This window comes from Erythrolamprus reginae, chromosome 3 (genome assembly GCF_031021105.1).
Source record: "Erythrolamprus reginae isolate rEryReg1 chromosome 3, rEryReg1.hap1, whole genome shotgun sequence".
In the NCBI taxonomy this organism is placed as follows: Eukaryota; Metazoa; Chordata; class Lepidosauria; order Squamata; family Dipsadidae; genus Erythrolamprus; species Erythrolamprus reginae.
The window spans coordinates 240,856,292-241,000,470 of NC_091952.1; the positions used below are offsets into that span (position 1 = coordinate 240,856,292).

A 144,179-nucleotide genomic window follows, 5' to 3' on the forward strand; every position below is an offset into this window, starting at 1 on the left:
CCAGAACAGACCCTTGTGGCACACCGCTTGTAACCTGTCTCTGCTCAGAATACTCGCCATTAACAATAACTCTCTGATGTCTATGCTTCAGCCAGCTTGAAATCCACTGAACTATCCAGGGATTAAGTCCAATCTTCACTAATTTATCTATCAGCTCTTTATGTGGAACCGTATCAAAGGCTTTGCTGAAGCCCAGATAGGCAATATCCATGGCCAGTGTTCCCTCTAATTTTTTGGGGGGATGGGCGGAAAAGTATAGTGTCTGAGCGGCAGTCCCTTCGGGACTGGGCGGCACAGAAGTAATAAATAAATAAATAAACAAGCAAGCAAGCAAGCAAGCAAGCAAGCAAGCAAGCAAGCAAGCAAGCAAGCAAGCAAACAAACAAAAAACCCACCCTGTGTTTGCCTCAGAGAATTTCAAAATAAAATACTGTACTGTGTGTCTATAACAGTGAGCTCATAATAGGGCAACTCTAACAATATCAAAATGCCACTTAAATAGTTGAGCTAGTTTCAAACTAGATTTTGATTTTCTTTCTCTCTTCCTTACTCCCATTCTTTTTTCTTTCTCTTTTCCTTCCTCTCTTTTGTCTATCTGTTTCTCTCTCTTCCTCTCTTCCTCTCTCTCTCCTTCCCTCTCACTCTTTCCCTCTCGGCTTCTGGGCAGGTTTGGAAAACTCTGAGTTGATGATGATTTTTAAGTGAGCGATTGCTCACTGCTCAGCTTAGAGGGAACTATGTCCATGGCACCACCTTGATCCAACACCTTTGTGACATAGTCAAAGAACTCAATGAGATTAGTCTGACACGATTTGCCTTCAGTAAAGCCATGCTGATTTGGGTCCAATAAGTTATTGTTTTTTAGATGCTGATTTATCCTCTTTTTGAGTAGAGTCTCCATCATTTTAACTACAACTGATGTCAAGCTAACTGGCCTGTAGTTTCCAGCTTCTTCTCTACTGCCCTTCTTGTGGATAGGCACAACACTGGCCATTCTCCAATCCTCAGGAACATCTCCTGTTAACAGGGATTGGTTAAACAAATCAGTCAGGGGGGTAGCAATGACAGATCTGAGTTCTTTAAGAACTCTGGGATGGATGCCATCTGGACCCATTGCCTTATTTATCTTTAATCTTTCAAGTTCTTCTAAGACATCGGCTTCTAAGATCACTGGAGCTGAATCCGTACAGCTGGAAGCAATGCTATATCCCTCTATAGTATTATTTTGTAAGGTGTCCTTTGAGAAAACTGAACAGAAGTAGCTATTGAAATGGTCAGCGATCTCCTTATTCCCATTAATGCATGTATTATTCCCGGTACTAAGCTTTGTGATGCTGCAGTTTTTCTTCTTCCTATCACTAATATATCTGAAGAAGGTTTTATCCCCCTTCTTTACAGATTTTGCTATTTCTTCCTCTTTTGAGGCTTTAGCAGCATATATTATCTGTTTCGCCTCCTTCTGTCTCATTTTATACACCTCTCTATCAGCTGTACTTCCAGACTCTTTATACCTCCTATAGGCAGCCTTTTTTTCATTGACTATAGCCCTTACATCATTGCTAAACCATAGCGGTTTCTTCTTCCTTTTACCTTTAGTTACTTGCTTTACATAAAGTCTTGTGGCTTTTAAGATGGCCTTTTTTAATACAGTCCACTGGGTGCTCGCTCCTGCCATTTTATCCCTCCCCTTTAATTCATTATTTAAATATTCCCCCATTGCATTAAAATTTGTTTTTCTGAAATCCAATACTTTGGTTGCAGTATAGGATTGCTCACAATCAGTTTTTACATCAAACCACAAACATAGATGGTCGCTGCAACCTAAATTTTCTCCCACCTTGACCTCTGAAACCCGATTCCCATTTGTAAAAACTAAATCTAGAATATTCTCCCCTCTAGTTGGTGTCTTAACTAGCTGTGCCATAGCTGCTCCTGTAAAGGCCTCTACTATATTCTTACTTTTGCATGTAAGGGCACTGGGGATATTCCAGTCAACATCAGGCATGTTGAAATCACCCATAACCACAATATCTCCCTTTACTGCCATTAGGGTAATCTCATCCACCATCTTGTTGTCATGTTCCTCAGATTGCCCTGGAGGCCTATAGATCACCCCAATTCTAATGACAGAACCGTCTTTATTTTGCATGCAAATCCAGAGGGTCTCCAGATCTTTACATGTATTTTGAATTAGTATTGTTTTTAGACTTTCTTTAACATAAATGGCTACTCCACCTCCCCTTCTCTCTATTCTATCCTTCCTATACAGTGTATATCCTGGTATGGATATTTCCCATTCATTGGAATCCTTAAACCATGTCTCAGTTATGGCAACCAGATCCAAATTATCTCTAGATATTATGGCCATTAACTCACAGAGCTTGTTGCTCAAGCTTCGAGCATTCGTGCACATTACCCGAAGAACATTATTTTCATTATTAGTTTGCCCCTTATCATCAACAACTACATCTATTTTATTTTCAGCTCCCTTTTCATAAGCTTCCAGAAACTGATGTATCCTCATTGGTCGGGGACAGAAATCCTCCACATCTGGTACATCTCTGTCCCCTTTACCTAGTTTAAATGCCTGTCCAAAAAAGCTCTGAATTCCTCACCGAGCACCTGGGTACCTCTGTATGATGGATGCAAACCATCCCTCTTAAACAACTCCCTATTAGACCATCTACTGACATCATGACTTACATAACCAAAACCTTCAGCTTTACACCACTGCCTTAAACATTAAACTCTCTGATACAACTTGTTTTACCCTCCTGGCCACAAACCGGTAACACCTCTGAGAAAGTCACTGAATCAGTTATTTTACCCAGCTCCACACTTAGACTTTGAAAATCTCTTTTTACTACATTAACATTTCTCTGGGACAGATCGTTTGTGCCAAGATGCACCACCACATCAACTTTATTACCTTTACTCACAGCCCTGACAATGTTTGTAATCCGCCTCCTGTCCCTGTGGGCAGTGGCTCCTGGAAGACACCTCATCACCTTCACCACATCCTTCCTCTGTCCCAAATCAACACCTCTGACAATCGAGTCACCCACAAGAACATGTGTCCTCTCTTTATTTCTACTAACTGGACTTGGTTTGGTGACACTATGTTCCTCATTTACAACAACTTCTCCTTTGAACATCCCCTCATTCTCCGCCTGAGGGGCCTTGCTAATATCTACAACATCCTTACTATTTAAATCCGCAAGAACATTATAGGAGTTGGATACAGAGAGACCAAAATTGTTATGTTTTTGTTCAACTGCACGTAATCTTCCTGAACCAACAGTTGTCCAAACAGCCCTCCTCCTCGGGGGGCGCTGTGGAAGTGGAGGCTGCACACATGGCTGCATTACAGCACGTGGCTGGGACAATCTTTCCACTTCTGCCTGCAAGTTACAAACTAAGGACTGCAATCTAGAGATCTCGCCATCTAACCTAGATGTCCTAATGCAAAGAGGGCAGTACCCCAAGTTCCACAAGGTACTATGGAACACAACAGCCAAACAAGTGTTACACTGTACCAAGCCAATCATCTTAAGAATGTATTGGAATACAGGTACTTAGCAAAAAAATGAACCCCTATTGCTACTAATACTATTACTACTATTACTATTACTATTACTACTACTACTACTAATAATAATAATAATAATAATAATAATAATAATAATAATAACAGGCCATTAAAACAAATGCTGTCAAAGCCAGAATTGAAAAAACAACAGACGATCCAAAGTATAGACTTTGTAAAGAAACAGATGAAACAATCAATCACATACTCAGCTGCTGCAAAAAGATTGCACAGACTGACTACAAGCATAGACATGATGCTGTGGCACAGATGATCCACTGGAACTTGTGCCGGAACTACCATTTACCAATGGCAAAGAACTGGTGGGATCATAAGCCCGAAAAAGTGGTCAAAAATGAGCAAGCAAAACTACTGTGGGACTTCCGACTTCAGACTGACCGAATTCTGAAGCATAACACACCAGACATCCTGATTGTGGAGAAAAAGAAAGTATGGATCATCGACATTGCAATCCCAGGGGACAGCAGAATTGAGGAGAAGCAGCTAGAGAAATTAGTGAAATATGAAGATCTAAAAATCGAGCTGCAACAACTCTGGCATAAGCCGCAGTCTGCATTGGTTGCCGATCAGTTTCCGGTCGCAATTCAAAGTGTTGGTCATGACCGATAAAGCCCTTCATGGCATCGGGCCAAAATATCTCCGAGACTGCCTTCTGCCACACGAATCCCAGCAACCAATTAGGTCCCACAGAGTTGGCCTTCTCCGGGTCCTGTCGACTAAACAGTGTCGTTTGACGGGCCCAGGGGAAGAGCCTTCTCTGTGGCAGCCCCGACCCTCTGGAACCAGCTCCCCCTGGAGATTAGATTTGCCCCCACCCTCCTTGTCTTTCGTAAACTTCTTAAAACCCACCTCTGCCGCCAGGCATTGGGGAACTGAGACATCTCCCCCGGGCCTATACAGTTTATGCATGGTATGCTTGTGTGTATGTTTTCTTTTTAATAAGGTGTTTTTTAAATGACTTTTAATTATTAGACTTGTTTTATATTGTGTTATTATTGTTGTGAGCCGCCCCGAGTCTACGGAGAGGGGCAGCATACAAATCTAATAAATTGAATTGAATTGAATTGTTAGAGATATATTTGCCGTGAACTGTATTCTTGCTGTGTGCATGGTGTGTAAACTATTAGAGTATTATATTGTTGATTCTGTATATTTGTAAATAATAATATTGTTGTATATACATTGATACTAAGTCTGACTAACCTACATTTCCTACACCACAACAACTCTGCTTAATGTGTGTTGAAGGTTTCGTACCAAGACATACTAACACTGTGCATGTGCAGGAAGCAAAATCTCACACGAGAACGCACACAACCGTAAGATTTAGGTGACTTTTGCTGGTTTTTTCCTTCAGAGCATGCGCGGAAGCAAAACATCAGCGAAAATCACTGAAATCTTGCCATCACGCATGTCCTCGTGCAAGATTTCACTTCCTGCACATTCGCAGGAAGCAAATCTCATGCTCGGCACATGTGCCCGACCTCTGGTCAGCTCTACACGCAGCTCCATTTACACTACTGGAACGGCGTCCCCACCCCCATCCCTGGAGCAGCCCACCCCTAATTGTATTGTAGTTCCAGATCCTTCTCTGCAATATAAAAGGCTGTGCTCGTTCAATTTAATTAGAAGATGTAGTTAGGAACAGTATGAATGGCAGTCTCAAGAACTATCTATTCCAGAAACAGTCATGCATGAATCAAAGGGAAGAACAACGTGTTTACATTAATACGGTAATGGTGCATTTGGATGAGTTTCAGGCACCGTCAGTATTTCCTTTAGTAAATAAATTTGGACACAGCTGTTCATCTATCTTTACAGTAGATCTGGTGGAGAAGGCAGGTGTGGGTGCCATGATATAGGAGTTTGCACTTTGTGGGTCCCACAAGATGTACCTCCAAGATAGCACCCACCCTATGGAACATTCTTTCTCCCAAAATTAGATTAGCTCCATCCCTTTTGACGTTCTAGAAGATTCCAGAAGATTCTCAAGACCTGGTTATGTTATCAGGCCCAGGGCTCCCAGAAACCAGAGAGTTACTTATTTATTTTATTTATTCATTTAATTTATTAGATTTCTGTGCCGTCTTTCTCCTCAAGGACTCAGGGCAGCGCACAACAAAACAAATACAAATTGTACAAGAAATCTAACATTTAAAAGTCTAAGGAGAAAAATCAATCTTAAAAAAAACAAAATCCTTTTCTAAAATCCAAATTAATTTAAAAAAGCAATCATCCGCATTTCAACCTAACATACGTAGCGGATTTAGTCATGGGCTGGGTTAGATGTTAAAATTTAGTAACCGCAGGCCTGTAAGCAAAGGTGTATCTTCAAGGCCTTATGAAGGGCTAGGAGGGTGGGGGCAGTATAAATCTCCAGGGGGAGTTGATTCCAGAGAGCCGGGGCTACCACAGAGAAGACTCTTCCCCTAGGCCCTGCCAGACGACATTGTCTGGCTGATGGGACCTGGAGAAGGCCGACCCTGTGGGACCTGAACAGCCGCTGGGATACATTTAGATGACTCCATTTTTGAGGCGGCCACATTTATCTTCTTTTTGCCTGGAGATTTATATATTTGGTGATTATTTTTATTTTTACCATTTATTACTTCATGGAAAGTTCTATATTTTTATATATATGTTGTTTTTATATCAAGGGATTTTTATCCTATTGTTGTACAGCACTCAGAATCACTTTGGGTCAAATGGGCGGATACACACATTTGGCAAATAAATAAAGTTAAATTAAATTAAATTAAATTAAATTATCTCTGAAACATTTTTTCCTGTCTGCTTGAATAAAAGTGAGCAGATGTCCGATTCTTACATGATGCCTTTTGTTTTAGCAGTGAACAGAATTCAGATGAATGAAACAATAGTATATGTATGTATATATGTATGTATTTACACACACACTGTATTTTTCAGAAGATAAGATGCACCTTAGTTTTTGGGGAGGAAAATAAGAAAAAAGCAGATTGGTGGGTGGATCGGGCTCCCAGAATCCCCCCAATCAGCTCTTCCCATAGGTGAATTTTAACAGCAGGTTCATTGGTTATGAGCTCTTCATCTTCCTTTTGTTTCTGCCTCTGAAACCTCCATTTCAGAGGATTTTTTTAAGAAGCTCTGTTATATATAAAGCTCCAGCTTTCTTTCTTTCTTTCTTTCTTTCTTTCTTTCTTTCTTTCCTTCCTTCCTTCCTTCTTTCTTTCCTTCCTTCCTTCCTTCCTTCCTTCCTTCTTTCTTTCCTTCTTTCCTTCTTCTTTCCTCCTTCCTTCCTTCCTCCTTCCTTCCTCCTTCCTTCCTTCCTCCCTTCCTTCCTCCTCCTCCTCCTTCCTTCCTTCCTTCTTTCTTTCTTTCTTTCTTTCTTTCTTCTTTCCTTCCTTCCTTCCTTCCTCCTTCCTTCCTTCCTTCTTCCTTCCTTCCTCATTCCTTCCTTCCTCCTTCCTTCCTTCCTCCTCCTCCTCCTTCCTTCCTTCCTTCTTTCTTTCTTTCTTTCCTTCTTTCTTCCTTCCTTCCTCCTTCCTTCCTTCCTCCTTCCTTCCTCCCTCCCTCCCTCCCTCCCTCCTCCTCCTTCTTCCTTCCTTCCTTCTTTCTTTCTTTCTTTCTTTCTTCTTTCCTTCCTTCCTTCCTTCCTTCCTCCCTCCCTCCTTCCTCCCTCCCTCCCTCCTTCCTTCCTTCCTTCTTCCTTCCTTCCTCCTTCCTTCCTCCTTCCTTCCTTCCTTCTTCTTTCTTTCTTTCTTTCTTTCTTCCTTCTTTCTTTCTTTCTTCCTCAGTCCTCCCTTCCTTCCTCCTTCCTCCCTTCCTCCTTCCTTCTTTCCTCCTTCCTTCCTCCTTCCTTCCTTCCTCCTTCCTTCCTCCTTCCTCCTTCCTTCCTCCCTCCTTCCTCCCTCCTTCCTCCCTTCCTCCCTCCCTCCCTTCTTTCTTTCCTCCCTCCCTCCCTCCTTTCTTTCTTTCCTTCCTCCCTCCCTCCCTCCCTCCCTTCCTTCTTTATGTTTTTTTGTGTGTGTGCGTGTATATATATATAATTAATAATAATAATAATAATAATAATAATAATAATAATAATAATAATAATTTGTTAGATTTGTATGCCGCCTCTCTCCCTAGACTCGGAGTGGCTATATGTGTTTGCGTGTGTGTGTGTACACACATACATACTGTATATGCATGCACATATATAAAGAGAGGGAGATTTGTCCTAAAAATACACTGAACAAAACAATTAGACACAAGAACAGTTCCCCCCCCCCCTGAACACCATCACTCTGCTAAACAAATCATTCCCTCACCACTGTCAAACTATTCACTAAAGCTGCATTACTATTACTACTAGGACTATGGGGCTCTCTGAGGTTATGGATCCCACCAACCTGGATATAGACAAAGAACTCATGAGAGTTGCCTTCAGTTATTTAGGAAGTAATACAGGCGAGATAAAAATCAAATCAGTAAATAAACCATCTGATTGTTCATTCGAACTATGGCTTTGCAACCATTGAATGATGCTTCAGTCTGGCTGAGGCAATTGCATCCCCGAGTCTTCGGAGAGGGGCGGCATACAAATCTAAGTAATAAATAAATAAAATAAATAAATCTCCTTCCCAAAGAAACAGAAGGGCCATGAAAGAAAGCCGGCTGAGATGGACACACTTTAAAAGGAGCTCGGAGGAAGAAAGGTTGCCATTCATATATCCATGGCTAGAAGCAAACATTGTTATTCGGGAAAGAAAAGTCGAGCCAGGCAGGAATCGAACCTGCAATCTTCTGATCCGTAGTCAGATGCGTTATCCATTGCGCCACTGGCCCTGTGATAACCTCTCCATTCAATGCATAATTCCCCTTTGACAATGGGGGAAGTTGCCAAAGCATCTAAGAGATAGAGGAGACAAGAGAAAACTACATCGCTCAAGGCACAATGCTTTTGGATGCCTGCCATTTGAGAAGGCCATTGCAGTGTGTGTGTGTGTGTGTGTGTGTGTGTGTGAATCCTCTGGGAAATTTACTTTTGTTGAGCATAAACCTTTGCCTCGAGGCAGCTAAGCATCTATAAAGTTGCTCTGTTGTAATGGGAATATATCCGGGACCGCCTTCTGCCGCACGAATCCCAGCGACCGATTAGGTCCCACAGAGTTGGCCTTCTCCGGGTCCCGTCAACTAAACAATGTCGTTTGGCGGGTCCCAGGGGAAGAGCCTTCTCTGTGGCGGCCCCAAACCTCTGAAACCTGCTCCCCCCTGAGGTTAGAACTGCCCCCACCCTCCTTGCCTTTCATAAACTCCTTAAAACCCACCTCTGCCGTCAGGCATGGGGGAATTGAGACATCTCCCCTGGGCCTATACAAATTCATGTATGGTATGTTTGTGTGTATGTCTGCTTTAATAACGGGTTTTTTTAAAAATGTTTTTAAATTATTAGATTTGTCTTGAATTGTTTTATTGTTGTTGTGAGCCGCCCCAAGTCTACGGAGAGGGGCGGCATACAAATCTAATAAATAAATAATAAATAAATAAATAAACACTAAAAATATATTTGTTTTGTACACTTTGTTTTACACTGTATCCTGTGAGCCGCCCCGAGTTTTCGGAGAAGGGCGGCATACAAATCTAATCAACAAACAAATAAACAAACAAACAAACAACATAGAACCATAGAAGATTAATGGCAGAAAAAGACTTCATGGTCCATCTAGTCTGCCCTTATACTATTTCCTGTATTTTATCTTAGGATGGATATATGTTTATCCCAGGCATGTTTAAATTCAGTTACTGTGGATCAGTCAGAGGGTAGGGAAAGCAAGTAGGATGCTTGGCTGCATAGCTAGAGGTATAACAAGCAGGAAGAGGGAGATTATGATCCCGCTATATAGAGTGCTGGTGAGACCACATTTGGAATACTGTGTTCAGTTCTGGAGACCTCACCTACAAAAAGATATTGACAAAACTGAACGGGTCCAAAGACGGGCTACAAGAATGGTGGAAGGTCTTAAGCATAAAACGTATCAGGAAAGACTTAATGAACTCAATCTGTATAGTCTGGAGGACAGAAGGGAAAGGGGGACATGATCAAAACATTTAAATATGTTAAAGGGTTAAATAAGGTTCAGGATGGAAGTGTTTTTAATAGGAAAGTGAACACAAGAACAAGGGGACATAATCTGAAGTTAGTTGGAAAGGTCAAAAGCAACATGAGAAAATATTATTTTACTGAAAGAGTAGTAGATCCTTGGAACAAACTTCCAGCAGACGTGGTAGATAAATGCACAGTAACTGAATTTAAACATGCCTGGGATAAACATATATCCATCCTAAGATAAAATACAGAAAATAGTATAAGGGCAGACTAGATGGACCATGAGGTCTTTTTCTTCCGTCAGACTTCTATGTTTCTATGTTTCTATTTACCAACCATGTCTGCTGGAAGTTTGCATCTACAACTCTTTCAAACAAACAAACAAGCAAGCAAACAAACAAACAAACACCCCACTTCACCCCCATAAAGATGACTATAAGTCCTAGATGATCAAGGTGTTAGATTCACCTGGGAATGAAGAGGCAAGACATAGGAACAGTTTAGCACTGTTAGATTCACATAACAAAAGAAGACCAGGGGCACCGCAAGAAGTATAGGTTTTATTGTATCTCAGCTGTAGCCTATGCAGAATGCCAGCAAGCTTGTGGTGGGATTCAGATGGAATGTTAAGGGTAGTAAAGGTTATTAGAGAAACAAAACTGAAGGCAACCTTTTTTTCCCTTCCAGGTGCAAGTCCAGAAATCAAAAACAAATATGAATAAAAACCTGGAATCAAACTCGGCCATTGAGAAAAAAAAACAGAATCCACGATGAATGAGCAATAGAACAGATCCTGCTTTAAAAACAGAAGAAGGTTTCTGGATTATCCCAAAGTGAAAGAATAGAGCAGCTGCAAGACCACAGTCGGAGAACTGGCAAAATACAAAACCACTAACAGTAGGAGTTTCAAAAGAGAATGTTGTCCAGGCATCTCTTTTTGTTTGTAGGTCATAATATAATCAGTGGGCAAAACTAAACATTCTGTTAACCTTCGCGCATCTCCCTGTTTTTACAAACCATATGGCTCAACATGGTTTCTCCCATTGCTTTTGCCTTCTCACACAATTAAAAATTGTGATTCAGCAGCTCCTATAGGAAGATTTTTGGGGTGGGGGTTCACTCCCAAGGCTTTAGTGGAGAAGCCATGCAGGTCTGGATCTTCAGAGACTTTCCACCCTAGATTTATATTTGTTTTGGACAATTCTCCCACTTCTCCCTAGGACTTCAAACCTTCTTAAAAAGAATGAAGATGAAAAATGGGAAAAGGCAGGAAAATGGGAAAATAGGACATGGCTAAGAATAGATGTGATGACCTGGGGCATGGCACGAAAGCAACACAGCTAGTATGTTGTGGATATAACAAATTTGATTTCCGCAACTATAGATGTAGATTATGTAGGGGGTTTGTTTGAAATAGTATATACATATTGTTCTGTCGGGCTCTCTGGTAGACTGGTAATTTGTACAAGTCCCTTATCAGTTTTGTGATACTTAGCTTGCAGCTGTGAGGCAATTAACAGTCCTTCTTTTTTCACAAAGTGAAACACACTTTGCTCTGGTTTAGTTTCAAAGCGGGGAAAAATCAGCACACAAAAAGTCAAAGTCAGTAAAGCAGTCACGAAACACAATGATCAGATAATCCTCCACAATGGCCAAACCCACAGGCTGCTATTTATAGCAGCCTCACTAATTACCACAGCCCCACTCAACCACAGGTGGCCTCATTTTCTTTGATAATAATCTCTCAGTTGTTGTTGCCTATGCATCGTTCTCCTCATGCGTGGCTGTATCATTAACTCTTGTTCTGAATCCAAGGAGGAGCTAGATAATTGATCTCCTTCTGAGCTGTCTGCCACCCTCTCCTCCTCCCTGTCACTCATGTTTTCTTGGTCAGAGGAGCCTTCCTCAGCAGATTCCACTGGGGGCAAAACAGGCCTGCAGTATGTGGATGTCTCCCCCACATCCACAATCCTTGGGGCAGGAGCTGGACCAGAGCTAACCACAACACCTATAAAATCTGCGAAGGTGAAATGTGTAAGTATGTAATCTGCTGGATAGTGGTATGATATTCTCTAGAGTCTGTTCTGCCAGGCTCTCTGGTAGAAGCCTCTTGAAAATTCACTGGTACAAATTTCAGACACACACACATTTGAAAATTCAAAACAATGTCCTTCATCACAAAATTCAAAAGAAACAAAGCACCCTTTTTGTATTGCAAAGAGCACTCTCCACCAAAACAACCTTGTCGGCTGTACAATTCCCTTAATCAGTCCTTAAGTACTTAGCTAGTAGCTGTGAAGAAACGTCACAGCCCTCCTTCTTCCTACGAAGTGAAACAGACACACACTTTACTCTGCTTTGGTGTCAAAGGCGTGAAAAATCCACAAAGAAAGTTCAGACACATCGAGGCACGATCCTGAAGAACTGCGATCAGATAATCTTCCACAACGGCCAAACTAGCACGCTGCTATTTATAGCAGCAGCTCTAATTACTGGAGCCCCACCCAAACACAGGTGGCCTCTCTTATCTCTTGTAATATGTCTTCAATTGGTTTCTTCGATGCATAAGTCTGCGCCTGCGTGGGTCTAACACTTCATCATCCGAATTGACCGAAGATAATGGTGATTGGCTTCCTGGGCTGTGTGCCAAGCCCCCCCTCTTCCAAGTCACCCCCACCTTCTTCTTCATCGAGGAAACTGCACTCCCTGACTCTGCCGGCAACAAAACAGGCCTAGGACATGTTGACGTTTCCCCTGCCTCCACCTCCACATTCCCTGTGGCTGGAGCTGGGCCAGAGCCAACCACAACAGAGTTATGTACGATATTTCAGAGAGGGTTTTGGATCCATCGGTTGGTGGTACATTCTGGTTATTTTATGTATCTTCAGTACTGAGGTGTCATTTGTTTAGATTTTGCAGGTATTTTTTCTCTTCCAGCCAATTTCCCCAGGCACTGTAAAAGTTAGAGTCGTCTTTTTCTTGAAGTTCAAGGGTCAGTAGGGTCATCTCTGCAGATTCTATGGTTTTGATTATTAGGGATAAAGTTGATGGCGTAGTTTGTTTTTTCCATGTTTGTTCATATGTCAACCTGGCTGCTTTTGTAATGTGTAGAATCAAATACATTTCTTTTTTTAGCAAATTTCTGCCTTGCAATACCTAATAGAAATAATTCGGGTTTTAGTTTAATCATTTGTAAAATAATTTGTTCAACACATTTTTTAAACCTCCCCCCCTCTTTTTCTTTTCTTGCTACTTCTCTCTATTTCTTTACTATTTAATCTATACCTATGTATGATTGTAAGTATGTTTATTGATTCTCTGTGTTTTAATTGTTTAAAAAAAGCCTATTTTATTTTTTTAAAAAGAACGCAACACAGCTAGAAAACAGATCTAACTTCCCTTTAGTGATCCAATTTTGCTGGAAAGAGCTGGGAACATAATTAGCACCTATTTGTTTGTTTGTTTGTTTGTTTGTTTGTTTGTTTGTTTGTTCGTTCGTTCGTTCGTTCGTTCGTTCGTTCGTTCATTTATTTATTTATTTATTTATTCGTTCGTTCATTTATTTATTTATTCATTTATTTATTCATTTAGTTAGTTAGTTAGTTAGTTAGTTAGTTAGTTAGTTAGTCCAATACACAATGAGGGTTTTAGTGGGTATATACATATATACACACACATAGTAAAATACATGATGAAGGTTATAGAGGAGATACTCATAGTAAAATATATCTAAGAAAGAATAGAAAAGAAGATATAGGAATAGAACATATCAATGAAAGAATAGAAGAAGAGATATAGGAATAGAGGAAAGGTATAGGAGATATAGAAGAGCAATAGGACAGGGGACGGAAGGCACTCTAGTGCACTTGTACTCGCCCCTTACTGACCTCTTAGGAATCTGGATAGGTCAACCGTAGATAATCTAAGGGTAAAGTGTTGGGGGTTTGGGGATGACACTATGGAGTCCGGTAATGAGTTTCACGCTTCGACAACTCGGTTACTGAAGTCATATTTTTTTACAGTCAAGTTTGGAGCGGTTAATATTAAGTTTAAATCTGTTGTGTGCTCTTGTGTTGTTGTGGTTGAAGCTGAAGTAGTCGCCGACAGGCAGGACGTTGCAGCATATGATCTTGTGGGTAATAGTTAGGACTGGGGAGGAAAAGCTTCAGAAAAAAAAAATCTACAGAGTATAAGATGCACCTGAATTTTCAGTCTCTTTTGAGGAGGAGAAAGGTGCATCTTATACTCCGAAAAATACAGTAAGGAGAAATTTCCTGACAGTTTGAACAATTAATCAGTGGAACAACTTGACCTCCAGAAGTTGTAAATGCTCCAACACTGGAAGTTTTTAAGAAGAGTTTGTCTGGAATGGAATAGGGTTTCCTGCCTGATGAGGAGGTTGGACTAAGAGGAGGTTTCTCTTATTCTGCTCTACATGTGCTCATTCTGAATGGTTTACGTTGCCACTCCCCTTGCATCTGATGGTTCTTTATTCTGAAAGTGTACAGACTGTTCTCTGTCAAGCACACCCTGACAGCTCGAGACTTTCTGATTCCTTGGCCAGCTTTTCCCTGCTCTGCAATTTGACCGTCGGACTTAATTTCACCCATCGGCCAAAAAATACAAGTGTCAGCATAAAATCTGCAAGTTCTCCAAAACATGGTTCAAGCTAAATCTTGTTTAATTAGAGGCTTAGAACTGCCATTCTTAACTGATGCTTAACCACCCTCTGCTTTCTGATTACGTCTTATAGCATTGTCTTCCTCTCAAATGTTTGAACCTGCCCAGATTGCCGATTCTAGAATAATTCTAGAACTCAGCGGGATTATAAAGGGCAACTAATGATTGTTTTGTGTTGCTGTTGTACTTTTATTATTGAAACATTTAAAGATACAGAATAAATAGATACTTTAAATAAGATGGAAACAAGATCTAAGTATTGCCCACAAGATTATATGCTGCAACGTCCTGCCTGTCGGCGACTACTTCAGCTTCAACCGCAACAACACAAGAGCACACAACAGATTTAAACTTAATATTAACCGCTCCAAACTTGACTGTAAAAAATATGACTTCAGTAACCAAGTTGTCGAAGCATGGAACTCATTACCGGACTCCATAGTGTCATCCCCAAACCCCCAACACTTTACCCTTAGATTATCTACGGTTGACCTGTCCAGATTCCTAAGAGGTCAGTAAGGGGCGAGTATAAGTGCATTAGAGTACCTTCCGTCCCCTGTCCTATTGCTCTCCTATATCTCCTATACCTTTCTTCTATTCCTATATCTCTTCTTCTATTCTTTCATTGATATGTTCTATTACTATACCTTCTTTTCTATTATTTCTTAGATATATTTTACTATGAGTATCTCCTCTATAACCTTCATCATGTATTTTACTATGTGTATATAGATATATACCCACTAAAACCCTCATTGTGTATTGGACTAACTAACTAACTAACTAACTAACTAACTAACTAACTAACTAACTAACTAAATAAATAAATAAATAAATAAATAAATAAATAAAACAAGTACAAAGAACAATGGAATGGAATGGAATGGAATGGAATAGAATAGAATAGAATGGAATGGAGTGGAGTGGAATGGAGTGGAGTGGAGTGGAGTGGAACAGAACGGAATGGAACGGAATAGAATAGAATACAATAGAATGGCATTCTTTATAGACCAAGTGTGATTGGACACAAAGGAATTTGTCTCTGGTGCATAAGCTCTCCATGTAATTGCAAGCAACAAGTGATAAATCATAGTCATCAGAAAAATACATTCATCATAAATCATAAGATACAACATTTAGTCATAGGATACTAAATAAGCAATCAGCCAAAATCATAGTAGGATACTAAATCAAACAATACAAATTGTAATATTTATAATCATATAGCAGCAAAGTTACAGTTGTAAGAAGGTGAAATTCCAGTTTACAATTATCATAACATTTAAAATACACATTATTCCAACAGTTAATGAAATCTCGGAACGCTTTCAAATGCTGTGAATGTTGAAGAAGACTCTTGAGAATCCCTTGGACTGCAAGTAGATCAAAGCAATCAATCCTAAAGGAAATCAACCCCTGACTGTCATTTGGAGGGACTGAGACTAAAGCTGGAGCTCCAATACTTTGGCCACCTAATCCGAAGTGACCTTGGAAAAGACCATGATTGTTGTGAATGATTAAGGGCAAAGGGAGAAGGGCACAACGATGGACGAGATGTTTAGATACATCAACATAATTAAGTCTTCGGAGACGGACGGCATACAAATCTAATAAATTATTATTATTATTATTATTATTATTATTATTATTATTATTATTATTATTATTATCATGTAATTGAGCAAACTCCAAGAGACTGCAGAGGAGGGGCGGGGGGATGGCATACTATGGTCTACAGCAGGGCTGTCAAACTCATGGCTTGTGGCCTGGATATGTCATATGGAATTTTATTTTATTTTATTTATTTTTTATTTATTTGTTTTGTCCAATACACAATAATACACAATGAAGGTTATAGAGGATATATACGAATAGAATATATTAAAGAAAGAAGAGAAGAGAAAATATAGGAGTAAAATATAACTAAAGAGAATAGCAGAAAAGAGATAAGAGATAGAAGAGATAGAAAGGATAGAAGAGATAGAAGAGAAGATATATGAGATATAGGAGAGAATGGAGTGGAACAGAACAGAATAGAACAGAATAGAATAGAATAGAATAGAATTTTTTATTGGCCAAGTGTAATTGTGCACACAAGGAATTTGTCTTTGGTGCATATGCTCTCAGCGAACATAAAAGAAAAGATAAATTTGTCAAGAATCATGAGGTGCAACACTTAATGATAATCCAAGTACAAATAAATAATCAAATCATATTAGGAACCAGTCAATATAAATTGTAAGGCTACAAGCAATAAAGTTACAGTCATACAGTGATGGGAACGATGAGAAGATTAATAGTAGTGCAGACTTAGTAAATAGCTTGACAGTGTTGATGGAATTATTTGTTTAGCAGAGTGATGGCATTTGGGGGAAAAAACTGCTTGTAAACTTGTATCTAGTTGTTCCGGGATGCAGTGCTCTATGTCATTTTGAGGGTAAAAGGTGAAACAATTTATTTCCAGAATGTGAGGTGTCTGTAAATATTTTCACAGCCCCATTTTTGACTCGTGCAGGATACAGGTCCTCAATGATTTGATGTACTGATATATACTGACAGTAATAATAATATACAGGTAGTAATAATAATAGTAATAATAATAATACAAGTAATAACTATTACCATATTTATAATTATATTAGCTTATTTATTATCATATGAATTCTATTAGCATATAGTTATAAAGCAACATTCATATTTTACTTACACATAGCAATGCTCTACCTCGTATCTTTAACCATGGATAGAACCTATTCCACATTAAATAATACTCTGTATCTCCTTTACCTTTTATTTTCAATCTCAATCTATCTATCTCTGCACAGTACAGTGTTTTTCGAATTATAATTTTTTTGGTGGTGTGTGTGTCCTTTTCCCAATATTGTTCAAATACAATTCTTGCTGCTGTCAATACATGTAGCATTAAATATATAGCCCCTTTATCATAACCTCCTGGTACTATACCTAAAACAAATATTTCTAGTTTTAAGTCTATATGTTGCTTAGTAATTATTATTTGTCTGTTAAAACTCCACTCCTGAACCTGAATTGGGTTATAAAGACACCACCACTTCAAACATGAACATCCATTGTGGAAAACATTGGTACTGGATTGATTTTGTGTGATGTTTGAAGTTCTGGTTCAATTCGGGACATCTTGGTAGGAACAAGGATATAAATAGTACAATATTCAATACAGGCTACAGTGCCTTACTCCTGTCAGCCCCCACTCGGTTGAGTCTAGACTGAACTAAGTTTACAAGCTGTTCTAAAGAATTTAAAAGCTGTGCCTTTTCATGGTCGATGGCACAAATCTCTCCATACCACACACTCGCATGTATAGGCCTGCTGTAAAATGAAAGAGCTGTGTCTTTATGACATCATAGAATCGATTCTGCATTTATTTGCCTTTCTAGTAATGTTTCCTCCAGTCTCCCTATACTTCAAGCAGGCAAACACTGAACTTGTTATTTTGAAATAGCTTTTTCTAAAATATTAAACAAACTGTTGTTGGAAAAAACAGCCATCACCCCCCCCACCCCCACCTCCAAGTCAGGGAAATGCTGGGGTATACAAGGACTTAATTGTTTGGATGATTCAGTCTGTAATGTTCTCTGAGTTTTCCCATTGGTCTCCCACAGGTATGTTTTAAGAAAACTAATTTTGTGGCCTCGGGTTCAGTTTAAGACTGCTTTAAAAGTGAAAGAGTTTGGATATTTACAGGGAGAGGAGAGGTACACAAACACACACACACACCCGTCCTCTCCTTGTGAATTTCAAAACATTTCCACTTTTAAAGCAACCTGTATACTTCTGATTTTAGCTGGACAGCTATAGAGCACGTCACATTTTTTAGCATAGTTGCAAATGTAGGATGTGTGTGTGTGTGTGTGTGTGTGTGTGTGTGTATATTCATTCATTCACAGGGAGAGGGTAGAAACATAGAAGATTGACGGCAGAAAAAGACCTCATGGTCCATCTAGTCTGCCCTTATACTATTTCCTGTATTTTATCTTAGGATGGATATTTGTTTATCCCAGGTATGTTTCAATTCAGTTACTGTGGATTGACCAACCACATCTGCTGGAAGTTTGTTCCAAGCATCTACTACACTTTCAGTCAAATAATATTTTCTTTTGATCTTTCCCCCAACTAACTTCAGATTGTGTCCCCTTGTTCTTGTGTTCACTTTCCTATTAAAAACACTTCCTTCCTGAACCTTATTTAACCCTTTGACATATTTAAATGTTTCTATCATGTCCCCCCCTTTCCATTCTGTCCTACAGATTATACAGATTGAGTTCATGAAGTCTTTCCTGATATGTTTTATGCTTCCATCATTCTTGTAGCCTGTCTTTGGACCCGTTCAATTTTGTCAATATCTTTTTGTAGGTGAGGTCTCCAGAACTGAACACAGGATTCCAAATGTGGTCTCACCAGGTCTCTATACAGCGGGGTCACAACCTCCCTCTTCCTGCTTGTTATACCTCTAGCTATGCAGCCAAGCATTCTACTTGCTTTCCCTACCACCACTTACTATTGATTGATAGATTGATAGATTGATAGATTGATAGATTGATAGATTGATAGATTGATAGATTGATAGATTGATAGATTGATAGATTGATAGATTGATAGATTGATAGATTGATAGATTGATAGATTGATAGATTGATAGATTGATAGATTGATAGATTGATAGATTGATAGATTGATAGATTGATAGATTGATAGATTGATAGATTGATAGATTGATTGATTTCTATGCTGCCCTTACCCTGAGACTCAGGGCAGCTAACAACAAGTAAAGACCAGATTATTTATGGGACCGTCTTCTGCCTCATGTATCCCAGCGGCCAGTTAGGTCCCATGGAGTTGGCCTTGTCTGGGTCCCATTGGGCAGTGTCATCTTTAAAGGGGGTGTGTGTAAAAATTTTTTGGGGTTGATTATATTTGTTTTACTAACACGATACTATTTTTATTGTAACATGAATAGAAGATATTTTGATACTGAAAATTGAAAAAGTTTATATGGAGGAAAAAGCACCTTTGAGTCAACCATGACCTGTACGGCTGAGAATCTCCACAGACACATTTTCTTTTTCTTTTCTTTTATAAAATAATCTTTATTAAATATATACTTTAAAAAAACACAACCAAAACAAGACATAACAAAGGTACATATAATGCATGATATCACAATCACAGGTGTCATGTTAAAACAGAGACAGAAGAAAAGAAAGAAGGGAAAAGAAATAAAGATATAATGAAAAGTCGTAATAGAGAAAGAAATAATAATAATAATAATAATAATTTATTAGATTTGTATGCCGCCCCTCTCCGAAGACTCGGGGTGGCAAGAAAGAAAGATAGAAAGAAAGAAAGAAAGAAAGAGAAAGAAAGAAAGAAAGAAAGAAAAAGAAAGAAAAAGAAAGAAAGAAAAAAGAAAGAAAAAGAAAGAAAGAAAGAAAGAAAGAGAAAGAAAGAAAGAAAGAGAAAGAAAGAAAGAAAGAAAGAAAGAGAAAGAAAGAAAGAAAGAAAGAAAGAAAGAAAGAAAGAAAGGAGTTTATATAAAGGAGAGGGGAGAAGAAGAGACACGTTTTCTATGTATAGATTGTGATGCCCAGCAAGCTGGTTGAAAGAATCTCTCCAAGCCACTGGGTAGAACATAGCGAAAGCAGCTTCTGAAATATGAAATGGCCATCACGTTAATGACAAGTCCATCCTTCTGGCTCTCTCTTCCCTTGAAGTCCTTATCTTCTGCTCTTCTTCCTGTTGGAGGATAGGTCAGGGAGTTTGTAAGGAGTCTATTGTCAAACTAATTGATTGCCCCCAGGGAAACTTGAGTTCAGAAGCTGAGGCCCCTGCTGGGTCAACAGAGGTCAGGCACATCAAAGAGGAAATAGATGGGTTCCATCAGGGGTGGGAATGACAAAAGTCATTGACACTTGCAGTTGGCAGGACTGCCTCCCATGGTGGGACAGGAAGTAAGACAGGGATCTCCTAAAAGTAAAGCTCCAGCAAAAGATAAAGATATATACATGCGTGTGTGTGGAAGGTAGGGAAAGTTGAAAAGAAACCTGCTAAGAATTGGAGTTTTCTATTCCTATTGGAAGCAAATACAAAAAATGGCTAATGGAAATCACACTAGTTAAATTAGACCTAAAATCTCCTAGGCATCATGGACCAAAGCATAAACAAAAACAAGCAATACTTGATGATGCGCATAATAACGGCAGCAAGAATTTCATATGCGCAACTATGGAAAAAAGATACAGTTCCACTAACCTCATGGTCCTAAACAAGAAATTGGGATCGGCAGAGATGAATAGGCTAATTATGCGAATAAAGAAGGAAGAAACAGATGTCTACAAAATCTGGGAGAAACTGTATGATTGGTTGGAGAAGAAAAATAAAACAAAACAAAACAAGATAAGTAGTATAGAGGTAATCTAAATGAGAATTTATGAGACACTGCTAATATATTGGAGAAAGGACTGAGCAATAAGAAGTGAAGTTAGTTGGGGGAAAGATCAAAAGCAATGTGAGAAAATATTATTAAACTTCCAGCAGACGTGGTTGGTAAATCCACAGTAACTGAATGCCTGGGATAAACATATTTCCATTGTAAGATAAAATACAGGAAATAGTATAAGGGCAGACTAGATGGACCATGAGGTCTTTTTCTGCCATCAGTCTTCTATGTTTCTATGTTTCTATGAAGGGAGGATCAGAACTTCAAATATAAACTGAATAAACAAAACCTCACAGATAACCCCCACTCAGTAAAAGACTGCCACCGTCTTACTTTTCCAACCACATACACACCGCATGCGCCCATCCTCCTTCTGACGTCAAAGGGGAGGGGGGCAGTGGCAGGCAGAGGGCAAGTTTCTTGGCATGTTAAAGCCACCACCGAGGTGGTCCCCGCCGAGAAACTTGCCACCGTCTTACTTTCCCAATGGAGAAACGCTCCCCACACACACCGCGCACGCCCATCCTCTTTCCGATGTCAAAGGGGAGGAGGGCGGTGGCAAGCAGAGGGCAATCCTCTGCCCCCACTCCCCCAGCCTCCCCATGATGGGATTCCGGGAGCAGGGCTTTGATGTCACGGAGACGTCACTTCCTGGCCAGCCAAGGTGACTGAACGCCGAACGCGACCCCGAATTTTGCCCGAAATTTAAAAAAAAATTGGGGTCGGGTTCGGTATCATGAACAGCATGAAATTCGGTATGAACCCGAATTGTGTGAGTTCGGTTCACCCAACACTAGTGAGGAGAGGCCAGGCACCCTAATCCTAACCCTAGCACTTGTGGTGAGTGACGTCAAGTTGGCCACCTTTAAACTACTCATATCCCCAGGTCACGTGGCCAGCAAGAAACACCCACAAAATAAGCCACGCCCACCAGTGTTCCCTCTAATTTTTTGGGGGGGTGGGCGGAAAAGTATAGTGTCTGAGCGGCACTCCCTTCGGGACTGGGCGGCACAGAAAGAAAGAAAGAAAGAAAGAAAGAAAGAAAGAAAGAAAGAAAGAAAGAAAGAAAGAAAGAAAGAAAGAAAGAAACAAACAAACAAACAAACAAACAAACAAACAAACAAACAAACAAACAAACAAACAAATAAAAAACCCACCCTGTTTTGCCTCAGAGAATTTCAAACTAAAATACTGTACTGTGTGTCTATAACAGTGAGCTCATAATAGGGCAACTCTATCAATATCAAAATGCCACTTAAATAGTTGAGCTAGTTTCAAACTAGATTTTGATTTTCTTTCTCTCTTCCTTACTCCCATTCTTTTTCTTTCTCTTTTCCTTCCTCTCTTTTTTCTATCTGTTTCTCTCTCTTCCTCTCTCTCTCCTTCCCTCTCACTCTTTCCCTCTCGGCTTCTGGGCAGGTTTGGAAAACTCTGAGTTGATGATGATTTTTAAGTGAGCCATTGCTCACTGCTCAGCTTAGAGGGAACTATGACGCCCACAGTGTAGTAGTAAAATATTTTGAGGCCTTCACTGTCTATATGTCAGAGTTACTTAATTAATATTACACTTTTGAAAGAATATCTCCCAAAAGAGCATCCCATGTACAATATGTGGAGGAATTATATCGTAGAAGCCAAGATCTCAAGTCTGTTGCTTGCCACACACAAAACCTGGATATGACCCCCTTGAAGGGGTGGGTTGCTCACAGTTCAGACAAGATCAACAGACTCAAACTCAACCCTGATAAGACAAAGTGGCTGTGGGTTTTGCCTCCCAAGGACAATCCCATCTGTCCGTCCATTATCCTGGGGGGTTGGGAATCATTAACCCCCTCAGAGAGGGTCCACAACTTGGGCATCCTCCTCGATCCACAGCTCACATTAGAGAAACATCTTTCAGCTGTGGCGAGGGGGGTGTTTGCCCAGGTCCACCTGATGCACCAGTTGAGGCCCTATTTGGACCGGGACTCCCTGCTCACAGTTACTCATGCCCTCATCACCTCAAGGCTGGACTACCGTAACACTCTCTACATGGGGCTACCTTTGAAGAGTGTTCGGAAACTTCAGATCGTGCAGAATGCAGCTGCGAGAGCTATCATGGGCTTTCCTAAATATGCCCATGTTACACCAACACTCCGCAGTCTGCATTGGTTGCCGATCAGTTTCCGGTCACAATGCAAAGTGTCGGTTATGACCTATAAAGCCCTCCATGGCATCGGGCCAGAATATCTCCGGGACCGTCTTCTGCCGTACGAATCCCAGAGACCAGTTAGGTACCACAGAGTTGGCCTTCTCCGGGTCCCATCGACTAAACAATGTCATCTGGTGGGACCCAGGTGAAGAGCCTTCTCTGTGGCGGCCCCGACCCTCTGGAACCAACTCCCCCCAGATATGAGAGTTGCCCCCACCTTCCTTGCCTTTCGTAAGCTCCTTAAAACCCACCTCTGTCGTCAGGCATGGGGGCATGAGTAACCTAGGCTTACAAAATGTATGCATGGTATGTTTGTATGTATGATTGGTTTCTTAAATTGGGGTTTTTAAACTACTTTTAATATTAGATTTGTTTATATTGTTTTTTTACTGTTGTTAGCCACCCTGAGTCTACGGAGAGGGGCGGCACAGAAATCAAATAAATAAATAAATAAATAAATAAATGAATGAATGAATGAATGAATGAATGAATGAATGAATGAATAAAGAAAGAAAGAAAGAAAGAAAGAAAGAAAGAAAGAGATTGCCTGAATCATTAGCAACCTGCTGGTGAGGTAATTTTGGCATAGTGGATCCAGTTCTGTCTGTGTCGATCCGTGCTCACTGCCATCCTTTTTTCTGATTTTTTGGCTGATTTTCCTGTGTTTTGATGGCTTCTGCTTTGAAAAAAAAATCCCTCCCGCTTGTCCCCGGGTTAATACTGTCTGGTTTGGTGCTGCAACCCAACAGGACCGACACAGACTTCAGAGGATAATCAGAATTGCAGAAAAAACAATTGCTGCCAACCTGCCTTCCATTGAGGACCTGTATACTGCACGAGTCAAAAAGAGGGCGGGTAAAATATTTATTGACCCCTCGCATCCTGGACACAAATTGTTTCAACTCCTACCCTCAAAACGTCGCTACAGAGCACTGCACACCAAGACAACTAGATACAAGAACAGTTTTTTCCCGAACGCCATCACTCTACTAAACAAATAATTCCCTCAAAACTGTCAGACTTTCTACTAAATCTGCACTTCTATTCTACTAGTTTTTCTCATCATTCCTATCACCCATTTCCTCCCATGTTGACTGTATGACTGTAACTTGTTGCGTATATCCTAAGATTTTTATTAATATTGCTTCTTCATTGCTTATTTGACCCCTATGACAATCATTAAGTGTTGTATCACATGATTCTTGACAAATGTATATTTTATTTTATGTACGCTGAGAGCATATGCACCAAGACAAATTCCTTGTGTGTCCAATCACACTTGGCCAATAAAAATTCTATTCTATTCTATTCTATTCTATTTCTTCTCCCGAAGCACAGCTGATCAGCTCCTCAGCTGTGCTTGCGGCTGAATCGACCGTCTGAGCATGCACGGAAGTGAAATGTCATGATACATACTGGTAGCCAAGGTGAGTGGAAGCCACCCCTGCCCTCTTGGAGGCAACCTTAAAAAGTTTGAAAATTTGTAGCTGAGACAACGGAATCAGAAAGAGCATTCCAGATTTTGACCACTCTATTACAGAAATTATGTTTCTTTCAGTCAAGTTTAGAACGATTTACATTGTGTTTTCCTGACTACTATTGCACGGAAAGAAAAACTGAGGAAAAAAAGAGAGTCACAAACATTGTGTGCTTGAATGAATGTTTGAAAACCTTCTATTTTTTTTTACTTTCAGGTGTTTGTTTGAGGTATGATGAGAATAATATAATGAAATATTTCTCTCCCCCACCCTCTCTCCCTCCTTCCCTCTCTTTCTTCCCTCTGCCCCCTCTCTCTTTCTCCCTCCCTCTCTCTCTCCTCCCTCTGTCTCTCTTTCACTCTCTCGCTCCCTCCCTCTCTCCTCCCTCTGCCTCGCTCTCCCTCTCTTTCTCCCTCCCTCTCTATCTCCCCTCCCTTTTCCCCCCCTCTCTTACACACACACACATCTAGAAACATAGAAACATAGAAGACTGACTGCAGAAAAAGACCTCATGGTCCATCTAGTCTGCCCTTATACTATTTCCTGTATTTTATCTTACAATGGATATATGTTTATCCCAGGCATGTTTAAATTCAGTTACTGTGGATTTACCAACCACGTCTGCTGGAAGTTTGTCTGCATTTAAAATTGGTGCAGTTAAAAAGTACTCTCTATTATAGTTAGAAAAGGGACCAGCTATGCGCACAACTAAATGTTAATATGGATCCACATCAAAACTTACACTATAAATTATCCAGAGATTGCCTTTTGGTGTAGATTTCCATGATTAAATTAAGAACCTATGCCAAAGACACTATTGTAGAATAAAAATATAATACACTCACAGTTGTACAAAAATATTTTATTTATTAAAGTAACAATTGTACTAAACAACCTATATTTGAAATGCATTGAATTATTGCTAGAATAAATACAGGCAATAAATTCAATATTTTTTTAATAAAAAGGAAATGAATTATTTGACACTCAAACATTATTACCCCAAAGCTTTAATTTATACAATATAAATAGTTAAAAGGCAAAGTCAAGTTTCTTTCCCCCACCACCAACTTGTGTTGTTTATTCGTTTTGTTTCATTAAAAAAAAAAAAAAACTAATACTGATCAATTCGGTTGCTAAAAAGAGTCTTTCCTTGCCCAGTTGAAGTGTATATTAAAAACACATTTGCAAGCAAACATGCTTGTCTCTACATCACAGACAAATAAAAGGATGACAGAGAAAGAAGCATCTTAATTAAAAAAAATAATTAAAGAGGTGTCTGAAATTAAGTGAACGTATTTTCCACAATCCAGTTAAAAAACCAAAGTTGCAAATTGGTGTGGGGATAATAATACTTCGGTTAATATTCTTTGAGAATGAGTGTTATATGATTTTGCCCAACCCATTGGCATTAGGCTCCAAATTTTTATTTTACTAAACCAGAACCATCTTTATAGGAATAAGTAAAACAGACTTTGTTTACAAAGGTGAATATCAGTGTTTCTCAATGTTGACCTTTTTAAGATGTGCAGACTTCAACTCCCAGAAGTCATGATGGCTGGGGAATTCTGGAAGTTGGAATCCACACATCTTTAAATGGTCAAAAAAACGCTGGTGTAGATGAACTTAGAACAGATGGTAATACTACAGCCTGTGTCCATGTTTATTCATTTCGCAGAGTTGTATTTAGTGTGCTCATGTTACTTTGGAGTAGATCACATTAAGTCCTGTGGGTTTTATAGTAAACACTTTTGAAGTTATATTTCTAATACGTTATTAGAAATAACATCTCTGTCTATTGAAATCAATGGGACATTAAACTTATTTAAGTCACCTTCCATAAGCTTCCATATAATCTTCTGATTGCCAAGATTGCAAGCCACCCTAAAGCCAATTGTCATAATGACTATGAATCCTGGATGGACATTTTTGAGATAAGATATTGGGTTAATATGTGACTAACCTAACTTTAGACCCAGCTAATGTGATTAAAAAAAAAACTTGGGAAGTAAGGAATTACATTAAGACCCCTTTTCAATTCCCAAATTGAGGTCATTCAGATTGGGGGGAAAAGGGATCTTTAAATTCCTTTTAGTTGCATTTCTTTTGTGTGAATTTAAAAACAAAAATTGCTTTCACTAACACTGATTTAAATTTGCTGTAGTTTGCAAACCTTTTGGTTTTATGTTAATGGCATTTTCGTACCTTTTAAAGATTTTTGGGTAACACAGAATGAGGAATTCTGGACCATGGCTACCAAACAGCTACACGGTTGAGTACCTTAATTAATATCTTTGATTATGTCTTGTGTTCACAGCTAGATTTGTAAACAACCTTGCTCCAAGATAGAAAAAGAAATAGCACTTAGACCTATACACTATACTGCTTCGTAGTGCTTTACAGCATTTGCTAAGCAGTTTACAGAGTCAACATATTGCCCCTCAACAACCTGGGTCCTCATTTTACCAACTTGGGAAGAACGGAAGGCTGAGTTAACTTCGAGCCATTCAGAATCAAACTGTTGGCATTCGGCACAATTAGCCTGCAATACTGTATTCTAACCACTGCACCACCAAACTCTAGAGTTTAATTGAACAAAAAGAGAAAAGCATGAAAAATCTACTTTATCAACCTCGGAAAGATGGAAGACTGAGTCAACCTTGAGACAATCTCAATTTGAATCCCGAGCTGTGGGCAGAGTTGCCTGTAATACTACACACTAACCACTGCAACACCACAGTTCCCAAAGATCCTCACACATATTTAGCTAAAATAGAGAAGGTGGGATTTTATTCATCTGTCAGGAAATATATTCTGTTTTGTAATCCCCAAAGCATCTGAAGGCAAAACAAGAAGCAAAGGATGGAAACTAAACAAGAACCAAGGAAAGGACCGAGAGAAGCAAGGAGAGAAGCAACCTAAACTAGAGAAATTTTCTGCCTCCAAAAATTGTGAGTGTCTCAACACTTGAAGTTTTTAAGAATAGATTGGAAAAACCTTTGTCTGAAATTGTTTGGTTTCCTGCTTAAATAGTGGGTTGAACTAGAACAGTGATGGCCAACCTATGGCACGTGTGCCACAGGTGGTATGTGGAGCCATATCTGTCGGCACATGAGCCGTTGCCCTAGCTCAGCTCCAGTGCATATGTGCGCACCAGCCAGCTGATTTTTGGCTCTCACAGAGGATCTGGGAGGGCATTTTCAACCTCCTGAAGGCCTCCGGAGCCTGGGGAGGGCAAAAAATGGTCCTACTGGGCCCACCGGAAGTCAGGAAATGGGGAAGGGGCATGCGCACCTGTGGGGGCATTAAATTTTGGGTGTGGGCACCTATGTACGTGCAATAGCGCATGCATGCACATGGTCAGCAGCTGAAGGAAAAAAAGGTTCACCATCATTGAACATTTCCAAGTTCCCTTCGAACTCTATTATTCAGCTATTTCTGGGAGGGGAAAACAATTGCACGATCCCTTCTATCCCTTTAGCCTTAATAGGGCGGAATGTCATTCAGTGCAACCCACACTGACCACAAAGAGTTGTGCGTAATATCTCAGAAAAAAGAATTCCCAGGAGAATGTAGGACGTGCACTCCGCAGATGCAACAAATAATAGAATTATTGGAAGGAAACTGGGGCAATAGATGTGGAGAGCTACAGTTCTGGACTGTTTTTACCAAAATGATGAAGGAACTGTTGCAATAGAAGCCCTGCTCCTTTTGTACAGGCAAGTGATGTCATGATACCTCTACAGAAGGGGCGGGATTTTCAGAAATGCGATATGCTACCATCAGATGAGTTGGTTTGACCAATGCTCATAGAAGAGAAAGCAAGGGTTGAGATTCATATGAAAAACAATACTTGGTGGACTGATGTAAAAGACCTTTTTAGAAGTTTCCCTCGCTGTTTTTCTGTCCCCATAAACTGACAGCCAGGTTGCTTTTTCCAAATAAAATTAAAGCAAGTGAGACATGTTTATGTGTATTGTTACTGAAATAGCCATTCAACCATTCAAAAACACAGAAATTAAGTTTTAATTCTTAAAAAACAACAACACAGAACATCCATTTTCACATTGTGGGCAAGGGTGTTCTCGTTTTTAAACCTTTTATTTTAAAGTAACAATTCTTCAACACCTATTTAGAAAAGTCGGCTGTTAAGTAGGACGGGAAGAAAAGATTTTTGGCAGTAATACAAAATACGAAAGTTTTTTTTTAAAAAAATGGTGTAAAAGGTAAACAAAGACAAATTATTACAATGATATAAAAATACAACTGGGTCAGCCACTCTTATAAAAAATTGACTTTGGAATTGCATTTGGCAGTTTCACCTTTGCATACACACCCAACACATACATACATACACGCAAACACACACAGGTGCCACATCATTCTAAAAAAAAATAATCACAGAACAATGCAAAGAACTTTATAAATTATGGTCGCAAGGGGTTAACAAATCCTTTGCCTGTGTCTCCAAAACTCCCTTTCTTCTGTGTCTGTCCATATCAGAGTGAGTAATGAGGTATATAGGACATTAACACTTTCGGACATACGCATGATAGAAGAAAGTGCATTTTCAGAGACCACCCACAGGAATGGGTTGAATCCATAATTTTTATCCTCCTGCCCCCCTACGAAAAAAAAGGCACAATCACATTTTTATTTTCTTTCTCTCTCTCTCTCTCTCTCTCTCTCTTGCTTTGGCATGCTTCGTTAATGTTCAAATCCAAGCAGCAATTATCCTTTTCTCTTAGCGATGTCAAATTCAGTGCCACCAACTCTGAAAAGGTTTATTTTCATGTATCTTGTAAAAAAAAAAACCCACAACTTTGCTAAGGGTAGCAAACATGAAACAACAACAACAAGGAAATGTCCATGCTGGTGAAAATCACACGTCAAGCACCATGTCGTACTGTTGCTCCTTCTTCCGCCGTCCACATTTAGTGATAAGAGCCAAATATAAAGTCAAAAGCATCACCCAGTAGCAGGCGTAAAGTATTGTGCCAATAATCAGCATTGTCTGTTTTGATTCGGAAAATGGCTTTCTAGATTCCTTGTATATGGTGAAAATAACCCCGCCTAGAAGGATTGTAAACCAAACAGACACGGGAATGAGTCCTATGAAATTGACCACGATAGTTTTTCGGCCAGAGGTGCCCCATCCTGCTTTGTTAATGGTGGCGATGGCAAACATCTTGGCGGGAAGTAAACTCGACATGTACAACACTGAGTAAAGGGACATAAACACCATGACAATGTTCCCTCTAAGGCAGCTCGCAAAGGAAGACTTGATGAGGCCAACCAGTTGAACAGTCAACAAGAAGAGAAGGATGTTCCACAGTTTCCCCCGGTAAAAAAGTTGTATGACAGTGGCAATGAGAAAAAAAGGGAAGAACCCTGTGATGACCGCCTCGTAGGTCATCCACAAGTGATGCTTGTGGAACCACATGGCGTTGTACAACCACTCGCGGAAATAGGACTTGCTCCAACGGGTCTGCTGGTTCAACCATCGGAGGTATTCGATGGGAGTTTCCGTTAGGCATTTTGATCGAGCAGTGTACTTTGTCGCGTAGCCCAGGCTTAGGACTCTGTTGGTGAGATGTCGATCGTCTCCAAAGCTACACTGGGAGCCCATGAATTCTTGATTATACCAATCTTCCACAAATTCATGGAGCAAGGAGTTCCTGTACATCCCTAAGGGTCCACTGATACACTGTACGCAGCCAAAGTAGGACTGGCACGCTCTCTCAATATTAAATGCCATCCAGTACCTGACACTACTGAGGAAGGAGATCCATGAATCGTACTTGTTCAAAATCTGCAAGAGAAGGTGAAACATTAGTTCCTGAGACAAAGACAACAAGGTTTATCCTTTACATAAAGCAGTCAATGTTATTTTTAATATTGTAGCATGGAAGGTTCCACATTCATTGTTTTCATTCATCAGCTCTTTTTAAAAAAATAATCTTTATTAAGTTTCTACATATAAAAAACAATCTAAACAAACAAAACATACAAAGGGGGGGGGAAAGGTCTTATACGCACAAGAATAACAACTGTATAATAACATTTCTCAAGATCTTAGGAGGTCCCAAAAATTGTTATTGCTTTTGCTGCCATACTAGGCAACCCTAGTAATAAATTAATCCAAGAGTTCCAAAGACCCAATATTTTAGTTTGGATAGATTTCTTTGCTTTGCTTTTTGTCATTATTCTGATTAAGAGGGTTTCATACCCAATCTTCTGCAACTCATAAGACCAAGAATCCCTGTGTTAATGTTTAATATGTATTCAACAGATCTATATTTATATCTGGGACAATACTACTTAGTCTGTTGTGTAGATGTTGGATGGTTCAGGTGGGAAATTATGGTGGGCTGAACATGTTCTTTTGGATTGTTATGTATGTTAAGTTTGGTCTTAGAATTGAATAGAATAGAATAGAATAGAATAGAAGAGAAGAGAAGAGAAGAGAAGAGAAGAGAAGAGAAGAGAATTCTTTATCGGCCAAGTGTGATTGGATACACAAGGAATTTGTCTTGGTGCATATGTGACTTTGGTGTCATACAAATTTTGTTGTATGGGTATACTGTGTATATACATACAATGACAATAAAGTATGTATATATGTATGTATGTATGTATGTTTGTTTGTTTGTTTGTTTGTATGTATGTATGTATGTTTGTTTGTTTGTTTGTATGTATGTATGTATGTCACCTTTTTCTGATGGACAGGTAGTCTTTGATTTATGAGTTGATTTATGAGTTCTAACAGGGGTGGGTTCCATTTACCTTCCCTACCAGTTTGCATCGCAATGGAAGTGCGCGGGAAGTGCTCCATATGCCACACAAAACACCTGGAAATGACTCTCTGCACATGTGCAGAAGCCTTTATGCATATACAGGTTGTTGGGGGGGTTTTGTACAAGCCGCGGCAACCAGAGGACTAGTTCAGGAGCGTGGACCACCGGTAATCACTGCTGATTTAGCGAGCGGCAGTAAATTTCCGCTACCAGTTCTAAAGAACCAGCAGCAACTCACTGAATTCTAAACATCCCACTTTAGGCACAAAACCAGCTGGGACATTGGGCCGGTTACTCTGACACAGGAAGGAGATCAGGGAAAACCAGTTCTGAAATCTTGCCAGGCAAACTGTAGAGACTTGTCCAAGCAGTTGTGAAGCGTCAAGATGGATGTGAAGGCACACACACACAAAAACCTATAGTAAAGTCAGAAAGATTACTATATTCACCTGTACATCTCCACCAACACCACCAACCATCGGGTCTTCTTCTAAGACCTTCACCATTTCCACTGAAGATGCTGGATCGAGCATTGTGTCTGAATCACATACCTGTCCATGAAAAGAAAACATATAAAAAATTAAGAGATCTGGGCCAGATTGTTGAAAAGAACTACAAGCAATTACTCTACATAGTTAAATAATAAAGCTTGCATTTTGATGCTATTTTCTCACTGGATTTCCTGAGAAATCCCATCATGATTACATCCAATACTGTGACTTGGAATTCTTTAAGAATGAATTGGAAATGCAGAACAAGTATACCACAATGTAAAAATGTATCACTGTGCCTTTAGAATATTGGGCAAAAGAGAGGCTTGTGAAATTGACTGTAAATTTGGAAAAAAAAAATTCTGCAGGGGGTTGCTTAGAAACATAGAAACATAGAAGACTGACAGCAGAAAAAGATCTCATGATCTATCTAGTCTGCCCTTACACTATTTTCTGTATTTTATCTTAGGATGGATATATGTTTATTCCAGGCATGTTTAAATTCAGTTACTGTGGATTTACCAACCATATCTGCTGGAAGTTTGTTCCAAGCATCTACTACACTTTCAGCCAAATAATATTTTCTCATGTTGCTTTTGATCTTTCCCCCAACTAACTTCAGATTGTGTCCCCTTGTTCTTGTGTTCACTTTCCTATTAAAAACACTTCCCTCCTGGACCTTATTCAATCCTTTAGCATATTTAAATGTTTCTATCATGTCCCCCCCTTTTCCTTCTGTCCTCCAGACTATACAGATTGAATTCATGAAGTCTTTCCTGATATGATTTATGCTTAAGACCTTCCACCATTCTTGTAGCCCGCCTTTGGACCCGTTCAATTTTGTCAATATCTTTTTGTAGGTGAGGTCTCCAGAATTGAACACAGTATTCCAAATGTGGTCTCACCAGCACTCTATATAGCGGGATCATAATCTCCCTCTTCCTGCTTGTTATATCTCTAGCTATGCAGCCAAGTATCCTACTTGCTTTCCCTACCGCCTGACTGCACTGTTCACCCATATGCTTCATATGGAGAATATAGCCTCCTATCCCATCCCTGTAAGAGTTCAGTTGGTTTTTCTGCATCGGATTTGGATCTCTAAAAACCCAACTAATGGAATCGACATTGTTTGTTCTTTGCAGGAAGAGTTAAACACATTAGTGGGCATATCACTCACATAATTCATTACAGGTGGCCTTTGGCATATAGCCACAAATTGAGCCCAAAATTTCTGTTGCTTACAATTGTTAAGTGAATCCCTGAAGTTGTTAAATTAGTAACACAGTTGTTGAGTGAATCTGGATTCCCCATTGACTTTGCTTCTTGCAAGGTCGCAGAGGTGATCCCATGATCCCTGGACACCTCAATGGTCATAAATATGAATCTCTTGCCAAGCCATCTGGATTTTGATCACATGATCATGGGGATGCTGTAATGATTGTAACTAAAGAATGGTTGTATCATTTACAGATATGTAATCTTACAATCCCATTGAAAAGTTGGCCAGACTATTTACGAGACCACCTCCTCCCTCATACCTCATTGAGGCCAGTAAAGGCCCAAAGAGTCGGCCTTCTCCAGGTCCAGTCCGCCAAACAATGTTGATTGGCAGGACCTCAGGGAAGTGCCTTCTCTGTTGCGGCTCCAATCCTATGGAATCAACGGCCCCCAGAGATTCGCATTATCTCCTCCCTACCGGTTTTCCAGAAAGCTGTTAAAACCTGGCTTTTCCAGCAGGCCTGGAATTAATGATTGTGGCAAGTATGGTTTTATAATACATGTGATTTTAGTGATGGTTTTTTAATTGGTTTTTTACTTATATTGTATTTATACCTGTTGTTAGCCTCTCAGAGTCCGTTTGGAGTGAGTGGCACGTAAATGCAATAAAAGAAAGAAAGAAAGAAAGAAAGAAAGAAAGAAAGAAAGAAAGAAAGAAAGAAAGAAAGAAAGAAAGAAAGAGTTGGAAAAACAAACTTGTATATAAAATGCAAAAATAGCCACTCAAAACAGTTACCCAAAGGCTGTGTAGATAATGATAGTCAACAAATTAGTTGACCTTGTTTCTTTCTCTTTTTCTCTTTCCTTTCTTTCTTTTTCTATACCTTTTCTTTCTCTTTTCTCATTCCTTTTGTTTCTGCTTGTTTTCGTAATTGTATTTGAGTATTCTTTTTGTTTGTTTTTCATATGCAAATAACTAATAAAGATATTTTTTAAAAAAATGGTTGTGTCACTTTTTTAAAGTGTTGTAACTTTGAGCAGTCACTAAGTGAACTGTTGTAACTTAGAAACATAGAAGACTGACGGCAGAAAAAGACCTCATGGTCCATCTAGTCTGCCCTTATGCTATTTCCTGTATTTTATTTTAGGATGGATATATGTTTATCCCAGGCATGTTTAAATTTAGTTACCGTGAATTTAGTAACCACATCTGCAGGAAGTTTGTTTCAAGCATCTACTTACTCTTTCAGTAAAATAATATTTTACTGAATATAATTATAATATTATAACTTGAGAACTACCTGTATATTCTTTCGAGAGTATGCATTAGAATTTCATTTCTTAATGAGTGCCAGTGTGTTCACAGAAAAAAAGTGACAATAAATGTTATCTTATCTTATCTCATCTCCTTATCTTATCTTATCTTATCTTATCTTATCTTATCTTTTTATTATTTTATTGTATTTATATACTGCTCATTCCCAAACAGACTTATCACCTTATCTCATCTTATCTCACCATTTTATGTCTCATCTTATGTCTTATATAGAATAGGGTTAAAAAAAAAACATTACTTAGTGGGTGCTTTGGGCATTTCCTGATCTGTACTTCCCCTTGAAAGGGTAGGGGGAGGGATTCCATTTGGTGCCCCAGTTCAAATGTTTCCCACTGTCCTAAGGGGGAATGAATGATGAGTGAACTTACAGATGCTTCAAAAAAAAAATTGGCAAAGGATCTGGGAAGAAACATGATAGCCATTTTTACTCACAGAAGGTTTAACTATTCATGTGAAATATATACCTTCAATTCCACCATCCCGCTCTCTTTGAACTCTCAATTCATGGGGCTCCATACTTCTAAACATTAATAAAAGTCTGTTTCACTCTTATGTTTAGAGTGCATGTTATTTTATTTCCTGATTATATGCTCATGTTTCCAATGGACTGGGGAAAGGGTTATATTTTTAGCCTCCTTCAAATGTGAAATAGATAGCTCTTTTGAGCATGGTTGTTGTGAATACAACTAGTATTCGTGTTGTATATACATCACACTTTGCATAGCTTGGTTTAAAAAAAGATTTAGTGGCGATGTGAAATTTGGTTTATTTTTAATCTTGTTGGAGGTATGTGTGTGTTAAAGTGCTATGTAAACCCAACCTCTCTGAATGCTTTATGGTTTACAGTACTGTGTAAACTGAGAGAATGAGTTAATTCAGTAAGCAAGCAGATTGGAGAACGCATTCTTAGAACTGTTGCAATTTTGACTTTAATCCACAGTTTTCTGGAGGATCTATCTGTATAGTGTGTATGGGATTATTCTTATCTCTTCTATGTCCAGCCCTAGAATTTCACAAAGCACTTTTGAATTTAAAGTTTGGAGTTTAAATTCTGAGCTTAAAACCAAAACAGTTGGTTCGGATTCAAGAAGGATTACCTTGAGTCTTTTAACGCCTGTTTTAAATTCAAGAATTTTTTTCGCCTACTTTATCTTCTATAGAGTTGAGGCATCCCTAACAATGTACTGCCTCTAACATACTCAACTGACTCCATTGCTTGTCAGAATTATAAAGGAGGAATTTCATACAAAAAGGGACATTTCAAAGATCAAGGTAGGATAAAGCAAAGGGAGAAAGTGGTTCCTATTTTCAGAGCAAGCTGGACCTCCAATACTTGGAGGAAATCCATTCAGAAACTGAATGGCAACTTAGGATAATTAAAAGAATATGCACAATATTGGCTAATCAAATCAGCATGATTAAACTCAAAATTAAAATCAGTGTTGTTACACCAGCCTTCTCCCTTTGGAAGAACATTGGATAAACTTTCAATACACAAATGAAGGTGCCCAAAAATTTCAAATGCTCAAAAAAGAGAGAGAGGGAGAATACAATGTTTTCAAGCCAAGCAAACATAATACTCTAGCCATTCACATCGCATCTCCTTTCCCAACAGGGCCTCAATGCCTGTGATTCATCATGTTCAAATCATTAAAGTTAGATGAAACCGGGTGACTCATGGGGAGAAAACATCGCATGTGTAAAAAATAAAATAAAATTGAAATTATATCTTAATTCTAAGTTATGGAGTTACTGCCAAATGTCAGGTTTGTATGGCCTAATAGTAAGAGCGGTTTAAAATAAGAGATAATGGCTAAGAAAGGTGAAAAGTCTATCCTTCCTTTGGATGTTCAGCTACCATCTCTCTGGGATGCTTCAATTTGGATTTCTGCATTAGGAAGGGACTTGAATGACCTCCAGAATTCTGCCGCTTCATTTTTGTATTTATTAATGGCCCAATGTGGCCATAACTCAACTTTATGAGATGTTTTGCTTCAATTCACCTTCTTCTGGAGTACTAGCAGGGGGTGGGCTGCTGCCTGGATGGGGAGGAACGCAGTGGGGTAGCAAAAATGGAGCTCCACCCCAAACACCCAATTTGTATTGAAAGATGTTGAAAGAAAATGCAGGGCGCCCTGCATAAGCCACGCCCACAGTGTGGTAGTAAAATGTTTGGTAGCCCTTCACTGAGTACTAGTATCTATCTTCCATGGCTAACCCAATAATCCGGCAATACTAAATGGCATTAACAGAAGGATGCAATCAAAATCAAGTGAGGTACTAATACCACTCTATAAAGCGTTAGTAAGACCACACCTAGAGTACTCTGTGAGACCGCCTTCTGCCGCACGAATCCCAACAACCGGTCAGGTCCCACAGAGTTGGCCTTCTCCGGGTCCCGTCGACTAAACAATGTCGTCTGGCGGGACCCAGGGGAAGAGCCTTCTCTGTGGTGGCTCCGACCCTCTGGAATCAGCTCCCTCCAGAGATTAGAACTGCCCCTACCCTCCTTGCCTTTCGTAAACTCCTCAAAACCCACCTCTGTCGTCAAGCATGGGGGAACTGAGACATCTTCCCCTGCCTATGTAGTTTTAGTGCATGATATGACTGTATGTATGTTTTTTTTTAATATTGGGGTTCCTTGTTTTTAGATTTTTTAAATGTACAATTGCTATTTTAGATTTTAAATTATCAGATTTGTCAATACATATTGTTTTTTGTCACTGTTGTGAGCCGCCCCGAGTCTGCGGAGCGGGGCGGCATACAAATCTAATAAATAATAATAATAATAATAACTCCATCCAGTTTTTGTCACCATGCTATAAAAAAGATGTTGAGGCTCTAGAAAGAATTCAGAGAAGAGCATCCATGATGATTAAGAGACTGGAGACTAAAACATATGAAGAATAGTTACAGGAACTGGGCATGGATAGCCTAGTGAAGAGAAGGATCATGGGAGACAGGATAGCAGAGTTCCAATATTTGAGAGGCTCCTACAGAGAAGATGGGATTGAGCTATTTTCCAAAGCACCTGAAGGCCAGACAAGGAATAATGTATGGAAACTGATCAAGGAGAGATCTAGAACCAAGAAATAAGGAGGAACGTTCTGACAGTGAGAACAATCAACCAATGGAACAGAAGTTGCCTTTGGAAATTGTAGGAGTTTCATCACTTGAGACTTTCAAGTGGTGAAGATTGGACTGCCATTTGTCAGAAATTCTGTAGGGTCTCCTGCTTGAGTGGGGGCTGGACTAGATGACTTACAAGGTCCCTTCCAACTCTGTTGATCTGTTCATCTGTCCACAGTCAATGTTGGTTGTGACCAGCTGAAAGCACCATTAATTTTGTTGTTCTCCTCTGCACTCCTTGCAGAAGAGTCATCTAGAATGAGCAATTGTGTGTGGTGGTGGTGGTGGGACATTAACAATGGCTCCATGACCTTCACTTTGGGAAGTACAGATGATGACTGTTAAGATATTCATGAACTGGGAGAGCCATGTTAACAAGATTAGCCAATGAATAGGCAGGGCAACTAAGTCAGTCAATGGGAGCTAACCACTTCTGAGTCTGTGCAGAGAATCGAAACTGAAAACTTAAGCTCAAGGCTGGGCATGGCTCAGCCCACTCTGTGTTCTCTGTCTGCTTTGAACACTGCTGAAATGAAACTGATTGTTCACTGTGGTCTGTAAATGCTTGAAGAATAATCTACATCAGTATTGTAAATATACATGTTATTATGTTTATAACGAAGTTAATGAATGCAGTCATCTGTGTGTGCTTCTGGAAATTGATTTTTCTGCAACAAACTCTAATACACTCTCTTCGCTCTCTTTTGCTGCTCCATAGCACATGCTTCTGGCAGTGACCATCTCATTTTGCCCAGTAATAGTATCGACTTGTCAGGGAATTATGCAACCGGTCTCCAAATGAAGTCAGAGACACTGATACAAACTTATAGTTTTAGATAAATAAATAAATAAATATAAATAAATAAATAAATATATTTTATAACTATATTAACAAAATATTAGAAAGTGGGACAAACAGGAGCATCATCAGGTAAATCAACACAGCAGGAACATCATGAGGTAAATCACAGAGAGCACACAAACAGCACACAGAAGAAAAAGGCAGGAAACAAGGAAACTCTACAATCCCAGTAACCAATCACAGCTTAGATTGCCTCATACAATGGACAGCTCTTTTCAAACCATTAGCTGTAACTGTTAAGTTTGTGTGAGCCTGAAGAATCGAGACATAGAACAGTTCAGCACCTTTATTGAAAATCAGCACGTACTCAAAACGGACTGCAGGGAAGCCGCTTTTAAGGGCTTCCCTGAAACCGGCTAGCCAGTGACAGCAATTTATTTCTTGCCACCGCTACATAGGCCAATCAGTGGTGGCTATTCAAATTTACTCTGTACATAACAGTGACTACTGTATGTGTTCTTGCTCATTATCCAATCTTTCACTGCTTCGGCTATTAAATATCTTAACATGGCTGTTTTAGGTAATGCATAGAGAAGATGATGGATGGATGGATGGATGGATGGATGGATGGGTGGGTGGGTGGGTGGGTGGGTGGGTGGGTGGATGGATAGATGGATGGATAGAAGGAAGGAAGGGAAGGGAAGGGAAAGGGAAGGGAAGGGAAGGGAAGGGAAAGGGAAGGGAAGGGAAGGGAGAGATAGGAAAGGAAAGGAATGAATGAATGAAAGAAGGAAAGAAAGAAAGAAAGAAGGAAGGAAGGAAAGAGAGAAGGAAAGAAAGGAAGGAAGGAAGGAAGGAAGGAAGGAAGAAAAAAGGAAGGAAGGAAGGAGGGAAGGAAGGAAAGAAAGAAAGAAAGAAAGAAAAAAGGAAGGAAGGAAGGAGGGAAGAAAGAAAGAAAGAAAGAAAGAAAGAAAGAAAGAAAGAAAGAAAGAAAGAAAGAAAGAAAAGAAGGGTATCAAGAATACAAATACACTGCCAATTAACACAAGTAGCTTGGATGAGTCTCTGGAGAGGGGCGGCATACAAATCTAATAAATAATAATAATAATAATAATAATAATAATAATAATAATAATAATTATTATTATTATTATTATTATTATTATTATTATTATTATTATTAAAATATGGTTACGGAGATAACCTCCCCCCCCCATCACCACCCAATTAATTTTTAAAGGGCAATGCATGGGTGGAGATGTCTACTAGATACAGCCCAGCTGACAGATAATCTCCGCCTGAAGCCTGTACTTTAGAACTGGGGAGTTGGCCTGGCCTAATTCATTTTTAAGCGAACAGTATCACCAAGGCTTTAAATACAAAGCTTTTGCCTTGAGTGAGGTAATGCAGCTGTGGCGGCTCAAGCCGATGAACTTGGCTGAAGGACTCGTCTTGTTTGTATTTCTAGGTTTCCCACCCCCACCCCCCCAGCTTCCTGACCCACCCACTTTCCCTCCCTGCTTCTTAACAATTTTTTATTGGACTACACTTTCCATTTTCACCGACGACGCTGCCAAACTTTTGCGTTTCTCTTTTGCGACGTAAGACCATATGTTGACATAAGAGGGCCTCTGAGATGCTCACAGAATGAACTAAGCCCTCAGGTCCTAGCTGGGATTATTGTTATCTTTTAAAAAAAAGAAATGTGTTTGATGATTTTTTTTTCTTTGGGAAAAAAAAGGCAATAGACAAAAAAAACCTGTTTAAAGATATATGGACAGAGCAATGCATTCTTAATATTAGATAACAACGGTCTGAAATTCAACCCAAATTGTATAGTTTATTTATTTATTTATTTATTGGATTTGTATGCCGCCCCTCTCCATAGACTCGGGGCGGCTAACAACAATAATAAAAACAGCATGTAAATCCAATACTACAACAACTAAAAAAACCCTTATTTTAAAACCAATCATACCTACAAGCAAACATACCATGCATAAATTGTAAAGGCCTATGGGGAAAGAGTATCTCAGTTCCCCCATGCCTGATGGCAGAGGTGGGTTTTAAGGAGCTTACGAAAGGCGAGGAGGGTGGGGGCAATTCTAATCTCTGGGGGGAGTTGGTTCCAGAGGGTCGGGGCCGCCACAGAGAAGGCTCTTCCCCTGGGCCCCGCCAAACGACATTGTTTAGTTGACGGGACCCGGAGAAGGCCCACTCTGTGGGACCTAACTGGTCGCTGGGATTTGTGCGGCAGAAGGCGGTCCCTGAGATAATCTGGCCCGGTGCCATGAAGGGCTTTATAGGTCACAACCAACACTTTGAATTGTGACTGGAAACTGATCGGCAACCAATGCAGACTGCGGAGTGTTGGTGTGATATGGCCATATTTGGAAAAGCCCATGATTGCTCTCGCAGCTGCATTCTGCACGATCTGAAGTTTCCGAATACTTTTCAAAGGTTAAAAGTCTGTAGAGCAGTGGTGGTGAAAGTATGGCACAGATGCCATAGGTAACATGTGTAGCCCTGTCGGAGGGCACATGAGACATTGCCCTATGTCAGCTCCAGCTGATTTTTGGGCTTGGGAAAGGCCGTTTTGCCCTCCAGACATTCTGGAAAGCTTTCCTAAAGCCCCAGAGTGCAAAAAACCCCCCACCCAACAGACAAACAGGAAGTTCAGAAAACACACTTCTGGTTTGCCCATTGTAGAAACATAGAAACATAGACCCAGTCATCCAGGTCATGGTTGTCCTAAAGGTGCTTTTTCAGGAGGTAATTGGCCTTTTTTGTTTTTGCTTCCAATCCAAGAAGCTTCTTCAGCTCTGACAGGATATTGGGGAATTACAAACTTAATTCGTTCCGTGACCAGGTTGTTAAGTAGAAATGTTTGTAAGAAGAAACAAATTTTAGCCATAGGAATCAATGAAAAAGCAAATAATTTGTGCGATTGTGGAAACCACAGGGAGGGTGAAGCCCCTGTTTCCTCCCAGGAGATTCCTAGGGAGGCCCCACGGAGGCTTCTCCCTGCCTTTTCCAGCCCTGTTTCCTCCCAGGAGATTCCTAGAGAGGCCCACGGAGGCTTCTCCCCGCCTCCTCCGGCCCTGTTTCCTCCCAGGAGATTCTTAGAGAGGCCCCACAAAGGCTTCCCCTGCCTTTTCCGGTTACAGTTTCAGAGGCTCAGGTTTGTAAGTGGAAAATGGTTCTTGAGAACAGAGGGGAAAAATCTTGAACACCCGGTTCTTATCTAGAAATGTTCGTAAGTAGAGGCGTTCTTAGGTAGAGGTACCACTGTATGTCAATATATTTATATTGAACACTCTTTGAATAGTGTGGGAGTAGGAGACTACAGGAACCAGGAGCACCATACTGCTGGTAGGTGACAAAATTGCCCAAACGGGCAAACCAGAAGTATGTTTTCCCAAACTTCCAATTTTGTCTCTTGGGGGATTTTTTTTGCCTCAGGGCTTCAGGGAAGTTTCTCCGAAGTGTCCGAAGGATGAAACTGCCTTTCCAAAGGCCGAAAATGAGCACATGCATGCTGGAGTTGACACAGGACCAAGTCTCTCATGCCCTCCCATATGGCTCCGTGTGCCACCTGTGGCAGGCGTGCCATAAGTTCGCCATCACGCCCGTTTTGTAAACTCTGTTTTTGCTTCTTACAAACTTCAGATCGTGCATAATGCGGCCGTGAGAGCTATCGTGGGGCTTCCTAGATTCGCCCACACTCCATGGCCTGCACTGGCTGCCGATCAGTTTCCGGTCTCATTTCAAAGTGTTGGTAATGACCTTTAAAGCCCTACATGGCATCGGACCAGAATACCTCCGGAACCGCCTTCTACCACACGAATCCCAGCGGCCGATAAGGTCCCACAGAGTTGGCCTTCTCCGGGTCCCGTGGATTAAACAATGTTGTTTGGCGGGCCCCAGGGGAAGAGCCTTCTCTGTGGCAGCCTCGGCCCTCTGGAATCAACTCCCCTCAGAGATTAGAACTGCCCCCACCCTCCTTATCTTTCGCAAGTTACGTAAGACCCACCTGTATTGCCAGGCATGGGGGAACTTTGACATCTCCCCCAGACTTTTACATTTTATGTATGGTATGTGTGTGCTGTATGGTTTTTAAATGATGAGGGTTTTTAGCTGTTTTTTTAAATATTAGATTTCTTTCCATTGTAACATTGTTATTATTATTGTTGTGAGCCACCCCAAGTCCTTGGAGAGGGGCGGCATACCAATCTAATAAATTGTTGTTGTTGTTGTTGTTGTTGTTATTGTTATCATCTTTAAACTGACTAGTCAGTAGAAGGCAGCCTCAAACCGAAGACAGCATCAGTACAGTAGCCAAATCTCTTTTTTAAATATTTTAAATTATATTTGGATTTGTTATGAATTGTTGTGTCTTGCTGTGAGCCGCCCCGAGTCTGCGGAGAGGGGCGGCATACAAATCTAAATAATAAATAAATAAATAATAAATAAATAAAATCTCATGCATGGACATGCATGTGCATGTGCCAAATGTGCACGCACTGGGATGCGCATGAACATGCACTGGACATGCATGCACACATGCTGGATGCGCACATACACACTGCTGGGAGCGCTGGCGTCGGGCAGCCCTCTGCTGAAACATCCCCTTCCAGGGAAATCAATCAAGAGGGACCACGCATGTTGCCTGAGGTCACATCAGGGGTAGGTAGCAGGCAGGACAGGGTGGAACACAGTTCCACCAGTGGAAAATTATTTATTTATTTATTGGATTTGTATGCCGCCTCTCTCCAAGGACTCGGGGTGGCTCACGACATAAATGAAGCTATGTGCCCAGCTCCAGCTGACCTCCCACCCTCCCATCCATCTCTTCCTCCTGGAAAGCGGCAGGGAGACCAGCACCGGCAGGAGTTGTAGGGGGCCCCTTTCCTTCCCCATCTTTCCTCAACAGCTGATCAGGACCCATTCGCCTAGCTACCCAGCCTGGGGCAGGGAGTGACCCAGGAAGGAGAGCGCGGGAAACGCGAAGCAAATTGTCACCCCAGAGAGCGACACTGGTGAGGTTGTAAGTCGAAGAATTAACAGTTCACTTGAACAATGATGATCGTTCAAGCCACTCCCATCTGGTCACATGGCCAGCAAGCCACTCCTACCCAGTCACATGACCATCAATCCACACCCGCAGAATAAGCCACACCCACAGTGTGGCCGTAAAAATTTTGGCTGCCCGTTACTTGGTCACATGCACCCCCCTGGCATCACTCCATGCCCCCTTGGGATGGCACGCCCCACTATTTGAGAAGCACTGCTCTAGATTAATTTATTAAGTAATTATCTTCCCAAAACCTGACGGCAAGCTTTCATCCTCCCTTTCTGAGCCCTCCCCACCGTCCTTATGTGCCATCTGATCACCTTAACTATTTCAAGAAGTCCAGCTTTTTCAACGGCTCTGCTGTTTTCTAGCCGAGAGAGAAAGAGGCGCATTATGTTTGCATAAGGGACAGGATGGGTTGGGCTGCCAGCAGCTCAAAGCATACAAGACCGGCTTTCTTGGGATGCCTGTTTTACTTGGCAGCGGAAGGGAACGTTTTGGACCTACCTGTACATAATCCACGCTTCTTCCCAGCGCTTTGAAGGCTGTGTACATGACTTCCCTCTTCCCACCCCATTTCTGCATGATGCACACACTCTTGTTGGAGAGGACCAGCTGAGTGACGTGGTGCATGCTTTCTCGGTGGGACTCTTCGGTCTCGTCGGGGCCTCTCTGGTGAAAGTTATTCCTCCAGATGTAAGTCGCAGATTTATCCCTGCCCATGATTTCACTAAAAATGTCCATCATGTAAACATCGTCTTCGGAATTCCCATCGATTACCATAATCAACTTAATTCCAGGGTAGGTGAGCCTCTTCACGGAAAGTAAACATTTCTTTAAGTAGTCTGGGTCTTCTTGATAGGCAGCAATGCAAAGGGCGACGGTTTTGTTCAGCTTGATTGGCGTCTCGAGGGAGCGGCGCATTTTACGGTGCTCGAGAAAGGCAAATAAGCTTTGGATGATAAGGTGGGATGCCAGGATGGCACCATAGAGCCCGAAGGAGAAGTAATAGTTGTCTGTTTGGATAAACTGGTAGCCCACAATATAAGCAGCTGAAATCCCAAGCAGAAGAGATACTCCGAAGAGGGTCGTTCCGAGAATTCTCAGGATACATATAAACCTCTCACAATGCATCTGTAAAAATAAAAAAAGAGAGAGAATTGTAAATTTCGCTCCATGGCTTAATGGAAGCACAAAGTGTGTTGCTTAGTAAAACAACGGACGGATCGGCTTCCCACTTTGCAGTCTAGGATGGAAATAGTTGACCCAAAGACCAAGAATTTGAGATACCCATTAGAGAACTTACTAAAAGGAGGCTTAATGTTACAAAGCAAGTATTCCAATGAGGATTCTGCTTACTAATCACACACAAACACACACACGCACAATTTAGAGTGTTAAAGCTGTTTCACACTTTTCCTCCCACTTTTTAGTTACAAATAATTGGAACTTTGCATACTTTATGAAAAATCTATATCTATCTATCTATCTATCTATCTATCTATCTATCTATCTATCATCTATCTATCTATCTATCTATCTATCTATCTATCTATCTATCTATCTATCTATCATCTGTCATCTATCTATCTATCATCTGTCATCTATCTATCTATCTATTAATCTATCTATCTATCTATCTATCTATCTATCTATCTATCTATCTATCTATCTAAATCTACCTACCTACCTACCTATCTATTATCTATCTATCTATTATCTATCTATCTATCTACCTACCTACCTACCTATCTATCTATCTAAATCTATCTATCTATCTATCTATCTATCTATCTATCATCTATCATAATCTATCTATCTATCTATCTATCTATCATAATCTGTCTGTCTGTCTGTCTGCCTGTCTATCTATCTATCATCTGTCATCTATCTATCTATCTGATTTATATGCCGCCCCTCTCCGAGGACTCACAACATATAAAAGAAACAACATACAGTATAAATCTCCAAAATCCAATTAATTTAACTAATTACTCTAAAACCCTAGAAACATTAAAAATCACTCATTCCCATTCAAAAAACAGATATACATTCATTGGCCAGGAGGTTAGAGTCTAGGGCCACTAGACTCTAGTAATAATTTTGCCATGGAACAAGAAGGGAGAGATATAGGTGACTATCAAAATATGGATGTGTATTGAAAATGCTGTTATGATTCCTGTCCTTACTTTGTGCTAGGATAGACACAAGGTTCCTTTGAATCTTGTGCCTTTCCTAGCACAAATAAAACGAACCTAGGCTCATGGGAGGTGCAGTTTGTTGGACAACTGAAACCCTTGGCCATGCTCAACGACTGTATGTATGTTTTTTATATTGGGGTTCTTTGCTTTTAGATTTTTAAATGTATAATTGTTATCTTAGATTTTAATTATTAGATTTGACAATATATATTGTTTTTGTCACTGTTGTGAGCCGTCCCGAGTCTGCGGAGAGGGGCGGCGTACAAATCTAATAAATAATAATAATAATAATAATAATAATAATAATAATAATAATAATGACACCAAAACACTGGCTCGGCTTTCCTTATTTTCTTGTGGGAAAGTAATTAACATTGCAAAATGGCAAGTCCATAATAACAGTAATAAAAGATTTTTGAAATCCCATTTCATCAAAGATTAATTTAATTGATTTATATGAATTCCGGCTTCTATAAACTGTTTTATGGTCTTTTCTGTTCCTTGGTTATTTCCCCACAGTGGTGACCTCTACGTTAGGACAATCTGATGCCTTCCAGATGGTTTTGGACCATCACTCTTAGCCTCTCATCAGACAATACTGAAGGATGGTGGGAATTTCGACTGAAATAACTGGAAGCACTAGGAAGGGGTCTTTTAATTGATCCAGGAATTCACAGAATTCCTTTGGGTGCTAAAGGGAAAAAAATTCCATAACATTTTTTACCAATTTCCTTTCAATTCAGGGAAAGAGAGCTTGCTTTGAAGCTGCTTTCAAAGATGGAGAATTTAAAAAAAAATCCTCATAAGCAAAATTTGGAATTCCTGAACTTATTCATCAGTGGGGTGGCCTGAAATTGTGTTCAGTCATCCTTCTAATAGTCTGAAGGCTCCTTGGCTTTCGATGCTTCCGTTAAATCTCAAGGGAAGACCAACATACGGGAAATTGTTCCATTCAGCTTTTTCACATCAGAAAATGAGGACCACAAGGGAAATTTCAAAGTACTGGAACGTCTTAATACAGAAAACTAAGAGCAGCAGTACCAGCTTCTGCTGTAGTCCATAATAAAGTATGTTCAAAAACAATCCCGAAAAAAAAATATCTCAAAGAATCATGAAAATACAGTAATAAAAGAGAACTCTTTGCCAAGAAAAATCATTTCAGAAACTGAATATAACATCCATCGATTTGTCTGAAGGAACTGATCATTGGCAATGCAACAATTTTGATGAGGAATCTATCGTGGTTAAAAATACAAAGCTAGTTATTAGCACAGTGCCACACAGGAAGTCCTAAGTTGTATTAATAGAGGGATACAATCTAGGACTAGGGAGGTACTAATACCACTCTATAAAGTGTTAGTTAGACCACACCTAGAGTACTGGATCCAGTTTTGGTTACCACACTACAAAAAAGACATTGAAACGCTTGAGAAAAAGCAGAGGAGAGCAACCAGAATGATTAGAAATATAGACATAGAAGACTGACGGCAGAAAAAGACCTCATGGTCCATCTAGTCTGCACTTATACTATTTTCTGTATTTTATCTTAGGATGGATATATGTTTATCCCAGGCATGCTTAAATTTAGTCACTGTGGATTTACCAACTACGTCTGCTGGAAGTTTGTTCCAAGGATCTACTACTCTTTCAGTAAAATACTATTTTCTCACGTTGCTTTTGATCTTTCCCCCAACTAACTTCAGATTGTGTCCCCTTGTTCTTGTGTTCACTTTCCTATTAAAAACACTTCCCTCCTGAGCCTTATTTAACCCTTTAATTAGTGATGGGTGAACCGAACTCGCACAATTTGGGTCCGTACTGAATTTTGCGGTGTTCAGTATGCTGAACACGAACACAATTTTTTTTGAAACTTCGGGCAAAGTTCGGGGTCGTGTTCGGTGTTTGGAGCTTTGATGTCACCGGCAGGTTGGTAAGGATGCCAAGGTGATCACCTTGGCATCCTTAGCAACCTGCCGGTGACGTCAAAGCTACGCCCCAGAATCTCTTTGTGGGAGGAATTCCCCAGCTCCTTCAAAGGGAGGTCTTCATGTAAAAATAAACATTGTTAATTTACGAAAAAGGATGCCACAGCAGCTCTGCAAGCAAAGGGCGGTCCTTTCACGTAAAAATAAACATGTTTATTTTTACGTGAAAGGACTGCCCTTTGCTTGCAGCGCCGCTGCGGCGTCCTTTTTCGTAAAAATAACAATGTTTATTTGAAGATCTCCCTTTGAAGGAGCTGGGGAATTCGTCCCATGAAGAGATTCTGGGGGCAGAGCCTTGACGTCACCAGCATGTTGCTAAGGACGCCAAGGTGATCACTTCCTGGATTCCATGGAATCCAGGAAGTGATCACCTTGGCGTCCTTAGCAACATGCCGGTATACGTGATGACAAAGCTCTGCCCCTGGAATCTCTTGGTGGGATTCCCCATTCAGGTTCGGGTTCAAGTTCAGGTTCGGTTCGGGTTTGGCGAATTTTGCCTAAAGTTCGTCCGAACTTGCCGAACCCGAACACCGTTGGGTACGCCCATCACTACTTTTAATGTATTTAAATGTTTCGATCATGTCCCCCCTTTTCCTTCTGTCCTCCAGACTATACAGAATGAGTTCATGAAGTCTTTCCTGATAGGTTTTATGCTTAAGACCTTCCACCATTCTTGTAGCCTGTCTTTGGACCCATTCAATTTTGTCAATATCTTTTTGTAGGTGAGGTCTCCAGAACTGAACACAGTATTCCAAATGTGGTCTCACCAGCACTCTATAAAACGGGATCACAATCTCCCTCTTCCTGCTTGTTATTACCTCTAGCTATGCAGCCAAGCATCCTACTTGCTTTTCCTACCGCCCGACCATAAATCACAAATTGATTAATAATAATAATAATAATAATAATAATAATAATAATAATAATAATAATAATAATTTATTAGATTTGTATGCCACCCCTCTCCAAAGACAAAATTATAGACTTCTTTAGAAGGCTACATTTTTTGCATAACGTGTCCAGAATATAATCATTTGACTGTGGTCATTTGTGCCTTGAGTGAGAATTTTGAATTCGATCCAAAATATTTTTTTGGAATAGACTCCAAAACATTGCACTCATTCTTTGGCTATATAAAACTTGGTATACAAAGCAACTTTCTTGGTTATGTTAACGCCATGCTGCTTGTACTATTATTAGGATGGTCCTAAAACAGCAATGACACACAAAAAAAGAAACAAGATAGGACTATCTATATATATATAGCAGGAACTCTTACAACACTTGAAACGGAATCTGGCAGGCTCCAAAAGCTGTAATGGTAAACTCTACATGACACATGACCTAACCCAAATTTTATTTATTTATTATTTATCTATCATCTATCTATCTATCTATCTATCTATCTATCTATCTATCTATCTATCTATCTATCCATTTATTGGATTTGTATGCCGCCCCTCTCCAGAGATTCGGGGCGGCGAACAGCAATAATAAGACAGCGTACAATAATAATCCAATACTAAAAACGATTAAAAACCCATTAATATAAAAACCAAACATACATACAGACATAGCATGCATAAAATTGTAAAGGCCTAGGGGGAAAGAGTATCTCAATTCTCCCATGCCTGGCGGAACAGGTAGGTTTTAAGTAGCTTACGAAAGGCAAGGAGGGTGGGGGCAATTCTAATTTCTGGGGGGAGTTGGTTCAAGAGGGGTGGGGCCGCCACAGAGAAGGCTCTTCCCCTGGGTCCCACCAAGCGACATTGTTTAATTGACGGGACCCGGAGAAAACCCACTCTGTGGGACCTAACTGGTCGCTGGGATTCGTGCAGCAGAAGGCGGTCCCTGAGATAATCTGGTCCGGTGCCATGAAGGGGTTTATAGGTCATAACCAACACTTTGAATTGTGACCGGAAACTGATCGGCAACCAATGCAGACTGCAGAGTGTTGGTGTAACATTGACATATTTGGGAAAGCCCATGATTGCTCTCGCAGCTGCATTCTGCACGATCTGAAGCTTCCGAACACTTTTCAAAGGTAGCCCCATGTAGAGAGCGTTACAGTAGTCGAGCCTCGAGGTGATGAGGGCATGAGTGACTGTGAGCAGTGACTCCCGGTCCAAAAAGGGTCGCAACTGGTGCACCAGGCAAAGTTGGGTGAACGCCCCCCTCGCCACAGCTGAAAGATGTTTCTCTAATGTGAGCTGTGGATCGACGAGGACGCCCAAGTTGTGAACCCTCTCTGAGGGGGTCAATGATTCTCCCTCCAGGATAATGGACAGACAGATGGAATTGTCCTTGGGAGGCAAGACCCACAGCCACTCCGTCTTGTCTGGGTTGAGTTTGAGTTTTGCAAGCAAGACCTAACAAGCAAAGGGGTAGTAAGAGTATCTTGCAATAAGTAATATAATGAATGAAACAAGACCTGCTAGCTGAACCTGAGGCATAGTTACTCCAAAATAATCCCCAGTATTCAGTTGGCAGTGTACTCATTGATAAGTAAGATTAACTTTAACTTTAAAAAATTTACTAAAAAATATTCAAAAATTTTCTACCGGTTCTGCGTACCTGACCAATTTTTTTGTACCATTTCTGCATACCTGACTGTAGCCGTAGCAGCCCATCACTGGGTTAATCCTATGTTTAAACATCAGTTTTAAAGTCCCAGCCTTGTTTTCATGGAGCTATAAAACTCTTGCAAATCAATTGCCGTGCGCATCTCAATGAAAGTTGCAACAGAACATACCTACAGTAGTTTTAAAGTACTTTATTCCTGCTCTTTTTCCCCCGCCAAGAAGACTAAGGACAACATGTTAGCAAACGAACAAGAATCAATTCATCTTGAACATTTAGAAATCCCAGTGAAATCTGTGGATGAAGTTCCACCGACCAGCTTGAGTCGCTAGTTTGACAAATCAAGATGAAAGTCAAAATACATTATATGGTTTCAAAAGGGAAGTCTCTTTTATTTATAATGTTTACTTTCTGTCAGGAAACATGTATCTCTGCTAGCAATTATTTAAGAAGCATTTCAATATGGGTGCTTGTGTGAACATTAGGATTTGATTCAGATTAGAGTTGCATTACAATGCTATTGAGTTTTCCCAGGCCAATGGAAATTGTATGATGGGAATGGCTTAAGAGGAAGCTAAAAGTATATTTCTTCATGGGGTCTTTGGTCTAAAAACTATTTCCCCCAAGATGAGAAAGCCATATGGACATGTGCATTCAAAATGTTTGATCACTCACTAATAGTATTTCTTGATCCAGGAGGCAAAGACTATTACTATATTTTCCCCCTTGACAGATTTAGAGATAAATTACAGCCTGCGTGGACCATAATTAATCAAATCTGAGAGTCGATGGATTAAAATAGAGAAACAGCTTTCAAACGAAGTTACTTTTATTAAGAAAAATAAGAAAATATATCTAATGCCTTTCAGAGGCAATTTCCATGCGTGCTACATCTTTGAAGACAAAAGAAGGAAGATGGATTCTTCGGAGAAGAAAGGAAATGTTGCATGTATGACAGGCAGGATTTTACACCATAATGGGTGGAGCTAACTAACATACATAGTGTTGACTATCTAATTACTGAATGTCTCTGAATGTCTCTGGGGCTGGCAATACACAGCGTGACACCCCTCACCCCAATTATTTGGCTGGGATTTTTTTCATTCAGAATCTGCCCAGGAAATACCTTGAGCAATATTGCTTAGATTGGTCTAAAGATAACCTCAATTGTAATGTCCTTAGTGCTTTATGAGCTGGGGGGCTTTCTTGCAGACATTTCATTACCAAACTAGGTAACACCATCAGCAGTAGCAGGAAAACCCAGCTCAAAGTGCACCAAAGACCCCAAAGTTTAACCCTGAGCTATAAGTATTCCTTTTATTGGTAACTTAAATTGACTTTAGATTACTAGGAAAGGTTGGTCGTTATTTTTGTTTTGTATCCAGAATAGCTTTCTAAAATAAAATTCCTTAGAGTTATTTTTTTGATTTAGGACCACAGTTGAGCCAATTTCTGTTGCTAAATGAGATAGATTAGATTTATTGGATTTATATGCCGCCCTCTCCACAGACTTAGTTATTGTTGTGACTGGCTCTGGGCCAGCTCCTGCCCCAAGGACTGTGGGGGTGGATGCGAGTGAATCCTCCCAGTGTCAGAGGTCTGTTTTACTGGTCAGAAGCAGAGAGTGACTGTGAAATGGGACCCTCAGAGGGGTCTTGGCAAGCAGCCCATGGAAGCAATTCATCCTCCTCCTTATCTTTGCTGGACTCTGATGAAGAAGCATTCATTGACGTACGCCGCCGCAGGGCAATGACTAGGAAGGAGCAGCTGCGGAAATACTTCAGGAGATAAGGGAGTTTCACCTGTGTTTGGGTGTGGTTCAACTAATTGGGGCTGGCGTTAAATTGGCAGCATTGTGACTGCAGAAGTGCGGAGGTTTATCTTTTTGTGACAGTGGAAGTGGCTTTAATCTCCAGATTCTCCAAGGACGCTCTGTGCTTTGATATCAGAACTCTGAACTTGAACCATAGTCAAACGTGTGAATTTGAAAACATTTGAAGGGTAGCTGTGACATCTTCACAACTACTTGTTAATTGCTTTGTGTTTGTTTCTTGTTTTTTCACTGCATTCAAGTCTGTTTGCTTTGAAGGTGAGCCCTTTGACTACCAAAATGGTGTTTTGTTTCTATTTTCCTTTGGATAAAGGCAGTGTTCTTGCCTTTTCATGTGTGTGTTTGTTTGTCTGCTTTTTCTACCTTTGCATTTAATTGAGAGCTCGTGCCAAAAGCTCGGCAGAACAGTTATTAAGTGAGTTTTGCCCCATTTTTTAATCTTTCTTGCCACCATTATTAAGTGAATAACTGCAGTTGTCAATTTAGTAACATGATTGTTAAGTAAATGTGGCTTCCCTAATTGACTTTGTGTCAAACGGTTCAACATCTCAATTGCTCTGGATGAATAAAGAATCGACAGCAGAAAGTGAAAATCGAGAGGGATATCCCACTCTGATATACGAATTTCAAATATTAAGGGAGATTGCAACACGTCTTTCTTTGCTTCTTACACATATCAATTAATAAATAGTTTCAACTCTTAACTCTCAAAATGATGCCATTGAGCACTGCACACCAAGACAACGAGACACAAGAACAGTTTTCCCCACAAACACCATCACTCTGCTAAACAAATAATTTCCTCACCACTGTCAAACTATTCACTGAGGTGCATTACTATTAGTATTAGTCTTCTTATTGTTCCTATCACTCATCTCCTCCCACTTATGAATGTATGACTGTAATTTGTTGCTTGTATCCTCACAATTCATATTATTATTTATTGTTTCCTGATTGTTTATTCGTACCCTCAATCATTGAGTGTTGTTCCTCATGATTCTTGGCAAATGTATTTTTTCTTTTATGTACACTGAGAGCATATGCACCAAAGACAAATTCCTTGTGTGCCCAATTACACTTGGCCAATAAAGTATTCTATTCTATTCTATTCTATTCTATTCTACTCTACTCTACTCTACTCTACTCTTCTATTCTATTCTATTCTATTCTATTCTATTCTATTCTATTCTATTCTATTCCTATTCTATTCTATTCTATTCTATTCTATTCTATTCTACCCTACCCTACCCTGTTCTATTCTGTATCAGCCAAGAAAACCAACCAATTAATATTTTATATGAACCAGGCTTTATTCACTACCCAAGGGGACCGTATTGATAAATTGCCTGGCATTGTCAGCTTCAAATATCAAAATAATTATTCTTTCATCCAGATTACACTCAAATCCTCTTCCCCCCCACCCAATTGACCTAAATTTTAAATTTGAATTAGAAACATACAAACATAGAAGACTGACGGCAGAAAAAGACCTCAAGGTCCATCTAGTCTGCCCTTATACTATTTCCTGTATTTTATCTTACAATGGATATATGTTTATCCCAGGCATGTTTAAATTCAGTTACTGTGGATTTACCAACCACGTCTTCTGGAAGTTTGTTCCAAGGATCTACTACTCTTTCAGTGAAATAATATTTTCTCATGTTGCTTTTGATCTTTCCCCCAACTAACTTCAGATTGTGTCCCCTTGTTCTTGTGTTCACTTTCCTATTAAAAACACTTCCCTCCTGGACCTTATTTAACCCTTTAACAGATTTAAATGTTTCGATCGTGTCCCCCCTTTTCCTTCTGTCCTCCAGACTATACAGATTGAGTTCATTAAGTCTTTCCTGATACGTTTTATGCTTAAGACCTTCCACCATTCTTGTAGCCCATCTTTGGACCCGTTCAATTTTGTCAATATCTTTTTGTAGGTGAGGTCTCCAGAACTGAACACAGTATTCCAAATGTGGTCTCACCAGCGCTCTATATAAGGGGATCACAATCTCCCTCTTCCTGCTTGTTATGCCTCTAGCTATGCAGTCAAGCATCCTACTTGATGCGCTTCAAATAACAGTATGGAAGTTTTCCGATGCAATAGCTTGGAAACGCAAGATTGATGGGCGTTCCAAGTAAACAGAAGAGCAAGTGTTGTAAAATTTAAAAGTAGGATACTGGAGCCCAGCTGTCTTTGCCTGTATGTGATCATATATAATCCTTGCAACATCACAAATAGTTCTAAAATGCATCTGTTGCACTGCATGCCAGAGACACTTGAGTTTGGATGATACGTCCTGCCTCCCCAGGGACATTCTTTTGAAGTTTTCCCCACTTTGAAAGGCAATTTGATCCAAGCCCAGTTTTAAAGATAAAGAAACTTAAGCTAATGGATTTTTTAAAGCATACTGAGTGGGACAGTTTTTCCCACTCTGGCAATACAGTGGTACCTCAGTTTACGAACTTAATTTGTTCCGTGACCAGGTTCTTAAGTAGAAAAGTTTGTAAGAAGCAATTTTTCCCATAGGAATCAATGTAAACGCAAATAATGTGTGTGACTGGGGGAAACCATAGGGAGGGTGGAGGCCCTGTTTCCTCCCAGGAGATTCCTAGAGAGGCTCCACAGAGGCTTCTCCCTGCCTTTTCCAGTCCTGTTTCCTCCCAGGAGATTCCTAGAGAGGCCCCACATAGGCTTCTCCTTGCCTTTTCCGGCCCTGTTTCCTCCCAGGAGATTCCTAGAGAGGCCCCTCCGAGGCTTCTCCCTGCCTTTTCCGGTTACAGTTTCGGAGGCTCGGGTTTGTAAGTGAAAAATGGTTCTTGAGAAGAGGCAAAAAAATCTTGAACACCCGATTCTTATCTAGAAAAGTTCATAAGCACAGGCGTTCTTAGGTAGAGGTACCACTGTATATGCTTTGATGGTACTTTCATTTTATTGTGTTAGGAATATTTATCTCTAATTATTTTAATGCTTTTGTGCTACAAGCCACCCTGAGCAGCTTCGAAATGAGATGGAAGGCAAATAAATTTAATAATAACTAAATATGCTGAATTACTGTAATTCATTGCATTTGGAATTATTTGCAACCATGGATATTAATCAGGTCAAACCAAGTCTGCTTCATCTTTTGTCCTCTTTAAGTCAGATTCATAATTAAGTCAGATTCATAAAAGCCGATTAGGTCCCACAGAGTTGGCCTTCTCTGGGTCCCGTCGACTAAACAATGTCATCTGGCGGGTCCCAGGGGAAGAGCCTTCTCTGTGGTGGCCCCGACCCTCTGGAACCAGCTCCCCCCTGAGATTAGAATTGCCCCCACCCTCCTTGCCTTTCCTAAACTCCTTAAAACCCACCTCTGCCATCAGGCATGGGGAAACTGAAGGCCTATATTGTTTATGTATGGTGTGTTGTGTGCATGTTTTTAAATTATGGGTTTTTAGTTTAAATTATTAGATTTGTATTACATATTGTTTTGCCACTATTGTTGTGAGCCACCCCAAGTCTACGGAGAGGGGTGGCATACAAATTTAATTAATAATAATAATAATAATAATAATAATAATAATAATAATAATAATAATCAGCAGATAACAGCAATCCCAGGAGACAGCAGAATTGAGGAGAAGCAGCTAGAGAAATTAGTGAAATACGAAGATCTAAAAATCGAGCTGCAACGACTCTGGCATAAGCCAGTGAAAGTGGTCCCAGTGGTACTTGGCACGCTGGGCGCAAAGTCAAAGGATCTCAGCGGCCATTTGAAAACCATTGGAATTGACAAAATTTCCATCTGTCAATTGCAAAAAGCCGCTTTACTGGGATCTGCAAACATAATTCGCTGCTACATCACGCAGTCCTAGGTGCTTGGGAAGCGCCCAACTGCTGATGAAATACGAAATCCAGCATAGTGATCTCGTTTGCTGTGTTGTACTGACATAATAATAATAATCTGTTTAACATTATGCAATACTTGTCTCTGATCTAGCTATTAGATTAGTACAGGTAGTCCTCAACGCATGAATTAAGCCCAAAATTTCTGTTGCTAATCCCCTTTTATGACGGTTCTTGCCACATTTATTAAGTAAATCGCTGGTGTTATTAAGTTAATATAACTTATATAAGTTATTATAATGGCAGTGAGAATAATCTATGCACAAAACTGGAAGAATAATCATATACCATCAGCGGAAAATGTGATTAGGAAAGTTTTAGAGTGTGTAGAGATGGGTAGACTCACAAAAGAATTACAAGGTAAAGAAGAATCAGAGTATTATATGGCTGTGATGGCGGACCTATGCCATGACATGAATGCCACAGGTGGCACGTGGAGACATATCTGAGGCCATGTGAGGCATTGCCCTATGTCAGCTTCGGCACACATATGTACCCTGGTCAGCTGATTTTTGACTTTCCGGGGGGGTTGGAGAGGTCATTTTCAGCCTCCCCAGGTTTCAGGAAAGCGTCCAGAGCCTCAGGAGGATGAAAAACAGCCCAATGGGCCTATGGGAATTCCAGAAGCTTCAGTGAGGCCTACACACATGCGTGGTGGAGTATGTGTGAGGGGGGGCATTGCATTATGGGTGTGAGCACATGCAAGCGACCTTTTGGCACCTGAGCAAAAAAAGATTGATTGATTGATTGATTGATTGATTGGTTTGTTTGTTTGTTTGTTTGTTTGATTGATTGATTAATTGATTTCTATGCCACCCTTCTCAAAGAGACTCAGGGGGGCGTCCAACATTGTAAATAAACATAATGTGCATGAGAAATCTAATTATTTTAAAAGACATATACAACGCCAGTAAAAATCTAAAACCCCTTACGCAATCATCCACATTCATCCAATTTAATCATTCATATTTGATTGATATCAATATTAAGGATATATTGAGGAGATTGAAGCATGACGGCCTAAATGATCAGATGTAATAAAAAAAGGCGCAACTAAAAGAAACTGTATTAGTTAATAGCTTTTTAAATGCATATAAGAAATTTGAATACTTATTTATATATCCAGATGTTAAAAGTACAGGAGATAGCACTGGGTGGATTATGAATATCCTATTCAAAAATTTAATTATTGTATTGTATTGTATATTGCATATGCGATTGGTGTGGAGAAAATTTTTTTTAAAAATCCTGGGAAAAAGAATCATTCATATCAGCAGGGGACAATCTCATAATTCAAGGTCCCCATGCCCACCGGCAGAAGTAGGTCTTCAAAGCTTTACGAAAGACCAGGAGGGAGGGGGCAGTACGTATCTCTGGATGGACTTCATTCCAGAGGGCTGGGGCCACCACAGAGAAGGCTCTTCCCCTAGGCCCCACTGAACGACACTGTCTGGCCGACGGGATCTGGAGAAGGCCAACTCTGTGAGACCTGACCAGCCATTGGGATACACAAGGCAGAAGACGGTCCCGTAGGTTCCCGTAGGTTCACCATCACTGCTATATAGTATGGAAAGATTGGTATCAATGGCTAGAAGACAGATTAAGGGTTAAGGAAGATAAGCGGAAGAAGGAAGAGGAGTTAAAAGTCAGTAATAAACTCGGATAAAGGGAATTGATACACAATGAATGATTGTTTTTTTAGGCTTTTGGGGTTTTCTTTAGATTTTTAATTAATTAATTGGATGTAAGATTTTGCATACGGTATATTGTATGTTGTGAGCCACCCTGAGTCCTCGGAGAGGGGCAGCATAGAAATCCAATTAATAAATAAGTAATAAATAATAATAAATTTCTGTGGCTAAGCGAGACAGTTGTTAAACGAATTTTGTCCCATTTTATTACCATTCTTGCCATAGTTGTTTAAGTGGCAATCACTGCTGGTGATCAAGGACTACCTTTAACTCCAATCTAATTTGGGCAGATGTCTTGGAAAGCTAAGGTCCTTCAATACAATGAAACTTACTTCTCCAATCCCTTGGTTGGGAATCGTGACTTTAAAAATAATACATGCAGGACTGCCTGCTGCCGCATGAATCCCAGCAACCGGTTATGTCCCACAGACTCGGTCTTCTCCAGGTCCCATCATCTAGGCAATGTCGCTTGGCAGGGCCTAGGGGAAGAGCCTTCTTTGTGGCAGCCCCGACCATCTGGAATCAGTAGAAATTCGTACTGCCCCCACCCACCTTGCCTTCCATAAGAGTCTTAAGACTCATTTATGTTGCCAGGCTTGGGGCCATTAGATCCTCAACCTCTGGCCAATGAATGTATTGAGGGAAAGTTGATTGAATGAAATGGCTGTTTTTATGGTTTTGGGGTTTTTAAAATTTTAATTAATTAATTGGATTAAGATGTTTCATATTGTTTTATTATATGTTGTAAGCCGCCCCGAGTTCTCAGAGAGGGGTGGCATAAAAGTCCAATCAATCAATCAATCAAATCAAATATTTATTTATTTAAATTTAAATTTATTTAAATTCCATATGGATGGAATTTTCTCACGTGAGAAACCTTTAAAAAAACCTGTAGAGTCACTGCTCATGGTCTTCTTTTCCCCCCAGCCCCTGTTACATTATTCATATTTTCCTTGCATTTATCAGTGTCTATATATATATATATGTATATATATGCTGATAATATTCACCGCACCATCTGCTGGCCACATCTGATTTCAGAGTTACGCCCTCTGACTTCATATAAACCAAAGGATCGTCTCTTTGAAAAGCTTGGGAAAAAAAGCTGCTACTTAATTACAGCCATACAATGTTCAACATCAGCTGTTCACAATCCATGTGAATCTGGCAGCCAGAAGGGAGAAAATGCTCTTTTTAAAGAAAAAAAGAAAATTCAAAGACTCGTTTGCAAAAGAAAAGGTTCTCCTTGCAGATTGCAGGCTTGGGAATTATAAAGGAAAGGAAGAAGAGCTTAAGAGTAGAGTTTAGAACAAGGGTGTCAAATTCGATTTCATTAACATCAGACTGATAATTAGTAACTAAATAATACCCCAATCAAGGAACTGCTAAAGAAGGTAATAGTAAATAGCCCAACCAAAGAAGCTCCAAGACCATTCCCACCAATACTGAGAGGGCAATACTGACAGAATATAAACTGAGAGCAAACTTTTGCCAGACCCATCCTAGACTACTGCTCATCTGTCTGGAACCCATACCACATCTCAGACATCAACACCCTTGAAAATGTCCAAAGATATTTCACCAGAAGAGCCCTTCACTCCTCCACTCGAAACAGAATATCCTATGAAAATAGACTCACAATCCTGGGCCTAGAAAGCCTAGAACTACGGCGCCTAAAACACAATTTAAGTATTGCCCACAAGATCATATGCTGCAATGTCCTACCGGTCAATGACTACTTCAGCTTCAACCTCAATAACACAAGAGCACGCAACAGATTCAAACTTAATACGAACCGCTCCAAACTTGACTGTAAAAAATATGATTTCAACAACTGAGTTATCGAATCATGGAACTCATTACCGGACTCAATTGTGTCAACCCCTAACCCCCAACACTTCTCCCTTAGCGTCTCCACGATTGACCTCTCCAGGTTCCTAAGAGTTCAGTAAGGGGCGTACATAAGTGCACTGGAGTGCCTTTCGTCCCCTGTCCAATTGTCTTTCCTTTCTTCCAACTATCCTATATATTCTCTTCCTTTCATATATCCTCTCCTCTAAGTTCACTTTCACCCTCTTTTATATTATCATATGTCTATTTTTCTTCCTATGTATTTGTGTATTGGACAAATGAATAAAATAAATAAATAAATAAATAAAACTCTTCCTAATAGCACTGATGGTGTTATTGAGTTTGGGTAATAAAATGTCTTCAAGAAAACAATCAAGTTCAGAGAGTACCAAGGACTCCTCATCTTTAGATGCCAAATAATAAGTTGTCATTTGACTTAGTTAGTTAGTTAGTTAGTTAGTTAGTTAGTTAGTTAGTTAGTTAGTTAGTTAGTTAGTTAGTTCGTTCATTCATTCATTCATTCATTTATTAGGTTTGTATGCCGCCCCTCTCCATAGACTCGGGGCGGCTCACAACAATAACAAAACAGTATATAATAAACAAATCTAATATTTAAAAAGTATCTAAAAACCCATTAATTTAAAACCATTCAACGCAAGCATACCATACATGAAAACTATATAAGCCAGGGGGAAATGTCTCAATTCTCCCATGCCTGACGGCAGAGTGAATTTTAAGAAGTTTGCGAAAGTTGTTCTCAGGCTTGAAGTAAAGGGCTAAAAATGAGAACATCATTTGCCTTTCCCAACAAACTTCCATATCCAGATGATACAACATCACCTGGTAATGAAACATCTGTAGGAAAGTACCCAAGCTCAGAGAATCACCAGGGACCCAACAGTTCAATCCTGAGCTGCATATACTAATAACGTTTTGTTTTCAAATCTGGAAGCTAGACAGTTGCAAACCCCCACTTCCTAGACTTGGAAAAAAACTACCTCATAATGATGACATTTTGAAACCAGCCCAAACAGTAAGTCCGGTGAAATGACATGTAACAAAAAAAAAGAAGCAGGTTCAAATCTAGTTCCCCTCAATTTAGTAGAAATTAGCCTTATCCACTTTACAGTCTATAAAACAAAAACAGAAGCAGTATAGTCTTGAGATTTCTGAAGAGGACTCTGAGGCTGTGAAAAGTGGAAGGGAGGAGGAGGAGGAGGAGGAGGAGGAGGAGGAGGAGGAGGAGGAGGAGGAGGAGGAGGGCACTCAGCACCTCGAGGCTCGACTACTGTAACGCTCCCTACATGGGGCTACCTTTGAAAAGTGTTTGGAAACTTCAGATCGTGCAGAATGCAGCTGTGAGAGCAATTATGGGCTTCTCTGAGTATGCCCATATCACTCCAACACTCCGCAGTCTGCATTGGTTGCCGATCAGTTTCTGGTCACAATTCAAAGTGTTGGTTATGACCTATAAAGTCCTTCATGGCACCGGACCAGAATATCTCCGGGACCGCCTTCTGCCGCATGAATCCCAGCGACCGGTTCGGTCCCACAGAGTTGGCCTTCTCCGGGTCCCATTGACTAAACAATGTCATCTGGTGGGACCCAGGGGAAGAGCCTTCTCTGTGGCGGCTCCGACCCTCTGGAACCAGCTCCCCCCTGAGATTAGGATTGCCCCCACCCTCCTTGCCTTTTGCAAACTCCTTAAAACCCACCTCTGCCGTCAGGCATGGGGGAACTGAAACATCTCCTCCTTGCCCATGTTGTTCTGGTGTTAGATTGATTGGGTGCTTGTTTTTTAATATTCCGGGGTTGTTTTTTATGAATTTTTTAGCTTAACATTGTAATTGGATTGGTGGGTATTGGATTTGTTATTATGTATTGTTTTTACCTTGTTGTGAGCCGCCCCGAGTTTGCGGAGAGGGGCGGCATATAAATCCAATAAATCTAATCTAATCTAATCTAACTGGTCTGTATTTATGGCTATTTGCCTCGCCCTACAGTCCCATAACAAGGATTTATGATGGTTTTGCAGGAAACCTGGCATTTACTCCTGATTTCAGCTACTTCTGCTGACTGCTGGCTGCCTGCAATTTGGCAGTTCGAATTTTATCAGGCTGTTGACCCATCCTTCCATTCTTCCAAAGTGGGTAAAATGAGGACCCAGACTGTTGGGGGCAAGATGCGAACTCTGTAAACCACTTAGAGAAGCTGTAAAACAGGGGTGGGCAATTAATTTTGCCATGGGGCTGCATGAGAAATTGGGATAGTTTTAGAGGGCTGGACTAATATAATTAACACAGTTCTACCCAATACTGTACAATATACTCTAAAGACCCAGACCCTGGCCTGACCTAAACACCCAAACCCACTCTACAGACCCCTAATTTTTTGCTTTACAGCAACATGGTGCCCCACATTCACTGTGCTGGAGTGTTTGCGGTAGGAGGTCGGGGTCCGTTCCAGTGCGAGGATGAAAGAGCTCACAGCGTCTGCCGGGAGTCCTCCGGTTCCTTCTTTCCTCATGATTTATCAGGAAAGCAGGAACCGGAGGAGTCCCGGCAGACGCGGTGAGCTCTTTCATCATTCCACTGGAGCGGACCCTGACCTCCGTGGACCGGTCACAGACAGCGGGAAGACCGCCTTTTGCCCAGGTCTGCTGTAAAAGCACTCCGAGTCCTCGGAGAGGGGCGGCATACAATCCAATTAAACTTAAACTTAAATTATATAAGTCTATGTGCAGGGGTGGGCTGCTGTCCGGACGACAGGGGACACACACAGTGGGATAACGAAAATGGAACTCCACCCCAGAGCACCCAATTTGCACTGAAAGATGTTGAAAGAAAATGCAGGGCGTCCTGCATAAGCCACGCCCACAGTGTGGTAGTAAACATTTTGGTAGCCCTTCCCTGAGCCACTCCCACCTGATCACATGGCCGGCAAGCCACGCCTATAAAATAAGCCACGCCCACAATGTGGTAGTAAAAATTTTGGTAGCCCTTCACTGTCTACATGCCTCTGCTATTGCTGCTTGTGAACTAAGGCGGTATTTCTGTTGGATTTAACTACTCTACTACATGCTTGCACTGTCTTGTAAACACATCTCTATGGTCAGGTCACAATTAACTGACCAGTGTGTCACCTTTTGATGACCAAAAGGGGCAGGTACCCTGCAGGCTATATAAACCTCTGCAGAGTAGATGCTCCCCTCTTCCTTCTCTTCTTTTTCTTCTACCTCTTCTACCTTCTTCTTCTGTGTGTGCTCCATTGTCCTCGGCTGAGGACACATGCGTGAGATGAAATCCAAAGCCATCCTCACACATGGGACCATCCAGAAGTTATTAATATGGACTGGAATATAAACTTATCTGCCTGCAATCTATCAATTGCATGAATCAACATAATTGTAAGTAAAGATTGTATTTTTTCATCTTTATGAAGGAGTGGTCATTCATTGCTAACAAATGGGATTCTGAACCATGTGTTATTTCTTGCCATGCTAACTCCGCTGCAAATTAAGCCAGCTGAACTCTGCTAATACAAATAATATTAATAATAATCAAAATACCCAACAATTTCTACCTCTTGTCTGGTTTTATTTACCTAAAGGTGGAACTCTTCTTCATACCAGTAAGCAGATTGAAATGTGACCCATCTCCCAGTAAGCAGAGAGTGCCCATGGACCAATGCTTCGATAAGAAGCATTCCACCCTCCCTCAACTGCAAATAAATAAACTGACATTTAAAAACAACAGCACCCACTTTCCCACCCTTCGTTGTTGAGCCTTCCTTCCCCTTAGATGCAAAGATGTTGGTTTATTTACCCTTGCAAAGCTCCGGACACATTGATGGTATGAAGTAAAACAGCAACAATAACAAGGAAAGGTTGAAGGTGAATTGAAAGGTTATTTGTTTTGAGCCAAACGGTCATGTGAAAAAAAGGCCCAGGGCATCCCTGATTAAGTCCCCCCTTTCAAATGACTCCAATCAACCTGACAGATGTAATTTTGGCTGCCTTGAACTCAGAGGGAAACTTTGTCACTGACTTCAGAAGAAAGCACAATCTTTTTTTTACTTCGGTGCTTTCTAATAAAGCTATGGAACTGCTGGGCCGTGATAGCCCAAGGTTTGTTTGTTTTTTCATGAAGAATAGCAAAAGTTAGGATCTGATAATTATCCAGTGACAGTAAACCTTTCTAATTATGGGGAAAAAATTCAACTTGCAAGGGCCATCTCTTAGACATCACATAGCAACTTGATCACATCGTGAATGTGACTGAATGGTTTTTAAAACGTGGGTTTTTAGGATTACTTAAACTGAATCTTAGTATGCCTAATGGGTTTTAGGTTTTGAATTGGTTTAGTTTTTAAACTTGGATTTCTGACAGATAGATAGATAGATAGATAGATAGATAGATAGATAGATAGATAGATAGATAGATAGATAGATAGATAGATAGATAGATAGATAGATAATGGATGGATGGATATATATATATATACAGTATATATATATATATATAATAGATAGATGGATAGATAGGTAGATAGATTGATAGATTGATAGATTGATAAATTGGTAGATTGGTAGATTGGTAGATTGGTAGATTGGTAGATTGGTAGATTGGTAGATTGGTAGATTGGTAGATTGGTAGATTGGTAGATTGGTAGATTGGTAGATTGGTAGATTGGTAGATTGATAGATTGATAGATTGATGGATAATAGATAGATGGATGGATAGATAGATAGATAGATAGATAGATAGATAGATAGATAGATAGATAGATAGATTGGTAGATTGGTAGATTGGTAGATTGGTAGATTGGTAGATTGGTAGATTGGTAGATTGGTAGATTGGTAGATTGGTAGATTGGTAGATTGGTAGATTGGTAGATTGATAGATTGATAGATTGATGGATAATAGATAGATGGATGGATAGATAGATAGATTGATAGATTGATAGATTGATAGATTGATAAATTGGTAGATTGGTAGATTGGTAGATTGGTAGATTGGTAGATGGGTAGATTGGTAGATTGGTAGATTGGTAGATTGATAGATTGATAGATTGATGGATAATAGATAGATGGATGGATAGATAGATAGATAGATAGATAGATAGATAGATAGATAGATAGATAGATAGATAGATTGATAGGCTGATAGGCTGACAGGCTGACAGGCTGACAGGCTGATAGGCTGATAGGCTGATAGGCTGATAGGCTGATAGGCTGATAGGCTGATAGGCTGATAGATTGATAGATTGATAGATTGATAGATTGATAGATTGATAGATTGATAGATTGATAGATTGATAGTTAAACTAACTAACTTACTTACTTACTTACTTACTTACTTACTTACTTACTTACTTACTTACTTACTTACTTAGGTACTTACGTACTTACTTACTTACTTACTTACTTACTTACTTACTTACTTACTTACTTACTTACTTACTTACTTACTTACTTACTTACTTACTTAGTAACATCCAGAGATGTAGGTCTAATAATCCTGACATATCCATTTGGCTATTTCAGGACATAATAAAACAATTCCAATTCTCAACCACTTTTTCCCCCCAATATCAGGATATTCTTTTATAGGGTCAGCTGGTGGCTACTTCTGGCTGCCCTTGGGACAGGAAGTAGGCAAAGGTGGATTCCGGCTGGTTTGGACCAGTTCTATAGAACCGGTAGCAAGAATTTGCTCCCGCTCACTGAACTAACAGCAATGGCCGGCTGGCCACGCCCCTGAACAGTCTTTCTCAGCGGTGCCCTAGGTGGCGCCATCTTGTTTTTTTCTTCATGGCGCCATCTTGTTTTTTGCAATATGCACGCAAACCCATGGCATGGAAGGAAGCAAACTTGCAGCGAGGTAATCAGTGGTGGGCTCCTGCTGGTATGGCTAATTGTGCACATGCGAAAATAACTGGTTTTTTAGCATTGCGCATGCACACAGGGTGCATGAGGAAGCGCCTCCCTTATGAAACCAGGTTTCAACACCTTGGTCTCTTCAGCCTTGAAAGACAGCATTTAAGGGGTGACTTGATCGAAGTGTATAAAATCATGCATGGGATAAAAAAGGTGGATAGAGAAGAATTCTTTTCTCTATCACACAATACTAGGACGAGGGGGCCCTCCCTAAAACTATAGGTAAGAAAGCGAGGACAAATCAAGGGAAATATTTCTTCACCCAGAGGGTCGTTGGTTTATGGAATTCACTTCCAGATGAGGTTGTGACAGCTGTCAGCCTTGGTAATTTCAAGGCAGGATTAGACAGATTCATGGATGCCAAGTGTATCGGTGGTTATTAAAAGGGATGCCCATGTGCCGCCTCTATGTTAGTTGAGGCAGGCAGGATTCCCCTGAGTACCATTTGTTGGAGGTCAAGGGAAAGGGAGGGTTTTGCCTTCTTTTTCTACTCAAGATCCCCATGTACAATTGGTGGGCCACTGTGTAACACATAATAATAATAATAATAATAATAATAATAATAATAATAATAATAATAATAATACATCGCAATCCCAGGAGACAGCAGAATTGAGGAGAAGCAGCTAGAGAAATTAGTGAAATACGAAGATCTAAAAATCGAGCTGCAACGACTCTGGCATAAGCCATTGAAAGTGGTCCCAGTGGTACTAGGCACACTGGGCGCAGTACCAAAGGATCTCAGCGGACATTTGAAAACCATTGGAATTGACAAAATCTCCATCTGTCAATTGCAAAAGGCTGCTTTACTGGGATCGGCAAACATAATTCGCCGCCACATCACGCAGTCCTAGGTGCTTGGGAAGCGCCCGACTGGTGATGAAATATGAAATCCAGCATAGTGATCTCGTTTGCTGTGTTGTACTGACATTATTATTATTATTATTATTATTATTATTATTATTATTATTATGTAATGTAATGTAATGTAATGTAATGTAATGTAATATAATATAATATAATATAATATAATATAATATAATATAATATAATATAATATAATATAATATAATATAATATAATATAATATAATATAATATAATAATATAATATAATATAATAATATAATATAACTCAGGGCAGCTCACAGAATGCTGAACTCGTTGGGCTTTGGCCTGATTCAGCATGGCTCTTCTTATGTTCTTATGTTCAAATCAGTAATGAGGTCACTCAGAACCCAAACCCTGGCACCAGGTTTGAGGAAAGGAGCAGTAATGGGAACAAATTATTTTCCTAACCAAACAACCTTCACTGAGCAATTTCCAAATCCCTTCTTGCTATTAAGATTAACATGTCAAGCCATTCAAGATACAATCGGGAAGGCAGCTAAATTGGAACGGAAGACAAGCAGATGGACCTGGCCAAATGCCTTTCAAGATTGCAGCCTTGGGGGCAAAAGCTGACTTTTCATCCCTCAAGTCACAATGGGTCCTTTAGTGATTGCAAACTGACATCCAGAAGGTGATAGGATCTTCCAGCCCTGAGAACATGCTGGTTGCTACTACCACACCCCCTGCCTGACAATGTTCCATCCCCAGAATTTGCCTTTAAATGGAAAATGGTATGGCTGGAGTAGTTCCCACCTCAACGACAAAAGCAGCCAAAATCATCCAATTCCTTACTCATGAATCTGGTTGGAAAATCATCCAATGACTTATTTTAGGGGTTTTCCGATGTGCTGCATTGCAGTTCATGTAAATCCAGTGATGGGCTCCTATGGGAATGGTGAGGAATGCAGTTCCGATAGCAAAATTTGGAGCTCCACCCCAGAGCACCCAATTTGCACTGAAAGATGTTGAAACAAAACGCTTTGCCCAGGTTCGCCTGGTGCACCAGCTGCGGACCTATCTGCACCGGGACTCACTGCCCACAGTCACTCATGCCCTCATCACCTCGAGGCTCGACTACTGTAACGCTCTCTACATGGGGCTACCTTTGAAGAGTGTTCAGAAACTTCAGATCATGCAGAATGCAGCTGCGAGAGCAATCATGGGCTTCTCTAGATATGCCCATGTTACACCAACACTCCGCAGTCTGCATTGGTTGCCGATCAGTTTCCGGTCACAATTCAAACTGTTGGTTATGACCTATAAAGCCCTTCATGGCACCGGACCAGATTATCTCCAGGACCGCCTTCTGCCGCACGAATCCCAGCGACCAGTTAGGTCCCACAGAGTTGGCCTTCTCCGGGTCCCGTCGACTAAACAATGTTGTCTGGTGGGCCCCAGGGGAAGAGCCTTCTCTGTGGCGGCCCCAGCCCTCTGGAACCAACTCCCCCCAGAGATTGGAATTGCCCCCACCCTCCTCACCTTTCATAAGCTCCTTAAAACCCTTCTCTGCCATCAGGCATGGGGGAACTGAGATATTCTTTCCCCCAGGCCTCTACAATTTATGCTTGGTATGTTTGTATGTATTTTTGGTTTTATAAATAAGGGTTTTTAGTTGTTTTAAGTATTGGATTGTTACATGCTGTTTTTATCACTGTTGTTAGCCGACCCGAGTCCACGGAGAGGGGTGGCATACAAATCAAATCAATCAATCAATCAATCAATCAATCAATCAATAAATAAATAAATAAATAAATAAGCCACATCCACAGTGTGGTAGTAAAAATTCTGGTAGCCCATCATTGTGTAAATCCCAGTGTATATGGCACACTGGATCTCTCCTTGGTAAATTTCCATCCATATTGATTAATTCTGTACTCCATATTTATTCCTTATTGATTAGTAGAGAATAAAGCAAAAGTATTTTGACATGGAAGTTACAGAAGGATAGGTTTATTAATTAATTAATTAATTAATTAATTAATTAATTAATTAATTAAATTCGACTTCCATGTCGCCCAATCCCGAAGGATTCAGGGCTGCTTACAACAATATTAAAAAACAAGAACAATTAAAAAGAAGTCAAATATACTATTTAACTACACTGCTCAAAAAAATAAAGGGAACACTTAAACAACAGAATATAACTCCAAGTAAATCAAACTTCTGTGACATCAAACTGTCCACTTAGGAAGCAACACTGATTGACAATCAATTTCACATGCTGTTGTGCAAATGGAATAGTTGTGCAAATGAAATATTCAATGAAAATGTTTCATTCATTCAGATCTAGGATGTGTTATTTGAGTGTTCCCTTTATTTTTTTGAGCAGTATAGAACATCCAGATTAAAACCCACACTGACTAAACAATCAACATGCATATATAACATTCATACAATTTGGGCATGATGGTTATTAATTCATGGGCCAAAGGATCTAACAATTAACCTGAACAGTATCTGTCTCTGTGTTTGCGTTTCATAGATGTTATGAAAGAGGAACAAATTTTATCAGATACATAGTGTGTTACTTTTCTGTTGTTGTTGTTGTTTTTTAAAAATCTGCACTTTCTATTTTTATTTTTATATGGTTTGTATTTATTGGTATCTTTTTCAATATAACTTTTAATAAAATTACTATACAGAGAAAGGAACTAAATGATATTTCGTCCACTTACTGCCAACCTGCCTTCCATTGAGGACTGTGAAAATATTTACTGACCCCCCTGTATCCTGATCATAAATTGTTTCAACTTCTGCCTTCAAATTGTCAATACAGAGCTCTGCACACCAAGAAAACTAGACACAAGAACTGTTTTTCCCCTAACACCATCACTCTGCTAAACAAATGATTCTCTCACTACTGTCAAACTATTCACTAAGGCTGCACTACTATTACTACTAGTTTTTTCTCATCATTCCTATCACCCATCATCTCCCACCTAGGACTGTATGACTGTAACTTGTTGCTTGCATACTTATGATTTACCATTAATACTGTTTCCTGATTGCTATGACAATCATTAAGTGTTGTACCCCATGATTCTTGACAAATAGTATATGAGAGCATATGCACTAAAGATAAATTCCTTGAGTGTCCAATCACACTTGCTCAATAAAGAATTCTATTCTATTCTATTCTATTCTATTCTACTGTACTCTACTCTACTCTACTCTATTCTACCCTACCCTACCCTACCCAGCCTATCCTATGCTATCCTATCCAGGCTCCTATCCTTTCCTATCCTATCTTATCCTAGGCTATCCTATCCTATCCAGGCTCCTATCCTATCCAATGAAGGATGCCAATGCTATTCTATTCTATTCCATTCCATTCCATTACATTACATTCTATTCCATTCATTTGGTGCCTTCCTATTGGTTGATTGGTATATTGATGGCCAGGGATTGGCTGTTGTTTCATTGTACTACCAAATCCTCAGCTCCTAAATACCTGATAAGTTGGTGGTAAATCGGCACTCCTATTGACTGACAAGGGCCCCATTTCCCAGGTATCAATCATTTCCCTGGCTGTCTTTGTAACTGCTCAGCCAACAATCTTAGTAGTTGTAAAATTAAATGAATGCACTTGTTCATTGCAATGTGAGACCACCGATGTCCTGTCAGCATTTTGCGTGATATGCATAATGACAAGTTAGGTAACCATATTTTAAGTTAATGACTTGTATTCGATAGATTATGGTTTGTTGTGTCATCAGCAACCAGGACCTATGGCTAATCTGTGACTAAGTTAACTCTGGACAAGTAGATTGTGCGATCCCTGAATTTGCGGGTCTTACTGATACATCACACATACTCACACATCAACCTACTTTGAAGGTTGTAATGAATTCCAGATATGTGCATCTATGCACATAGCCACACAATTCCTCTTTTTCCCATTACAAATATTAGCTGACTTCTATTAAGTAGACTCCAGATTTCTGGGAAGCAGGCTAAGATTACGATTGCTATAAATTTTAATTTTAATTTTTATTTTTGGCAATAGCAAAAGCAAATCTAATTCTGAAGCACCCGTGATTTGCAGCATTCATTCATTCCGAACATAAAAATAGCTGTCAGCGTTCCTCGCCTTTTAGTTTAACAGCCAATGGAGACGGATCTGAACAGCTATGTTACATCTGTAGGGCTTTCCTGCTACTTCAACTCATTTATCATTTCCAGATTTTTACATGCTATGATCTTCACTGCAGGGCTCAGTTGGGAAAGGCATCCATTCTCTGTATGAAGAGCAAATGAAAGAAGAGTCAAGCTCAGCTTTTGGGAATGGCAAACTATCAATAGCAATTATAAGGGCAGGAATGAACAGAATCTCAACTCATGGGTAACACACACACACAAATTGTGTTACTTGGAACAGAGTGTGTATTACAATATCTTTCAGCTATCCTCAATCCTGGGGAAGAATGATGTACAGTGTTCCCTCAATTTTCGCGGATTCGAACTTCGCGAAAAGTCTATACCACGGTTTTTCAAAAATATTAATTAAAAAATACTTCCCGAGTTTTTTCCCTATACCATGGTATTTCCCACGCGATGACGTCATATGTCATCGCCAAACTTTTGCCTGCTTTTAATAAATATTTCTTTTAATAAACTTTAATAAATAAACATGGTGATTAATAATCTAAATGGTTGCTAAGGGAATGGAAAATTGCAATTTAGGGGTTTAAAGTGTTTGTGATACTGTTCATAGCCAAAAATAGTGTATTTACTTCCGCATCTCTACTTCGCGGAAATTCGACTTTCGCGGGCGGTCTCAGAACGCATCCCCCATGAAAAGCGAGGGAACACTGTATTCAGAAGTGCTAATCCTATGACAATCATTTCACAGATTGTAGGCTGTGATGGGTTGCCAAAAATTTTACTGCCACATTGTGGGCGTGGCTTATTTTCTGGGTGTGGCTTAATGGTCATGTGACTGAGCAGAAGTGGCTTGCGGGCCATGTGACCAGGTGGGAGTGGCTTGATAATCACGTGACCGGGGTGGCTTACAGTTTAGTTTATTAGATTTGTATGCCGCCCCTTTATGAAGACTTGATCATGTGACTCGATCAGGTCATGTGATTGGATGGGAGTGGCTTACCGACCAAGATAAGTTTTCAAATAGGTGCTTGGATTCTTTTTCCAGTTGATTAAGTCACATTATTTGAATAGCCACAAAAAGGACAAATGATAGACAGCATTATTCGCTGAGGACCACAGTAACATTTTAAGGTTTTGTACTGAACCCACAAGGTTCAGTATGATAACAGATGAGGCAAGTAGCTCAATTTTCTTTAATGGCTATAAAAGTTCAGTTCTAGATAATGGTTAAAATTATTAAAGCGTTTACGGGTAAAAGCATACTATTTAATTATTTCCTATTTTAAAAGTAATTAAGGATCACACTAAGGTACTAGAGTTCATAATCTCCCTCTTCCTGCTTGTATGCACCAAGACAATTTTTTTGTGTGTCCAATCACACCTGGCCAATAAAATTCTATTCTATTCTATTCATAATTTTCATTGAAATTTTAAAACCTTAAAGAAACCAATATACACATATTCACATTTTTCATTCCAGATTCATTGATCTAGAATCTTTTTACATATATACTGTATAGTTCCATCATATTGTCATTCTATTCTATTTTCTATTCTATTCTATTCTATTCCTACTACTTTTTTCTTATCATTCCTATCATGCACGTCCTCTCACTTATGACTGTATGACTGTAACTTGTTGCTTGTATCCTTAAGATTTTAATTTCCTGGTTGCTTATTTGACCCCTATGACAATCATTAAGTGTTGTGCCTCATGATTCTTTTATGTACATTGAGAGCATAGGCACCAAAGACAAATTTCTTGGGGGTCCAATCTATTCTATTCTTCCTGGATACTTTAAATTCCAAATAAACCATCATTTAACTTCAGAATCTGAATAATTTCAGAGCATTGTAGACACTGGCCAGCCAGATCAAGAGTAAGGCTCGTTAAGCTCCAAATAATTCTTTTTTTTTTTCCTAATCAAGTGGCCCTAATAGATCTCTTAAAAAAAATCCTTGCCTCTGAAATACCCATGGACAGAATACACATACATCATTCCTTGTAACAGTTACTTCAACGGGAAAGCCCTTTCTCTCTCTCTCCCCTCCATCCCTCTCTCAAAAGTTCCTATTATTTTCCAGCAACCTTCTCCCCGGCAGCCGCCGAAAGAAAAGACGTTTCAGTTCTCCCTTTAACCCTGTGGAAAAGCTCTTTTCAAACTTCAGCCTTCTGTCGGGGAAAACCCTTCCACATGACCGGAGCCAATCAGAAGAGGGTGCGGCGTTAGGTCATAAAGGGAGGTGGGGAGTTCCATTCCATGAGCTCATCGCCGGCATTCCCAGGGCTATTGATTTATTTATTCATTCCCTCGCTCTCTTGCTGCGTGGGCTTTTCTTTTTTCTTTTCCCCTTTCCTTTCTTTTTCCTTTCCTTTCTCTTTTCTTTTCCTTTCCTTTCCCCTTCCCTTCCTTTCCTTTTCCTTTTTCTTTCCTTTCCTTTTTTTCCCTTTTCCTTTCCTTTCTCTTTTCTTTTCCTTTCCTTTCCTTTTTCCTTTTCCTTTCCCTTTCCCTTTCCTTTTTCCTTTTCTTTCCTTCCCTTTCCCCTTCCCTTCCTTTCCTTTTCCTTTTTCTTTCCTTTCCTTTGTTCCCCTTTTCCTTTCCTTTCTCTTTTCTTTTCCTTTCCTTTCTTTTTCCTTTCCTTTCTTTTTCCTTTCCTTTTCCTTTCCTTTTTCCTTTTCTTCCCTTCCCTTTCCCCTTCCCTTCCTTTCCTTTTCCTTTTTCTTTCCTTTCCTTTTTTCCCCTTTTCCTTTCCTTTCTCTTTTCTTTTCCTTTCCTTTTAAGAACTTTTCGTCACTTTCTTTTTTTCCCTTTCCCTCGTTTCCCCACAGAAGAAAAAGTGGGGGGCAGGTTGGGGGGGAATGGAAAAGAGCGAAGACCCTCCTTATGGGAGATTTTCAAGTCATCCAGCTGGTGGTTGGTGGACTGTCTGGTTTTCAACAGATTAAGAGAGTTGGGGGGGAGAGACTTTACACGTCATTTAGTCCAACCTCCTGCCCAAACAGGAGATCCCACAACGGCCTCTTTGAAGATATTTCGCTCCTCCTCAAAAGGAGCCTCTCCAGCTCTCCCGCTTTCTTCTGAAGCAGCAATTTGGAGGAGAAGCGAAACGTCTCCAAAGGAAAACACACACACACACACACCAGAAAGTCCAGTTGCCTCTTGAGGAAAACAAACAAACAAATAAACAACGAAACCTTCCTTGGAAGAGCCTGCTTTTTGCTCCCTGGGTCGGTTGCCTCCGCTCAGGGGACAAAAGACAGAACGAATCTGGACTAGGATCGTGGGTAGGCAAAGTTGGCTCTTCTATGAACTTGTGGACTCCAACTCCCAGAAATCCTGAGCCAATCGTACTAACTTAAGAATTCTGGGAGTGGAAGTCCACATGGCATAGAAGAGCCAACTTTGCCTACATCTGGGCTAGGTGATCTCCAAGGTCCCTCTGCGAACTCTGCTCGAGCGGATCCCAGGAGAAACTGGTGGAAAGCGGGGGAACCCACCGTCCCCGGGCCGGTTCTCACGCACCCACGCACCCGATATTTCTTCGGGAAGGAAGGGCGCCCCGGCTCCGTTTTCTCCCGAGCGGTGGGTGGGGCAGGAACAATAAAGTGGCTTCCATCCAGAGGATGGAGATAGGCATCGCGGAGCCCTGTGTCGCCCCAGCGGGCCAGCTCGCCTCTCTTAGGCTGAGATCTGGTCCTTCCACCCCTTCTTTTCCCCTCCCTGCCTGGGGAAGGGGGAGGAGAGCGCGTCTCCCCGGGCGAGCTGGAGCTTCTGAGCGGCTGCCACGTCGGTCTTCGCCTTCCCGACCTCTCTCTCTCTCACTCTCTCTCTCACTCTCTCTCTCTCACACACACACACACACACACACACAGCTCCTGTTGAAGCCGCAGCTTCTCTGCAACGCCGCTGCCGCCGCAAGCTCCGATCCTATGCTTGAATGCGCGCGCGGCGCTCCAAGGATCGCAATTGTTTCCAGGGATCCCGACCCGAGTCCGGGCTTTCCGCGCCGCAGTTGGTGAGAGCTGCGGTCCAGTATACTGCGCAATAAACGGGCCCGTCTCCCAGCTTGACTCCAAACTTCCTAAACTTTTGATTCTTTTTTAAAATTAAAAATAAATTTTATTTAAATATATAAATGCAATAACAATACAACTGACAATACAAACACATAAGGAAAAAAAATAAAAGAAAAAAAATACATAAGATATACAATAAAAAGCGGGCGGGTGCACGACAGATCTGTATTGAAAATATGAACTATACAGTATACTGTATATTCTCTATAGCCAGTTACACTATAGCAGTGTTTCCCAACCTTGGCAACTTGAAGATATTTGGACTTCAACTCCCAGAATGCCAAGCGAATGATGGCTGGGGAATTCTGGGAGTTGAAGTCCAGATATCTTCAAGTTGCCAAGGTTGGGAAACACTGCACTATAGCTTAATAATCTAAATTATAAGTACGTTAAATGTTTAGGATTTTTTTGACTAAACTTTTGACTTTTAAGCCTAGAGGAGAGGCGGCGACCGACACTGCCTCCATTGCTTATTTAACCCCTATGACAATCATTAAGTGTTGTACCTCATGATTCTTGACAAATCTTTTATTTTATGTTCACTGAGAGCATAGGCACCAAGATAAATTCCTTGGGTGTCCAATCACACTTGGCCAATAACAAATTATATTCTATTCTAAAGCAGTGGTTCTCATCCTTTCTAATGCCGCGACCCCTTAATGCAGTTCCTGGGGTTGTGGTGACCCCCGACCATAAGTCTAGCGCCAATTCTCCCAACGGAGCTTTAAGCTGATTGGCAGGAAGGACAGAGGGACAGCCTCACTTTAAACGCCTGATTGGTCGGATTGTAAAAATAGGTTCCAAGACACCAGAATAAAAGGTTTAGTTCCTAACACCATGGGAAATTTGTCTTTTCCCATGGTCTTAGGTGAGCCCTGTGAAACGGTCATTTGACCCCCAAAGGGGTCCCGATCCCCAGGTTGAGAACCGCTGGCCCTAAAGTGAATCCTATGGAAACCCACTCCCCCCAGTAAGTGGGCGCCACCTGTCTCTTCTTCTCTGCAGCCTTTCAGCTCTTCAAAGTTGCAAATCCCACCTCCTGTTTCCCCCACCCCCAATTTCCACAAGTCACAATGCCCCTCTTCCAATCCCCGGACAATGAGGTATGCAATAATATAGATAGTCCTGGACTTACAACTGTTCATTTAGCGACCGTTCAAAGTTACAAAGAGATTGGGAGCCAGGGAAGGGTCCTGTGGCCGGGTTTTTTTTCCATACAACCACCACAGCATCCCCCCATACTAACGGGATCAACATTCAGATGTTTGGAGACCAACTTGCATTTATAAAGGTGGTGGCATCCTAGGATTCCCCTTTGGTCTTCTCCGGTCGTAATTCAAGGACTACTAGAATGAGAATATGAGAATGAAAATGAGAGAATGAGAATGAGAGTGGAGTGGAGTGGGGTGGGGTGGGGTGCGATGGGAGTGGATGGGATGGAATGGAATGGAATAGAATAGAATAGAATAGAATAGAATAGAATAGAATAACAAAGTTGAAAGGGATCTTGGAGGTCTTCCAGTCTAACCCCTCCCCACTTAGGCAGGAAACTCTACACCACTTAGGACAAACATCTACCACTTCTACTGCCTCTGCTGCCTCTTGGCTACTAACCCCAGCACACGCTCCCAGAAGCATCTTCAGAGAGGCCCCATTGCCTGAAGTCAAAAGAGAGAAAGCTGAAAGTCCAGATGAATAGAATAAAATAGAATTCTTTATTGGCCAAGTGTGATTGGACACTCAAGGAATTTGTCAGGAATCACGAGGTGAAACACTTAATGATTGTCACAGGGTACAAATGGAGATCTAGACCCCCGAGCCTTCCTACACTCCAGAGCAAAAGCATACCAAGAACTTTGTATGGCCCCTAAATGTATACAACTTGACCCAAAGGGTGAGTTAGTTACAGTTACACTTGTATGTGGATTACATATGAAAACAGGATACAGTGGTACCTCGAGATACGAGTTTAATTCGTTCCGGACCTGGGCTCTTAAGTCGAGCAGCTCTTATCTCGAACGACTTTTCCCCATAGGAGTTAATGTAAATAATTTTAATTGGTTCCAGCCCTCAAAAAACTCACAAAGTTAGTCTAAATTATGCAGAAAGACATGTTTTTAATGAAGAAATGTACATGTACATATAAATGAATAATGAAGTTTCTTTCACTTAACTTGTAAACTTTCTTAAACTTTTAAATTTACATATGTTCAACTTCTCTGCCACCCAATCCTGTAGGACAGAGGTCCCCAACCCTTTTTGCACCAGGAACCGGCTTTAAGCGATCAAGAGAGGAGTGGGTGAATGAATGGATGGAGGGTGGGAAGGAAGGAAGGAAAGAGGGAAGGGACAGGAACAGAGGAAGGAAGCAAGGAAACTTATGAAAGGGGAGAGTAAGAGAGGAATGAGTGAAGGGAGGGAGGGAGGGAAGAAGGTGGGAAGGAGAAAGAAAAGAAGAAATAGAGGAAGGGAAGGTAAAAGAGAGAAAGAAAAAGAGCAAGAAAGAAAGAAAGAAAGAAAGAAAGAAAGAAAGAAAGAAAGAAAGAAAGAAAGAAAGAAAGGGGGAAGGGACAGGAACAGAGGAAGGAAGCAAGGAAACTTATGAAAGGGGAGAGTAAGAGAGGAATGAGTGAAGGGAGGGAGGGAGGGAAGAAGGTGGGAAGGAGAAAGAAAAGAAGAAATAGAGGAAGGGAAGGTAAAAGAGAGAAAGAAAAAGAGCAAGAAAGAAAGCTGCAAGCACCCCCCCGAGCCCCCCAGGCCGGCTGCAACCTTTTAAAACACGCGCGCCGCTTCGCAGCTGTCTCCTGAAGCCGAACGCGGAAGTTAGCGTTTGGCTTCAGGACACACCTCCTTGGCGCTTGTATCTCGAATTTGGGCTTGTAAGTAGAACAAAAATATCTCTCCCCTCCCAGCTCTTATCTCGAGTTGCTCTTAAGTAGAGCAGCTCTTATGTCGGGGTTCCACTGTACAGGGTTGCAGAGAGCAAACATAAGAACGTAAGAAGAACCATGCTGAATCAGGCCAAAGCCCATCGAGTCCAACATTCTGTACCAATTGTCCATGGGGATCTTGAGTAGAAAGAGAAGGCAAAACCCTCCCTTTCCCTTGACCCCCAACAAATGGTACTCAGGGGAATCCTGCCTGCCTCAACCAACATAGAGGCAGCACATGGACATCCGTTTCAATAACCACTGATACGCTTGGTGTACATGAATCTGTCTAATCCTGCTTTGAAGCTATCCAGGCTGACAGCTGTCACGACCTCTTCTGGAAGTGAATTCCATAAACCAATGACCATCTGGGTGAAGAAATATTTCCCTTGATTTGCCCTCACTTTCTTACCTATGAGCTTTAGGGAGTGTCATACAAGAAAAGAATGTTTCTCTATCCACCTTTTCTATCCCATGCATGATTTTATACACTTCGATCAAGTCCCCCCTTAAACGCCGTCTTTCAAGGCAGAAGAGATCAAAGCGTTGCAACCTGGTTTCACAAGGGAGGTGCTCCATTTCCTTGATCATTCTTGTTGCCCTTTTTTGCACCTTTTCCAGTTCCATTATATCCTTCTTGAGGTGCGATGACCAGAACTGTACACAGTACTCCATGTGTGGTCTCACAATTGATTTGTACAGAGGCAATACCACCCTTACTGACTTATTTTCAATTCCCTTCCTAATCATGTCAAGCATTGAATTTGCCTTTTTTACTACTACCTCTCCTGTACAGTCTATCTGCCCATTTCTACAAGTCTATAGAGATGCTCAGTTATTCAGGTCCTGCTTGTTCTGCAAAGGTTCCTTTTTATTTTATTTTATTTTTTAACCCAAGAGAGGGGTAGGCAAAGTTGGCTCTTTGATGACATGTGGACTTCAACTCCCAGAATTCCTTGAGCTAGCATGATTGGCTCAGGAGATTCCGGGAGCTGAAGTCCAAAAGTCATAGAAGAGCCAACTTTGCTTACCCCTGACCCAAGAGGCAACTGGATTTTCTGGGTTTTTCTTTTGAAGACATTTCCCCCTCTCCTCCAAGGAGCTTCTTCAGATCTCGGCAGGATAGCAGGGAATAGAAGGATAGGAATAGAGCAGTGGTTCTCAACCTTTCTAATGCCATGACCCCTTAATACAGTTCCTCATGTTGTGGTGACCGCCAACCATAAGTCTAGCACCAATTCTCCCAAAAGAGCTTTAAGATGATTGGCAGGAAGGTTGGAGGGACAGCCCCACTCTAAATGCCTGATTGGTCAGTATTGTAAAAAAAAAAAAGTTCCAAGGTGCCAGAATAGAAGCTTTAGTTCCTAACACCAGGGGAAATTTGTCTTTTCCCAGAGTCCCCTGTGAAATGGGTCATTCAACCCCCCCAAAGGGGTCCTGACCCCCAAGTTGAAAACCACTGGAATAGAGGAATATAAATCTTCCCAGTTCCCACTATCCCATCAGAGCTGAAGAAGCTTCGTGGAGGACAAGTGGAATGACTTCAAAAGAAAAACAAAATTACGAAGCCTCTTTTGGGTGCCTCTTTTTTTTTTCTTTCTTTCTTTCTCTCTTTCTTTCTTTTTCTATTAGTTTTTTCTTTCTATATTTCTTCTATTTCTACTAGTTTTTTCTCATCATTCCTATCATCCTTTTCCTCCCACTTAGGACTGCATGACTGTAACTTGTTGCTTGTATCCTAAGATTTTTATTAATATTGATTGTTTCTCCATTGCTTATTTGACCCCTATGACAATCATTAAGTGTTGTACCACATGATTCTTGACAAATGTATCTTTTTCTTTTATATACACTGAGAGCATATGCACCAAGACCATTTCCTTGTGTATCCAATCACACTTGGCCAATCAAGAATTCTATTTCTATTCTATTCCTATTCTCTTTCTATTCTATTCTATTCCTATTCTCTTCTCTTCTCTTCTTTCTTTCCTTTCTTTTCTTTCTTTCATTCTTTCCTTCTTTCTTCCGTTTTTCTTTCCTTTTCTCCTTTATTTATTTTCCTCCTTTCCTCCTCCCTTCCTCCCTTCGTTCTTTCTAAAAATCTTTATTAGTTCCCCCCCCGCATGCCCGTTTCCATCCCTCCCCTCCCCTATTCTCTTCCTATTCTATTCTCTTCCTATTCTCTTCTCCTTTTCTATTCTTTCTTTCTTTCCTTCATTCTTCCTTCCTTCCTTCCTTCCTTTCCTTTCATTCTTTCTTTATTTTCCTCCTTTCCTCCTCCCTTCCTCCCTTCGTTATTTCTAAAAAATCTGTATTAGTCCCCCCCCCCCCCGCATGCCCGTTTCTATCCCTCCCCTCCCCATTGTGCCTTAAGAAGACCTCACCAGTTCCTTTCTGAGCATCTGGGATTCGGGCGCTCCAACCCCGCCCAGTTCCCATCCCCTATTCCCCCCTACCCACCCACCCATCTACACGCCCACCCATTGGAACGAGGGGGAAAGACGAAGAGGTGGGCGGGGTAGAAACCACGCTCCATGTTTTTACCAGCGACTAAATAGCGGCAGTGTGAATCTCCGGGCTGAGAAGGGAGGGAAGCCAAGAAACGAACCGCCTTCCGGGATATTTGCCTCCTCCTTGGAAACAGATCAAGGTTTTTCCCCCTCCCTCCCTCCCGCCCCCCAAGCCTGCGAATGCGAATCTATACCCAACGCAAGAAGAAGAAGAAGCACAGCTGCTCCGCTCCACGATTGCGCGCGGGACGCTCGCCTTGAAGAGCGCGTTTTGCGCGCTAGCCAAAATTGGGGTGGAGAAAAATCGGAAGAGTTTCTTAGTTTCTACCCCTCTAGTAGTGGTGTGTTAGGACGGGAGGGTTCAGAAACGAAGAAGTTTCTTGGGTGAGAAGTTTCTCTGCTGCATTGAAACGCTTTATCGATGCGAAAAGTTGATCTCAGAAGAAATAAAGAAGTCACCATTTCTGGAGCGCGTTTTTTTGGGGTCGCCGGGCATGGATCGTAACTCATCTCCCCACTCCATTTTTGAGAAAGATTCTTTAGAACAGGGGTTTCAAAACCTTGCCCACTTTAAGCCTGGCGGACTTCAACTTCCCAGAATTAAAAGCCGTGGTGGCGCAGTGGTTAGAGCGCAGCACTGCAGGCTACTTCAGCTAACTGCTAGCTTGTAGCTCAACAATTCCAATCTCACCACCGGCTCAAAGTTGACTCAGCCTTCCATCCTTCCGAGGTGGGTAAAATGAGGACCCAGATTGTTGGGGGCAATATGCTGTTTCTGTAACCCGCTTTGAGAAGGCTGCAAAAGCACTGTGGAGCAGTATATAAGTCTAAATGCGATTGCTATTGCTAATTCCCCAGTCAGCAAACAAAGCAAATTTTGAAGTCATCCAAGGCTTAAAGTTGCCAAGGTTGGAGACCGCCTAAATTCAGGAGAAGCGGTGCGCATTTTCACCGTCAGGTGCCTTTAGTTAAGGGCAGGGCAGCGAGACCAGATCCTGGGAGCTTTTCTGACCTCTTTCCGGATTCAAATCCTTCTCAAATCCCTGCCCTAAATGAGCGGACCGGCGTCCGGTTAAATCTCGCGCATCAGCGCAAAACGAAAGACGTTGCGCGTCTCCATCCCCCCCCTCCTTAAACGGGGAGCTTGCAAACTACCCTTCCGCACCCCAAAAAATAATAAGCGAGGGGGGGGAACCTCTTCCAAACCGCTTCTTCTAGAGCCGGAGTGGCGCGGTGGTTAGAGCGCAGCACTGCATGCTACTTCAGCTCACTGCTAGCTTGTAGCTCAACAGTTCAAATCTCACCACCGGCTCAAGGTTGACTCAGCCTTCCATCCTTCCGAGGTGGGTAAAACGAGAACCCGGATTGTTGGGGCAATAGGCTGATTCTGTGAACCGCTTAGAGAGAGCTGTAAAAGCACTACGCAGCGGTATATAAGTCTAAATTCTATCGCTTTTGCTATTTTCTCGCAAGAGATCCGCCAACCCGGGGGGGGGGGGAGCCACCCACGCAGGATCACCGAAGCTCAAGGGGAGAGGGTTTTTTTGAAACGGACTAGGCGCCGCGCTCCTCGGGGCAGGGATCCGCTGGTCCTCAAACAAGCGCTCCCTTGTGTTTCGACGGCGCTGAAATTTCCGCCACCATCGAGAAGATCTCGCTAGGAAAATCGGGGGTTGGGAAGGAAGGGAGCCTACCTTCCACCTCCCCCCGTTCTCCCCAGATCTTGGAACTTTTTTTCTTGGAAAACCTCAGAAATTAACAAAACCTCAGAAGTAAAATGGTAATCGGGGATCCCCTTGATGCCTTTTTCTGGATCTTATGGCCCAGCCAAGATCTCCAAGAGACCTTGCATTTTTTGCACTTTCGTGTAAGAACAGTGCAGAGAGAGTGAGAGAGGGGGGGAAGGAGGGGGGGAGAGAGGGAGGGGGAGAGGGTGGGGAAGAGGAAGGGAGAGAGAGAGCAGAGAGGGAGGGAGGGAGAGAAAGACAGAGAGGGAGGAATGGAGAGAGAGACCGAGAGGGAGGGAGGGGGAAGGAGGGAGGGAGAGAGACAGAGAGAGGGAGGGAGGGAGGGGGAAGGAGGTAGAGAGAGAGAGAGAGAGACACGCACCGCGCACACACGGGCACATACAGACTCCACGAAGTAATCGAACCAATTGTACTTACTCTCCCGGCACAGTTCTGGCGAGGCTGGCCGCAGCTCGCCTCCCCACCATGGAAAAAGCCCAGCGGGTGCCTTCTCTGCCGGCTCGAGGGTCCCAAGTTCCCCACCCTACCGCTCCTCCTCGCCGAGAAAGGGTCTTTCCGCCCCGAGGTTTAAGCGGCCGACCGGTTTCTCTTGGCGCCCAAATCCTCCGAGCGCCCGGAGCGAAAGTTGGCGGAAAGTTGCAGCATCTGGAGAACTTCGCGGCGCTTCTTTTGCGCGCGGCGGACTTGAATGGAGCGTCTATTTGCGGGGGTTTCCAACCAGCCGCCGCGAATATTTTCCTGGCAGTTCTGCTTCTTTGCCCTTGCTGCTCTTCCACCGTCGCCTCCTCTTCCTCCTGCTTTCTCTCCCCTCGCTGCCTTCTCTCTTCCCGAGACGGCCGGTTCTGCGCCTCCTCCGACGTTAAGGGGGTCTTTTTAAAACAAGTGGTGAGGCTTGGAGGTTGTTTTAATAGGGTGGAGAGAGGGAGGGGATGGGAGGGAGGAGGGAACTCCTGCAAAAGGGGGGGGAGTGAGTGAGAGAGAGAGAGAGAGAGAAAGAAGAAGAGGAAGAGAGGAAGGAGGAGAGAGAGAGAGGGAAAGGGGAAGGTGGGTGGGAACTGCCCAGCAGCAGCGCGTAAGGCTCCAGGAGCCGGGAACGAATGAATTCAATTAAGAGTTAATGACTAACATTCGTCCCAAAATGCGAGACACGCATGTTGATCGCCACCTGGTTTCCTATTCGTGTGTAGAGGGGAAAGGTAAGGCTGGTCCTTTCCCAGTCCCTCGTCCCCTGCACTGGTTCGATCCCCCTCCTTCCCTTCCTCCCCACCCTTCGTATTGCAAAAGGATTTCTGCTCCGCAGTTGGGTTAGGAAAATCCAGGTTGCCGGTTGCTTCCCGTCCGCTTTTAAAGCCGCGGGGATTGCTTGGGGATCGGCGCTTAATTCATCGGAGTGGCTCCGTGCCTGCTTCCTTGATCCGGCCCAGCTTTGCGAGATCAGAAGGGAGGAGGAGGAGGAAGAGGAGGGGGGAGGCCGTGGGGATGGGACGGAAAGAAAGTCCAGGCTTGCAAAGACCACCCGACGTTGGAGAAGAGGGGTTTGGGGTTTTATTTTTTTTATTTTTAAAAGTGGGAAGAAAAACACAAATCGGGAATATTTCAGGAGGCAATTCCCGATCCCCCCCTTTTTTTTTTGCATTTTCTGTAAGAATCGTGCAGAGAGAGAGAGGGAGGGGGAGAGAGAGAGGGAGGGGGAGAGAGAGAGAGAGACAGAGAGAGGGAGGAAGAGAGGGGAGGGAGGGAACGGGGAGGAGGGAGGGGAAGGACAGAGAGAGGGAGAGAGGGGGAGGGAGGGCGGGATGGATAGATAGATAGATAGATAGATAGATAGATAGATAGATAGATGAGATAGATAGATAGGTAGGTAGGTAGGTAGGTAGGTAGGTAGATAGATAGATGATAGATAGATAGATAGATAGATAGATAGATAGATAGATAGATAGATAGATAGATAGATAGATAGATAGATAGATAGATGATAGACAGACAGACAGACAGACAGACAGATGGAGGGAATGAGGGAATGAGAGAAGGTGGGAGAGAGAGAGACAGAGATCCTTTTCCCAGCATCTCTGATGTGGTTAAGGGCTCACATCCTGATGTGGGTCTTTCTCCTCCGGTGGCAGTTCTTCCTGCTTCGCTTAATTACAGAACAACCAAATTGGAAGGGACCTTGGAGGTCTTCTAGACCAGCCTCTGCTGAAACAGGAGATTTTTATACCAGTCTTGGGACAATTGGCTGTCAAATCTTTTCTTTTAAAAAAAACCTCCAGTGAAGAAAGCAAGCCATTCCACTGGTTGTTATCATTTGAATGGGTAACTCTCTTGTTAGACGAGTGTCTTCCAATCAACATCTGGAAGGATTAGCATCAAAGGAGCCCAACCACATCTGGGATCATCATAACTTCCTCTTACTTTTATTAGATGACAGTAAGGTACTAGAGGATGGTAAGGTTGGCTCAGTCTTCCATCCTTCCGAGATGGACAAAATGAGGGCCAGATTGTTGGGGTCAAGATTCTGTCTCTGTAAAACGCTTAGAGAGGGCTTGCAAAGCAATGTAAAGTGCTATATAAGTGTTATTCATATTGCTAACCACACATTCTAAGCCTGGCTAGATAATAGAAATAGACAACAGTCATTGCTAGCAGGTTTACTGTCTAACACAGTGTTTCCCAACCGTGACAACTTGAAGATATCTGGACTTCAACTCCCAGAATCCCCCAGCCAGCATTCGCTGGCTGGGGGATTCTGGGAGTTGAAGTCCAGATATCTTCAAGTTGCCAAGGTTGGGAAACACTGGTCTAACAGACACCACATAAGAGGGAAAAGGAGCCTGGAGGGAAGGGGAAAGCAAGCATTGGAGCGTAATGGATGGAACCAAGCCACTGAGCCACTCTATCCAGTAACCATAATGTCCTTTCTGTAAAAGGAGTCTTAATCATGTCAACCATGCATGAAGCAGAAAATTAAAGGGTTGTGGGGGGAAAGAACCAAGTTTCCTTTACGGACAGTTGGATGGAAATAGGTCTTTCCACTGTCAAGATCTGAAAGGTCAACGAGGGAGTAGACATTCTCCATTACCCACCGTAGAGGCAGTCTAATCAGGGAGTTAAAAGTTGGAACAAATGCATAGGGAGGGACCTCACGATTGTATGAGATGTCAGCCCCAGAAAGAGAGAAGTTCTCTTTCACTAGAGGTCTTCAAAGAAAGGCTGGAGGTCAGAAGCACGTCAGAGACGCTCCAGTGGAGGGGGGTCTCCAACCTTGACAACTTTACGACTTGTGGGCTTCAAGCTGCTTGGCTGAGGAATTCTTGAAGTTGAAGCCCACAAGTCGTAAAAAAGTTGCCAAAGTTGGAGACCCCAAAGTTGAAAGGGTTCTTCAAGGTCATCTAGTCCAACTCTGGTGCAGAATTCACTAGAGCAGGAGTAGGCAAAGTTGGCTCTTCTATGACACGTGGACTTCAACTCCCAGAATTCCTGAGCTAGCATGATTGGCTCAGGAGTTCTGGGCATTGAAGTCCACAAGTCATAGAAGAGCCAACTTTGCTTACCCCTTGCTGTAGTGAATTCTGCGCCAGAGTTGGACTAGATGACCTTGAAGAACCCTTTCAACTTTCAGTTTCTCATGGTTTTTAAGATGCACAGTAACTTCTGATTCTGAAAAGTGGCACTTCCCTCAGAGGATGTTGCTTTTTTCCCCTTTGTTCTCCAAGACTGGACAGCCTCCGTTTGTAGAATAGGATTCCAATAAAGCTCAATGCTTATTTCAAGGGCCCATTCTGTGTTTCCAGCCAACAATATCTGATTTTTACCGGGTAATCTAAATGTGTGTTGATTACTTTGAGACTTCACTTTTTTTCAGTGAAGTGAAGCTGATGGAAAGGGTTAGTCCTCATGTTTTGGTATAGTATATGACTATACACCCACCACTTTACATTTTATCAACAAGACAATGTGCTGAGTTGACAAAGATGGCCCTGGAATTGCAAGAGAAAGAAGAATCACGATTTTACAAAGCCTGGGAGAAATGGTTCGTAAGAACATAAGAAGAGCCATGCTGAATCAGGCCAAAGCCCATGGAGTCCAGCACTCTGTGTCACACAGTGGCCTACCAATTGTACATGGTTCATGGCTAGACAAAAAAAAAAAGAATCCCAACACTTGACTGAACTACAAAAGAACTCACCATCTAAACTTCCATTCTACAACTCCATCGAAAATTAAGATCTAACAGTAGGGTAGACATTTCAATTTAGGATGTTGGAACCATACACAAATGACTCAATAGATAACAACAAGGGGATAAAACATCAGTTTTAGAAATCGAACTTCTTCCTATATAAACCAAGGACCATAAAAATACCAGAAATTAAAAGAAATGCAACAAGTCTATAAAGGCTGTGAGACATGATAGCCAACAAAGAGGTTGACTTGTGTCTGTTGTATATATATATATATAGCTTCCATCTCTTTTTCTTTCTTCTTTTCTTTCTCTTTTCTTCTTCCTTTCCTCCTCTCTTCTTTAACTCTTCTTTACCTTTTTTCTTTTTATTTTATTAATGTGCTGTACTGCTCTCTCTTTTTCATTTAATTAAGACATTAACTACTTTTACGATAGAGGTTTAATGCCAAAATCAAATATTTGTATGTTTTTTTATATTCCCCATGCTCAAATTTCACTTTTGTGATTTGTATATGTAGACACGTATACTGTATATTGCGGTGTTGTTCTTTCTTCAATATTTTTTTTAAAAGAAAAGGAATAGTCCTTGTTGCCTTTTTCTCAACCACTTTGGGGAAAAAATTGGGCTGAGATGCTTGTCGGCGAATCGCAGAGCTGAGTTTGAATTCACCTCCTGTGAATTCTTATCATCATTTTTGATTTTTTGTTTGTTGAGATTGCTTTAGTTAAAACAACTTGTATTATCATCCTCAGTTACAGCCAGGTAAGAAAATTGGATCCCATCTCATTGATTGATTGCCCTTTGGCCTAATTTTGGGAAATTTATCTGGAGTTTGCTCTGGATAGCCAAATTTTAAGATGAATCACCACCAGGTGGCACTGTTGAAAAACACAATAAACTAGTAATAAGTCCATATTTTGTCACTGGCCTGGCTTATTTTTCTTAATATACGCGGATGGTAAGTCCAACTGAAAAGCATGTATCAATTTGTGTCCATTGAGATGGATCCAAATCAAGTTGGTGGCCAAAGCACCTGAACATCTGGTTCACTTCTAAACCTATGTGAATCTTTTTCTCTGATATTCCCTTGTAAGATTGTTTAGGGAGGATTCAAAACACATTACAGTGGTGCCTCTACTTACGAACTTAATTCGTTCTGTGACCAGGTTCTTAAGTAGAAAAGTTTATAAGAAGAAGCAATTTTTCCCATAGGAATCAATGTAAAAGCAAATAATGCGTGCGATTGGGGAGGGTGGAGGCCCTGTTTCCTCCCAGGAGATTCCTAGAGAGGCCCCACGGAGGCTTCTCTCCACCTTTTCTGGCCCTGTTTCCTCCGAGGAAATTCCTAGAGAGGCCCCATGGAGGCTTCTCCCTGCCTTTTCCAGTTACAGTTTTGGAGGCTCGGGTTTCTAAGTGGAAAATGGTTCTTGAGAAGAGGCAAAAAAATCTTGAACACCCGGTTTTTATCTAGAAAAGTTCATAAGTAGAGGCGTTTGTAGGTAGAGGTACCCCTGTATTGCTTTCTTAGACATTTCCTGGTTCTTCAAGCAGTTACTTCAAATGAGAGAGTGAACGGAATCAGAACTGAAACATTTTATTCCTTCCCTCTTTAAAAAAAACAAAATCTGCAAGGTCAAACTTACGAAAGCACGCTGGAACTTAGATCTGACACAACCCAGATTTCCCTAGCCAAAAAACTCTATCTGCATTGAAACTTCACTTCCCAGAATTCTCAGAGTGCAGGGTTGTTCTAAGAAAGCTGGGAGTTGTAGTCCTAAAGTAGAGGTCTTTAAACTTGGCTACTTTAAGATTTGTGGACTTCAACTCAGCCAGGCTGGCTTGGGAATTCTGGGAGTTGAAGTTCACAAGGCTTAGAGTTGACAAGTTTGGGGACCCTTGTCCTAAAGCATCTGAAGTAATGTAAAAAGACTAAAGGTGGTGAGATTGCAACCAGCAGTTCACAGAGTAAATCAGTGTTTCTCAATTATTTTCTGTTCCGCCTCTCCTAGGAAGAAGTAAACATTCCCCTTGTCGTGGTTTGAAAGGTGATTAAAGTCCGTTAAGACATTAACCCCGCAGAGGCGATAGATGAAAAGCCTTTAGTCATTTGTTCAAAATAAGATTTATTTTATTATAAAAGTAGAAAATAAAACATGTCTCGAGGGACAACATAACAAATACGTCTTACATGATGGTGGATAGAAAAGAGAATGGAGTTTTAGGATGAAGAAGAAGGAAGTGATGTTAGATTTGGCAGGATATTACATCATAATAGGAGGATCTTAGTAAGGCACACACACAGTTAACTCCTTAATTACTAAATGTTTCTGGGGCTGGCAATATTCAGCGTGACACCCCTTCCCCCCAACTCTCCACCAGGACGATTGTTTGCAATACTCAGCACGTTTTTGCTGAACAAACTCAAGTGGCTTATCAATGTGATCAGAGTGTAATGTGTTTAAGTGATGCCTTAATTTATTTGGCTTCATGCTGTCCGCTGCCAATATTTTTAGACAAAGTAAACATACCGGTCTTTCTTCGTCTCCCAGCGTAGTCACATTGCAGCCAAGCGCTGCATACGTTTCATCACATTTCCTCCTCTTAGGAGACTTACGTTTGTCACATTATCTCCGTGTCTCTCCTCCTTTCTTTTCATCCCTGTTAAATATTTTTCCATGGTGTCTCTTAAGGGTTTGTTATCTGCACTTCATATCACTTAGTCTGTGCTGTGTGCTATTGTTTGGTGCAAAAAAAACCCTACTCCAATATGGCAAAAAAAGCAAGTTCCCCGGGGTCACACGCCCCCCCTGGCATTGCTCCGTGCCCCCCGCAGGGCCTGCCCCACTATTTGAGAAACACTGGGGTAAATAAACTGAGCTGTTATTTAAACCCTGGGCACATATTTCCCAGGTTCAAAACTTAAGAACAGAAAATCAAATTTGTGATTTGGAGTTTTAATGGGAAAAGGAGAATATTGATGGCTTCAACTCTGCAATGTGTTCTGCCGGGCTCTATGGTAAGAGTCTCCCGAAAATTCAAGGGTACAAATTCAGACACACACACTTGAAAGTTCAAAAATAATGTTCTTTATCACAAAAATTCAAAAGAAACAAAGCACCCTTTTTGTATTGCAAAGAGCACTCGTCCCCAAAACAACCTTGTAGGCTGTACAATCCCCTTAATCAGTCCTTAAGTACTGAGCTAGCAGCTGTGAAGGAATGTCACAGCCCTCCTTCTTCCACGAAGTGAAACACACACACTTTGCTCTGCTTTGATTTCAAAGTCGTGAAAAATCAACAAACAAAGTCCCGAAACAGCAAGGCACGGTCCTGAAGAACAACAATCAGATAATCTTCCACAACGGCCAAGCCAGCATGCTGCTATTTATATCAGCACTCTAATTACTGGAGCCCCACCCAAACACTGGTTCTAACACTTCCTCATCTGAATCGACCTAAGATCATGGAGATTGGCTTCCTGGGCTGTGTGCCAAGCCCCCCTCTTCCAAGTCACCCCCACCTTCTGCACTACCTGACTCTGTCGGCAATAAAACAGGCCTATGACATGTTGATGTTTCCCCTGCATCCACCTCCACATTCCTTGGGGCAGGAACTGGGCCAGAGCCAACCACAACACAATGGTAGGCTTGTAGATAGATCTTCTGTTGGTGTGTAAGTTAATATAGGACCAGACCATCGCATCACCAAACAGCTTATCACCTTTAAAGCCCTAAATGGCTCAAGGCCAGAGTATTTACGGGACTGCCTCCTCCCTCATATCTTACTGTGGCCAGTAAGGGCTCACAGAGTTGGCCTTCTACAGGTCCCATCTGCCAAGCAATGTCAGTTGGTGAGACCTTGGGGAAGAGCCTTCTCTGTGGTGGCTCCGACACTTTGGAACCAAATGCCTCCAGAGATCCACCCTAACGGTCTTCCGGAAAGCCGTTAAGACCTGGCTTTTCCAGCAGGCCTGGAATTAGGCTGATTGCAAGTATGCATGTTTTTAATGTTATTACTGTTATTACTGACTTTTATCATTAAATTTTAACTGTTTTTATTGTTGTTGTATTTATTCCTGTTGTTAGCCGCTCAGAGTCCATTTAGAGTGAGCAGTATATAAATACAATAAATAAATAATAAATAAATAAATATAGGTCTTACCAGCCATCTGCGGACACATCGTGGATGGTACACAAGATGTTAGATGTCAAAGTCCTCTTCGAACATGATGGACGAACATCATCAAGTTTTGTCTGCCATAAAGTAACGCGTTTAGTTATATTGCATCTGTGAGCATTTGCAACTGGAGAGTTGGAGTTTGTTACCATGCCTGGCATGAAATCTGAAAACTCTGATATATCTCTGGGGCAACTAAGTAATCAAAATTTGGATTTATTCATTTCTGAATGTGCAGAAGCAAAAAGAAATGGGTGAAAATTGCCAAAATCTTGCTCACGTGAGATTTCTCTTAATATGCATGCGCAGAACCCAATCTCACGCAGAGGTGCACATGCGCACGTCAGGGAGGTGCAGTTACATGTGCATCCTGAACATTGCTACTGGGGCTTAACACTTGACCATTCTGGTGGCAGGCGATCTCTGGCCACGCCTCTCTCAACGGCCCGCCTGACCCTGGGAGAACCAGTTGTTACATTATTTGAATCCCACCTCTGAGTCCACCCATGTTAAAATTTATTTATTTATTTATTTATTTATTAATCAGATTTGTATGCCGCCCCTCTCGGCAGACTCGGGGCGGCTCACAGCAATAATAATACAATGTAAACAAATCTAATATTTAAGTTAATTTAAAACCCCCAATTTAAAAACCAATCATACATACTAACATACCATGCATAAATTTCATATGCCTAGGGGGAGGGAAAGTCTCAATTCCCCCATGCCTGACGACAGAGGTGGGTTTTAAGGAGCTTACAAAAGGCAAGGAGGGTGGGGGCAACTCTGATATCTGGGGGGAGTTGGTTCCAAAGGGTCGGGGCCACCACAGAGAAGGCTCTTCCCCTGGGTCCTGCCAAACGACATTGTTTAGTTGATGGGACCCGAAGAAGGCCAACTCTGTGAGACCTAACTGGTCGCTGGGATTCGTGCAGCAGAAGGCGGTCCCGGAGATATTCTGGTCCGGTGCCATGAAGGGCTTTATAGGTCATAACCAACACTTTGAATTGTGACCGGAAACTGATCGGCAACCAATGCAGACTGCGGAGTGTTGGTGTGACATGGGCGTATTTAGGGAAGCCCATGACTGCTCTCACAGCTGCATTCTGCACGATCTGAAGTTTCCGAACACTTTTCAAAGGTAGCCCCATGTAGAGAGCATTACAGTAGTCGAGCCTCGAGGTGATGAGGGCGTGAGTGACTGTGAGAAGTGAGAATACGGGGAAACAACACATTGAGAATACGGCTCTGTAGCAAGTGGCCATATTGCGATGGCAAGCCGTTCTTGTGCCAGCAAGGATGGGACCTGTGAGCCGTTTGCCTTGGATTAGTTTGGGTTCTCCAAATCTCCAGGAATCCATGTGCTAAAAGACGTCACGCAGAACAAACGAATTGTGGAAGCTGCTTCTGATGATAACACCTTCTTTGAAGGCTTCGGTTGAATATTTGTGGCCATTCTCTACTATCTGCCTGCAATCTCTTTGTGAAGGGTGATTTTGCCTTGACTTGGCAGATAGGAAGATGCTGTAAATAACTTGCAAAAAAGTTAAACAGAGCTGTATTGGCTGCCAGTTGGTCTACGAATGCAATTCAAAGTGTTGGTTATGATCTATAAAGCCCTACATGGCTTATGACCAGATTACCTACGGGACCGCCTTCTGCCTAATGTATCCAAGTGGCCGGTTAGGTTCCACAGAGCTGGCCTTCTCCAAGTCCCATCAGCTAGGCAGGGGAAGTGCCTTCTCTGTGGTGGCCCTGGCCTGATGGAATCAACTCCCTCCAGAGACTCGTAATGTGCAAGTGTCTGGAGGCTGTCAGGATCTGGATGGGCATTAATAGGCTGAGATACAACGACAAGATGGAGTAGCTGCGGGTTTTACCTCCCAGGGACAATTGCAACTGTCCATCCATCACCCTGGGGGGTGGAGTGTTTACCCTCCTCGGAGAGGGTCCACAACTTGGACATCCTCTTCTATCCACAGCTGAGCCCTATTTGGACAGGGAGACACTGCTCACAGTCACTCATGCACTTATCACCTCGAGGTTTGATTACTCCAATGCTCTCTACATGGGGCTGCTTTTGAAGAATGTTTGGAGACTACAAATTGTGCAAAATGCAGCTGCGCGAATTATCATTGCTGTGAGCCACCCTGAGTCTGCAGAGAGGGGCGGCATACAAATCTAGTAAGTAAGTAAGTAAGTAAGTAAGTAAGTAAGTAAGTAAGTAAGCAAGTAAGCAAGTAAGCAACTAGGTAGGTAGGTAGGTTGGTAGGTAGGTAGGTAGGTAGGTAGGTAGATAGATAGATAGATAGATAGATAGATAGATAGATAGATAGATAGATAGATAGATAGATAGATAGATAGATAAATAATATTGAGGAGCTCCCAATATCTGCCCACATCTCAACATCACTCCGTGAGCTGCACTGATTGCCAATTGGTCTCCAGATAGAAACATAGAAACATAGAAGTCTGACGGCAGAAAAAGACCTCATGGTCCATCTCGTCTGCCCTTATACTATTTCCTGTATTTTATCTTACAATGGATATATGTTTATCCCAGGCATGTTTAAATTCAGTTACTGTGGATTTACCAACCACGTCTGCTGGAAGTTTGTTCCAAGGATCTACTACTCTTTCAGTAAAATAATATTTTCTCATGTTACTTCTAATCTTTCCCCCAACTAACTTCAGATTGTGTCCCCTTGTTCTTGTGTTCACTTTCCTATCAAAAACACTTCCTTCCTGAATCTTATTTAACCCTTTGACATATTTAAATGTTTCGATCATGTCCCCCCTTTTCCTTCTGTCCTCCAGACTATACAGATTGAGTTCATGAAGTCTTTCCTGATACGTTTTATGCTTAAGACCTTCCACCATTCTTGTAGCCCGTCTTTGGACCCGTTCAATTCAAAGTGCTGGTTATGATCCACAAAGCGCTACATGGCTTAGGATCAGATAACCTAAGGGACCGTCTCTTGCCCCTTGCAACCCAGCGGCCAGTTACATCCCACAGAGTTGGCCTTCTCCAGGTCCCGTCAGCCAGACAATGTCGTCTGATGGGGCCCAAGGGAAGAGCCTTCTCTGTGATGGCCCCAGCCTTCTGGAACGTACCACCCCCTCCCTCCTGGTCTTTCATAAAGCTCTGAAAACCTACCTCTTTTGGCGGGCATGGGGTCCTTGAGAGATGAGATTGTCTCCAGCTGATGTTGTGAATGATTTAATTGAATGAATGGGAATGACTGCATATAGGGTTTTTTAGGATTTTTATTAATAATTCTTTAAAAAACAATTAGATCTCTTCATACATATTGTTTTCATTTACAATGTTGTACGTCACCCTGAGTCGCTTCAAGAAGGAGGGCATAGAAGTCTAATTTATAAAATTAATAAATTAATAAATTTTGGGTGCACATATGTGCTTTCGGCACAAAACAACAAAACAGTTAACCATCTACTAGTATAGGGTTCCCTGCCTGAACAGGGGGTTGGACTAGAAGACCTCCTAGGTCCCTTCCAACTTTGTAATTCTATTCTACACTCTGGACTGGCACTGGGGAAATTGTTCTTTGCAGGGAGTTTGGGGGGGGGGGAAGGTCATTTAATTTGCTCAGGATGTAACAATCCAAACTATTTAAAAGGCTGTTAAACCACTTAAGTGCCAAATGGGAGGAAGATATCTAAAGTCAAACTGCTCTGAGAGCTCTGAGTAAATTACTTGCCAAACTTTTGATTTAATTCAGCTGCCCAGATCTTAAGCTTCTAGTTTGGTCTCTTAAGGGACAGATTCTTTTGAATAGATTGGCTTCAGAAAGATTAGAAGGGGTCAAGAGGTCTTCTGGCTCAGGGCAAAATGTGGTAGGTGTGAATGTACAGAGATACCTGGCTCTTTTGTCACCCCAAGAGTGATACATTTCAGATCAATTCATCATAAAGATGTTAAGCTTTTAAGGAAGATCTTCCTCACCTGGTATGTATGTATGTATGTATGTATGTATGTATGTATGTATGTATGTACGTACGTACGTACGTACTTACTTACTTACTTACTTACTTACTTACTTACTTACTTACTTACTTACTTACTTATTTAGTCCAATACATAATACACATTGAAGAGAATAGATATTTAGTAATATAACTAAAGAAATGAATAGAAGAAAAGATATAAAAGTATAGGTGAACAAATTCGAAAGGAAGAAAAAAAGATAAATGAGATAAGGAGAGACAATTGGACAGGGGACGGAAGGCACACTGGTGCACTTATGCACGCCCCTTAATTTACCTTCAGAATTCCCAATTTGAGCAATCCTACTGCGCTTTGTCAAAATTTTCACTTCCTTACCATGCAGCAGGCATTGGGCCGAACTTGTTAGATTAAAACTTATCAGTTTTAAGAATTAAACTTATCAGGAAAGACTTAATGAACTCAATCTGGAGTTCCAGATTGGAGGACAGAAGGGAAAGAGGGAACATGATAGAAATATTTAAATATGTTAAAGGGTTAAATAAGGTCCAGGAGGGAAGTGTTTTTAATAGGAAACTGAACACAAGAACAAGGGGGCACAATCTGAGGTTAGTTCGGAGGAAAGATCAAAAGCAACATGATACAATATTATTTTACTGAAAGAGTAGTAGAGGCTTGGAACAAACTTCCAGCAGGCGTGGTTGGTAAATCCACAGTAACTGAATTTAAACATGCCTGGGATAAACATATATCAATCCTAAGATAAAATGCAGGTTCAGGAGGGAAGTGTTTTTAATAGGAAAGTGAACATAAGAACAAGGGAACACAATCTGAAGTTAGTTGGGGCAAAGAACAAAAGCAACATGAGAAAATATTATTTTACTGAAAGAGTAGTAGACGCTTGGAACAAACTTCCAGCAGACGTGGTTGGTAAATCCACAGTAACTGAATTTAAACATGCCCGGGATAGACATATATCCATCCTAAGATAAAATACAGGAAATAGTATAAGGGCAGACTAGATGGACCATGAGGTCTTTTTCTGCTGTCAAAGTGGAGCCCTTCACTGGTCATGGTCCATTGCAAGAGACCACGTTACAGCATGCTGGATTTTGCTGACCTTTCTTAAGTACAAATAAAATTAGAAGAATCAATTTCTGTATAACATTTCCCTTTTTACTGGAAACCGAGTCCGGATATGTGAGCATTCTAGTTCAGAAGACGTAGTTCAGCCAAAGTTAAGGTGTTTTTTAGGCGCTATCCCACTTGAATCAAAGTCTCTCTGAATTCCTGGTGCTTAAAAGAGGTAAAGAGGGCCAGAATTCATGCTCGAATCCTGATAATTTCATGGACCCGTCCATGCAGTTTTCTTGGCAATAGATAGAAGAGGACCTTTCCTCTCCCAAGTAAAAGCGTGCTGGGTTGCATTGTGTGACTAATTGTATTAGGAAGGAGCATGCACACGCTGTTTTTTATGAAATCCACAGGACTAATGTGCTTAGGTTTGATTAGATCAGGTACGTTTTTGCCTTGCTGGGTTGTTTATTTTCTAACAGCAAACCTATTTTGCTGGTTCTCTGCTTCCTATTCTTCCATTCTAATACTTACCTCATTTCCCCCTCCACTCTTTTCAAAATAATAAAGTTGGGTGGAACTCTGGAGATCTTCTAGTCCAACCCACTGCAACAACATTGTAAAAAAAGGCTTCAAGAGTTGTTAACCTAATCCTACACAGTTTCTTCTCTGGTAATATCGCTCTACTAACCAAAGCATACAAAACTTTCACCAAACCAATTATTATTATTATTATTGTTGTTGTTGTTGTATTATTATTATTACTATTACTATTACTACTATTATTATTATTATTATTATTATTATTATTATTATTATTATTTATTAGACTTGTATGCCGCCCTTTTCCTTGAATACAGCTCATCTGTCTGGAACCCACACTGCATTTCGGACATAAATACATTAGAAAGCATCCAGAGATACTTTACTAGAAGAGCCCTCCACTCCTCTACTTGCAACAGAATACCATACGCAACCAGATTTGAAATCCTAGGCTTAGAAAGCTTGGAGCTTTGTCGCCTTAAGCAGGACCTAAGCCTAGCCCATAAAATCCTCTGCTACAACATTCTTCCTGTCGATGACTACTTCAGCTTCAACAACAACAATACACAAGCGCAAACAGATACAAACTCAAAGTAAATGGCTCCAAACTCGACTGTAGAAAATATGACTTCAGGAACTGAGTTATTAATGCCTGGAGTTATTAAATCCTATAGCACTCCAGTCAAATGGCAGTCCAATCTCCTCTTGAAAATGTCCAAAGTTGGGGAGTTCACGACTTCCGCTGGCAGGCTGTTCCACTGGTTGATCGCTCTCACCATCAGGAAATTCTTCCTTATCTCCAGGTTGAAACTTTCCTTGGTCAGCTTCCAACTGTTGTTCCTCATCTGGCCCTCTGGCGCCCTGGAAAATAGTGTGTCCCCCTCCTCTCCATGGCAACCCCTTAAGTACCTGTATACGGCTATCATGTCCCCCCTAGCCCTTCTTTTTACTAGACTATCCATGCCCAGTTCCAGCAACGTTTCCTCGTATGGCCTGGTCTCTAGTCCCATTATCATTTTAGTTGCTCTTTTTTGCACCCTTTCCAGAGTCTCTATATCTCTTTTGAAGTGGAGTGACCAGAACTGGATGCAAGTTTGTTTGTTTGTTTGTTTCTTTCTTTCTTTGTTTGTTTGTTTGTTTGTTTATTTATGTATGTGGTAGGTGTGAATGTACAGAGAGGGGCGGCATACAAACCAAATAAATAAGTAAGTAAGTAAGTAAGTAAGTAAGTAAGTAAGTAAGTAAGTAAGCAAATAAATAAATGAATGAATGAATGAATGAATGAATGAATAAATAAATAAATAAAAAAATAAATAAAAATACCCCAGGTGTGGTCTGACCATGGCCTTATAGAGTGGTATTATTACCTCTCTGGTCTTGGAGTGTATCCCCCTGTTAATTTGTTCCATGAACAGGATTTATAAGAAGAAGCAATTTTTCCCATAGGAATCAAAGTAAAAGCAATTAATGTGTGCAATTGGGGAAACCACAGGGAGGGTGGAGGCCCTGTTTCCTCCCAGGAGATTCCTAGAGAGGCCCCACAGAGGCTTCTCCCTGCCTTTTCCAGTCCTGTTTCCTCCAGGAGATTCCTAGAGAGGCTCCACGGAGGCTTCTCCCTGCCTTCTCCGGCCTGTTTCCTCCCAGGAGATTCCTAGAGAGGCCCCAAGGAGGCTTCTCCCTGCCTTTTCTGGTTACCGTTTCAGAGACTCGGGTTTGTAAGTGGAAAATGGTTCTTGAGAAGAGGCAAAAAAATCTTGAACACCCGGTTCTTATCTAGAAAAGTTCATAAGTAGAGTCTTAGGTAGAGGTACCACTGTACAAAGATGCTCTTTTCAAAAGGCATGTATCCTGAATTAATAAACTTTTGACTGTTTATACAACAGATTCTAATATGAAATTATGAATGATTGCCCAACTGAACACTTTTGCAGATGGTTTATATCGGACATATAAATTATGAATGAATGATCAACTTGGATTTCCCAAAACAGGCTCTCTAACTGTAGCACCAGCCAGGGAATTCCCTTGTCAACAAATCCAAATATGTCTTTGTGTGAAGCCTAAAAGACCCTAAAGTAGAAAAGCAGACACAGACATGTTAACGGAATAAAAGGATCTCCTGTTTTCCGGCAACTTTGGATACAGATCTGATTCCTGTCAAAGGTCTCAGATTAACAAATTCCATTCTAAAAGTGGAGCTAATTGGAATACAGCTCTTTCCTTGTTTCTGACTGCGCTCTAAAACGAATAGTGACGGTGGGGAAACCCCCAATTCTTGGAACTTAATAATCCAGTTTCACAATTGATGTCACAAAGGCAGTTATTATTATTATTTCATTTGAGAAAATCAGCTCTGTGAACCTTGGGGGTTTGGTGTGCATTGTTAGCCATGAAGGGCTGCAAAAACTTTTACTACCACACTGTGGGCGTGGCTTATTTTGTGGGTGTGGCTTGATGGCCATGTGACCAGGTGGAAGTGCATCATGTGACTGGGGAGTGGCTTAAAAGTCATGTGACTGGCTTAAAGGTGGCCAACTTGACGTCACTCACGTCAAGTGTTTGGGTTGCGGTGCCTGGCCTTTCCTCACCTCAAAGAGATAACAATTTCCCTATCTATTTACTATTTTATTTATTTATTTATTTATTAATCAGATTTGTATGCCGCCCCTTTCCGCAGACTCGGGGTGGCTAACAACAATAAAAAGACAATGTAAACAAATCTAATATTAAAAATAATCTTTAAAAACCCCAATTTAAAGAACCAATCATACATACAAACATACCATGTATAAATTCTATAAGCCTAGGGGGAAGGGAAATTTCAATTCCCCCATGCCTGACGACAGAGGTGGGTTTTAAGGAGCTTGCGAAAGGCAAGGAGGGTGGGGGCAACTCTGATATCTGGGGGGAGTTGGTTCCAGAGGGTTGGGGCCACCACAGAGAAGGCTCTTCCCCTGGGTCCCGCCAGACAACATTGTTTAGTCGATGGGACCCGGAGAAGGCCAACTCTGTAGGACCTAACTGGTCACTGGGATTCGTGCGGCAGTTACGGAGTTATTCTGGTCCAATTACTGAACTTCCAAAATATACTATTTAATTCTATGTATGTATGCCATAGGTGTGCATATATATTATACACAGGCACACAAAAATATACATTATCTACTATATAAACTGTATGTGTATCTACAAACACACACGGACATGTACAGCTCTTCTAAAATTATACATATTCCACCTCCTTTACTGTGATAGAAAAAGCATACCCAGAGCCCAGAAAGGAAAAAAAGAAAAAAATTCAAAAATTTTCTACCGGTTCTGCATACCTGACCAAAATTTTTCTACCGGTTCTGCGTGCCTCACTGTACCGATAGGAGCCTATCACTTATTATTTGCATGTGTCTTAGAACAATGGTAGGCTGCAAACGGATTAACAATTGTGTGCTTCGCCTGATGCACTTGTGAGCAGCGTTCAAAATACAGTGTTCCCTCGAGTTTTGCGGGGATGCGTTCCAAGACCGCCCGCGAAAGTCGAATTTCCGCGAAGTAGAGATGCGGAAGTAAATACACTATTTTTGGCTATGAACAATATCACAAGCCTTCCCTTAACACTTTAAATCCCTAAATTACAATTTCCCATTCCCTTAGCAACCATTTAGATTATTACTCACCATGTTTATTTATTAAAGTTTATTTTTAAAAATGTTTTTTAAAGGCAGACAAAAGTTTGGCGATGACATATGACGTCATCGGGCGGGAAAAACCGTGGTATAGGGGAAAAAACTGCGAAGTATTTTTTGATTAATATTTTTGAAAAACCGTGGTATAGACGTTCCGCAAAGTTCGAACCCGCGAAAATCGAGGGAACACTGTACAGCAATTTGAAGCTCAGCTGCTTACCTTTCGAGGAGCCTGGGAAAGGCAAAAGGGCCTTCCCCATCCCTCCTGGAAGTCCTCCAGAAGCCAAAAATGGCCCGTTTCCTAACAGAATGCAGCACAATACCATTTAAACGCCAAACTTTTCCTGTTAAAAACAAACGCCATCCCTGTGATTAGCCCGCTCCCCACAATTATTAGGTGTACAGTGTGGTCTCGCCCACTTTGTAACTGTCAGTCTCCATAAATTATAATGCAGAGTTCTTAGCCCCAAGATTTGTTTCTACCCAATCTAGGGAGATGTACAGGCATATCCAGCTAGGCATTAAAAGTTACTCAATTGCACCACAGATTAAAAGCATTGAAACTTTAATCAGTTCCTCCTTCCCTCTCTCTCTTTCTTTCTCTTTCCCTTTCTCTGGGTTTCAAGATGTGCCAGATCAAAGCCTCACATGTGTAATGTTGCAAAAACCTTTCCTCATTTTTAAAATGGGGGGGGGAGCTGTTCCCTCTCACAAGAGGTCACTGCTTATTGGCATTTTCCCAGCCCAGTAGCATCTTTTGCCTTTGTTGTTGAGTTTCAAGGAGAAAGGGGGAGAAAATGCTGAAACCTGAGCTACGACAGCTGAATAGAGAAGAGGAAGACACCGACAAGATGAGGTGGTAATTTGACCTTCCTCCAATATTTGCTCATCCGAAGGACACTGCTTTGAACAAGACATCACCCTGAGAGTTTCCCAAAGTTCAAAGCACACAGAAGGAAAGTTGATGTGTCACTCTAGGGGTGCCTTAATCTCCTCACAATGTCCCCTTTGATTCAAAGGTCTACTTGGGAGGATGGTCTTCCTGGAGCCTCTAAACTTTTATTTTATTTTATAGTTTATATTATTTTATATTTTATATTATTTTATATTATTTTATTTTATTTTATTTATTTTATATTATTTTATTTTATTTATTTTTCTTATTTTTTATTTTTTACTTTTATTTTATATTTTATATTACTTTATATTACTTTATATTTTATATTATTTTATATTTTATATTATTTTATATTTTATATTATTTTATATTATTTTATATTATTTTATATTATTTTATATTATTTTATATTATTTTATATTTTATATTACTTTATATTACTTTATATTACTTTATATTTTATATTATTTTATATTTTATATTATTTTATATTATTTTATATTATTTTATATTATTTTATATTATTTTATATTATTTTATATTATTTTATATTATTTTATATTATTTTATATTTTATATTATTTTATATTATTTTATATTATTTTATATTATTTTATATTTTATATTTTATATTTTATATTTTATATTTTATATTTTATATTTTATATTTTATATTTTATATTTTATATTTTATATTTTATATTTTATATTTTATATTTTATATTTTATATTTTATATTTTATATTTTATATTTTATATTTTATATTTTATATTTTATATTTTATATTTTATATTTTATATTTTATATTTTATATTTTATATTTTATATTTTATATTTTATATTTTATATTTTATATTTTATATTATTTTATTTCATTCCTGCCTTTATTACTGTGCAAGCAACTCAAGTATTTTATTTTATATTTTATTTTATTTTATTCCTGCCTTTATTACTGCATAAGTAACTCAAGGCGGCAAACAATATACAGTGTTCCCTCGATTTTCGTGAGTTTGAACTTCGTGAATAGCCTATACCACAGTTTTTTAAAAAATATTAATTAAAAAACACTTCACGGGGTTTTTTTCTATACCACGGTTTTTCCCGCCTGATGACATCATACGTCATCGCCAAATTAATAATTTTTGCAAATAAATAACAAAAAACATAATTATTGTTAATAAATAATTATGTTTATAAATATCAGGATCACTAAGTGTCTTATTCAATGGTGAGTACCAGTAATAATGGTGAGTAAATGGTTGTTAAGGGAATGGGAAATGGTAATTTAGGGGTTTAAAGTGCTAATGGATACTGTTCATATCCAAAAATGGTGTATTTACTTCCGCATCTTTACTTCACGGAAATGCGACTTTCGCGGGCGGTCTCAGAACGCATCCCCTGCGAAAATCGAAGGATCACTGTACCTTCTTCTTCCTCCTATTTCCCTCATAAGGGAAGATAGAATGGCTCTTTCTTACATTTGGTTTTTTTTAATCTTTTGTATTGTTTTACCTTGTACGCTGCTCTGAGACCACTGGAGGTGGGAGGCCTATAAATGTAAATAAATAAAATAAATAAGGATAACATGCCTTGGAAGTGAGTTAGGCTGAGAGAAAGTGACCAGCTCAGAGCAGCAATCTGAAATCTACTTAACTTTCCTACTGGTTTGGAAGTGCATGTTTCTTGCACTTTTTTCATCTCTGCAGTTTTTCATCCCTGCTTCTCTCTCGGATGCGCCATTTCACCCTGTGTGCATGCACAGAAGGCTTCTGACAGCCAATCAGTCAGTGACACGTAAATTTAGACCATACCTCAGTACGTAAAAAATTGATTTTCCAGTACGACTCCAAGATCCCTTTCACAGTTAATAAAATAGAATAGAATTCTTTATTGGCCAAGTGTGAACACAAGGAATTTGTCTTTGGTGCATATGCTCTCAGTGTACATAAAACCTACATTTATCAAAAATCATGAGGTATGATTGTCATAGGGGTCAAATAAACAATGAAGAAACAATTAATATTAATAAAAATCTTAAGGACGCAAGCAACAAGTTACAGTCATACAGTCATAAGTGGGAGGAAATGGGTGATAGGAATGATGAGAAAAAACTAGTAGTAATAGTAGTGCAAACTTAGTAAATAATTTGACACTGTTGAGGGAATTATTTGTTTAGCAGAGTGATGGCGTTTGGGAAAAAATGTTCCTGTGTCTAGTTGTCTTGGTGTACAGTACTCTATAGCAATGTTTTGAGGACAGGAGTTGAAACAGTTTGTGTCCAGGATGCGAGAGGTCAGTTACTTTCCAATTAACTCTCTCAGTTAACTACCCTGTTTCCCCGAAAACAAGTCACCCCCAAAAGTAAGACATGGGAGAGGTTTCGTAGAATTTCCTAATATAAGGCATCCCCTGAAAGTAAGACATAGGAGATGTTTCATTTCGCAGTATTCCCGAACAGAAAATATATAACACTGCTGTCCATAAATTGCATCGCAAAACGCTGCATCAATCAGATTTAAAACACATCCAATACGCATTGAACATGCAGCTGTGTGTTTGGATGCGTTTTTGCTGCAGCAGGATACAAGATACAATTCATTGAAAAAAAATAAGACATCCCCTGAAAATAAGACGTAGCACATCTTTGGGAGCAAAAATTAATATAAGACGCTGTCTTATTTTCGGGGAAACACGGTAATAGCAGATATCAACATTTCCCAACTATATGCGTTGCCATCCTGCAAAACTAGCCCGTTTAGTGGCAAAATTTTAATTTTCCAACAGTCCAGAATTAAAGGATGTATCCATGCTGTTGCAAGGAGTTTTTTTAAAAAAAAATGTTTGGGGCTAGGAGCAGAAGAGGAAGACCATCTAGCAAATCACCAGATGACTGAAGGAAAACCAAAATTATGTGGCAAACGCAGCAAAGGAATTAATCCGGTCCTGAAACTGTGGCAGCCCTACTCAGAACCACAAATTCTAAAAACAGATCTGTGCATAAAAGATTATCTCATTACGGTAATTGGCACCATTTGTAGAAAACGAATGGTTGTCATGTAGAAATTTATAATTTTTCCCATGGCTAATCACTTTAAACAAGCCCTGCATAGGAAGGAGTAAAATCGAATCTCAAAATTCTCTTTCTGTTCAATGTTGGTGTATTTTGAGAATAATTATATATTCGATGAGCAATTTTAAAACCTCAAATGACGGTGATGTGTGTACCAAATCTCTGATTTCCATTCACACAAGTCTGACAAATAAATGGAATAAAAGCAACGAGTAGGCCACATCTGAAGTAGCTTCTGAAAACAGTGGCCTCAATTTTCTAAAATGTAAATTTGCTTTAATGGTAGCAGCGTGACCCATAACCCATTAAAAGTAAGAGATGTATGTTGAAGGTTTTATAGCTCTGTTGATTTCAGCAAAAAATGGGATTGAAAAATTTCAGTCTAGCTTGGTTGCAGATTGAGTTGTGAGACTATGACACCACATCCAAAATTGCGAGGGTTGTATCACTTAAATGGTTTAAGAAAATGGCAATCAGCAATTCCAGTCCTTAAAACATTCAATCTGAAACATTTAATGTGGGTAGATCTGTGGCCTGTGGTCGTGGGAAATTATATCTTTTGCCTTTTAGTATAATATTTTAATTGAAAATGTTATTTTTCAAAAAGAAAGAGTATAAGTCAGTTGTTTCTTTCCTGGTTAAAAGGTAATATATCTTATTTTTTTCCCCACTCCTCCTAACTTTTTTCAAGTTACAATCTGTTTCTTGAGAGTGGAGAATCTGGTGCAAATTGTTTTCTGTTTTTCAGGCAAATTGAGGAAGGCAGGAAGTAAGAACAGAGAGAGCCCCTGATTATTTTAAGATAGTAGCCACTAATAGAAAGGTTCTATTGCCTGAGGCAAATTATTTTATTTTTTACTTTGATAATCTTTATTTTTCAGTTAAAAACAAACAACATATAAACAAGATATACAAAAATACATGAAATATAAACAAATAAAGTAAATGCTAACCACTTTTACAGCTATTTCATTTCCAGATATATTTACAAACAGATATATACAAATAGAGGCAAATTAAAATTAGGTACACATATCACAATCACACCCCTTAGGATATAGGAACCCACTCCTCTGTGTTTTTCTACAAGCAATTGTTCGGAAATGGTTTCCTGTTTATTATTGCGGGCTATTATAATTCTTTGACAGAATCAAAGAATTAGAGTAAAACTGAAAGAGCTATGGGAGCATCTACTCCAGTAATGGGAAAGTCCAACCCGTGTATAATTATCCCTGACAGAAATTCCCTTTTCAAAATAGAAATGCAGAAATAGCTACTTTGTCTATGGAGATTCCCAAGCACTCAGGTCATTGTTTGTCTCAAAGGCAGTTTTCTGAAAAAGCAACTGGATTTTTTGGGATTTTTTTTCCCCCTTTGAAAACATTTTACTTCTCATCATAGAAACATAGAAACATAGAAGATTGACGGCAGAAAAAGACCTCATGATCCATCTAGTCTGCCCTTATACTATTTTTTGTATTTTATCTTAGGATGGATATATGTTTATCCCAGGCATGTTTAAATTCAGTTGCTGTGGATTTATCAACCACGTCTGCTGGAAGTTTGGTCCAAGCATCTACTACTCTTTCAGTAAAATAATATTTTCTCACGTTGCTTTTGATCTTTCCCCCAACTAACCTCAGATTGTGTCCCCTTGTTCTTGTGTTCACTTTCCTATTAAAAACACTTCCCTCCTGGACCTTATTTAACCCTTTAACATATTTAAATGTTTCAATCATGTCCCCCCTTTCCCTTCTGTCCTCCAGACCATACAGATTGAGTTCATTAAGTCTTTCCTGATATGTTTTATGCTTAAGACCTTCCACCATTCTTGTAGCCCGTCTTTGGACCCGTTCAATTTTGTCAATATCTTTTTGTAGGTGTTGACATCCAAGAAGAATTGTTAGTTCTTCGGTTCCAGAAGTGAATGGAACTGGATAAGAAGTAAAATGTTTAAAAACAAAACAGGAAAGCACAGTTGCCTTTTGAAATAAAGCATGAATGGGACACGTGTGTCTTTTATTTCTTCACAGCTATACAGACAGTAGATATTTTATTTTGGAAAGCCACTTTAGTACCTTCTTCTAAGGAAGCAAGAACTTCCTCCATTAATTATCATCGTTCATTCCACAGCGGCTGAAGAAGTTTGTCATAGATAGCACCAATTATATTAACAGATGGATAGAATCAAAACCATGTGAAGTGTTGGTAAGTTCACAGCTGGAATACTGTCTCCAGTTTTATCCAAGCGTTAGTAGCCTTAGTAAGTTCACAACTGGAATAGTGTATCCAGTTTTAGTCACCATATTATTAAAAAAGATGTCGAGACGCTAGAGTGTAGAAAAGAACAGTAACAGTATTTAGGCAGCTGGAGGCTAAAACATATGAAGGGTGGTTACAGGAATTGGGCAGTGCTTCAATATTTGGGGGATTGCCACAAAGAACATAGGGTCAACCTATTTTCCAAAGTATCAGAGGGCAAGACTAGAAACAATGGATGGAAACTAGTCAAGGAGAGAAACAACAATCCTGGGCCTAGAAAGCCTAGAACTACGGCGCTTAAAACACGATTTGAGTATTGCCCACAAGATCATATGCTGCAATGTCCTACCGGTCAATGACTACTTCAGCTTCAACCGCAATAACACAAGAGCACGCAACAGATTCAAACTTAATACGAACCGCTCCAAACTTGACTGTAAAAAATATGATTTCAACAACCGAGTTATCGAAGCGTGGAACTCATTACCAGACTCAATTGTGTCAACCCCTAACCCCCAACACTTCTCCCTTAGCGTCTCCACGATTGACCTCTCCAGGTTCCTTAGAGGCCAGTAAGGGGCGTACATAAATGCACTGGTGTGCCTTTCATCCCCTGTCCAATCATCTTTCCTTTCTTTCAACTATCCTATATATTCTCTTCCTTTCATATATCCTCTTCTCTAAGCCCACTTTCACCCTCTTTTATATTATCAAATGTCTATCTTTCTTCCTATGTATTTATGTATTGGACAAATGAATAAATAAATAAATAAATAAAATAACTAAGCAGAAATTTCCTAACAGGGAGAACAATTAACCAGAGGACCAGTGGGCCCTATCGAGGGGTGGGCTGCTCTGGACCCTGGGGGGGAATGCAGTGGGTAGCAAAAGTGGAGCTCCACCCCAGAGTGCCCAATTTGCACTGAAAGATGTTGAAATAAAAATCAGGGCATCCTGCATAATTTTGGTAGCCTTTCACTGGCCCTATCTAACAAAATGAAATTCAATGTAGATAAAAGTAAAGTCTTACACCAGTAGTTCTCAATCTTTCTAATGCCATGACCCCTTAATACAGTTCCTCATGTTGTGGTGACCCCCAACCATAAGTCTAGCACCAATTCTCCCAACAGAGCTTCAAGCTGGTTGGAGGAAGGTCAGACCTGATTGGTCAGATTGTAAAAATGTGTTCCAAGGCGCTAGAATAGAAGCTTTAGTTCCTAACACCAAGGGAAATTTGTCTTTTTGCATGGTCTTAAGCGACCCCTGTGAAATGGTCGTTTGACCCCCAAAGAGGTCCTGACTCCCAGGCTGAGAACCACTGTCTTAAAACGTAGGCAAGAAAAACTAAATTTATGTATATATGAATTGGCAAATAAAATCCATCTCTCACACATCTTCCTGTTATAGTTCTACTGAACTATCTTGCATAAGGCAAGGTCCATCTATGACAGTGAGATTTACACAATCTGTCCTATTGTCCATAAATGGAGAGTAAGTTGTTTTTTATAAAGACTCAAGGAAGCTGGATCTTAAAGGAAGACCTCTATCATGATTAACAATTGCGTTTCCTAGCTTTCACTGTAGTCAAGTTTAATCTCATGGCCGTTAATGTGATTCATGGTAGAAATGCTAATTCATAGACTGTTCCAGGCAAGTCATAATTTACTAGTGATAACATGCTTTAACTTTTTTTCTGCCCTGAAATATGGGTCATTTCCCAAATGTATGCACGCATTAAGCTAATGGTGACCTTCAGAATAAATTCTTGTCTAGAAATTAAACTCTTAAAGATGAGCAATCGCTTGGTGGTCAGAGATAAAACAGCCTGAACTGGGAACAATGAAACGTTGGATTTAGGATATAAATGGAGAAGAGGTGCTACAATTTTGTTCCATTATTTGCTTTTGAAAATAGATGATTCCAATAGGAGGACACAAGCACCTAGATGTGGATTCTAGTGACAAGCCTGTCTATCTACCTGGTGGAAATCAATTCAAATCACTTCCAAGTAAGATGTTATGTAGAATCACTCTTCAGTGTCTGCTTTCTCCATTCCACTCTCTCCCTTCTGTTCTTAGATGTTTCTATATGATGCAGTGGTTCTCAACCTTTCTAATGCCACAACACCTTAATACAATTCCTCATGTTGTGGTGACCCCCAACCATAAGTCAAGCACCAATTTTCCCCAAAGAGCTTTAAGCTGATTGGCAGGAAGGTCAGAGGGACACCCCCACTGTAAACATCTGATTGGTCGGATTGTAAGAATATACTGCTCAAAAAAATAAATGAAACACTCAAGTAACACATCCTAGATCTGAATGAATGAAATATTTTCATTGAATATTTCATTTGCACAACAGCCTGTGAAATTGATTGTCAATCAGTGTTGCTTCCTAAGTGGACAGTTTGATTTCACAGACGTTTGATTTACTTGGAGTTGTGGTCTAAGTGTTCCCTTTATTTTTTTGAGCAGTGTATGTTCCAAGGTGCCAGAATAGAAGCTTTAGTTCCTAACACCATGGGAAATTTGTCTTTTCCCAGGGTCTTAAGCAATCCCTGTGAAGTGATCGTTTGACCCCAAAAAAGATCCTGACCCCCAGGTTGAGAACCACTGACATAATGTAACAACTCTCACCTAGAAAAATGCAAAAGATGCTGCAGCTGGAACAATGGCTCATTGCTACTTTTTCTTCTTCATCAGAAGAAATGCTGAGAAAAGAGGATCCACACATTTGTTTCTATTAGAGTTTGTTGCAGAAAATTAAACTCAGAAAGCACACACAGGCAGAGTGATTTAGCAGGATTGATTTAAATAAGACACTTCTTTATATACAAGAATAACAGATGAGTATTTACTATACCATTATAGATTCTTCTTCAGCGTAATAGCAGTTACAGGTAGGAGAAAACAGTTCATTTCATTTCAGCAGTTCAGAATGGACTAAGAGTAAGGACTAAGCCACGCCCAGCCTTCTAGCTTCAATTTCGATTCTCTACACAGACTTAGATGTGTTTAGCTTTCAGCTGTGGCAAGGGGAGCGTTTGCCCAGGTTCGCCTGGTGCACCAGTTGCGGCCCTATCTGGACCGGGAGTCACTGTTCACAGTCACTCATGCCCTCATCACCTCGAGGCTTGACTACTGTAATGCTCTCTACATGGGGCTACCTTTGAAAAGTGTTCAGAAACATCAGATCGTGCAGAATGCAGCTGCGAGAGCAATCATGGGCTTCCCCAAATATGCCCATGTCACACCAACACTCCGCAGTCTGCATTGGTTGCCGATCAGTTTCCGGTCACAATTCAAAGTGTTGGTTATGACCTATAAAGCTCTTCATGGCACTGGACCAGATTATCTCCGGGACCGCCTTCTGCTGCACGAATCCCAGCGACCAGTTAGGTCCCACAGAGTTGGCCTTCTCCGTGTCCCATCGACTAAACAATGTCATTTGGCAGGACCCAGGGGAAGAGCCTACTCTGTGGTGGCCCCGGCCCTCTGGAACCAACTCCCCCCAGAGATTAGAATTGCCCCCACCCTCCTCGCCTTTTGTAACTCCTTAAAACCCACCTCTGCCGTTAGGCATGGGGGAACTGAGATATTGTTGACCCCTAGGCCTCTACAATTTATGCATGGTATGTTTGTATGTATGTTTGGTTTTATAAATAAGGTTTTTTAAATTGTTTTAGTATTGGATTGTTACATGCTGTTTTTACCACTGTTGCTAGCCACCCCGAGTCCACGGAGAGGGGCGGCATAAAAATCCAATAAATAAACAAACAAACAAACAAATGAATTAATTAATTAATTAATTAATTAATTAATTAATTAATTAATTAATTAATTGGCTGACTTAGTTGCTATGCCTGGTCATTTACTCTCCCAGTTCATGAATAATCTGACAGTTTCCCCTCTTAAATCCTTGTCTAGAAAAACCCTGGTAGGAAGGGGAAGAGTTCTAAATAATGGGTTATTTGAGAATATTTAAGGAAAGAGAGGGGATATACTGTATCTTTGGATGTTCTTGACATCAAGCATAACTAGTATCAGACTTAGGTAGAAATATTCCTCCTGACAAGATAGATGTAATTCATTTTTATCTGTCCACTTCACAGCTTTAGGTGACAAATTCTGCTGACAGTTGTTTTGAGACATTCTCTAAAACGAATGAGGACGTAGGATTTAAACCTTGACTCTGATCCAACAGCATTTTGCCAAGTCCTCAAATGAACGTGCTTCTCCATTTTTAATGAGACCATGGTACCATTTTGGTGGGAATACTAGGAATCAAATCTGGATCTTCTGTATAGAAAAATGTTAGGATTTGAGCCAAGGATCCCCATCATCCTTCCTAAAAGAAGGCTACTGGCTGGGGTTGTGTTTTTTTAAATGACTTAATTCTTGACTTACTGTTGCAAACCAAGGTTTGGCAGTAGTGAAATCGAGGGACTGGTCATTCCCCAAATTGCTTAGGTAAACAGACTAGTGAGTTATAAAGTTAATCATATAACAAATGAAGAAATGGGACCCACAAATCCTTCCAAGATAAGTTAAGATAAAACCATAGTTTTCCAAAAAGCAGGGGTGTGTAATAGCTCCAATCTTTGTAAGCTTTTAATGCTTTCATGGCTTTTACAACAACTCAGAAGAGTTACTGAAGTCGATCAAGATTTAATCGTACAAGATTTCAGGTGAACTGGAAGAATAGACTTGAGGTCTCTGCAGGAGTAAACATCGATAGCATTTGATATAATGAACCTTGATTGAGTAGCTTAGCCATAAAAGTATTAAAGGGGCCTTAAAAAGAAATTCCAAGTAAGCATGGCATAAAATAAATAACCCTGAATACACATTGTTTTGGTGCTTTGTTAACAGATTAGGTAGGACAAGAAACAATATTTAATATTTAATTATCCTCTGCATCAGTTAAATTAAATTATGGTCGATCTAGGTTTTTTTAAAAAGAAACTGAAAGCTGATAATGCCAGTAATAAGGTTCACTCGTGGTAAGACATGTCTAGTAATATTTTTTTTCTGATTACAGGAAATTTAGTAGGCGTAATTGGGAAAGAAACTTTGGGAAAAGCAAGAATCACTGGAATGATTTATAATTATGATTAATTTATGATCCCACTTTAATTCGGGGAGAGAAGACTCAAAGCAAGCTGAGACAAGGATGTCTTTTGGCTGGATAGCACATTTAGAAGGCAGAAGAAAAAGGACAAAAGAAGAAGGGGATGACCAAGAATGAGGAGGCTGGATGGAGTCACTGAAGCAGCAGACATGAGCTTAAATGGACTTCAATGGATGGTAGGACAGGAAAGCCTGGAGCAACCTTATGCATGGGGTCACGATGGGTCGGACACAGCTTCCCAACTAACAACAACACCATTTAGAAATTTGAAAATAAGGTCCTACTTGTCAATAACTACTTCAGCTTCAACCGCAACAATACACGAGCACACAATAGATACAAACTTAAACCACTGCAAACTCGACTGCAGAAAGTACGACTTCAGCATCAGAGTGATCAATGGCTGGAAATCACCACCCAGCTCTGTGGTTTCTTCCCCAACCCCCAAAAAAAATTTAACCTTAACCTACTGTAGACCTCACTCCATTCCTAAGAGGTCTGTAAGGGGTGTGCATAAGTGTACCATCATGCCTATTGTCCCTGTCTTACTGTCCTATTGTTCAAATTTACCTGTACCTTCTTTGCTTTTGTTTATGTTTATACCAATATCTGCTATCTTGTACATGTTTTGACTAAATAAAGAAGTAAATAAAAATAAAATTCAGGGGTGTCAAACTGCCAACCCACAAGCCAGATGTGTCATGCATGGGCCACACCCACTCCAGCTCCGTGAAGGGTAAAACTGCTGTGAAACATTCATTTATTGATTGATTGGATTGATTGATTGATTGATTGATTGATTGATTTGATTTCTATGACGCCCAATCCTGAAGTACTCAGGGCAGCTAATCATCACACGAGGGCATCATGAATTTGACACCCATGACTTAGATCTTCAAAATAAATACACTGCTCAAAAAAATAAAGGGAACACTTAAACAACACAATATAACTCCAAGTAAAGTATTCAATTAAAAGAACAAAGTGTTCAATTAAAATATTTCATTCATTCAGATCTAGGATGTGTTATTTGAGTGTTCCCTTTATTATTTTTTGAGCAGTAGAAACATAGAAACATAGAAGACTGACAGCAGAAAAAGACCTCATGATCCATCTAGTCTGCCCTTATACTATTTCCTGTATTTTATTTTTGGATGGATATATGTTTATCCCAGGCATGTTTAAATTCAGTTACTGTGGATTTACCAACCACTTCTGCTGGAAGTTTGTTCCAAGGATCTACTACTCTTTCAGTAAAATAATATTTTTTCATGTTGCTTTTGATCTTTCCCCCAACTAACTTCAGATTGTGTCCCCTTGTTCTTGTGTTCACTTTCCTATTAAAAACACTTCCCTCCTGAACCTTATTTAACCCTTTGACATATTTAAATGTTTCCATCACGTCCCCCCTTTTCCTTCTGTCCTCCAGACTATACAGATTGAGTTCATGAAGTCTTTCCTGATACGTTTTATGCTTAAGACCTTCCACCATTCTTGTAGCCTGTCTTTGGACCCGTTCAATTTTGTCAATATCTTTTTGTAGGTGAGGTCTCCAGAACTGAACACAGTATTCCAAATGTGGTCTCACCAGCGCTCTATATAATAATAACTACATAGTATAGTAATAACTATATAGTAATAACTACAAGAATCAATCTTGTAGGTCCATGCAGTGGAACCTGCAGTGATTTCAAAATCAGAGCAATCACCCAGTTTCTGAATCAAGGCCATTGGAAGTTGTTGGTGCTCCATCACTGAAAGATTTTAAGAAGAGTTTGGACAACCATCTGAAATGGTATAATAAGATGTCTTGCTTGAGCAATTGGTTGAGCTAAAAGCTCTCCAGGGTCCCTTCCAACTCTGTTAAATGTGTTAATTCTGTTAAAGGTGACAAAAACAGCGTAGAGAAAACCTTTTCTCAGGAGATTTGTCCCTAGATAACTGAACCAGGGGCCTCTTTCCACTTTATGAATTTACAAGGCAGCGTTAACACCCTTTGATGTAAACCCTCTGCTTCCTGTCAGACATCCAATCATCTACAAACCATCCCCTCCATTGTATCTATGCAAATGACCCTTGTTTAGTCAACATAAACTCACCTAAACCTATCCTTTGAACTGCTAACACCTGGGAGAAGAGATCTTTGCAGGCCTTAAAGCTGAAGAATTAGGATCTGTTTGTCTGGGATGGACTCCATTATCTGAATCTTAGCACACCCTCAACACAAAGTATTAACTTAAGCAACACAAGAGGGGGGAGTTGCTTTGAAAGCAGCACTGCAACAATATCGCCAAAAAGGCTTCTAGAGTTGTTAACCTGATCCTGCGTAGCTTCTGCTCCGGAAATCTCACACTACTCACAAGAGCCTACAAAACTTTTGCCAGACCCATCCTTGAATACAGCTCATCTGTCTGGAACCCATATCACATCTCGGACATCAACACCCTTGAAAATGTCCAAAGATACTTCACCAGAAGAGCCCTTCACTCCTCCACTCGAAACAGAATACCCTACGAAAATAGACTAACAATCCTGGGTCTAGAAAGCTTAGAACTACGGCGCCTAAAACACGATTTAAGTATTGCCCACAAGATCATATGCTGCAACGTCCTACCGGTCAATGACTACTTCAGCTTCAACCACAACAACACAAGAGCACGCAACAGATTCAAACTTAATATTAACCGCTCCAAACTTGACTGTAAAAAATATGACTTTAACAATCGAGTTGTCGAAGCGTGGAACTCATTACCGGACTCAATAGTGTCAACCCCTAATCCCCAACATTTCTCCCTTAGACTCTCCACGATTGACCTTTCCAGATTTCTAAGAGGTCAGTAAGGGGCATACATAAGTGCACTAGTGTGCCTTTCGTCTTTCCTTTATCTCATATATCATATATATTTTCTTCCTTCCATATATCTTCTCCTCTATTTTTACATATTATTACTTCATGTCTATTCTCTTCCATATGTATTGTGTATTGAACAAATGAATAAAATAAAAATACGAAATCAGACAAATAAACTTCAAATAGCAACCTTTTGCTAAACTTTGTTATCCTTTTTTATTTTAAATGCAACTGTTTGCCATGGAAGGGGGGGTCTTTCTTCCACCCTATACTTGTCACCCCCTTAAAACAAATGACTTGGGGATGGAGTTTCCAGCTTTGACTGGGGCAGAGAAAGAGACTGTTTTGTGTTTGTGGGATTCAAAGCAGGCCCTTAATGATACCTGAAGGTAATTACTGTTTGTTTTTGCTGTGTGCTGTCTTCTTAAATAAAGGAGGGGAGATGAAAGCTGGGGATAAACAAACTTCACAGAGACCAAGGCAGCTTCAAAAAGCCAAATTATGCCCACCCCAAAGTCCAAACAGCTCATCCAGGAGCATGTATTCTCACTGCAACCAGCTAAGTAACTTCCTTGGTTCTCTTTCTCTCTTTCTTTCTCCTCGCCTCTTTTCTTTAAGTTCTGACTATCGGGCTCTTGGGCAAATATTCATTGAAATTCTGAAGTCATCTGCTGGAGGAATAGAATTCTTTATAGAATGGAATTCTTTATTGGCCAAGTGTGATTGGACACACAAGGATGCTCTCAGTGTACATAAAAGAAAAAGATACATTTGTCAAGAATCAGGAGGTACAGCACTTAATGATTCTCATAGGGGTTAAATAAGCAATGAAGAAACAATCAATATTAATAAAAATCTTAAGGATACAAGCAACAACTTACAGTCCTAAGTGGGAGGAATTGGGTGATAGGAATGATGGCAAAAAACTAGTAATAATAGTATTGCAGACTTAGTAAATAGTTTGGCAGTGTTGAGCAAAAAAACCCAAAATTGGGTGAAATCTTGTGTGCAAAAGCATCCTGGTGTGAGATTTTGCTTCCAGAGCATGTGCAGAAGCCAATTGTTGTGCGGGTGTGCACCTTGGGGGCATGGAGATGCATGCACATCTCCATTTCTGCTAATGGATCGCCAATCCCACCCATATTGGCTGCAACCCACTACAGTGAATTGCATGCATGATACCTAGATGCACCCAGTAATGGGCAGCCAAAAGTTTTAGTGCCATACTGTGGGTGTGGCTTATTTTTTGGGTGTGGCTTAATGGTCATGTGACTGGGTAGGAGTGGCTTGCCGGCCATGTGACCAGATGGGATCATCATTATTCAAGTTAACTGTTAAGTCCTTGACTTACAACCTTACCAGTGTCGCTCACTGGGGTAACAATTTGCTTCGTGTTTCCCGTGCTCTAATTTCTGGGTGCCCCCCCCCCCCATCTCAGGCTGGGTAGCTAGGCGAATGGGTACTGCCAGAAGCATAAATGCTGCCAGCACTGCTTCCACCCACGCCTTCTGCTTGCAGCTCAGGTGGGAGGTGGCCGCGTGAGGCTGGAGGGGAGCCGGGCAGGAGAGAGGGAAGCTCGTCTGAGACCAGGAAAGAGGAAAGAGGAAAAAAGCAAGGAGTGCAGACACAGCAGCAGCAGCAGGGGGAAAAAGGAGAGCCGAGCTGAGACCGGTAATACAGGAAGTGACAGCCGCCGATCAGCTGGAGCTGCACACACATCTTCATTTCCGCCGGTGGAACTGTGTTCCACCCCGTCCTGCCTGCTGCCCACCCCTGGATGCACCCAAGGAACAAGACTCTGCTCATGTTGCTATAGCCGCCATTTTGGGGTTTGGGTTTTTTTAACCTCCTTATTTCTCTTCCCTACGGCTGTATTTTAGTGAATAAAACTCATGGATGAAATGGAAAGGCAAACCATTGTTTCTATCCAATTACCCTACAATGCATTTTCCAGAATTAAAAAACAAACACATCTCAAAGTGGTTTACGCAGAAAAGAAACTACAAGCAGCAGTAACGAGACATTAAACTCAAATAAACAACTTTGTGGGAGTCGAGCAGTAGGACTAAAAGAAGTGGTCTGCAAACCTCAAGATCTAGAGCAAAGGAGGGCAAGTTAAATGGAGCAGACTGTATAAAAGCTCTCAAAGAAACTTACTGACAATAGCGGCTCCCTTAATGTTATTTCTAGCTTGGCCCCGAGTTTCATAGAAATTGAATTCTGGGAAAGTTGAACGGGATTGCTTTGAAATAGATTTCTCCAGTCACCCAACTTCGCCCCACAAGCCTGGATTGTTTAGCAACAGTTTGGTCTAGTGCAGGGGTAGGCAAAGTTGGCTCTTCTATGACATGTGGACTTCAACTCCCAGAATTCCTTGAGCTAGCATGATTGGCTCAGGAATTCTGGGAGTTGAAGTCCATATGTCATAGAAGAGCCAACTTTGCCTACCCCTGGTTTAGTGGTTAAGGCATCAGGCTAGAAACTGGGAGAAGGTGAATTCTAGTTCTTCTTAGGTATGAAATCGGGCTATGTGTCTTTGGACCAATCACCAGGAAACTCTGAGTTTTAGTTTCAATTTAGGCATAAAAGATGATTGGGGCCAATCAGAAGGAGACATTGAGTTCTAGTCCCACCTTAGGCATGAAAGATAGGTGGGTGACTTTGGGCCAATCAGCAGGAGACTGTGGGTACTAGTCCCACCTTAAGCATGAAAGCCACCTCTGGTAGGACCATTTGACTGTTTTTCACTGTCCCCAGGCTTTTGGAGGCTTTCCTGAACCCTGGGGATGGTGATAAACAGCTGAAAAGAAAGCAAATGGCTCCGTAGGTTCACAATCACTGTGCTAGTTGATGGGTTTTCTCCATAATCCACTATCAGGAAATCTCCAGATCTGGAAATCTTCGCATCCACAATCTGGAAATCTCTGTTCTTTGGAATTTTTGAGCTGCCTATTTTTCCTTCTTCTCTTTCTTCATCCAAATCTTATTTGGGGTGGGAGATGGATGGGTAAGGGGAATGGCTTTTGTTTCTGTTTCCTTTTTAACTGTGGTTTTATATTGCTTTTCATTTAGTGTCTTTTTTAAAAAAACTGTACATTTTATAGTTTGTAAACTGCTTCAAGATGCTTTTAAATAGGAAATGACGTAAAATGTATATTTGATCATAATCATAATAATATGAATTGGTTAAAACCAGCAGCGTAAGAGGGCTGGAGTCCAAACATTTTAAAAAGATTATGCATTAAAAGAAAAAGAACATCATATGTGGGTCTTCAGAGCCATTAGAAAGCAATTTTTCAAGAAGAAGGGCAATCTCTTAGTCTGATTTATTTATTTAGCAAATGTATATGCTGCCCACTTCCTTGATGGCTCTGATCCATACATTGCACTGTGCCATAATTTGTTTAAGCAGCGTCTATTGAATCAACCCAAGGAATACCAATAAACCACACTGTAACTTACTGAAATGGGTAAAGACCAAATTGAGTGTTTTTTGCATATTATTGGTTAATTAATTTTCCAAAGATTTGCTGAATGGCAGGATTAGCTTTAAAAGGGTCTCAGACAAGGATATACAATAGCTTTACAACCAGTTAATGTATATACTGTATTGTTTGGTATCGGAGTATAAGACGTACTTTAGTTTTGGGGAAGGAAAACAAGGGGGGAAAATCTGTTTCTGCCTCCCAACAATTTGCCTCCCAGCGAATAATATAGATGATATACACTGTTTGCTATGTATTCCTGTGCCGTTATGCCTGACCCATAGAAATAGCAAACAGTTGGAGAAATGTGCATTATATTAATGCCAGAAAGTATTCTTAAATTTAGTCACACTAACTCCTCTCAATTATTTGAATACATCTATCCTAAACATGACTAAGTCAAGGTTTAACTCAGCTTTTCTTAATACTAAATAGGACACTGTTACATTTCAGATTATACTTGTACAGATGCTGTTAAAATGGATCTGGCTTTCTGGATTTATACATTATTCTCCGCTATTCAAAAGAAGATACAATAGCACTGTTCTGCCTGGCTTCGAGCCACCCAAGAACAAAGTAATGAATCAAACACACCCACTCAGATTTGTAAAAATCAAGCAAGGATTCTTCTTTATGTTCAGGAAACTGCAAACCACGAAGTTTCAGAGCAATGTGAGTTTAAGTAGTCAATAGATCAAGATTTCAGGCTTACAGCAATCAGCAATAACTCACAATTGGAAAGGCCAAATTGGAATGTCAGAATGTCACAGAGATCCAAAGGCCAAAATGAAACCATGATGTATCAATGTCTCTCTCCAAAGCTGAATGATAATCTCCCACACAGATCTCTCCAACCCTCCCCTTTTTTCAAGGTTGCAGCAGCGTCATTAAGTCTTATCACCTGTGCCCTATAATTTGTTTCTGTGTTTGCGCAACTGCTCTTGTCTTCCTAGCATTCTCCGGACCTTAGCATTCAGAGTAGGATTACTCATTAACTCTCCCCATTCTGATTCAGATGATCATCTGGCTGGAGAGCTGACTGAATCCATTCCCCTCTCTGTCTCTCCAGTCCCTTCCTGCTCCCTGTCTCTCTGCTTCTGGTTCACTGTCTGATGATTTGTACTCCAGCCAGACTAGTCTTCTGTGAACAGATGGCCCCCCACTCCTCTGTGTCAAAATCAGCAGCCACAGGAGCTGGCCTGAAGCCCACCACAACAAGCACTGGGCCTCTTCAGATCAAGCATTTATTTTAAAAAGCTTCATCATTTTGTTAAGTTGTCTAGAACAATAATAAAACAATCTTTAAAAAATAAGTCTAATAATTTGAACGTTCTATAGACATTTATAGTTATTGACTTACTTCCTTGCATCCAGTTTCAGCAACTGATTAGAACAAGAAAATAAAATTCGGTCTCTGCCTCTCCCTCCCAGCAATTTGCCTCCTTGCAGTTTTAGTTTTGCTTTCATTTTAGCAGGTGGTCTTGCCTGCAACCTCAATCAGCTGCTTAACAGGAGGCCAATAATCAGTTGCTTGTGCTAATCAGGCTCTACACTGTTTGCTACAAGAAGGTAAATTGCTGGGAGGCAGAGGCCAAAGGATGGAGTTTATATTTGATGTATAAGACGCACCCAAGTTTTCATCCTTTTGGGGGAGGTAAAAAGGTGCATCTGGAGTTGGATTTCATGGCTAAGGTGGGACTAGAACTCACAATCTCCTGGTTTCTAAGCCTGGTGCTTAACCACTAGACCAAACTGGCTCATGCCCTCCAATCAATCTGATTTTAGGTTTAGCATATTCTGTGAACCTAGCCAGTGCTCTTAATTGGTACATAACAGCTTGGCAGGCAAGTACTGTAATTATATTAATTTTGACCTCTGGTTGGAGAATGAAATTCTAATAGAATATAATGTACGTAGCACAGAGTTGAATTATGGAGTCCTTGCTGCTATCTGAATTGGTGGTTCCCTTGCAGACATTTCATTACCTGACTAAGGAATCTCATCAGGGCAAGTGGGTGTTTATATACAGGAGTTTGCCCTGCCAGTATTGATGGGTGGATGTTTTTCTCTTTGGTTGTTGTTGTTGTTAGTCATGAAGTCATGTCCAACCCATCGCAATCCCATAGACAATGTTCCTCCATGACTTCCTGTCCTCTACCATCTCCCAAAGTCCATGCTAACTGCTTCGGTAACTCCAGCTAGCCACCTCATTTTCTGTTGTCTCTTTCTTCTTTTGCCCTCAATCGTTCCCAGCATTAGATTCTTCTTCAGTGAGACCTTCCTTCTCATTAGGTGACCAAAGTATTTCAGTTTCATCTTCAGAATCTGGCCTTCTAAAGATCAGTCAGGGTTGATCTCTAGGACTGACCAGTTAGATCACAGTCCAAGGGACTCGTAGGAGTCTTCTCCAGCACCATAGTTCAAAGGCCTCCATTCTTTGGTGCTCAGTCTTCCTTATGGTCCAGATTTCACTGCCATACATTGCAACTGGGAAAACCATAGCCTTGAATATACACACTTTTGTTGGCAGGGTGATGTCTCTACTTTTAGTATGCTGTCTAGATTTGCCATAGCTTTCCTCCCCGGGAGCAAGCGTCTTTTAATTTATTGGCTGTAGTCCCCACTTGCGGTGATCTGGGAGCCCAGGGAAATAAAATCTGTCATTACCTCCGTTTCTTCCCCATCTATTTGCCAAGAATTGAGAAGGTTGGGTGCCGTGATCTTAGTTTTCTTAATATTGAGTTTCAAGCCAACTTTTGCACTGTCCTCCTTCATCTGCATCAAGAGCCTGTTAGTTCCTCTTCACTTTCTGCCATTAGAGTGGTATCATCTCTTTGTTAGACTGCATATATTATGGTATTTTTCACAGTATAAGACGCACCTTTTTCTTCCCTAAAAGAGGCCAATAATTTGGGTGTGTCTTATACTCTGAATGTATCTTCCCCCCCCCCACCCCAGCTCTAACTATCTGCTAATGATCTTCCCAGCTTTTACCTTGCAGGCTCTTTCATTGTTACTCTCTGCGAAGAATGTTTTCCAAGCCCTAAGTCTTTGCAGGGTTTTTTCATTGCTCTAACTTGCTCCAAATAAGTTTCTTTCCAGCCCTAACCAGGTGCTAACAATGTTCCCAGCTCTTACTGGCTTGCAAGCTCTTTCACTGTTACTCTCTGCGAAGAATGTTTTCCAAGCCCTAAGTCTTTGCAGGGTTTTTTCATTGCTCTAACTTGCTCCAAATAAGTTTCTTTCCAGCCCTAACCAGGTGCTAAGAATGTTCCCAGCTCTTATTGGCTTTCAAGCTCTTTCATTGTTACTCTCTGCGAAGAATGTTTTCCAAGCCCTAAGTCTTTGAAGTGTTTTTTTTCCATTGTTCTATTTGCTCCAAATTAGATTCTTCTAATTTCTTTCCAGGTGGCTTACTGGCTTGCAAGCTCTTTCATTGTTACTCTCTCCGAATAAAGTTTTTTTAAAGTCCTAACCAGGTGATAAAATAATGTGCTGGCTAAGGATACTAGCCAGATGAATACTTGATAAGCAGATCCTTTTCTCTATTTTCCTCCCCCAAAACTAAGGTGTGTCTCATACTCTGGTGTGTCTTATACTCCAAAATACGGTAAGTGTACAAGTCTTGTTGTACACCATTCAGAGTTTTCGGAGAGGGGCGGCATACAAATCCAAATAATAAATAAATAAAAAATAAATCACCTGTTTGTATGACAGGCAGCCATATAAATTTGATAAATACAAATTTATAACACCCGGTTTACCCCTGTGTGATACCAAACATTGGCCAAATCCAGCAGAGTTCTTATGTTCCGAATTTCCCTCCTTCCTGAAGCTTTCATTCTTGTGGGGAAAAAAATCTGTTGATATTTTGAAATAGATCCAGCATTTGCATCAGAATCACCACTCTTTAAATATCATAGTGGTAGGGGGAGGGAGGGATCAAAGATAGGAATAAAAGCAGCACATCTCCATTTTATATCTGGAACATTATTCTGTAAAGCAAACCCAGGCGGAATAACTCAAACCCAGAGAGTGAATGGAGCAAAGTAAAGAGAACAAGAATGAACATATTCAATAGGCTTCAAAGGGTCATAGGATTTTAATGCAGCCAACTTTGATTGGCTGTGCTCTAGACAGGTTTTGGCACCAGCAAGAATGAAAGGGAAACTAGCCAACTCCAAGTCCTGGGAGGATTTTTTTTTTTAAAGCAACAGCACAGCCGCCTGTGTTTTTAAAGGTACAAAATTCCCCTCCCAGAAAATGCTCACAGATGGCATCTTTGTAGTGTTAGTAGTCAAAATGCATTGGCAGATATTTCTCCTTTGGTATGGTTCTACAACCCAACAAGACAGAAATGGACTTCAGAGGATAATTAGAATTGCAGAAAAAACAATTGCTACAAACCTGCCTTTCATTGAGGATCTGTATACTGCATGAGTCAAAAAGAGGGCGGGAAAAATATTTACTGACCCATGGCATCCTGGACACAAACTGTTTCAACTCCTACCCTCAAAACGTCACTGCACATCAGAACAACTAGGTACAAGAACAGGTTTTTTTCCTGAACGCCATCACTCTGCTAAACAAATAATTCCCCCAACCCTATCAAACTACTGTATTTAATAAGTCTGCTCTACTATTAATCTTCTAATCATTGCCATCGCCCACCTCCTCCCACTAATGACTGTTTGACTGTAACTTTCCTGCTTGTATCCTTACAATTAATATTGACTGGTTCCAAATATTTGCTAATAATTGTTTATTGTACCTGGGCTATCGTTAAGTGTTGTACCTTATGGTTCTTGACAAACTTATCTTTTGTTTTATGTAGATTGAGAGCATATGCACCAAGACAAATTCCTTGTGTGTCCAATCACACTTGGCCAATAAAGAATTCTATTCTATTCTATTCTATTCTATTCTATTCTTGGTGAATTTTTCTGAAAACAAAAATAACATAGGAAAGGTTACATGTAGTGATGGGCGAACCGAATTTGGGTCCATACGGAATTTTGTGGTGTTCGGTATGCCGAACCTGAACCCGAAATTTTTTGAAACTTCGGGCAAAGTTTGGGGTCGGGGTCGGCGTTCAGAGCTTTGACGTCACCGGCAGGTTGCTAAGGACGCCATGGTGATCACTTCCTGGATTCCATGGAATCCAGGAAGTGATCACCTTGGCGTCCCTAGCAACCTGCCGGTGACGTCAAAGCTCTGCCCCTGGAATCTCTTTATGGGAGGGATTCCCCATTCGGGTTCGAGTTCGGGTTCGGTTCGGGTTCGGCCGAATTTTGCGTAAAGTTCGTCCAAACTTGCCAAACCCGAACACCATTGGGTTCGCCCATTACTAGTTACATGATATCAGTTAAATGCCTGGTAATATTTTATCAATAGGTCAAGGCAACAGAGCTATGACATCTAGTTTGGTAGCATTGTGAATCTGAAACTGGCGAGCTGGAAAGAATGACAAGAAATGTAGAAATGTGGATTGTTGGCTATTGTTTCACTACCACCACCCCCATTTGATCTTCAAAAAGGTTTGGGAAATTTTTATTGCATGCTTTATTGAATACTATCTGCAAGATAGCGTTAGATTTGTGAGAATGGACTACTTCTGCAGAATTATCTAGGAAGGATAAGATATTAAACAGCTTTCAGCCTTGATGTGGACATAGTTTCCAAGTGTCCAGTCGCAGGAAAATCAGAAGATCAAGGCAGTTCAAATGGGTATAAAGATTTATTGCAAGTTTAAGCTCTCTTCAAGAATCTGAACTATTAAGGATCGAAGAAATTGGCGGTAGATAAGAATCAATGGAATTCAATTTGGGATAGATTTAGATTTCTTTGTGGGAACAAAGAGATTCATGACTAATGATTAGTGATGGGTGAACCGAACCCGCACAATTCGGGTCCGTACCAAATTTTGCAATGTTCGGTATGCCGAACACGAAATTTTTTCAAACTTCAGGCAAAGTTTGGGGTCGTGTTCAGTGTTTGCAGCTTTGACGTCACTGGCAGGTTGCTAAGGACGCCAAGGTGATCACTTCCTGGATTCCATGGAATCCAGGAAGTGATCACCTTGGCGTCCTTAGCAACCTGCCGGTGACGTCAAGGCTCCACCCCCAGAATCTCTTCGTGGGAGGGATTTCCCGTTTGGGTTCGGGTTCGGCCGAATTTTGCGTAAAGTTCATCCAAACTTGCCGAACCTGAACACCGTTGGGTTCACCCATCACTGCCAATGATGCATTTGATCCCTCCGTCGGATTGAGCCTGGTTGTCTCCTACACTGAGCTTAGTTGAAACGTAATTCATTAGATATTCTGTAATATAATTCCCATTTTTACTCAGCATACAGGTTGTCCTCAATTTAGAAACATAGAAACATAGAAACATAGAAGCCTGACGGCAGAAAAAGACCTCATGGTCCATCTAGTCTGCCCTTATACTATTTTCTGTATTTTATCTTAGGATGGATATATGTTTATCCCAGGCATATTTAAATTTAGTTACTGTGGATTTATCTACCACGTCTGCTGGAAGTTTGTTCCAAGGATCTACTACTCTTTCAGTAAAATAATATTTTCTCATGTTGCTTTTGATCTTTTCCCCAACTAACTTATAGTCACCGTTATAACCAGAACTTCAATCAAAAGCAATGTGCTCATTAAGTGAGTTGTACCTGATTTTACAACCTTTTTCCCCCATAGTTGTTAAGCAAATTACCATGGTCATCAGGTGAACTGCATGGTCCTCAGCGAAGGCCAGTGTACCCTCCAAGGCCATTGCAGGCACATGTGTGCCTGTCGGCGTGAAATTTGGCTTCTGCACATGCAAGGCAAAAATCTTTTGTGAAGAGGCACGCAAGGGCAAAATTTTGGTGATTTTCACTGATATTTGCGAAAATGCATTCCATGCATTGATCACGCTATTGCTGAAGTCGTATTTTCTGCAATCGACTTTGAAGCGGTTTATATTGAGTTTGAATTTATTGTGAGCTCGTATATTATTGCGGTTGAAGGTGAAGCATTCATTGACAGGTAGGACATTGTGGTAGGTGATTTTATGAACTACATTTAGATCATAACAAAGGTGACGTATTCTAAGCTATCTAAGCCCAAAATTTCAAGTCTGGTAAAATAAGGTATTCTGTTGCACGCAGAGGAGCGAAGGACTCTTCTTGTGAAATATTTCTGGACTCTTTCAATTTTATTAATGTTCAAAATTCAGTGCAGGTTCAATACAGGTGAGCGATATCCGAGAACTGGTCTGGCAAACGTTTTTTAGGCTCTGGTTAGCAGTGTAATCTTGCCAGATATGCTGGATAAAATCTTTTAATTCTGTGACACCATGACTATGAAAGGAAAGGTAGAAACTTCTGAAGCCAGTTTCCCGCTCTATTGTTTTACTTTTCTTTAGCACAAAATTGCCAAATCATATAGATCACTCTTGTAGTCATGAATAATTTCCTTCCCCAGCTGTGTTAATACAGAGGCATATTTTTCAGGTTGACTTCCAGGCAGAAGAGCTCTGGTGCCTCTTATTTTAAAAACCTGGCACTGAATCAAAGTTTAAAAGGGAGAGTTCATCATCAGCCACCTGGCTCCGTATGCTGATGTGGTCAATTTGCACCCCATTTAAAAAACCCGTTTATCCTTTTTATGTCTTCCCTTCGTGGGAATTATGCGGAATGTGTACAGCCCTGCCTAATGCTGCTTATATCATCTAACTTTCATCATCCTAGCCCCCCTCCAGATGTTACTAGGATGGTGGCTCCCGTTGATTTATTGGCTATATTCATCAAAAGACAACAAACACTTTGCAGAAAAGGGAGAATGTTTTTGCAGCTAAAAACTCACATTCAGTGATATCCTGGTTTGCTGTAGTGGGCATTCAGTCTAGAAAAGGTTTAGTTTAGTTTAGTTTATTTAGATTTGTATGCCGCCCCTCTCCGAAGACTCGGGGCGGCTAACAACAATAAAAAACAATGTAACAAATCTAATATTAAAAAGTAATCTAAAAAACCCCAATTTAAGAGACCAATCATACCAACAAACATACCATGCATAAATTCTATAAGCCTAGGGGGACGGGAAAATTTCAATTCCCCCATGCCTGATGACAGAGGTGGATTTTAAGGAGCTTGCGAAAGGCAAGGAGGGTGGGGGCAACTCTGATATCTGGGGGGAGCTGGTTCCAGAGGGTTGGGGCCGCCACAGAGAAGGCTCTTCTCCTGGGTCCCGCCAAATGACATTGTTTAGTCGACGGGACCCCAGAAGGCCAACTCTGTGGGACCTAACCGGTCGCTGGGATTCGTGCGGCAGAAGGCGGTCCTGGAGATATTCTGGTCTGGTGCCATGAAGGGCTTTATAGGTCATAACCAACACTTTGAATTGTGACCGGAAATTGATCGGCAACCAATGCAGACTGAGGAGTGTTGGTGTAACATGGGCATATCTTGGGAAGCCCATGATTGCTCTCGCAGCTGCATTCTGCATGATCTGAAGTTTCCGAACACTTTTCAAAGGTAGCCCCATGTAGAGAGCATTACAGTAGTCAAGCCTCGAGGTGATGAGGGTGCCCTAGAACTGCAATGGTAAGTAGTAGGAGGCAGTGATGGGCTGCCAAAATTTTTACTGCCACACTGTGGGCGTGGCTTATTTTGTGGGTGTGGCTTAATGGTTATGTAACTGGGTAGGAGTGGCTTGCCGGCCATGTGATCAGGTGGGAGTGGTTTGACAATCATGTGACCGGGGGTGGCTTAAAGGTCATGTGACTGGGTGGGAGTGGGTGGGAGTGGCTTACCAACCAAGATAATTTTTCAAATAGGGGCTTGGACTCTTTTTCAGTGGATTAAGTCACATTATTTGAATAGCCACAAAAAGGACAAATGATAGACAGCATTATTTGTTGAGGAGCACATTAACATATTAAGGTTTTGTTCTGAACTGACATTGTTCAGTACGATAACACATTAGGCAAGTAGCTTTCTTTAATTGCTATAAAAGTTCAGTTCTAGATAATGATTAAAGCGTTTATGGGTAAAAGCATACTATTTAATTATTTCCTATTTTAAAAGTAAGTAAGGATCATACTAAGGTACTAGAGAAGGAAGGACAATAAGAAACTATTACGTATTCAATAAATAATGCACAAATTTACTACCCCGACTATGTCCACCCCCGTGGGGCCAGAAGTCCAAGGTTGACTCAGCCTTCCATCCTTCCGAGGTGGGTAAAATGAGGACCCGGATTGTGGGGGCAATAGCCTAGCTCTGTTAAAAAAGTGCTATTGCTAACACGTTGTAAGCTGCCCTGAGTCTAAGGAGAAGGGCGGCATAAAAATCGAATAAATAAATAAATAAATAAATAAATAAATAAATAAATAAATAAATAAATAAATAAATAAATAAATAAATAAATAAATAAATAAATAAATAAATAAATAAATAAATAAATAAATAAATAAATAAATAAACAAACAAACAAACAAACAAACAAACAAATAAACAAATAAACAAACAAACAAACAAACAAACAAACAAATAACTGGTAGGAGTTGTCCTGCATGAGCAAGGGGCTGGACTACAATGGCTGCAGGAACTGGGTATGTCTACTTTAATGAAAAGAAGGACTAGGGGTTACATGAACACTGCTATCATATCCCTCCAGCACTTCTTTGAATTAGACTAGACATATCCAATTACTGTTACCGTTCTTCATATGCTTTAGCCTCCAACCCCCAAATCATTTTTATTGCTCTACTCTGCAATCTTTCCAGGGTATCAACACATTTTTATTATTTATTTTATTTATTTTTATTTATCAAATACGCATTAGTAGTATACAAAAAAATAACCCTGTTTATATACATGATACACCCCTTACTGACCTCTTAGGAATTGGGTGAGGTCAACAGTGGATAGTCTAAGAGTAAAGGGGTTTTTTTGGGGGGGGGGAGTGAAATAACAGAGTCTGATAGTGAGTTCCATGCATTAACAACTTGGTTGCTGAAGTCATATTTTCTACAGTCAAGTTTGGAGTGGTTTACTTTGAGTTTGTATCTGTTATGTGCTTGTGTATTGTTGTGGTTGAAGCTGAAGTAGTCGTGGACAGGAAGGACGTTGTAGTAGATTATTTCATGGGCTAGGCTTAGGTCGTTTTTAAGTCGACGAAGCTCCAAGATTTCTAAGCCTAAGATTACAAGTCTAGTTATGTAAGATATTCTGTTACGAGTAGAGGAGTGTAGGACTCATCTCGTAAAGTATCTCTGAATATTTTCTAATGTATTTATGTCTGAAATATGGAGTGGGTTCCAGATAGATGAACTGTATTCAAGGATTGGTCTGGCAAAAGTTTTGTATGCTTTGGTTAACAGAGTAATGCAATATCCCAAGTAATTAGATAACTAGATGCAATATCCCAGGTGTATGGTGTTACCAAAGTTTTGTAAAGTGGTACTAGAAGTTTAGATAGATAGATAGATAGATAGATAGATAGATAGATAGATAGATAGATAGATAGATAGATAGATAGATAGATAGATTTTTATTGGCCAAGTGTGATTGGACACACAAGGAATTTGTCTTGGTGCATATGCTCTCAGCGTACATAAAATAAAATATACATTTGTCAAGAATCATGTGGTACAACACTTAATGATTGTCATAGGAGTCAAATAAGCAATGAAGAAGCAATATTAATAAAAATCTTAGGATATAAGGAACAAGTTACAGTCATACAGTCAACATGGGAGGAAATGGGTGATAGGAATGATGAGAAAAAAAAGTAGAATAGAAGTGCAGATTTAGTAGAAAGTCTGACAGTGTTGAGGAAATTATTTGTTTAGTAGAGTGATGGCGTTCGGAAAAAAACTGTTCTTGTGTCTAGTTGTCTTGCTGTGCAGTGCTCTGTAGCGACGTTTTGAGGGTAGGAATTGAAACAATTTGTGTCCAGGATGTGAGGGGTCAGTAAATATTTTCCCCGCCCTCTTTTTGACTCGTGCAGTATACAGGTCCTCAATGGAAGGCAGGTTGGCAGCATTTGTTTTTTCTGCAGTTCTGATTATCCTCTGAAGTCTGTGTCGGTCTTGTTGGGTTGCAGCACCAAACCAGACGGTTATAGAGGTACAGATGACAGACTCAATGATTCCTCTGTAGAACTGTATCAGCAGCTCCTTGGGTAGTTTGAGCTTCCTGAGCTGGCGCAGAAAGAACATTCTTTGTTGTGCTTTTTTGATGATGTTTTTGATGTTAGGTGACCATTTTAGGTCTTGAGATATGATAGAACCTAGAAATTTGAAGGTCTCTACTGTTGATACTGTGTTGTCTAGTATTCTGAAAGGTAGAAGGGTGGAAGGGTTTCTCTGAAAGTCTACCACCATTTCTACGGTTTTGAGTGTGTTCAGTTCTAGATTGTTCTGGTTGCACCACAAGGAGAGTTGTTCAACTTCCCATCTGTATGCGGATTCATCATTGTCTCGAATGAGTCCGATCACTGTTGTATCATCTGCAAACTTCAGTAGTTTAACAGATGGATCCTTTGAGATGCAGTCATTAGTGTATAGGGAGAAGTGGTGAGAGTACACAGCCTTGGGGGGCACCTGTGCTAATTGTACATGTATCTGATGCGATTTTTCCTATCTTCACCTGCTGCTTCCTGTCTGTTAGGAGTTAGGTACTAGAAGTTTACAAGATTGATTCTATCTCTCTGATCGGCACTGCATCAATCCCACCAAAATATTTGCTCCATAAAATACACAAACATTTACACTCACTTTTTTTTTGGGGGGGGGGGGGGTGCATCTTATAGTCCAATAAACACGGTATATTAACAAAGTTGGATCTGTTGCACAAATAAGTGAATGGAGTAGGGATGAGGAAGATGCCACAGTTCTGTTGAGATCGGTTGACTAGCTCCAGGGTCTCCAAGTTGTAAATAAAAGGAGGAAAAAAGCTGGCTGGGGAATTCTGAGAGTTTTAAGTCCCAGGTTTTAAAGTTGCCAAGTTTGGAGACTCCTGGGCTAGCTGATATGTTTTACAAGATTCTACCAATTCAGATGCTTTTTAACTGTAGTATTTTTTTCTCTTTTTGTTTTACCCATCCTCCTTGTCACACCCCTTAAAAATAAAACACAGGGAATGTGTTTGGTGATGCAAGCATTTTATAGCTAGTTGTAAAACTGAAAAACTCTACACTAAAAACTATCATTTAGCCTTGCATACAATGATGTCATTCTGAGTATGTTGCTCTTTCTACCCTTCCCCACCCCAGTGGTCCAGACCTCTGCAGGATGCTCAAGGATAAATTTAAAATATGGGAGTGACAGAAAGCCTTCCATGGAAAGGAAATTTTGCATATGTCATCATCATCATCATCATCACCACCACCACCACCACCATTATGTATGTATGTATGTATGTATGTGTTGTGTTTGGGCTTGGGCCAGCCGTTGCTCCCACAGGTGGGAGAGATGCGGCACAAAGTGAGTGCGAAAGCCTGGCTGACAGCCAGGAAGACGTGGCAGACAGCCAGGAGGATGAGGCCACTGGTTCAGAGGAGTTGGCAGACAGCACGCAGGACCCAGCAGACAGCCCAGGGGATTTGGCATGCAGTCCCTCAGACAGTCTCTCTTCCTTGGATTCCTCTGCAGACCAATTCATAGACATTTTATTTATTTATTTATTTATTACTTGGATTTGTATGCCGCCCCTCTCCGAAGACTCGGGGCGGCTCACAACATGTAGAAACAAATCATAAGTAATCAAACAATTTAAAATTTTAAAGATTTAAAAAACCCCATATACTAACAGACACACACACAAGCATACCATATATAAATTAAACGTGCCCAGGGGGAGATGTTTCAATTCCCCCATGCCTGATGGCAAAGGTGGGTTTTAAGAAGTTTACGGAAGGCAGGAAGAGTAGGGGCAGTTCTAATCTCCGGGGGGAGTTGGTTCCAGAGGGCCGGTGCCGCCACAGAGAAGGCTCTTTCCCTGGGGCCCGCCAACCGACATTGCTTAGTTGACGGGACCCAGAGAAGGCCCACTCTGTGGGACCTAATTGGTCACTGGGATTCGTGCGGCAGGAGGCGGTCTCGGAGATATTCTGGTCCAGTGCCATGAAGGGCTTTAAAGGTCATAACCAACACTTTGAATTGTGACCGGAAACTGATCGTAGCCGAAGAGCCATGCAAAGGAAGGCTCACTTGAAGGATTATTACAGGTGATCAGAGTAGCACCTGGGCTGGGTGTGGTTCTTATTCTGAGGGCTGGGTGTGGTTCCCTTAATGAGGGCTAAAGGTATAAAAGGGAACAGAGGCACAAGGCAAACTGTGGCTGTTTATCTATGTTACTTTGTGGTTCCTGCTCTGATGTTTCTGTTCCGTGCCTTTGGATTTCAACCCAGCCTTTTCAGGCACATGGGAGGTGAAACCTCTGGGACTTGCTGTTTGCTCTAAAGATTCAAAGGACTCCTGAAACGTTTCTGCTCCATGCAGGTTGTCTTTGTTTGCTTTTTCCTGTGTTTTGTATTTGGCTGAATTACGCCTTGCACTATCATTATTTCCTGACACTAAGGACTGTTTTGGTTAACCCTTTTTTGTTTGTTTAATACAAGTTTGCTGATTAGAAGAGCACGTGTGTGTTTGATTTCTTTTCCTTAGACTGTTACGAATTGCCTGAGCCCAGTCAGGCAGAACAGTATGTATGTATGTATATATGTTTAATGAAAAGAAGGACTAGGGATGACATGGTAGCAGTGTTCCAATATCAGGGGTTGCTACAAAGAAGAGGAAGTCAAGCTATTCTCCAAAGCATCTGAAGACAGGACAAGAAGTAACGGATGGAAAGTACCATATTTTTCAGACCTTCCCCCCCCCCCTAAAAGAGGTGCATCTTATATACAGAATGCAGCCATTTTTGCTGTCCTGAAGCCCCGCACCCTGCTTGCAGAGAGCTCCTGGGTGCTGGGATATATACACTGCTCAAAAATAAATAAATAAAAGGAACACTCCAATAACACATCCTAGATCTGAATGAATGAAATATTCTCATTGAATAGTTTGTTCTGTACAAAGTTGAATGTGCTGACAACAAAATGAAATTGATTGTCAATCAGTGTTGCTTCCTAAGTGGACAGTTTGATTTCACGGAATTTGATTTACTTGGAGTTATATTGTGTTGTTTAAGTGTTCCTCTCTCTATAGAGGGGTGGGGGGGGAGAGAGAAACATAGGCATGAGGAAAAGATTATTCTGAGGGCACATTGATTCACCTTCATTCATAAAATGGATTAGTGGCCAATTTTGGTAGATCAATACTCATTAAAATTCCATTTTTATGGCTAGTGATCTAAAGAATTGTGTGTTGCCAAGAATCACAAGGAATATTTTTTAAAATTATTATTATTTTCACATTTCACATTCTGGAAGGTTAGCCATGGCCTAAGTACGCTGCACAAGTTGACACTATAATCCCAGATAATAACTGGTGCTTTTAAGGTCTGGGAGAATTATGCTTTAGCAAAATATATAATTGTTCTGTTATTGTATTAAATTTCAAATCCAGACTGTATCTTGGGATAAATGCATGAAGTGTTTATTCCAATGACATGCTGTTTCCATGAGAATTAGAAGTCTGGACAACATCACTATCACAGTTGCATTGATATCTGGCTGACAGATTGCAACGCAATGCAAAGATCATTACCTTAAACAGCTGTCATTGTGAACAAATGATGGCGCTTTGAGAACAAGTTCCATTTACATGTTCAAATAAAGCTTTATGGATTGGATCAAAATTTGCTATGTTTTAGAGTAGCCACTGAGATCAACAAGACTTAACCAAATCAGCTGAAGGCCTATTGATCCCAGCAAGGCTATGCTGAACTTTGTTTAGAATAAAATATACTCAGTGAAGGGCTACCAAAATTTTTACTACCACACTGTGGGTGTGGCTTATTTTGTGGGTGTGGCTTGGTGGTCATGTGACTGGGTAGGAGTGGCTTGCCATCCATGTGACCAGGTGGGAGTAGCTTGACGATCATGTGACTTGATCAAGGATTTTCCAAGAACCTCAAAACAATACCCATATCAATACCCATAGCTGCCATCAGGCATGGGGGAACTGAGATATTCTTTCCCCTAGGCCTCTACAATTTATGCATGGTATGTTTGTATATATGTTTGGTTTTATAAATAAGGCTTTTTTAGTTGTTTTAGTATTGGATTGTTACATGCTGTTTTTATTACTGTTCTTAGCCGCCCCGCAAGCAAGCAAGCAAGCAAGCAAGCAAGCAAGCAAGCAAGCAAGCAAGCAAGCAAGCAAGCAAGCAAGCAAGCAAGCAAGCAAGCAAGCAAGCAAACAAATAAACAAACAAACAAACAAACAAACAAACAAATGTACTCAAAACAAGCAGGATATCGAATTCACCCACGTCCTAGAAGCAAGCAGCTATAGAACAGTGAAATGACAGAAACATCTCACTTAGAATTTTGAAAGCACATTTTGAGCATTGCCATAAAGGTGCCTTCATAATTAAAATGGCCACTTATAAAATAATCACTTACTCAAAGGCAACAATCTAAAGTGTTCCTTGCTACTTTCACAACCTAAGTGAATATCCCAAAATTTTTACTGTGGGTGTGGCTTATTTTGTGGGTGTGGCTTGATGGTCATGTCCCTGGGTAGGAGTGGCTTGCTGGCCATGTGACCAGGTGGGAGTGGCTTGAACAATCATCAGCGTTCAAGTGAACTGTTAAGTCCTCAATTTGCAACCTCACCAGTGTCGTTTGCTGGAGTGACAATTTCCTTCGTGTTTCCCAATTTTTTCCTCTTTCCTCCTTCCTGGCCTCGGAAAGTGGCTGCGTGAGGCTGGAGGGGAGCAAGGAAGAGAGGGAAGTTTATCTGAGGTCAGGAAGGAGGAAAGAGGAAAAAAGCAAGGGGGGTGCAGCAGCAGGGGAAAAACGGAGAGCCAAGCTGAGACTAGTTACCCAGGAAGTGACTGCCACCAGTCAGCTGGAGCTGTGCACGCAGCTTCATTTCCACCTGTGGAACAGCGTTCCACCCCGTCCTTCCTGCTGCCCTCCCCTGGTCTTAACCCTCTTTCCTGCAGACTACCAAACAAAATCAAGGTTTCTGGCAAAACATTATGTTTCAAGCATTATTCATTTTATTTTCTAGAGCAGGGGTCCACAAACTTGGCAACTTTAAGACTTGTGAATTTCAACTCCCAGAATTCTCCAGCCAGCTATGAAGACCTCTGTTCTAGAGAATACTATAGCCATTCGGAAAGGAGGGGGAGGCAGAAACCCAGATCACAGAGAATTAATTCCAGATTTTATCTCCCTATACTTTTGTTTGTAGCAGAATCACCAGATTTGGGGTTTTTAAATGCTTTCAGGAAGAACACAGAGGCTTCCCAAAGGGGACACCCTGCATTTTCTTTCAACATCATTTGGTGCAAATTGGGTGCTCTGGGGTGGAACTCCATTTCTGCTACCCCACTGCGTTCTCTCTGTCCGGGCAGCAGCCCACCCTTATCTAAAACCCTTTGTCCATCATGCAGGCATGATATGAGGCTAAAATACCATTTCAAGGGCCTCAGGAGTAAAAAGATGCAGGACCAGAAAATGGCTCCCTCGCTCTTACTATGCCAGGCACTTTTTTGAGCATCCATATTTGCTCTGTGTAGTAAGGTGTCTTGCCAAGACCTGTTCCTCCTTACAGGAAACCAAGAGCCATCATTAAGCAGGCAACAACTTGTAGACATAATTCACTGGCTGGAGCAACAAGGGAGCTCACATTATTCATTATCCCTCATAGCCATGGAAAAGGGATAAATCAAGCGTGCCACAGAGCTGGGTTAATGAACAAAGCAATCCAGACTTTTTTTTAAAAAAAAAGAAAACAGAAATGAGTCTTAATCATTTCCTAGTAAGGCTTAATGGTCTTGGATGGCCTACAGCAAAAGAGAGTGGCCTGCAACCACAGGAAGTCCCCAAAGTTTATTTCTTGAGGCCTCCGGTGGGAGCGTCATCACTGGAAGCTTTTAGGAAGAGACTGGACTGCCATCTGTCAGAAACGGTGTAAGCAGTAATGGGCAGGCAAAATTTTTACTGCCACACCGTGGCTGTGGCTTATTTTGTGGGTGTGGATTAATGGTCATGGGACTGGGTAGGAGTGGCTTGCCGACCATGTGACCAGGTGGGAGTGGCTTGAACGATCATCATCGTTCAAGTGAACTGTTAATTCCTCGGCTTAAAACCGTACCAGTGTCGCTCGCTGGGGTGACAATTTGTGTTTCCTGTGCTCTCCTTCCTGGGTCGCCCCCCATGCCTCAGGCTGGGTGAACGGGTGCTGCCAGAAGCATAAATGCTGCCAGTGCCGCTTCCACCCACGTCTTCTGCTTGCACCTTAGGCAGGAGGTGGCTGCATGAGGATGGAGGGGAGCCAGGCAGGAGAAAATGAAGCTCATCCGAGGCCAGGAAGGAGGAAAGAGGAGAAAAGCAAGGAGTGCAGACGCAGCAGCAGCAGCAGCAGGGGGGAAAGGGAGAGCCGAGCTGAGACCGGTAATCCAGGAACTGACAGATGCTGATCAGCTGGAGCTGTGCACGCATCTTCACTTCTGCTGGTGGAACTGTGTTCCACCCCATCCTGCCTGCTGCCCACCCCTGGGTGTAAGGCAGGGATGGTGAAACTTTTCCCGTTTGGGTGTCAAAAGTGTGCGCATGTGCACTGGTGCACGTGTGCAGTGAAGGGTTTCCTATCGTTGGCACTACCATTTTACTCCTGGTGACCAGCATGGGCACGCACGGGTCTGGTTTGCACATGTGTGTTCCCCAATGCATGACTTAGCTTCTGTGCATGTGCAGGAAGTGAAATCTCACACAGGGATGCTTGCGTGCAAGAGATTTCACTGACTTTCGATGACTCAGTTGCTTCCGCACATGTGTGGTGGCAAATAAATGCTGGAAATCGGCAAAATCTCTCATGTGCGATTTCACTTCCTACGCATGTGCCTAAGCCAAATCTCACATGGCCATGTGTATGTGCACATGACAGAGACATGGAGATTCATGTGCATCTCCATTTTTCCTACCAGGATGGCGTACCGGATCATCCATGCTGCAACCCAAAACTTCACATGTCCGAATGCCCACACCCATAATGCAATGCTCCCCCTGCACATCCTAACCCCTGCACCTGCATGCATGACCCCAACCTTGTGAGAGGGGAAAGCCTTGTGTGGCCAGACAGCACTGGGGTGGAATCCCCAGAGATATGGGAAGGCACAGGCTGCAGAAAATGAGGAGAAAGCTTGTGCATGTCCAACCTGAAAACCAGCTGGCTAGCGGGAGGCACCCACACATGCGCAGTGGAGCTGAGCTGGTCAACGGCTTGCAACTCTGCAGAGAGGGCTCCACATGCCACCTGTGGCACATGTGGCATAGGTTCACGATCACAGGTGTAAGGTCTCCTGCAGGGGGTTGAATCTACAAGGCACCTTCCAACTCTGTTAATAATACATACATTTCTCATCATTCTGAGATGAGAAGCACATGCAAGATGAATTTTTTAAAAATAAGGAAATTTATTTATTTATTTATTTACTTACTTACTTACTTACTTACTTACTTACTTACTTACTTACTTACTCATTTATTTTATTAGATTTGTATGCCACCCCTCTCCGAGGACTCAGAGTGGCTTACAACAAGAACAATACAAATCCAACATTTAAAACAATTTAAAACCCTTAATATAAAAACAATCATACATCTCATACAGACCATACATAAAGCGTAAATGGCCCAGGGGAATCAATTTCCCCATGCCTGATGACAGAGGTGGGTTTTGAGGAGTTTGCGAAAGGCAAGGAGGGTGGGAGCAGTCCTGATCCCAGGGGGGAGTTGATTCCAGCGGGCCAGGGCCACCACATAGAAGGCTCTTCCCCTGGGTCCCACCAGACGACATTGTTTTGTCGACGGGACCCGGAGAAGGCCAACTCTGTGGGACCTAACTGGTCGCTGGGATTCGTGCAGCAGAAGGCGGTCCCGGAGATATTCTGGTCTGATGCCATGTAGGGCTTTATAGGTCATAACCAACACTTTGAATTGTGACCGGAAACTGATCGGCAACCAATGCAGACTGCAGAGTGTTGAAGTGACATATCTGGGGAAGTCCATGATTGTTCTGGCAGCTGCATTCTGCACAATCTGAAGTTTCCGAACACTCTTCAAAGGCAGCCCCATGTAGGTGACCGGCTGGTGTGTGTATGCATTCGGCACATGTGCAGAAGCCATATCTCACTTTGACATGCATGGGCACCCACCAGATGCGTGTGCATGCCCACCAGATGTGCATGCATACCCGCCGGTCATCTGCCAACCACACCGGTAGCAGAAGTAAGCAGAAACCCCCGCCTGGAAACCTCCCCACCAAGGAGAAACCAGGAGAAAGAGAGGAAACCCAGCTCTGACCTTTTGTATAACATGATTCGATCCCCATTGCTTTTTTGGCCCTGTCCATTCTGCTCTTGGCCTCTCCCAGTCCGTTCAGTATACTACCTAGCCAGCAAAAGAGTGGCCAAACCACAAGGAAATTGCTGTGACTTGTCCAGGAGTCAATACTGACCTGATGGTATACATGGAGACACACACACACAGAGAAACAGTCAGACACACAGAGTTTCAGTAACAAATGGCAGAATTATGACACTGGATGGGACCCAGAAGTCCTGATGAGCAATGTCCTGATTCCACCATTTGTTACTGCAACTGTGTGTGTGCTTATGCATGCATCCTTTTGAGTCAGCGATGACTCTTGGAAAAGTCCCTGCAATTTTTTGGTGGTTTGCCATTGCTTTCTTTCTAGGGCTGAGAGAGTGACTGGCCCACACTCACCCCACTGGCTTTGTAGCTAAAGGAAGGACTAGAACTCAAAGCCTCTTGTTTTTTCACCTGGTTATCAGCCACTACGCCAAAGTGACTCTTCTATTAGTTGTGCCTGAAATCATGATACTAAATTATTATTTTGTTTCTTTGCATTGTTGAAAACAGGGGGTCCCAGGGACGATAAGGTCATTTAGGTGTGAAAACAGATTGGGCAGTGGGTGTCTGGTCTTTCTTCTCTAGGTTATGAGCAACTCCGGAGAGGGGCGGCATACAATATTATTATTATTATTATTATTATTATTATTATTATTATTATTATTATTATCATCATGTCAATACAACACAGCAAACGAGATCACTATGCTGCATTTCGTATTTCATCACCAGTCGGGCGCTTCCCAAGCACCTAAGACTGCGTGATGTAGAGGCGAATTATGTTTGCCGATCCCAGTAAAGCAGCCTTTTGCAATTGACAGATGGAGATTTTGTCAATTCCAATGGTTTTCAAATGTCCGCTGAGATCCTTTGGCACTGCACCCAGCGTGCCAAGTACCACTGGGCTTATTCCAGAGTCGTTGCAGCTCAATTTTTAGATCTTCGTATTTCACTAATTTCTCTAGCTGCTTCTCCTCAATTCTGTTGTCCCCTGGGATTGCAGTGTCAATGATCCATACATTCGTTTTCTCCACAATCAGGATGTCTGGTGTGTTATGCTTCAGAATTCGGTCAATCTGAAGTCAGAGGTCCCACAGTAGTTTTGCTTGCTCATTTTCAACCACTTTTTCGGGCTTATGATCCCACCAGTTCTTTGCCACTGGTAGATGGTAGTTCCAGCACAAGTTCCAGTGGATCATCTCTGCCACAGCATTGTGTCTATGCTTGTAGTCAGTTTGTGCGATCTTTTTGCAGCAGCTGAGAATGTGATCGATTGTTTCATCTGCTTCTTTACAGAGTCTGCACTTTGGATTGTCTGTTGGTTTTTCATCATCAACATCATCATCATCATCATCATCATAATCATCATCATTATCATTATTATTATTATCTGTCTTGGGACATCTAAAATTGCCTTCTAATCCAGGGCTGTCAAACTCAAGGCCCGCAGGCTGGATCCAGCCCACAGAGTGCTTAGACCTGGCCCACAGGGCTGCCCTGCAAACAACAAAGGAATGGCCCACGGTGCCTGTTCTGCCGGGCTCTCTGATAGAAGCCTCCTGAAAATTCAAGGGTACAAATTTCAGACACACACATTTGAAAGTTCGAAACAATGTTCTTTATCTCAAAATTCAAAATAAAGTAAGCACCCTTTTTGTATTGCAAAGAGCACTCATCCCAAAACAACCGGGTAGTCTGTACAATTTCCCTTAAGCAGTCATTAAGTACTTAGCTAGCAGCTGTGAAGAAACTTCACACCCCTTCTTCTTCCAACGAAGTGAGACACACACACACACACACACGTTGCTCTGCTTTGTTTTCTAAGGCGTGAAAAACCAACAAACGAAGTCCAGAAACCAGCAACCCAGTATTCCTGACGAACTGCGATCAGATACTCTTCCACAACGGCCAAATCCACATGCTGCTATTTATAGCAGCAGCCCTAATTACTGGAGCCCCACCCAAACACAAGTGACCTCTCTTATCTCCTGTAATATGTCCTTACTTGGTCTCTTCTACGCATAATTCTGCGCTTGCGTGGATCCAAAACGTCTTCATCCGAATCAATGGAAGATAAGGGAGATTGACTGCCTGGGCTGTGTGCCAAGCCCCCCTCTGCCGAGTCACTCCCACCTTCTTCTTCATCCGAGGAAACTAAACTCAGATCTGATTCTGTCGGCAATAACACAGGCCTGTGACATGTTGAAGTTTCCCCTGCATCCACCTCCCCACTCCCTGGGGCAGGAGTTGGGCCAAAGCCAACCACAACAGTGCCTTGCCAGCAAACGTGGAGCTTGGGAGGGCTGGGCGCAGTCGACCAGGGCTCTATTTTCACTGGCAGAGGGCTGCAGGAGACTGTCGCAGCCAAAAACGAAGCTCTGGGAGCCGGGGCAGATTCCCATTAGAATAGAATAGTATTATTCCATTGGCTAAGCGTGATTGGACACACAAGGAATTTGTCTTTGGTGCAGATACTCTCAATGTACATAAAAGAAAAGATACATTTGTCAAGAATCATGAGGTACAACACTTAATGATTGTCATAGAGTACAAATAAGCATTGAGGAAACAACCAATATTAATAAAACTCTTAAGAATACAAGCAACAAATTACAGTCATACAGTCATAAATGGGAGGAAATGGTTGATAGGAATGCTGAGAAAAAACTGGTAGTAATAGTAGTACAGACTTAGTAAATAGTTTGACAGTATTGAGGGAATTGCATCTCAGACATTAACACCCTTGAAAATGTCCAAAGATACTTCACCAGAAGAGCCCTTCACTCCTCCACTCGAAACAGAATACCATACTGTTGTGATTCCGTCTGAGGCCCCTCAGGGAACGGCTGATCCTCTGCCGGCTTCCTGCTCAGAGGGGGAGGATGAGGAACAGGAGGTTCAGGCAGACGGGGAGGAGGAATCTCAGGCTGAGGGAGAGGGAGGACACCAAAGTCCCCCGAGAGAGAGCTCTCCCCAGCAAGCAGCCTGGATTCCTTAGATGAAAATGCACAAGCAATAATCGATCTCCGGCAGAGAAGAGCAACACAACGAAGGGGACAATTAGCCAGGTACTTTCAGCACTAAAGAGGCAACAGCTGGGTTTGGGTGTGGTGCTCTCTGGAAAGGCTGAAAAGGCAGACCCACCCTTCCTGGCTTGTGGAGTATTATCTTTGGGAGTCCTGGGACCTGGCTGTGATCTTTGGCGTCTTGGAATTCTGGTTTATGACTTTGAATACTGAAACCTTGGGGGGGAAAGGTGTGGGTCTTATTCTCTACAGTGGTGGGTGTGCCAGCAAGAAGTCTGCTGTATTGTCTGGCCATCAGGACTCCCCTGTGAAGTCTCATAGCCTGCCTGTTGGGAAGAACAGGTTTTTCTCTGTGTTTATTTTTCAAACTATAAAGTGCTTTTGCTTTTACCAGCGTGTCTGGCTGCTTTTTCCAGTTGGTGTTGAAGTCTGGGGGCACCCAGACAGAACACATATGAGACTAGACTTTCAATCCTGGGCCTAGAAAGGTTAGAACTAAGACGCCTTAAACAAGATCTAAGTATTGCCCACAAGATCATATGCTGCAACGTCCTGCCTGTCGGCGACTACTTCAGCTTCAACCACAACAACACAAGAGCGCACCACAGATTTAAACTTAATATTAACTGCTCCAAACTTGACTGTAAAAAATATGACTCCAGTAACCGAGTTGTCGAAGTGTGGAACTCATTAATGGACTCCATAGTGTCATCCCCAAACCTCCAACACTTTACCCTTAGATTATCCATGGTTGCAGTTCAAAAACAGTTTTTGAACTGTTTTTGTAGAGATAAGATTTATATATTATATTAAAATTAATTAGAATATGATTTTAGAAGTATATTAGAATTAGTTTATATATGAAGAACTATTATGAGAAGAATTTTAAAACTATATTAGAATTAGTTTATATATGAAGAATTATTATGAAAAGTTAAACAAATTATTTCTTTATATTTACAACAATGAATTGAATTTTAAATATGTATTCTTTTTTCTGTATTCAAATTTATACTTTTGAAAGAAGCGGGGAAAATGCAACCCCATTTTTTGTGTTAAATGTATGTTTGTCTGTTTGTTCATTTTATGAAAATTAATAAAATGTATTTTAAAAAAAGATTATCCATGGTTGCACTAGAGTGCCTTCCATCCCCTGTCCTATTACTCTCCTATATCTCCTATACCTTTCTTCTATTCCTATATCTCTTCTTCTATTCTTTCATTGATATGTTCTATTACTATAACTTCTTCTCTCTCTTAGATATATTTTACTATAAGTACAGTATATCCTCTGTAAACTTCATCATGTATTTTACTATGTGTACACCCACTAAAACCCTCATTGTGTATTGGACAAAATCAATCAATCAATAAAATAAATAAATAAATAGAATTACCGTCACTACTGGTGCACAGCACATGCAGCTTCTGTTCTCTTGTGTGCATGCATGCATCTCAGCATGTTTTTTACTCCCATGCATGTACAAAAGCAAAATATAGCTGAAATCTCACATGTGTGCATGTCCCCTTGAGAGATTTTGCTTTCTGCACATGCACAGAAGCAAAAACATCCTGGGATGCACGTATGCGCATGCAGGAGAACAGATGTTGCGCACGCAATTCAACTTTTGCTACTGGTGCACTGTCCTCATCCATACTGGTAGCAACCCAATTCTGCCCAGGAGGACCAAGTGGTCATGCCCACCCTAGCGACACATACACCCCAGCCCCCCAAGGTCAAACTCAATCCTAATGTGGCCCTCAATGAAATCAAGTTTGACACCCCTGCTTCTAATAGAAATAAAAGGAGTCCAGGAATCTCTTATTCTGTGCAAAATGAAAGCCACGCCAAGCTGATGTCCAGAGTCTAAAAAGCTACCAAAGTCAGGCAAAGCATTAGACGAAAGGATTCCACATCAATTTAATAAAATTGCGTTGAGTTCAAGATGCTCCATAGCACTTCCCCCATGTATTAACTGTTCTTTATTATTTCAAAATAATAATTTGCTTGGTTTGGAAGCTCTGCAGCTTGAGGTCCACTGTTTCTGACTGAATGCCCATTTTTAACCACCCCATTGTACAAAGGAGTCAAAGTGACGGCTTACTCAATAGCAGACATGGTTTTTTTGGCCGAGATACCCGAAACATATGCCGCATAGATTCGTGGAACTCGGCTTTGACATTTCCAGGAGGAGTAACAGTTGAGGGATCTGCGTAAAAAGAAAATTCTGAATTATTCTCAATGCAGATATGCAAAGGGTGGGTTCCTCCCAGTTCAGACCAATTTGGACAAACCAATAGTGACCAGCTAGTGATATCACGATGACATACTGACCCGGTTTGGTCAGTGCTGGTCCGTCAGTGCCACCATCTTTTTAATTTTTTTTTTATTTTGGGAGAGCTGGAGTGGCTCAGTGGTTAGAGTAAAGCACTACAGGCTACGTCAGCTGCTAGCTGTAGTTCAGCAGTTCAAATCTCACCACCGGCTCAAGGTTGACTCAGCTTTCCATCCTTCCAAACTGGGTAAAATGAAGACCCAGATTTTTGTGGGCGATATGCTGATTCTGTAAACTGCTTAGAGGGGGCTGCAAAAGCACTATGAAGCGGTATATAAATCTAAATGCTATTGCTATTTATTTTTTATTTTTCCTTCTGAGCATGTGCAGAAGCCAGAGTCTCTGGCACTGTGCATGTGGTCGCCATCTTGTTTTATTTTATTTATTTATTTATTTTGTCTAATACACAATGAGGGTTTTAGTGGGTATATATCTATATACACATAGTAAAATATATGATGAAGGTTATAAAGGAGATACTCATAGTAAAATATATCTAAGAAATAATAGAAAAGAAGGTATAGTAATAGAACATATCAATGAAAGAATAGAAGAAGAGATATAGGAATAGAAGAAAAGAATAAAAGATATAGGAGAGCAATAGGACAGGGGACGGAAGGCACTCTAGTGCACTTGTGCTCGCCCCTTACTGACCTCTTAGGAATCTGGATAGGTCAACGGTAGATAATCTAAGGGTAAAGTGTTGGGGGTTTGGGGATGACACTATGGAGTCCGGTAATGAGTTCCACGCTTCGACAACTCGGTTACTGAAGTCATATTTTTTACAGTCAAGTTTGGAGCAGTTAATATTAATTTTAAATCTGTTGTGTGCTCTTGTGTTGTTGTGGTTGAAGCTGAAGTAGTCGGCAACAGGCAGGACGTTGCAGCATATGATCTTTTGGGCAATACTTAGATCTTGTTTAAGGTGTCTTAGTTCTAGGCTTTCTAGGCCCAGGATTGAAAGTCTAGTCTCATAGGGTATTCTATTTCGAGTGGAGGAGTGAAGGGCTCTTCTGGTGAAGTATCTTTGGACATTTTCAAGGGTGTTAATGTCTGAGATGCGATATGGGTTCCAAACAGATGAGTTGTATTCGAGGATGGGTCTGGCAAAAGTTTTGTAAGCTCTTGTAAGCAGTGTGACATTGCCAGAGCAGAAGCTACATAGGATTAGGTTTACAGCTCTTGAAGCCTTCTTGGCTATGTTGTTGCAATGGGCTTTGGCACTTAAATCTTTCGTTATTAGTATACCGAGGTCTTTAACCGAGTGGGGATTATCTGTGATAATTTGGTTATTCAGTTCGTATTTGAAGTTCAGATTCTTCTTCCCAATGTGTAGGACAGAGCATTTGCTAGTTGAGGTTTGGAGTTGCCATGTGTTAGACCCCTCAGAAACAGAGTTCAGGTCTTTTTGGAGAGTAGTTGTGTTATCGGTGGTGTTGAAAAGTTTTACATCGTTGGCGAAGAGGACACAGTTGCTTGTGATTCAATCACAAAGGTCATGGCCCAAGAAAATGGGCCCAAGATAAGTGGTACCCACCCCTGGTTTCCATCCATCCTTTCTTCTCCTGCCTTTTGGTGATGCATGCACTCATACGCCAAAGGGTAGAGTCATGTAACAAAGGTCATCACAATGCCGTGCCTTTCATCTTGCAAAAGTTGACCTTCCACCCATAAATGCCCTAGTCATCATTAATGATTTCTATTAAACATACGCATTTACACTTTCACACAGTGGGAGCTGCCTTTTGGCAATAATTTATTCCTGGCTCTGGTCTACTGGGGGGAAAAATTCAAAGGAAATCATAGGCTCAGGGAGTATCCATAAAATGAAGCATTCGTCTAAAGCCCTGTCTGAGTTTCTTGGCCCTGTTCAACACAAAGCAGCTGGCCTTTAATGGCATTTTAATGTTGTTGTAATACTGAGCATCTTTTAGGTGTGTCAAGCAGTAGTATTTAATCATGTTTTTGGCAGGTGGAGCATTACCATAACTGACCGGTTTCTTTCAAAGCAGAATTGCGTTTGTATCCAAGGATACTTTCAAAGTCTTTATTACACTGGTCAATGCAAAACCCGGATAAGACGGAGTGGCTGTGAGTTCTGCCTCCCAAGGACAATGCCATCTGTCCATCCATAACCCTGGGGGGGAATTACTGACCCCCTCAGAGAGGGTCCGCAACTTGGGCGTCCTCCTCGATCCACAGCTCACATTAGAGAAACATCTTTCAGCTGTGGCGAGGGGGGCGTTTGCCCAGGTTCGCCTGGTGCACCAGTTGCGGCCCTATTTGGACCGGGACTCACTGCTCACAGTCACTCATGCCCTCATCACCTCGGGGCTCGACTACTGTAATGCTCTCTACATGGGGCTACCTTTGAAAAGTGTTCGGAAA

General features: G+C 41.0%; 1 protein-coding gene and 1 non-coding gene across 2 annotated transcripts; both read right to left on the reverse strand.

The window, feature by feature from the left end:
• Positions 1-8,343: 8,343 nt before the first annotated feature.
• TRNAR-ACG (transfer RNA arginine (anticodon ACG)) lies at positions 8,344-8,416 on the reverse strand. The gene has a single exon. It is a non-coding gene; the product is annotated as a tRNA-Arg (tRNA).
• A 20,360-nt stretch (positions 8,417-28,776) lies between these two features.
• Positions 28,777-82,061, reverse strand: HAS2 (hyaluronan synthase 2). Its single transcript, XM_070749254.1, has 4 exons — positions 81,980-82,061; positions 43,856-44,482; positions 31,748-31,849; positions 28,777-30,313 (listed from the first exon to the last, which is right to left on the reverse strand). Exons 2-4 carry the CDS (start codon positions 44,480-44,482, stop codon positions 29,384-29,386), a joined length of 1,659 nt encoding a protein of 552 aa, XP_070605355.1. The 5' UTR covers positions 81,980-82,061; the 3' UTR covers positions 28,777-29,383.
• Positions 82,062-144,179: the final 62,118 nt, after the last annotated feature.

Bases quoted from the DNA above. Each gene is read 5' to 3' on its own strand.
- HAS2 (XM_070749254.1), bottom strand. From the start codon at position 44,482: ATGCATTGTGAGAGGTTTATATGTATCCTGAGAATTCTCGGAACGACC. The intron at 31,850-43,855 runs GTAGGTCCAAAA...TTTCATGGACAG, and splicing joins GAAGCGTGGATTATGTACAG to GTATGTGATTCAGACACAAT. The intron at 30,314-31,747 runs GTGAATATAGTA...CTTCTCTTGCAG, and splicing joins GTGTTGGTGGAGATGTACAG to ATTTTGAACAAGTACGATTC.